The sequence below is a fragment of the Kogia breviceps genome, chromosome 1 (assembly GCF_026419965.1).
Source record: "Kogia breviceps isolate mKogBre1 chromosome 1, mKogBre1 haplotype 1, whole genome shotgun sequence".
Classification (NCBI taxonomy): Eukaryota; Metazoa; Chordata; class Mammalia; order Artiodactyla; family Physeteridae; genus Kogia; species Kogia breviceps.
Window position 1 is genome coordinate 89014453 of NC_081310.1, and position 144179 is coordinate 89158631.

At 38.6% G+C, this 144179-nt stretch overlaps 3 protein-coding genes and 2 pseudogenes across 5 annotated transcripts; 4 read left to right on the top strand and 1 right to left on the bottom strand.

Annotated features, from left to right (window-relative positions):
* The first annotated feature begins 18315 nt into the window (after positions 1-18315).
* FCER1A (Fc epsilon receptor Ia) lies at positions 18316-28944 on the top strand. 3 transcript variants are annotated; one of them, XM_067034432.1, is made up of 6 exons: positions 18316-18390; positions 18809-18829; positions 25140-25394; positions 26892-27149; positions 28001-28049; positions 28591-28784. In XM_067034432.1, the coding sequence occupies exons 1-6, from the start codon at positions 18336-18338 to the stop codon at positions 28712-28714; spliced, it is 762 nt and encodes a 253-aa protein (XP_066890533.1). In that variant the 5' UTR covers positions 18316-18335; the 3' UTR covers positions 28715-28784. The 3 variants fall into 3 exon arrangements, with proteins under 3 accessions (XP_066890533.1, XP_058933179.1, XP_058933184.1); XM_059077196.2 differs by lacking the exon at positions 28001-28049 and having other exon boundaries at positions 28591-28944; XM_059077201.2 differs by lacking the exons at positions 25140-25394; positions 28001-28049 and having other exon boundaries at positions 28591-28944.
* Positions 28945-33726: 4782 nt separating this feature from the next.
* Positions 33727-104248, bottom strand: LOC131764220 (olfactory receptor 10J3-like). Its single transcript, XM_067025302.1, has 5 exons — positions 104105-104248; positions 96439-96621; positions 71913-71932; positions 43177-43191; positions 33727-34444 (listed from the first exon to the last, which is right to left on the bottom strand). Exons 1-5 carry the CDS (start codon positions 104246-104248, stop codon positions 33727-33729), a joined length of 1080 nt encoding a protein of 359 aa, XP_066881403.1.
* Positions 47881-48773, top strand: LOC131764199 (olfactory receptor 10J1-like; annotated as a pseudogene).
* On the top strand, positions 79270-80191 carry OR10J1 (olfactory receptor family 10 subfamily J member 1). The gene is given in 4 exon segments (XM_067034186.1): positions 79270-79362; positions 79364-79906; positions 79908-79974; positions 79977-80191. Coding segments are annotated over 4 exon segments (918 nt in total).
* Positions 104249-128622: 24374 nt separating the features above from the next.
* LOC131759284 (olfactory receptor 10J1-like) lies at positions 128623-129473 on the top strand (annotated as a pseudogene).
* The last annotated feature ends 14706 nt before the right edge of the window (positions 129474-144179 follow it).

Sequence of the window (144179 nt, forward strand, 5' to 3'; positions counted from 1 at the left end):
TAGGTCTTTGTTAAATGTTTCTTGTACTTTCTCCATTCTATTTCTGAGATTTTGGGTCATATTTACTATCCTTACTCTGAAATCTTTCTCAGGTTAACTGCCTATTTCCTCTTCATTTGTTTGGTCTGGTGGGTTTTTACCTTGTTCCTTTATCTGATGCATATTTCTCCATTTTTTCATTTTGTTTAACTTACTGTGTTTGGGGTCTCCTTTTTTCAAGCTGCAGGTTTATAGTTCCCATTATTTTTGGTGTCTTCCCCCAATGGGCAAGGTTGGTTCAGTGGCTTGTGTAGGCTTCTTTGTGGAGGGGACTGGTGTGTGTGTTTTGGTGGGTGGCACTGTAACCTGTCTTTCTGGTGGGCAGGGCCATGTCCAGTGGTGTGTTTTGGAGTGTCTATGAACTTAGTATGATTTCAGGCAGCCTCTCTGATAATGGGTGGGTTTGTTTTCCTGTCTTGCTAGTTGTTTGTCATGGGGCATCCAGCACTGGAGCTTGCTGGCTGTTGGGTGGAACTGGGTCTTAGTGTTGAGAGGAATATCTCTGGGAGAGCACTAGCTGATTGATATTCCTTGGGGCCAGAAGGTTTCTGGTGGTCTGGTATCCTAGACTCAGCCCTCCCACCTCAAAGGCTCAGGCCCAACACCTGGCTGGAACACCAAGACCCTGCCAACCACACAGCTCAGAAGAAAAGGAAGAGAGAAGAAAAACAAAAACAAAAAAATGAATGGACAGTACCCTAGGACAAATGGTAAAAGCAAACCTATACAGACAAAATCACACAAAGAAGCATACACATACACACTCACAAAAAGAGAAAAAGGAAACATATATATATAATATGTATATAATATATATATACATTATATATATATGGAAGAGAGCAAACAAACCAAAAAACAAATCCACTAATGATAATAAGCACTAAATACTATACTTAGATAAACATAAAACCAGAAATAAATTAGGTACAGAAGGCAAACCCTAAGTCTACAGTTGCTTCCAAAGTCCACTGCCTCAATTTTGGGAACATTCATTGTCTGTTCAGGTACTCTTCAGATGCAGGGTTTATCAGGTTGATTGTGGGGATTTAATCTGCTGCTCCTGAGGCTGCATGGAGAAATTTCCCTTTCTCTTCTTTGTTCGCACAGCTCCTGGGGTTCAGCTTTGGTTTTGGCCCTGCCTCTGTGCCTAGGTCTCCCTCAGACATCTGTTCCCTGTGCCCAGACAGGAGGGGGTTAAAGCAGCAGATGATTAGGGCTCTCTTGCTCACTCAGGCCAGGGGGAGGGGTATGGTAGTCATAATTGGAATGTGGGGTGACCCTGAGGTGGCAGAGGCTGGCGTGATGTTGCAACAGCCTGAGGTGTGCTGGGTGTTCTCCCAGGGAATTTGTCTCTGGGTCTTGGGACCCCGGCAGTGGCATGCTGCACAAGCTCACGGGGATGTGTGGATAGTGACCTGCACCTGCACACAGGATTCTTGGTGGCAGCGGCAGTAGCCTTAGTGTTTCATGCCCATCTCTGTGGTCTGAGCTAATAGCTATGGCTCACTGCTGTCTCTGAAGGTCGCTTAGGCAGTGCTCTGCCTTCTGTGGGCACACTGGGAGAAATCCCCTCCCTTTGAGAACCCGGAAACAAAGGTCTCTTACCTCTCTGGCAGGTCCAGACTTTTTCCTGGTCTCTGTCCTGGCTAGCTGTGGCATACTTGTCCCCTTCAGGCTGTCTTCACAGCCAACACCAGTCCTTTCTCTTGGGTCTGACCTCTGAAGCCTGAGCCTCAGCTCCCAAACCCAACCCACCTGGGTGGTTGAGTAGACAAGCTTCTCAGACTGGTGAGTACTGGTCAGCACTTATCCTTTGTGCAGTATTTGCTCCACTTTGCCCTCTGCACCCCTGTTGCTGTGCTCTCCTGTGTGGCTCCAAAACTTACCCCCCCACCCCTGTCTCCACCAGTGAAGGGGCTCCCTAGTGTGTGGAAACGTTTCCACATTCACAGCTCCCTCCCAGAGGTACGGGTCCCATCCTCATTCTTTTGTCTCTGTTTTTTCTTTTTTCTTTTGCCCTAACCAGGGAAGTGGGGATTTTCTTGCCTTTTGGGAAGGCTGAGGTCTTCTGCCAGCATTCAGTAGGTGTTCTGTAGGAGTTGTTCCACATGTAGATGTATTTTTGATTTATTTATGGGGAGGAAGGTGATCTCCACATCTTACTCCTCTGTGACCTTGAAGGTCCCCTTTAGTACTCTTCAAGAAATGATTTTTTTAAAGCAATTATCTCTAAGAAAGGAGAGGAAGATTTATCAGGTTGCAACATCACGATAGAAATAATCAATGAGTTAATTGCTCATTTATATCTCTAATACATATTTATGGAAAATCTAAACATGCTCTGCATCATGCTAAGCACCAGGTAAAGAGCAATCAATCAAACACATATAGTATGTGATGAGGAGCAAGACAAGAAAATATAAAATTCTTATATACTGTGATGCATGCTTTGATAAGAATGGAGTAATATGGGCACAATAAGTAACCTTCTGACATGCACTTTTATTTTTTTTAATTTTAATTGTTTTTTTCCCATGTTGTGCTGCTTGTGGGATTTTAGTTCCCCAACCAGGGATTGAACCTGTGTCCTCGGCAGTGAAATCTCAGAGTCCTAACCACTGGAACACCAGGGAATTCCCATGACATGCATTTTATTATACTAAATTACTTATATCCACAAGCAAAAGCCACATGGAGATGACTGGTCTGGAATATTCACCATCAAAAATGAATGAATTCACATTTTGAGTTGTCTTGTGAGTTTGAATAATGTCTCAGAGACTGGTCAGCTTTAGTGAGTGGACCACTGAGATTTGGGGCTTGCATGGCTGAGATAGACCCTGGATGGTGGGGGCTACACCAGCATTTTTCTCATTACTAGATTCACTGAGCTGTTCTTGGTTCTTCTCCTGTTTGATAACTCTGATGCATTCAACAGTGCTAATCACTCTCCATCTCGAAATTTTCTCCAGCTTTGATTTTGTGACACCACTACTATCTCCTGGTGTTTCTACTACAGAGAAGCTTACCAGGGGTGGTCATTTAGCATGTGGTATGCATTTGTCAATCTGTTTTACAGAGGGGATGGTGAATGCCACTTAATCTAGTCAGTCAGTGAACTTGAGGTTGTTAAGAGAGATTCTACTGCACTGTTATTTCAGTATGTGATTAACCTAAATATCTAAATTAACCACCCACTCACTCAATCACATCACTGATTCAATTATCTGCCTTGTTACTACTTGGTATGTTTTTGTTCATTTCTTTATTCATTTCATTATTGTCTTTCTCCCCACATTGGATTATTAGTCTTTTTTTTTTTTTTTTTTTTTTTTTTGTGCCACGCGGGCCTCTCACTTTTGTGGCCTCTCCCGTTGCGGAGCACAGGCTCCGGACGTGCAGGCTCAGCGGCCATGGCTCACGGGCCCAGCTGCTCTGCGGCATGTGGGATCTTCCTGGACCGGGGCACGAACCCACGTCCCCTGCATTGGCAGGCGGGCTCTCAACCACCGTGCCACCAGGGAAACCCGGATTATTAGTCTTTAAGAGCACTTAGTCTCTCATCCTTTCTTCAGTCCTAAACCTTCAGTCAAAGCAAACAGACAAACAAACAAACAAACAAAACCCCATAATTTAGCTCTGTATTTGCCACTCACTGATCAATAGCCCAGATAGAAAACTTGTACAAGCCATGCTCTGTTGTTCAGGTTTCTCAATCTTTAAAATAAAGGAATTTAAATCGATTATTTCTAAAGTCCTTTCCTATTTTATTTTTAACTTTTTGTTTTATATGGAGTATAATTGATTAACAATGTTGTGATAGTTTCAGGTGTATAGCAAAGTGATTCAGTTATACCTAGACATGTATCTATTCTTTTTCAAATTCTTTTCCCATTTAAGTTGTTACATAGTCCTTCCCTATTTTAAATTTTGATATTTTTCTCTACTTTGGGACTTAGGGTAAAAACTGATAAGAAACTGAAAATACCTTCTCTCCCCCAAGTCACTTCTAACAAATGTCCCATGGTTATCATCAATCCCACAACCTTTTCAGTATTCTGCTTTCAATTCCTTTCTTTCTTTGACTTCCACTTTCAAATCTACTACCACTTCCTGTTGCTTACTATATATCCTGAACTATCAACCTAGCAGACCAGATAGGAGAATGAAGGACTCATCAACCAAGCAGCAGGAGTCACTGTTCTCTGGAAACCACCACAGGACCATACCATTCTAGTAACTTGTCTTTTTGAACTCCTACAATCCTAATTGCCAAAAAATGCTCAGATGTTAGACCTGCAGAAGACCTTAGAATTCATGTAGTCCAACCTTTCCATTTCATAGACACAACTTTTTTTAAAAAATTATTTATTTATTTATTTGGCTACCCTGGGTCTTAGTTGCGGCTCATAGGACCTTATAGTTGCAGCATGCATGTGGGACCTAGTTCCCTGACCAGGGATCGAACCCGGGGCCCCCTGCATTGGGAGCACGGAGTCTTAACCACTGGACCACCAGGGAAGTCCCAACACAACTGTTTAGAAAGAAGTCTGAACTTGTGCAGTATAAACAGGAAATTGTTGCTTGTTTGTTTTTGATAACTCCCACTGTGGTCTCATTCCTGTTGGGTAGCAGACTCCCTTAATGACATCTTAAACCAATTTCATAAACTTTTTTTTTTTGGCCACACTGCACGGCATGTGAGATTTTAGTTCCCCAACCAGGGATCAAACCTGTTCCCCCTGCAGTGGAAGCATGGAGCATTAACCACTGGACCACCAGAGAAGTACCTCATAAACTTTAATTACTTTGTGTTATTAAAACTGTCTCATTAGAGTTATTAAACACAATCCTGTTATTTCCAAAAATTTATATTTTATTTGAAATTCTCTCCAGTCTCCATCACCCCCTATCCTTCCACCTCCCCCCAAGCATAGAGTAGGCTTATGGCTTCAGTGGCTTGATATGTGTTGGGAGGTGAAGTGTAGTCACTACATACCCCTTTCTCCTCCCAACATCAGCCACTTCCTTCCTGGGAGGTGAGAAGAGAGAATGGAGAATAAAAAGCAATATCCACAGTGTATTAGATGTCAGCTCCTTGTTTTGTTGTCACTGCTATTCCTGAAATGAATATCACCTTATAAGTGGAGGTACAGTTGTGGTAATTTACCCCTTTCGTTAGTTGCCAAGATTTCTTTAGCATTGTTAATTGTTCTTTCTCATTTGTCAGTTATCCAAAATTAGGTGCTTTTGTAGGAGTACCTCTAGGCTTTTCAGAGGAACCTTTGTTCCATTTTTTGCACAGTTCCAGCCTACACATCTAAGGCTCATTTACTTCAGCTCTGATTGCAGGCAGCCCACTCCACAGTCTCTTCTTATTGGAGTGCCCATCATCCAAAGAGTGACTCTTTGGGGGAAGATAGGCAAGATGGCATGTCCCTACCACTTTCTGTTTTGCTCACCTAACCCATGGGACATTTGCTTAGCCTTGCCACACAGAATGCTGACAAAATACAAGGTAACTCCTAGCACCCCACCCCTCAGGTCCATCACTTCTTTCTGGACCTTTCCTGTAAGCTCTAGCAGCATTAGATACTCTTCCAGAATAATGCTTCATAAACCTTAAGGCAAAAGATGGCCATGAGTTCTCAAGTTATTGGAGGTGGAGGGAATGATTTGACAATCCCAAATGTTGTGGGAAAGGTGTTGGGGCACCCCACTGAATGCCTTCCTTTCCCATTTTTAAGAACCTAGCTATTCAAACCTCTAAGCTTCAAATACTGGCTCTGTCATTCACTAGTTGTATGATCTCTCTACTTCGTGGAAAACAAGAATGCTAAGGGTACCTACTTCATAGGTATTAAATACTTGCGAGTATTCAATGGCATAAAGCACTCTGATATAGAGTAAGTGATAACAATTATTATTGTTGCTGCTACACGTTTATTATTTTTATTGGATCACCAGGGAAGTCCCGACACAACTGTTTTGAAAGAAGTACAATTCTTCTTTCAACTGTTTTGAAAGAAGTACATTACAATTTTTCCCTTATTATTTCTGCCTATGGAAATCAAGATTTTGATAAAGTCAAATGTGGTTAGAGGACCTCCCTTTTATGCATCTTTGTACCCTACACAGTACTCAATATATTGCTATGCATGTAGCAGCTGCTGAACAAGTCAAGAAACACACTACAATTTCTGTGATACAATGGATGATTCCGAAATGCAAATATTCCACATACTATTGGTAAACAAATATATGTTAATATAATGTGGAAGTGAGTTCATACAAGATCTTTCTGAGCATGTTAATGTTCTTTTATTATGAAGGAATAGTAGCTGAACACTGATCTTACTAGTATAATGGAACTCAGCAAGGAATAGGGTACCCTACACAATAACCATTCACTTTAAACTTTTCTTCTTGGCTTAGTTTTACCGCATGTCTGTCTTGAGAATGTTTTTAAATGGTTTTCTCTGGCTTGTGTGCATTTTCTCCTTGTGACCTTCTTCTATCAACCTACCTTTATCTCTGAAGAAGATCAAACCCTATGTATATTATTGATTTTATTCATTTAATTAGAAATTTAACATATCTTTTTTTCTTAATAGACTTTATTTTTTGGAACAGTGTTAGATTTATGGAAAAATTGACAACATAGTACAGAGAGTTCCCATACACCACACACCCAGTTTCCCCTATTAGTAACACCTTACAGGAGTATACCATTATCTTTTTAACCATTTAATTTATTTAGTAGAAATGCTAATGTTTTTGCTAGTGCTCTGGTTATAGGTTTGGATGATCTGCCACAATATCTTTTTCCCAAAAGACTTGTTATTTTTAGTGTGTTTTTTCAGAATGCAAGGACATTTTAAAATCAATGCATTTGATGTTATAGCAAAAACACCTGTGTTATGTTCAAGAACTGTTGAGTTGAATGAGTGAAAATCAGTTCTCCCTTTTTGCCTATCCAAGGACTTAACTCTTAACTATTTAACCGTGTCTTCCCTCATTCTCTGTCTCTGCTTACTGAATTATTCCTATCTGCTAACAAATATGATCTAGCATCTCCTATAAAATACAATCCCTCTCTTGACCCACATTTTCCTATGTTACCATCCCACTTCAAAACTCAGAAAACTGTCTACACATGCTACCTCTACTTTCTCACTTCCTATTTACTTTTCTACCTACTTCAACCTGACTTCCACACATACTAATCCACTGAAACTGCCATTGCTAAGGTCCCCAAAATTTCCGTATTGCTAAGTCCAAAGAATAATTTTATTTTCTTATCTTACTTCAACTCTCAATAAGATTCAATAAAATCAACCATTTCCACTAGAACCGTACTATCCTTTCACCTTCAGTGACACAACTCCCTGAGATTCCTCCTACATTACTGGCTGTTTCCTCTAGTCTCTTTTCTAGATATTCCCCTTCTACCCTTCCTCTAAATATTGGAATTCATAATGGCTCTGTCATGAGACATTCTCTGTTTTCTAGCTGCTCTTCCTCTCTCTTTAGCTGACCTCATCTTACTCCAATGGCTTTAAACATATGCCAATGACTTACAAATTTATGTTTCTAGTCCAGACATTTCTTCTGGTCTCCCAACTCTTGTATCTGCCGATTTAGCATAAACACTTAGATATCACAAAGACACTTCAAACTACAACATGTCTAAACTAAAGACTTGATTTTCCTTCCTAAATCTGGAACTTCCTCCGACCTTCCCATGTAATAAATGGTATCACCAACTACCCAGTGATTAGAGCCAGAAACTTAGGAATCATATCTCATGTTTTCCTCACCCTCTAATCTATCAGTAAGTCCTGATAATACTATATCCAATATACATCTAAAACCAATCAACTTGTCTTTGTTTCCACTGCTCCTTCTCTAGGCCAATCTATCATTGCATTTTACTGTCTCCTAACCATCTCCCAATAGCCACTCACAAAATATTTATCACACGTAGCAACAGTGTGAATATGTATGTATGTATGTGTGTATATATACATATACATGAAAACCCATCAAACCATTTAAAGCAAGGAAATGCATAAGCATTTGTGTATGTGTGTGTGTATACACGTGTGTGTCTGTGTATTTCCTTGCTTAAAACAGTTTGGAGGCTTTTCGTTACCCTTCAAGTAAAATCCTGACACTTTACCTTGTTTTACTAGGCCCTTGCCAACTGGCGCCTATATATGTATCTAATCTCATTTTATGCCATAGTCTCTCTTTGTTCCCTACTGTGCTTCAGTTCTACTTGTATTCTCTTAATTCCTAGTGTTCTCTAAAGTCTTTCTTGTTATGGGGACTTTGAATGTCCCACTGCTTGAAATAGTCTTACTCCAGCTTTTTCTCAGTCCCTTCTATCTCATGCTTTAAGTCATTTTTGTTGAAAGGCCTTCCTTAACCATCCTATCTAAAGTGTTACTCTTGTGATTCTGTATAGCAACATTATTTACTTTTTGTAAACTTTATTTGTTTACTTGTTTATTGTCTATCTTCTCCAACAGAAAATTTACTCCATGAGAGAAAAGAGCTTGTCTATCTAATTCTCTTTTGTACTATCAGCAAATAACAGAACGCTTAGCCATAAATATTTGTTGAACAAATAAAGAAGTGAATGTATATGATGACTACTGTTCTTGTGCTAAAACAAAATTGTTTTGTTTTGGGTTTAATGGTAGAATGATCAACTATCAGCTCTGTATCTATATTTAAGTCATTCCTACATTTGGCCATAATAATTCAAGTTCAGGGATTGCCTGTTTGGAAAAGCATACTGTACAAATGATATTAATAGACTTCAAGACTTAAGTTTGTTCACTCTGAGAAATCGGGGCATATAATTAACCAAAACTCTACCAGCAATCTATGTTCAAATGCTGACTTTAATGAGGTGGGCTTTGATAATTCTATGTAGTTCTCTTTTTCTCTTAAATATAAGATTAGCACTCTGACATTACTGAAAATATATAGTAAATTTGTATAAATCCAAGTTAGAAATTGGAAATATTAAAATTATTTATTTCATATTTACCATTATACTTTCCTTCTAATTAACTGTTGCCTCATGGGTCTTATGAAGAGAGGATTTTCTTCATGTGTATTGCTGCAATGTAACTATGGTATTAGCTATGATAAAGAAGACTGTTTTGTGTTCTGCAGCCTATTCTGTTGTGGGCCTTATGTTGATTCACTCTTCTCTCCACTTTTCTCTAATTGAACCCATTTTCATGGGTACAACATGACTTAATTTGACAGTCACTTGATGTAGTTTTAAATTGTAAAAAAAAAATATTGCAAACATAGGTCCTGAAATCAAGTGACAATTTCTGGTTATGAAATGGTCATGTGGATGATCCATAACATAGTTATATTAATTTGTTTAGATTGTCACTAATGAAAAATGTACATATTTTCTTGTTTAAAAAAATTTCAAATCTCTGATTGTGAGAAACACTGGCCTATAGGAATGGCCACTAAAAGGTACTAAATTTTCTGACATTGCACCTATTTCCAATATTTAGTCCAATGTTCACATCACATGTTAGACTATACATTTTAATTTTTGGTCAGACACTCAATATTCATATGTTTTCTTGAACTTCTATGATAATCTTGCTTGTTTTGAAGGAAAGGAAAAGTTCACTGGGAAATGTCTAGGTCCCCTATTTCACCTTCTGGCCCTTTTCTCTTCTTCAAAATCTAGACCAGTGATATTCAAATCCTACCAGACCCCATTTTATGGTCTATATTTTTTAACACTTTTTTTTGCTATGCTGATAAGAAATTATGAACTCACCTAGTAGAGTTGGAGTTATGGTGAAGCTAATGAAAGTTAAACTTCATGATCACTCATTTGCATGGGCCCCTCCAAGATCCTGGAAGAGGTCATATATTTTTATAAAATTTACAAAAGTAAGATATTTTAGCCACGTTTGGATAAGACCACTGTCTTTTCCCCATCAGACTTCCCTCTGTCATGCTTCCTTTTTAACTGGCAGCATGAGAGTAGCTGCAGAAAGCTTTCGGGATCCAGCCAAGATGAACTTGAGTTAAGGATTTGTTTAGTTCTGGTTTAGTGTAATAGATGTACATGATTCACAGTCACTTCCAGGTATGGGAAGGTATTGCAAGTCACCTTGGTGTAGAAATGGCTTCCAAGAAAACACCACCAAGAGCCAGCTCTCCTGACTTTAGGACACAAAGACGGAGGGGCAAAGGTCACACTGAAGCATGAATGCATCCTCCAGTACTCAGCACTGGAAATTTGTGGGCAGTGAAGGAAGACAAGGTTGAAATATCTGGAGTCAGTTCTCCTGGGTTCTTCCCATGTATACATGATATTAAACATTTGTTTGATTTTCTCCTGTTAATTTGTTTCATGTCAATTTAATTCTTAGACCAGCCTGAAGAATCTAGAAGGGTAGAGGAAAGTTTTTTTCCTTCCCAATACTCTATAAAAAAGTGATATTACAATATAACTGTCTAATGAAGAAGAGATCAGAGTATGTAGTAAAGATATATAGGAAAAGAAAATTATTTCTGGATTTTATAATGTTCATGTCATTTTCCAGCTTTTACATTTTGCAGTTTGTTGTAGTTTTTTTTTTCTTTTTCTAAATAAGTAGTCATTCTAATACCTAATATTGTATTCATAATTTTCTATTCAACTTTTTAAGGAAGACACCCCAAATTGTGGAAGTTTCAGGCACCTGAAACTGGATTCATCGCTCCTACCTACACACATATATAGATTTTAAAATCAATATAATTCCCAGTCTTAATATAAAAAAGAAATAAAATGAATTGACTTTATAGTAAGAAAATATATCCATGATGAATATGACAGCTATAAAGGTAGCCTAACATGATAGTGAGGTATTGGTGATACTGATACCAAGGCTGTTACCCCAGAGTCATACCCCTGCCCCTCCCTCCAAGAAACTAATTACTATTATCTAAGTTTCAGGAGGAAGCTGTAAAGAGAAAAACAAGAACTGGTTAGAACCAACTAGGCCCAAGATTGCAGAAGATTTGACTTCTAGTAGTCCTTAAGCCTCATTATATGCTCATTGTAATATATTAGCATATGCTAAATGATACACCCACAGGTGCCATGACAGTTGACATTTGCCATGACAACAACTGGAAAAGCCCATACAAGGACTGAACAGGAGTGTTGCATCAGTTCCAGGTCCAAACCACGTCCCTGTGCTTGGATAACTCAAGAATATTCCTCTCACTCTTTCCAATTTCCCTCCCTTTTACCTCGACCCTCCTATATATTTGGTGTCTCTGCCCGAACTGGATTGAGAAGTTGATTTGCAAAAAGTTCCTGCTTCTTCATTCTTTGGCCATTGGATAAAGTTCGTGCTGTTCCAGCCTTAGCATCAGTTTTCTTATTGGCTGCACAAATGAAAGCAGAAAAAGAACCTCCCTGGCTAAGACAAGGGGTCTTGGCCCAGGCCAGGACCCTGCTGGGGTCTAGCTGACTAATTTGGTAACAATACAATGATCAGGAACAGTGTAGCTGTTGGTGATCTGATTTTGGCAAACAGTGAAAAATTCAAGGATGCTGTTTCAGGAAAAGCAAATGTGAGCAGATAGGGTAGGGGTTCCCCAGAGAAAGAGAACCAGGCATGGCTTTCTTGACATAAGAGAAGACATTTTTGGCCTAAGTCATCTTGTGAACTAAGCTTGGCCACAATGCTTGCCCATGAATAGATCTCAGAAATCAGGAAGTGAGGGAATGAAGAAACAAAGGAAAAGCAGTCAAGAAACAATAGTACAGCTATAAAACAGAGTCCTAGCTCCTCCTCAAGGGATATACATGACACTGATACAGTCTTTGAGTTCTGCAGGAACTAAGCTCCCCACCAAGGTGGAGGATGGAATGATGATTTTGACCCTTGTGACTTCAATCAACTAAAGCTTGGACTTGACCTTGACCCCAATTCTATGGAGATTCTTCTCTGCTCGAGCCCCTTCATGAATATGCATGTACCCTTAGCTTAAAACTTCCCAATTTTTGCTGTTCCGGGAGAGACTGCTTTGGGAAATATCCCCCGTGCTCTGCTTTTTTGCTGCAAGTAGTAATAAATCCTTCCTTCTCCCAACCTTTTGGCTTGGTTGTATCTTTTGGCTCAAAACTCACCAAGAGGCAAACCCAGTTTTCAAGTAACACAAAGAATAATCTTCCCTCAGTGTACACAATAGTTTCTTTCCTGTAAAATCCAGTATATATGAAAAAGTGTAAAAATACTTTGCATTATTTGTCAAACAGTCAGATGCAAGGTTCAAATAATGATAAAATATCTGGCTGGACATTCAAAAGCATTGCAAAGGCAGAACAAGTTCTTTATTATGCAAGGCTGTCCTGGGTATTACAGGACACTGGGCTGCCTTCTAAATGCTAAAAATGTATCCTGCACACCCATCACTGAGACATGCTTGTCTCAGTCAAGCAACTCCTCCCAGCTTCCAAAAGCTACTTACTAAAATGCAAATATCCTTGGATGGGCTAAGACCTCTTGTCCTTATCTGCTAACAGCCTAAAAGGGATTCCTTTAAGAGAAAGGAATTGTTTCCATTTTTAACTGTGTAACTCTTTAAGGAAGCGTAAAATAAATCTAGCCTGCACCGCACATGGTTTGAGGGCTGACTCGGCAAGATTGGGGTTTCTCTGTCTAGAACCACACCTGGAAATGATCTCAGGACCCCCACAGAGCTACTCTTCCCCTCCAGCCCCCTAGCCTGTGAGTGCAGATAGGGTCTGCTTGAAGTACAATTGCTCCTGTGTGATCTGGGCTGCACCCTCTGAGGGCAGTTTTTGCCTTCTGGACCGGTAGCCTTTCCAAATCTTTTTCCTATGGACAGGAGTCTCTTTCTCTGCTGCTCTCAAGTCCAAAGGCTGCTAACAAAATGATCATAATAACAGTAAAAACTATCATATAAAGCATTTACTATCTGCCAGCCTCTCTTCTAAATCTTTCACTATATTAACTCATTTAATACTCTCAACAAGTGCTGTTACTATCTCCATTTTACCAGAGAGGATGCTGAGTCACAGAAAGACTGAGTAACTTGACGAGAGCCACAAAGCCAATAAGTGATCTGAGCTGAGAATAAAACTCCAACGCCTGCTCAGAGCCTAGACGCTTAATCAGTCTTACACTTAATCTCTTAAAATATACCTGGATAATATTTTTTTTCTTTTAATTTTTAAAATTTAATATAATAGTCCAGCATTAAAAAAACAATTTTTAAAAAAATGCTATCATTCTCCCTAGGAATCTTCCTCAGCAGGTTTATAATTCTATTCTCTCTACTCTGAAGGAAAGATCAGCTCACTTAATGTCTGTTATCTGTTGGAAGGCAGGAAGGCAAGTCGGAGGCCCTCTGGGTCTCTGGGCTGGAACATAGTATTTATAAGGCAAAGGTCCCGGTCAATCTGCCTGAGGGCACCTTATGGTTCAGACTGTTTCCTAACTACAAGGTGCTGCAGAGATGCCTCAACTGGAAGGTGAATAGCTGGTTTCACATCTCAAAGACAGGCAGCTTGATACCCCAGCTGCCCACAATATACTCTATAAAACATTAGGAATTAGGCTCAGTCAGTGGTCCAGCCTGGAGGAATTTTAAGAGACCTACTCAAGGATTTTCTCTGTATTTTATAGGTTTAGGGGATACTTCAGAATTGTATCACTAGTTAGAAAATCTTTTCCCAGTCTATTGCATTTTTATGTTCACTCAGTACATGACCATGAACCTGACCCAGACCCTTTGACCTCTAGGCTTCCACTGATGACCTTTAATTGGCTATCTCGTAGACCTGTCTATAACCAATCTGTAGAATATTGTCTATAAGTAGTCTGTAAGATATTAGCTCTATCTATATCAATGTATAATATCCAAATAATATAATCACTTTTGAATTTGAGCTATAGCATATTTTGTTATTAAAATCAGGTGTCAGGGGACTTCCCTGGTGGTCCAGTGGTTAAGAATCCACCTTCCAATGCAGGGGACGCAGGTTCGATCCCTGGTCGGGGAACTGAGATCCCACATACTGCGGGGCAACTAAGGCCACATGCCGCAACTAGAGAGAAGCCTGTGTGCCACATCGAAAGGTCCTGCATGCCACAACTAAGACCTGAAGCAGCCAAAAATAAATATCTGTAAAAATAAAAAGATAAAATAAAATCAGGTGTCGGAAGTATATTTTACAACTAGTCTCCATTCAAATCCTTATTTCTGTGAAAAATTCCACCGATTGTCCCTTCCACAATAGATAGAAGTTAGTCTCTAAAAATGGAAGGGAAAGTATCAACCTTGGGATTATTTTCTGAAGTCTCATTTTTCTTCTTCTGGGGGAAGAATCTCTGTCCACACCTAAAGTTTTAGCTTGCATAACCCCTGTCTCCATCTCTTCCTGAGTGAATTTACTTTGGGAGTCCTAGGAACTTCTATTTATTTCTTGATGATCTACCCAAAGCAGGTAACCATTCAAATCAAGACATTTTAAAAGTATTAAAGCCACTGACATTATTATGAAAATTCACCAGGCAGTCAGCACCAGCTTTTCAGAGCTCTTTCCTGAGCAGACTCCTGTTCAAGATGGCGGGAGCTGGTGTCCTCCTCGCCCTAAGAATCTAGAGTAAAAAGGCAAGAATCTCTCTCTCTTCTCTCTTCTTTTTTAGGTACATCAATGAAATATACATAACTAGTATGTCAACGGTGCTCATAGCATTGTGGCTGTGGATTGAAATGTTATTTCCAAAAACAAGAAAAAATCATAGGACTGCGTTTTCTACAATTTCTAGAGGTGGGATTAGATCAACAATTTTCCATTTGTGGGTGGGTTATAGATCCTTGGAATCCATGAAATTTTTGCATGGGGACTATGAACCCATGTCAACTTTAAGGACAATGTGTAGATTGGATGAATAAGGATACATATTATATAGAAGTGGTCATGATTGTAGACTCTTCAGCCAGATTCCCATTGTAACTTTTTGACTTAGCAGTTGCATGTTCTTGGACAAGTCACTTAACCTCTCTGTGCTTTAGTTTCCTCATTCTTTAACCACATAAAGTTGGTGGGAGGAGCAGAGTAGATAAGTCATATTGCATACTTAGCCTTGTACCCAGTACTCAGAAAGAAATCAGTATTTATCAGGTACATACACACCATGAGAAGACAGCTGTTTTGCTGTTTCATCATTTCATATCCAATTTTATATCGACCTTGCCTGATACTGGAAAACACAGAGAGGAAAAAGCCAGTAGATTAGCTTTTCTTCTGATTCCCAGTTTTGGAAGGCACAAAGACTCAGACACACTATGGACTGATCCTTCCTTTGCCATCATGTCCCAAATCATCAAAGTTCCTGGCAAAAGCCTTTTACTCTGGACACCTCACAGTGGATAGGCCCTATAGTTCATGCATGGCCAACTGAGTTTAATTTCCCCACTGCTACAAAGTGAATAATAGATTAAGGTTTCTGAGAACCAGTAACAGGTCAAAATTTGGGGATAGAGATGCTGTTTATGAGTGTTGAACACATGAGTACCCTGGTTCAAAGCTTATAGTAAGAAGTGAGTTTAAGACACAATCTATTGATCCCAGTGAGCACATGTTCCTGACATTGAGAGGCAGGATACAAGAATCAACAACACATTCCACCCAGACAGTGGATATAAAATTTAGAGAACTTTCTCTCTCTCTTTTTTTTTTTTTTTTTTATAAGATAAAGGATGTGTGGAATTCAACTGTCGCATCAACAAGTTATGGTAGAGTGGAGTAGAACTATGTTTTAATCTTAAGTGTTGTCCCTTCTGAATTCTCATTTTGCTCCTTTGGGTACCTGGGTTTGTATACTATGGGAATTAGGGTATAGTTTATTCTTTCTGAGGTTGATATTGTTGATTTTGTTGTTGTTGTTGTTGTAGGGGTTGATGAATGCGTGGTTTGTTTTGTTTTTTGAGCTTTAATGAACTACTTTTGTTGAATCTGCTGATCTTTGCCATTACTGCTACCAAAATACTACCTTTATTTCACTGCTGGACACTGAAGCAAAAAAGTCTTTAGGATGGTGGAGGAAATGAAAGTAGTGTCTCAACTCCAAAGCTTATACTCTCCAAACTAGGAAATAGTATGTCTTGATGAATTTCAGTCTACCTCCCATTCAAGCAGGGAATAACTGAAGGAGGAAGATTTAAATAGATTATTTGAGTCGCAGTAAAGTGATCGTCTCTGAAGGACATTTTTATTGTAGAATTGCTGTCCTAGGGAAAAAGAATATCTGATAACTCTCCTGGACAAACTCAATAAAGTGATGAAATAGCTTCTGTCTTTGTCTCTTCCAGGATCTTGGTATATTCAAATACGTATTGCCATCTGACAGTGCCTCAAAAATTGCATATTCCCCATTTCTTTCTCCTCCCTGCCCCCCCCCCCCACTGGCAAACAACTTTTTCCATTCTCTTCTCTCTTATCATGCTCCCTTCTTCGTGACTATGGAGAAGAGTGAGATTGCTTACATAAATTATACTGTCGTTAAGATACTGGTTATCAAATCAAGCATCCTGTGTATTTGCTGATTGCCTTAACCCTGTTGAAATGCATGTTTCTCCTGAGTCTTTAATAAATAATGGTAATAAAGGAGGGCAAATATAGATTTACTGAGCAGCTTTTACAGACCAGATGCTGTGTAATGCACTGTACACATTTATTATCTTATTAAACCTCATAATAAAGACATGACCTGGATACCATTATTGTCCCTATTTTACAGGTAAACCTTAATCACATAAATACTAGAAGTATTTGAATTCAGATCTTTAAATACCTACGCTTTCCAAAATAAATTGCTGCTTTCTTTAAAGATCTGTCACTAAAACATCACATGGCCTGGGACCAGTCACAATCTTTCTTATATGAAACTTTCTATTTATGAATCTGTAGACCCATATCCTCTAATTTTGTAGAAGCTGGAAGCTTTGGTTAGATCTTTACGTGCAGTGACTTTATGTTTAATTCATTAGACTTAATTCAAGAGTCTGTGAGGAAAAGCATGGCATGAAAGAATGGGGCCTTTCTTACTTTGTACTGCCTCTGCCTACTTCAGAGTTTTGGCAAGGACCAAATAGTAATACCACATATGAAAAAGCTTTGTAAAGGGAAAACCATTGTAGATATTTATGAGGTTATTATCTCCAGTATCACTATCAATACCAAATCCTGGAATAAGGTGACCAACTCTGACCTAGATTTAAAAAACAGAAGAATTGGGCATGGGGTCCTGGAGGGAGGGGAACAGATGTGAATTTATAGAAGAAAGTGTGATCGTGCTGGAGACTAGAAAGATAAAAAGGGAAAAATGGTGGGAAAGAAAATAAAATAAATTATATGACCAAGATCCCTGTATGTTAAGGCTTAACGTCTGCCTTCTTGTGTTGTGAGCCCCATCAGGACCCCATGGGAGAGAAGGAGTCTCTGAAAATATCTCTAATTTGGCTGGTTGGATAGTGGATCATCAGGGAAGCAGATGAAAATTTGTGGCTTTGTGAACTAATGGATCAGCAGGAAATTAGGTAACAAGAGGGTTGGTAGCTCTGCAGAACTACAACAGAATTTCAGCAATTGATGGCCATACTTGTAGACATTCATAAACAATATATCATCATGATTAAGAGTTTTACTCTGGGCTTAGCTTTTTAAAATACTTTGAGTCCCAAATTAGGCATTTACTAGGGAATACCCTAAGACAAGCTACTTCACCTCTCTAAGCTCCAATTTTCTTATCTATAAAATGTCGATAACAATGGTACCTCCTTCATAGGGTTATTGTGAGAAATGAATGAAATACCAGATGTATTTATCATGGTGCCTGGCATATATTAGGTGCTGAATAATTAACTGCTGTTGTTTTATTCTGCTCTCCCTGGCACCTCACTTTTCTAAGTTGCAAATGACATAGCTGTACATTGACAGACAGTTTAAGAAAGCTCTATGCCTCTTTACCACTAGATTCCAGATGTGTACACAGAGGTGGGATGGAGAGTGCAGTGTGGGGGTAAATACAAAATTGCCCTATTAGGCACCACTCTGAATATTATCTCCAGAGAAGGAAGCAAACCTAGGTGCAGCTGATGAGTTAATGAGATATGAAACAGAGAACATTTCCTTCTCCTTTTTAGTTTCAAGCTTACTCTAAAGCCCTAGGTCTCTCCAGGCCAGTTGGCACCTGGCAGTCACAGAGGAAATGCCTACTGCCATGGGAACCCCTGCCCTGCTGTGGATAGCTCTGTTGCTCTTCTGTAAGTAGAGATCAGTTACCGGCCCCTGAAGGGGCCAAAATGGATTGGGGGAGAAGCTGGAGTGGGAAAGTTGATCATTTTACTGGTGACTTTTTTCTAGGCTATGTGCAAACCGTGGGGAATTTCCCAGGGATTCTGTAGGGAAGGCAAACTGGATAGCAGAGGAAGTGGGGCTGAAAACCATCTAAGGGGGAAGCTGGACTGAAAGTCTGGTCCTTGCTATCATGCTGGCATCTTCCAGAGGGCAAGGGAGGAAAGACAGAAGCTCCTTCCTTCTCCCTGAGTCAGATTCCTGGAAAGATGGTTGGTCCTTAAAACTTCGTGGATGTAGACCTCATCGCCATTTCCAGATCCCAGTCTTTAGGTGTCCAGCAGGCTGGGGATAGACACTAATGTATCCTCTTTGGACTTTTTGCAGCTCCAGATGGCATATCAGCAGGTGAGTCCTCTGTCCTTGTTCCCTCAGCATTTCAATGTGTCTGGGACTTGCCTTCCCTTCACTCTTTCCCTTCATCCCATCATCTATTTTCTAATGATTATTAATCTGCTCTTCCCTGTCCAACCCGCCTCCACCTTGCATAATCTTCCTTTTTTCCCCCATTCAAAAGTTTCCCACATGCCACTTCATTCTCTCGTCACCCTTTCCTCTTTAATGCCAACAACCATGTCTGTTGAGCATCTAACTGTCTCGGCCACTCCTCCAGCCACTATCATGTAAACTCTTTCTTTTTTAAAAAATCTTTTTATACAGCAGTTTCTTATTAGTTACCTATTTTATACATATTAGTGTATATATGTCAATCTCAATTCATCATACAACCCCCCACCCCCCGCTTTCCCCGCTTTGTGTCCATATGTTTGTTCTCTACATCTGTGTCTCTATTTCTGCCTTGCAAACCAGTTCATCTGTACCATTTTTCTAGATTCCATATATATGCGTTAATATATGATATTTGTTTTCCTCTTTCTGACTTACTCACTCTGTATGACACTCTCTAGGTCCATCCACATCTCTACAAATGGCCCAACTTCGCTCCTTTTTATGGATGAGTAATATTCCATTGTATATATGTACCACACCTTCATTATCCATTCATCTGTCAATGGGCATTTAGGTTGCTTTCATGACCTGGCTACTGTAAATAGTGCTGCAATGAACATTGGGGTGCATGTGTCTTTTTGAATTATGGATTTCTCTGGGTATATGCCCAGTAATGGGACGGCTGGGTCATATGGTAATTCTATTTTTAGCTTATTAGGGAACCTCCATACTGTTCCCCATAGCAGCTGTATCAATTTACATTCCCACCAACAGTGCAAGAGGGCTTCCTTTTCTCCACACCCTCTCCAGCATTTGTTGCTTGTAGATTTCTGATGATGCTCATTCTAACTGGTGTGAGTTGATACCTCATTGTAGTTTTGATTTGCATTTCTCTAATAATTAGTGATGTTGAGCAGCTTTTCATATGCCTCTTGGACACCTGTACGTCTTCTTTGGAGAAATGTCTATTTAGGTCTTCTGCCCATTTTTTGATTGGGTTGTTTGTTTTTTTAATATTGAGTTGCATGAGCTGTTTATATATTTTGGAGATTAATCCTTTGTCCATTGATTCATTTGCAAATATTTTCTCCCATTCTGAGGGTTGTCTTTTTGTCTTGTTTATAGTTTCCTTTGCTGTGCAAAAGCTTTTAAGTTTAATTAGGTCCCATTTATTCATTTTTGTTTTTATTTCCATTACTCTAGGACGTGGATCAAAAAACATCTTGCTATGATTTATGTCGAAGAGTGTCCTTCCTATGTTTTCCTCTAAGAGTTTTATAGTGTCCGGTCTTACATGTAGGTCTTTAATCCATTTTGATTTTATTTTTGTGTATGGTGTTAGGGAGTGTTCTAATTTCATTCTTTTACATGTAGCCGTCCAGTTCTCCCAGCACCATTTACTGAAGAGACTGTCTTTTCACCATTGTATATCCTTGCCTCCTTTGTCATAGATTAGTTGACCATAGGTGCATGGGTTTATCTCAGGGCTTTCTATCCTGTTCCATTGATCTATATTTCTGTTTTGTGCCAGTACCATATTGTCTCTATTATTGTAGCCTTGTAGTATTGTCTGAAGCCAGGGAGCCTGATTCCTCCAGCTCTGTTTTTATTTCTCAAGATTGCTTTGTCTATTCAGGGTCTTTTGTGTCTCCATACAAATTTTAAGATTTTTTTGTTTTAGTTCTGTAAAAAATGGCATTGGTAATTTGATAGGCATTGCATTGTATCTGTAGATTGCTTTGGATAGTATAGTCATTTTCACAATATTGATTCTTCCAATCCAAGAACATAGTATAACTCTCCATCTGTTTGTATCATCTATGATTTCTTTCATCAGTGTCTTATAGTTTTCTGCATACAGGTCTTTTGTCTCCTTAGGAAGGTGTATTCCTAGGTATTTTATTCTTTTTGTTGCAATTGTGAATGGGATTGTTTCCTTAATTTCTCTTTCTGATCTTTCATTGTTAATGTATAGGACTGCAAGAGATTTCTGCTCATTAATTTTGTATCTTGCAACTTTACCAAATTCATTGATTAGCTCTAGTTGTTTTCTGGTGGCATTTTTAGGGTTATCTATGTATAGTATCATGTTATCCACAATGACAGTTTTACTTCTTTTCCAATTTGGATTCCTTTTACTTCTTCTTCTTCTCTGATTGCCATGGCTAGGACTTCCAAAACTATGTTGAATAAGAGTGTCAAGAGTGGATATCCTTGTCTCGTTCCTGATCTTAGAGGAAATGCAGTCACTTTTTTCAACATTGAGAATTATGTTTGCTGTGGGTTTGTTGTATATGGTCTTTATTATGTTGAGGTTGGTTCCCCCATGCCCACTTTCTGCAGAGCTTTTACCATAAATCGGTGTTGAATTATGTCAAAACTTTTTCTGCATCTATTGAGATGATCATATGTTTTTCATTCTTCAGTTTGTTAATATGGTGTATCACATTGATTGATTTGCATATATTGAAGAATCCTTTGGGATAAGTCCCACTTGATCATGATGTATGATCTTTTTAATGTGTTGTTGGATTCTATTTGCTACTATTTTGTTGAGGATTTTTGCATCTATATTCATCAGTGATATGGGTCTGTAATTTTCTTTTTTGTAGTATCCTTGTCTGGTTTTGGTATCAGGGTGATGGTGGCCTCGTAGAATGAGTTTGGGAGTGTTCCTTCCTCTGCAATTTTTTGGAAGAGTTTGAGGAGGATGGGTGTTAGCTCTTCTCTAAATGTTTGATCAAATTCGCCTGTGAAGCCATCTGGTCCTGGGCTTTTGTTTGCTGGAAGATTTTTAATCACAGTTTCAATTTCAGTGCTTGTGATTGGTCTGTTCATATTTTCTATTTCTTCCTGGTTCAGTCTTGGAAGGTTATACCTAAGAATTTGTCCATTTCTTCTAGGTTGTTCATTTTTTTGGCATAGAGTTGCTTGTAGTAGTATCTTATGATGCTTTGTATTTCTGCAGTGTCTGTTGTAACTTCTCCTTTTCATTTCTAATTTTATTGATTTGAGTCTTCTCCCTCTTTTACTTGATGAGTCTGGCTAAAGGTTTATCAATTTTGTTTGTTTTCTCAAAGAATCAGCTTTTAGTTTTATTGATCTTTGCTATTGTTTTCTTTCCATTCCATTTATTTCTGCTCTGATATTTATGATTTCTTTCCTACTGCTAACTTTGGGGTTTTGTTTTCCTTTCCTTAGATCCTTTAGGTGTAAGGTTAGATTGTTTATTTGAGATTTTTCTTGTTTCTTGAGGTAGGATTGTATTGCTATAAACTTCCCTCTTAGTACTGCTTTTGATGCATCCCATAGGTTTTGGATCGTCATGTTTTCATTGTCATTTCTCTCTAGGTATATTTTGATTTCCTCTTTGATTTCTTCAATGTTCTCTTGGTTATTTAGTAACGTATTGTTTAGCCTCCATGTGTTTTGTGTTTTTTATGTTTTTTCCCCTGTAATTCATTTCTAATCTCATAGCATTGTGGTTGGAAAAGATGCTTGATATGATTTCAGTTTTCTTAATTTTACCAAGGCTTGATTTGTGAGCCAAGAGGTGATCTATCCTGGAGAATGTGCCGTGTGCACTTGAGAAGAAAGTGTAATCTGCTCTTTTAGTATGGAGTGTTCTATAAGTGTCAAATAAATCTATCTGGCCTATTGTGTCATTTTAAGCTTGTGTTTCCTTATTAATTTTCTGTTTGAATAATCTATTCATTGGTGTGAGGTGTTAAAATCCTCCACTATTTTTGTGTTACTGTTGATTTCCTCTCTTATAGCTGTTAGCATTTGCCTTATTTATTGAGGTGCTCCTATGTTGGGTGCATATATAATTGTTATATCTTCCTCTTGGATTGATCCCTTGATCATTATGTAGTGTCCTTCCTTGTTTCTTATAATATTCTTTAAAGTCTATTTTTTCTGATATGATATTGCTACTGATATTGCTGATATTGCTACTCCAGCTTTCTTATGACTTCCATTTGCTTGGAGTATCTTTTTCCATCTCCTCACTTTCAGTCTGTATGTGTCCCTAGGTCTGAAGTGGGTCTCTTGTAGACAGCATATATATGGGTCTTGTTTTTGTATCCATTCAGCAAGCCTGTGTCTTTTGGTTGGAGCATTTAATCCATTCACATTTAAGGTAATTATTGATATGTATGTTCCTATTACTATTTTCTTAATTGTTTTGGGTTTGTTTTTGTAGGTCCTTTTCTTCTCTTGTGTTTTCCACTTAGAGAAGTTTCCTTAGCATTTTTTGTAAAGCTGGTTTGGTGGTGCTGAATTCTCTTAGCTTTTGCTTGTCTGAAAAATTTTTGATTTCTCCTTCGGATATGAATGAGATCCTTGCTGGGTAGAATAATCTTGGTTATAGATTCTTCCCTTTCATCACTTTAAATATATCATGCCACTTGCTTCTGGCTTGTAGAGTTTCTGCTGAGAAATCAGCTGTTAACCTTATGGGAGTTCTCTTGTATGTTATTTGTCATTTTTCCCTTGTTGCTTTTAATAATTTTTATTTTTCTTTAATTTTTGTCAATTTGATTACTATATTTCTTGGTGTGTTTCTCCTTGGGTTTAACCTGCTGGGACTCTCTGTGCTTCCTGGACTTGGGTGGCTATTTCCTTTCCCATGTTAGGGAAGTTTTTGACTATAATTTCTTCAAATATTTTCTCTTGTCCTTTCTCTCTCTCTTCTCCTTCTGGGATCCCTATAATGCGAATGTTGTTGTGTTTAATGTTGTCCCAGAGGTCTCTTAGGCTGTCTTCATTTCTTTTCATTCTTTTTTCTTTATTCTGTTCCACAGCAGTGAATTCCACCATTCTGTCTTCAGGCCACTTATCCGTTCTTCTGCCTCAGTTATTCTGCTATTGATTCCTTCCAGTGTACTTTTCATTTCAGTTATTATATTGTTGATCTCTGTTTGGCTGTTCTTTAATTCTTCTAGGTGTTTGTTCTTTAATTCTTCTAGGTTTTTATTAATCATTTCTTGCATCTTCTCGATCTTTGTCTCCATTCTTTTTCTGAGGTCCTGGATCATCTTCACTATCATTATTCTGAATTCTTTTTGTGGAAGGTTGCCTATCTCCACTTCATTTAGTTGTTTTTCTGGGGTTCTATCTTGTTCCTTCATCTGGCAAATAGTCCTCTGCCTTTTAATTTTGTCTATCTTTTTGTGAATGTGGTTTTTGTTCACAGGCTGCAGGATTGTAGTTCTTGCTTCTGCTCTGCTTGTGTTGGAGCGTCCCCTGCAAGAGGCTGGGGTGGTGGTGGCTATGGCTCACTAGAGGGACAAGGACACTGGCAGCAGAAGTTCTGGGATGCACTCCTTGGCATGAGCCCTCCCAGCGTCCACCATTAACCCCACCAAAGAGCCTGTAGTCCTCGTTCAATTCTTACACCATCATCACTGTTATTATTATTGCCATTTTATAATTGAGGATGCTGAAACTCAGATTAAGTCATTTGCTGAGGTTACACAGCTAACAAAGGACTGGATTGTAACATAAGTCCCTTGAATCCAAGTCTTTCAGCAGCATCATCTCTTCCTCATCACCACCTGGCTGCTTCCAAAGTTTCTGTTCAAATTTGTACCACATCTCTTTGTCCCTGAAAGCCTTTTAAGACTGATCTTCTTGGTGCTTCTCACTACCATCCAGAATTGACATATATTTTTAATTCCATATTCACTCACAATTAAATGGTCATAAAAATTTAGAGCTGGGAGAGATCATGTATTTCATCTAGTCCAATACCTTAATTCATCCATTATTCACTCATTCATCAACTCAATAAATATTTAATGAACACTTACTATGTAATAGTCACTGTGCTGAGTTATGGTTGAACATCACAGACATAATCTCTGCCTGAAGAGACTGCAGTCCTCATTTACATATACTGGAACTGAAATTTAGAGAATTAGAGGGAGCTATCCTACTTCACATAGTAAATTTGCTTGTTTGTTTTTGAATATCCTGCATTTGTGTCTTATGTTTCTCCCTAGGTTGGGAGCTCTGTGGGGCCACAACACCCTTTTCTGCTTCCTTAATCCTAGGAATCAGTACAGTTTCTTATCACCAACAGTATAAGTAAGGGTAGACTGACCATTGATTGTCTGACTATTGGTATGTCTGTACTTTGGAGGCTGTACAGTTTTCAATATTTTTCCCCTTCTATATCTCTTTCCACAATCTCCTCTTCTCAAAGCCATCTGGAAATCTAAGGTATCCTTGGATCCCCCATGGAACAGAATATTTAGAGGAGAGAATGTGACTCTTACATGTAGAGGGAACAATTTCCTTGAAGATGACTCCACTTTGTGGACTCACAACAAAAACCCTTTGGAAGTAAATACTTCAAGTTGGGACATCATGAATGCAAGCGTCCAGGACAGTGGGGAATATAGATGCCAAAGCAAAGGAGTTTTCATGAGTGAACCTGTGTACATATATGTCATCAGTGGTAAGTTCCAGGGTTATGTAAATATCAGTTCTCTCATGTGAGGAATGGTCCATATGAAGATGGGGAGAAAGCAAGTTATTCCAAGGCTTAGGGCACCAAGATGGGACTCAGGGTCTCTCACCAGACCCGTCCATCTCTCTTCTTCTACCTCTACTCCTTCTGTTCAGCCATACTGCCTTCTTTCAAGATTCTGGCAATCTCCCAGTGTTACTCTTCTACTCTATTTCACTTCTGACTATCTTTTCTACATAGATACAGATGCATGTTTTATGGTCAAATGGCATGTTGGATATGTGAACATTGCAAAGAGCTGTATATGTTAAATAGGATCAAAAGATTGATTTAAAGATTTGCTCTGCAATTTCCATATATCACAACCTGAATATTAAGTTGCACTCTTCATTTTGAAAGATCTCTGTACATTCCTCATGTTCTCTGCTTTTACTTAAGAAATCTTATGTTTGCTTCATCTTTATCACTCTCCTACTGTCAACAATTAGTGCAGCATGCTCAGGCACATGTGAGTTAGTTCATAAATGTTGAATGAACAAAGCAATGATTTCATTTGCATGGCTAGCTCATTGTTATATTTTTAAAAAATATTTTAAAGCATAAACATATTTTGTATTTTTCTTGAGTAAAAAGATGTTTCAACAGCTGTGTACAAATTCCAAATAGAAACTAAAGCAGTGTGAAATATCTTCTTTATTTCTTTTGGAGTAGATTCTAGAAAAGTCCTCAAGGATTGCACCTAAATAAAATATGTTTGTGCAACTTAGCCACATTTCCACTGAAAAGTCTCCTTTGGTGAATGCTTTTCAATTCTTAAAATGACATTAGCCATGCAACCTGACTCTTATATTTTACTGACTCATTGTTGACAAACGTTTGCTGAGAACCTACCAACTCCTAGGTATTGTGTTAGGCACTGGAAATACGATGTAAGGAACAGACATGCCCCAGACCTCTGAAGTATAGAGCCCAATGAGGAAAAGGACATTCAATCAGTAATTACACAAATAACTAATTAAAAGTGTGATACATATTCTGAAGAAGTCAGGGGCTAACTGTGACTAATAGTACTGGGAAGCACCTATAAGGTTAGAGAGGACAAAACAGACACTCTCCTAGGCTAAGACTCCCCAGGCAGAGTAGGTTTATTTCTCCCTTAGTGACTAAATGCAACAATGGAGCTGAGTGGGATAATGGGTTTCAGACCTTCTATGGGTGGGCTCATTAGAAAGGTCAGCGATGTTGTGGTCCCAGAATTACTTTTCAGGAGGAGAAAGGATTTATCAATAGAGGAGACAGGCTGTAAGCATTATTTTGTGTTTCCTTTTTATTGACCTTATGAGCCAAGAAATGGGTTAATGATAAATGTTTCTGACACACACTCTCTGCATGACCTCTTTCATCTATTTTTATTTTATTTTATTTTTATTTATTATTAATTTTATCTATCATTGTTGAATAAATGACATAACAAATGCTCTTCAGACTGGCTGCTCCTTCAGGCCTCTGCTGAGATGGTGTTGGAGGGTGAGCACCTCTTCCTCAGGTGCCATGGCTGGAGGAATCTGAATGTCTACAAGGTGACTTACTTCAAGAATGACAAAGCCTTTAAGTACTGGTATGAGAACCACAACATCTCCATTACCAGCGCCACAACAGGGGACAGTGGCACCTATTACTGCATGGGCACAATTCAGAAGACACGCTATACTTCTAATCACCTCAGCATTGAAATTAAAAAAGGTAAGTTGGTGAAGGAAAAGGAAGGAGTCCACAGCAGGGGAAAGGAGAAAGAACAAGACCAACAATAGCAGCTGTAGAATGGGGGCAGCTGAGATTCCTTGGAAAGTCTATTAGACTTGCAATGAGGGGACCAGGGGTAGAGTGTATCCCTCAGTCTTAGATTCCTTACTTGTTCAATGGCAAAAGTGATACCTGCTCACATGGAATTTTTATAAATATTAAATGTAATATTTGTGAAATCGATTGTTAAATACTAGCCAAGCAAAGTCATCTGTTGCTCCTGGGGTGAAAGTTGTATTTATCAAATTGAAAGAGAGTTTCAGAGTTGAAGGAACAAAGGCTATAAAGAGCTTGAAGAGTCTATTCTAGCCTAGGAGGGATGGGAAAGGAAAGCAACAAGTCAATAGGCTGTGTACCTGTGAATTAGGAGATGAGAGAGAGGGCTTGATGAGGAAAGAATAGGCAGGTGGGCTGCCTCTCCAGCCAATGAAAAAGGCTGCTCTTTCCAAATTTCATATAAAAAAGTGAGCCTTTGAAATATTTGCCTTGCAATTAAGAAATCAGACTTTTGCTTGGTGGACTTTGCTCATGCTAATATCTTAAAAAGCATGAGATCAGAAGCCAGAATTAAGCTCTAATGGTTGCTCTCTGTTAACTAATTTGAGACCTGCTATTTTATTGTTTCTGGGCTTCTAGTACCCTTATCTGTAAAATAAAGGATTTGGACTAGACTCCACTAGAATCACTTGGGGAATTTAAAAAAAAAATGGTGTCTGTATATCATCCCTTGAGATTCTGATTTAATTGGTTTGGAATGAGGCCTGGGCATCAGTATTTAAAATCTCTTTCAGGTAATGGTAATATGCAGCCAGTGTTGACAGCCATCAGTCTAAGTGATCTGTAAGTAATTTCTGGCTGTACTATTCTAGGGTTCTATAATTCTAGAGCAATCACAAAAAATCAGTACTTTGCAAATAGAGTAACTGAATCACTAAACAGTGGAATTGGAAGGCAACTAGTCCAATATCTTCATTTCAACCAAAAGACATGCAATAAATTATGACTGATTGACTGATTGAGAAATAAGGCACTGGTGACCCGCTGCCCTCATTCTGTCTCCTTTCCACCTCTGAATCATATGTGAATGTTGGTCTTGTCAGCTCCAAGGAACTGGCCATCTTTCCTATGACCTTTCCCCTTGGGCATACTGGCTAGACAAACCATTAGACAGGGTCTGTGGGGGAAATACTCAGGACTCCCTAGGGCTCCAGGGAGCACAGACTGAGGAACCCAAACTCATGAGTGTTTTCTCTCTGCTCCTGGACGGCATATCATGCTAGAAAATGAAAGACCATGTTGAGTCCTTCTTTTAGGGAGGATGACACCCTTAAACTCATTTTTCAGTTTCTAATATGAGTTATGTTTCTTGTTTCCACTCCAGGTCCCCAAAGCAAATATTTCTGGCTACAATTTCTTATCCCATTGTTGGTGAAGATTCTGTTTGTTGTGGACACAGGGTTGTTTATCTCGACCCAGCAGCAGTTCACATTTCTCTTGAAGATTAAGAGAACCAGGAAAGGCAACAAATTTATGGACCCAGAGCCCAGACCATCACCCCCAAAGAACTGATGTTACTGCTCAAGAAACATCTGCAGAGCAATTTCTTTCTGGCATTAGCAATTGCTTCTTAATTGTTAAACACAGCTCACAAGGTACCAAGTGCTCAAGGCCTTACAGAACTGCTTCGTTAAACCAATCAAAACTGGACAAGTGGCATGTAATAGTAAGTGCTCAATAAACATCATTTAAATAAGTAAAAGAATGAATAGATTCATTTATTAGTATTAAAAGAGATGTACAGGGCTTCCCTGGTGGCGCAGCGGTTGAGAGTCCGCCTGCCGATGCAGGAGACGCGGGTTCGTGCCCTGGTCCGGGAAGATCCCACATGCCGCGGAGCAACTGAGCCCGTGAGCCATGGCCGCTGGGCCTGCGCGTCCAGAGCCTGTGCTCCGCAATGGGAGAGGCCACAACAGTGAGAGGCCCGCATACCGCAAAAAAAAAAAAAAAAGAGATGTACAACTTGAATAAAAGAAGTATGAAACCACGTAACATGACGTTCCTAAGTATTTGAGGCTTGCTAATTTCTTTTCTGCTTCTAGAGGCAAGAACCATGAAGTTCTAGATTAGAAATGTTCTCTCTTCTAACGTTCTCTCCATTGTAAGTCTGAGCCAGGAATGAGAAGACAGGTAGGATGCTGATGAAGTTGATCATTTTTTATGCTCTCTCTTCAACTTACTATCATATGAACTTCTAGTTCTTGGCAGAACCTGGGGCAGGCTTGAGCCGTAGGTCTCTGGGGATGAGGCTCAGTCTAAGATTTCCCTGGGATTGTTTCACTCCTCTAATATCTCCCTAATTTCAATCTTGTATACCCTCTTACAGCACCTGAATTAAGCATCTTAGTAAAATTTTAGCAAATAATAATCATAACTCTCACTCTGAAAACAGTCCAGGACTGAAAAAGATCTCAAAGACACAATCTTTACTCTCCCACCCACACCCCACCTCTGCTTATGGAGACAGTTATAGTGGGGGCCTGGGGAAAGCATTGGGGAAGAGAGGCAACATACTATCAGTGCTGACCAAGAGTCCACAACAGGCAACGGAAGATCAGATCACCTTTAGTTTACCTGTATTTTCGAACAATTAATAACGTAACATAAGGAAGAAGTGAACTAGGGGGAAAATTTGTAAATATCCATGAGACTGACAAGGCCCATTTTCTCCGAAGGATGTTTGGGGCCATAAAGCAGAGAGTAATTATTAAAGCTTTTTTTTAAAAAAATATAGGTATTTGGTGTTGAGGTGGGGGAAATTTTCCCCTTGACCTCTCTTGAGTTTTTGTGGCTGAACTAATAATAAAATTTACACAAGACAAATTAGCAAGAGAAAAAGAAATACTTTTTAATTCATGTGCACAGAAGTCTATAGAAACGGGACCTAAAAAGTGGCCAAAGCAGGCAGCTTTTATACTTTTTAGACAAAGAAATGATATATCTGAGAGGAACTGACAGGATAAAGAAGCTTAGTATTGGGGTGCTCAATTCGTGAAGAATCTAAACAGAGTTTGGGCTTGAGGTAGTAAATAAAATAAGTAACAAGGTTTGTTTATATAGGCTTCTAAGCCCCGAATTCCCTCTCTCTGGCAATAAGGGTGTCCTTCTACCTCCAGATGCAAGGAGTATACCTCTCATGTGCGAGATTTATTTCCTATTTTCAGGAAGACAGAAATATATATGGAAAAGAATATGAAAAAATATGAGGATACATCATTTTTCATATTCTTTTCCATTATGGTTTATCACAGGATATTGAATATAGTTCCCTGTGCTATACAGCAGGACCTTGTTGTTTATTCTATATATAATAATTTGCATCTGCTAATCCCAAACTCCTAATCCATCCATCTCTGATTCTTAAGTAACTTTAATTCAAAATAATCAATATGTCATTGTGGCATATTTAGGGGCAGCCCACCCAGAGCCTCAACACTAGTATGAACCTCCTTAACACTGTCCCCTTTTAAAAAAATCATTTCAGAGAGATAGGAAATGACCAGATTCTCAGGGAACGGCCTTGGCACTTGGCTTTGTGTAAAGAAGCCTGGTGAGTGGAGAAGAGATTTTTCCTGCAACCATAGGCCAGGAAAATTCCCTACAGGAAGCTCCTTGGTGTTGTTCCTGGACACTTCCCTACCTTTAAGGAAAGACAGGAGGTCTGTTAGAAGTTATAGCCTTGAGACCACAGTCTTACAGAACACTCATTAACAACATCTTGTCTCACAGTGTTTAACACACGGCTATGCATCAGGCTAGAGAGCAAGTTACTTCCTCCTTTATTTGGTCTGAGGCCAAGTGACCCAGAGTTAAGAATTGAGAGAGACTGAACATGGATAGAAAGTCGAAGCTTTATAAGCTTCAGATACATCTTCTGTGGGATTTTCTGAGTCTCTGAGTGACTTTTACCTCTATTTTCACTTTTTCACTTTACCTCCAATTCACTTTTACCTCCATTTTCCTCCTCACTCCCAACTTGCAAGGGCTATGGACAGAGCACAAACCTGGAAGTTCGAGCTGTTGTTAACCAGCTGTGTGACTGGGGCAAGTTCTTGCCAGTCTCTGAGATTCCATTTCTTCTTTGTAACAAGGGGCGTTTGGACTAGGTGGTCTCTAAGCTCCCTTTGAGCCCATTTTGTCCTTCATTACGTGGGAAGCCAGTTCTATGTGGTGACTCTCCAGCACAAAGTCTCAGAACACATTCCCAAAAAAGCTCCGGTGTGAATTTCTCCGTCATCCTCTACACAGTGGTCTCTCCCTTCATTGTGCTCTCCCATGTATGTAAATTTCAGGTTCATATCAGACTTATGTCTACCATTTATTTCCACCTTTTTTCTTCCTGATATTCATACATCCATTCCAAAGGGAATGTGGAACACACAGTGAGGTCTTGAGTATTTTGTGGACCCCCAAAATATGGCATTTATAAAGGTGCTTTTTATTTTAATATACATAAAGTCTATCTGTGCCAGAGAGGAAGTATGGATGTTATACAAATGATTAGAATAGAAATAATTCACCCCAGCTTCACCCTTGGGGCTTCCTCTGTTACCTCCAATATCTTACCAGATTGGTCTCGGCCAGTCCATAGAGCAAATTTATTTCCCATGATTGCTATTCCAAATTGTCTGCTACAAAATGTCACAAACTCCCAATAATTAGGATTGGTTTTTGAAAATCAAGTTGGTAGCTCCCTACTAGTGGCCAATGGAAGACAAATTTCCTTGGCTACCTCAAGAGTAGAAACTCAGACAAAAGATACACCTTGTATTCTGGGAAATTGAGTACTTGAAGAAAAGCTCTGCTCTTTCTCTCTTCTCATTAAATGGGAAATGGGAGAACAAGAGCATCTCCTTGAAGTAAGAGATGGGAGCTTTATGCTGAGAATGGCAGAGGTACTCGCCAGCCTGGGTGCCCAGAGAAACTCAGAGAGTAGTATTGTCTCCCTGCCTTAAGTTGTCTACCCAGCCCTGGACAGTTAGTTACCAAGCCCAAGTCCCTATCTGGTGCCTTATCAGAAACTGACACTGGTCAGCAGACCTTTACCTAACAGCTTTATCTAGACTAAGCAGAACACAATGAAAAAAAATTTAACTGTTTTTTGGCTATCCTAACAGAAATAAACTGACTATCTTTTCTAGAAATCTGGTCACAAAGGCAAAGATACCTTTTATCTCTGGTCAGATAGCACACTCCAGTGTTTCTTGGCAAAGCAAGACATGTTAACTTGACTTAGAAGATCTGTTAATTTCCACTGGCTTGTCCTATCCTCAGCACCCAGCTAACTTCATGTCACTCTTACAAGTGATATCTTGCCTCTGCAGCATCACCCCATGGGATCAGTTGGATTCTGGAGACTATAAGAACTGGGTTTGAAACTCAGGTTATACCTGTTCTTCAGTATAGAAGGCCAGAGTGGAGTGGAAGGATGAGGGAGAGAGGACCAGGGCATAAGCCTTCACCTTCTGTGATGCTCAAACATGAAATGCTGTTTTTTACCTCAGGTTTTAAGTTGGCAGTGTCTAAGAAAAAATTTCTGAAGATTAACCTCTGACAGTTTAGGAACTTACTGGAAAACTTTTTCATTAAGTCAAGCTTCAGACTTCTGCTCATTAATAAATAATTTCAGAAGTTATAGTTAAAGTGCTTACATTTATAACACTATTTCAAAGATTTAGGTCTACCCTGCAAAAGGATCTATGATTTTGCTTGGCTTCTTACAGCCTCCATCCTCTTTCACTCCTGCATTGGAGATGTGAAAATCATTGAACTGTTCAGCATGCTCTCCTTTCCAAATTGGAGTTTTCTCACCTAGGCATCTTGGGACTGTGGACAACCCACTTCTGTGTTCTAGTAGCTGATGATTTTTTGCTATCCCACATTTGTACTCCTCATTTCCAGGAACGGTCAGTTAGGGCAGTTCTATCCACTTGGGGAGTGTTGTTGTTGTGAGTTTTTTTTGGCCTTCTGAAGAGTCCTCAGGCTGTGATGAGATATTAGTAAGCAGCAAAAAGAGATTACAAGAAAGCCTTCAATATCCATAGAAAAGGACATGCATGTGTCTCCACACTTATTTGTTAAAATTTTGCATAAATTACTTACACCCTGAACAACAACAACAGAGCTTTTTCTGAGGTGGTTTCCAAACACTTTGTTCATTAGCTTTCTAGAACCTTGCTGGATTTTGTGCTTTACTGGAGTTGTATAACCCAGTATATTCTCAGGGCATATGTAGATGTGTGCATGGATGTGTAACAGAACATAGGTAGGAGTGATCCAGGCAGGTAAATCTTTCCCCTATATTCTTAAATGTATGCCAAGTCATTTTCTATCCTCTCTAAAGGAGGACACAGAGAACCATGACTAGCTCAAATGGAAGTCTCCAGTTTTAGCACCCAATTCAATTTAGTCTATTCTTCCTGATCCCATACTTAAAGGTATTATTGATACAGCATTAAAATTAATACATATTTACAAAATGTAAGAAAAGGCCTTCAACGACCTCCTCACTGAGAGGAGAGGGGCTTTTGCCCCTGGCTCTGCACAGAGCATCTTTGACTTCCTTATTCCTCAGGCTGTACACGACAGGGTTCAGCAGAGGAGTGATGACAGTGTAGGTCACTGAGATGAGTCTGTCCTGCCCCAGGGAACTCTGGGACTTAGGCCTCAGGTAAATGACGGAGGCACAGCCATAGTGGATGATGAGGTGGGAGGCGCAGGTGGCAAAGGCCTTCTTCTGATCCTCAGCTGAAGCAATCTTGAGGATGGTGGAGATGATGAGGACATAGAAGACGAAGACCAAGCCCATGGGTAGAATAAGGACAAAAACATTGACAACAAAGTTGATGATATGGTTGACAGTGTTGTCTGTGCAGGCCAGCTTCAGCAGGGGTCTCATGTCACAGAAGAAGTGAGAGATGACAAAGGCGTCACAGAAGGGCAGGCCAAAAACAGATGTTACCTGGACAATGGCCATACCCAGGCCAATTCCCAGGGACCCAGATGCCAACTGGATACAGGACTCTTTACCCATGATGACTGAATACTGTAGTCGGTTGCAGATGGCCACATAGCAATCATACCCCATGGCTGTGAGCAGGAAGCAGTTATTGATAATAAAGGTGAGACAGAAGAAGAGCTGAGTGGCATGGCCTTGGACAGAAATGGGCCAGTGAGGACTTCAAAAAGGAACTCAGTCACAGCAGTGGAGTTTGGTTTTAGCACTGAGGGAGGTCTAGGTCTAAAAGAGCTAGGCAAAGGAAAGAAATGTGTGATGAGTTAATCATGAAAGACAGTAGGCTGGACCAAGGCCTTCAGTAAAGGATATGCCCATCTTCTGAGCAATGCCCAAGACCTCAAGGGTCATCAGTGTTCAGCTGTTGGTCACTTGCTCAGAGCCATCACCTTCCCCCCACCCTCTTCTTTGTTACTATGGAAGTGTTACCTCAGGACCCTGGGTTTGATGGCAGAGATAGATTTGAGAAGGAAAGTACAGACACATCAAAAGGCAGATTTGTAGAAATAATTACCTAGCCATTGAAGAGGTGAGTCCAGGTCCAGGAAGAAGCCCAGCTCTATAGTTCCTCCTCCAACACTCTTGATTAGCCCTCTAAGCATCCAGTGAGGAACAGTGACCAAAGTGAAAGACAAAAGATACCTGAGGCTGATAACCTTTCAACACTGTCAAAATGCACTGTCAATATCAAATGTCCCGTGAAGGTCCTAGAGTGGCTTCTCCTCCCCAGAACCCTAGGTCCTAGGCTTCACTTCGCTAAGCCCTGCACTAAAGTCTACTGTGATCATGAAAGACTCAAAAAGGGAGCACCTCTAGGTATTCTAAGGCCATGCAGGTATTTAGCTTATTTCCTTGAATTCTAGCCAAAGGCAGGAGAGAGGCTGGAATAAATCTGAGGATATCCCTTCAAGTCACTTCAAGTAGGGAATGGTTTTCCTAGTGTAAGAACAAAGATAAAGCTCATTTAATCAGTGAAGGACCAGATGTTCTATTTTTCACTTTAATTTTGCATATTCCAAGTTGTGATGAGGATAGAATTGAGCTTATTCCATGTGAGCTCAGAATTGGAGACTATACTGGAACAGAGTTAACCTTGCCCTTAAACCCATATCTACTCCTGATTACCCACCATGTTTAACCATTACCTCCATTCAAGAAGCTGAGAACCATCCTAACTATCTCCCTTCCCTTTTCCATCCTGAAGACAGTGTCTCCTGAAATTCTCTCCGCTCTGGCCCCTCCTCTCCATGCTTTCTACCAACACCCAACTTTCAACCACCATCATCATTCTCTATGATGACTGCAATGGTCTCCTAACTAATACCCCCCATTTCAGTTGACCTTAGTCCAAGTCTTCCTTCCGAATGTTGTCATAACATTCTTTTTTTTTTCTCTTTTTTCCTTTAACACCTTTATTGGACTATAATTGCTTTACAATGCTGTGTTAGATTCTGCTGTATAACAAAGTGAATCAGCTATATGCATACGTATATCCACATATCCCCTCCCTCTTGCGTCTCCCTCCCACCCTCTTTGGTGGTTGCAAAGCACTGAGCTGATCTCCCTGTGCTATGCAGCTGCTTCCCACTAGCTGTCTATTTTACATTTGGTAGTGTATATAAGTCAATGTTACTCTCTCACTTCGTCCCAGCTTCTCCTTCCCCTTCCCTGTGTCCTCAAGTCCATTCTCTACATCTATGTCTTTATTCCTGTCCTGCCCCTAGGTTCATCAGTCAGAAAGAGAAAAACAAATACCGTATGCTAACATAACATTCTTAAAAAAAAAGTCTGCTAATGGAGACTTCTTGCATAAATTCCCTCAGTAGCCCCTCTAAATTTTAGCATAATATTTAAACTCATTTATAAATTGAATATAGTAATACTCCACAGAGTTGTCATAAGTATTACATGAGTTAATCTATTTGAAGAGTTTGACACACACTTGATACATAGGAAGCCCTTAATAAATAGTAGTTTTGTTTTATTTGTACTTTTTTTTTTTTTTTGGTCACACTGCACAGATCTTAGTTCCCCAACCAGGGATTGAACCTGGGCCCCTGGCAGTGAAAGTGCTGAGTCCTAACCACTGGAGCACCAGGGAATTCCCTAGTACTTCTTTTTGTTTTCCACATATGAACCAGTTTAAGTATTTAAGAGAAGCAGGAGGAGATAGACAGGCTTCAGACTAGCATTCTATAGGATGTGTAAAGAAGCCTGTGATTATCCTAGCCTTGATTTTATAAATTTTATCATTTCCCTTCCAATTGTTCATATGGACTTTTTCATACTCTTTAAAAATCTTTCCTGAGGTACATTGATCAGAACAATGCACTGCTACATGTACTATATCAACACAGGTATGAATCAGGTAGAATAAGACTTTCATTTTTGCTTCTAATCCCCTTCCTGAAGATGGCTAATGACTGTTGTTCAAGTATTCTATATCTTTACAGATCCTCTGTCTAGTTGTTCAAAAAGTACTGAAATTGAATTATTGAGTTCTCCAACTATAATTGTTGAATTACCTATCTCTCCTTTTCATTCTGTCATTTTTGCTTCATGGATTTTGGGGCTCTGTTGTCAGGTATACATTTATAATTTCATATCTTCCTAACATATTGACCTTTTATCATAATTAAATATATTTCTCTGTCTCTTGCAATATTCCTTATCTGAAAGTATATGTTGTTTGAAATTAACATAGCCACTTTAGGTCTCTTATGGCTACTGTTTGCATGATAGGTCCACTTACAAGCTTTTACTTTCAAGTATTTATGTCTTTGATTCTAAAGTGTATCTCCTATAGACAGCACATAGTTGGATCTTGCTTTTTTAAATACAATATGACAATTTTCCCCTTTAATCAGGATTTAATGCATTCACTTTTAATGTAATTAATGATATGATTGAATTAATGTCTTCCATTTTGCTATTTGTTTTCTATGTTTCATGTCTTTTTCATTCTTCTTTCCTTTTACTGTCTTTTCTGTTAAAATATTTTTATTGAACCATATTAATTCCTCTGTTGATGTTATAGTTAAATTTTTTAGCGACTGTTCTATGCATATTTAAATTATCACAATTTAGTTCAGGTTAATACTGATTTGATATCAAAGACATATAGCAATTTAACTTCAGTATGACTCCATTTCCTCCTCTCTCTCCTTTGTGCTATTATTGTCATATGCATTACATCTTTATTTTTTATAAATCCAAAAATACAGTATTATAATTATATAACTGTTTTAAACAATGTTATGTTTTTTAAAAAGAAACTAAAAGAAGAAAATAGAAATGCAGATATATAAACAGACACACACATACATACAGTCCTTTATAATTACCTACATATGTTACATAGGTAGCATTTCCGGTTTTCTTCGTTCTTCCCTGTGGATATGAGTTATTGTCAATTGTCGTTTCCTTTCAGCTTGAAGAACTTCCTCTTGTATTTCTTGTATAATAAGTCTGCTAGCAACAAATAATGTCAATCTTTGTTTACCTGAGTTCACCTTTATTTTGCCTTCATTTTTGAAGGAATTTTTTGTTAAAAAAATTCACAGTCACTTTTCTCTGGTTGTTTTCAAGATTTTATCTTTGTATTTGGCTTTCAGCAGTTTGAAGTGTATATATATAATTCTCTTTACATTTACCTTAAGATTTCTTGAGCTTACTGAGTCTATTAAGTTAACGTTTTTAATAAAATTTGAGTTTTTAGTCATTATACATTCAAATTTGTTCTGCCCTTTTATTCTTTTTCTGAGAAGCTACTACACCTGTGTTGAAAAGTTTATTTATTTTTTTTACAGGTCTCTGAGGTTCTTCATCTTTCTTCATTCTTCTGTTTTTCTGTTCTTCAGATTGGATAATTTCTATTGATTGATTTTCAAGTTCACTGATCCTGCTTCTTCCATCTCAAATCTGCTGTTTATATCATCATTTCAGTTATTATAGTCTTCATCTCTTGAATTTGCAGTTGTTTCTTTTTTATGGCTTCTACTTCTCTTTTGAGATTTACTACTTATGGACTCACTACCATATTTTTCTTTTAATTCTTTGAACATAGTTTCCTTTAATTCTTTGAATGCATTTTAAAATAAGTTTTCATCACTCTGTAGCCTTCCCTAAAGGAACCTGCATCTATTTGCCAGGATGACTGAATATAAGGGATATATTTTGGGGAGAATACGGGCCACTATCTCTGAACTGACGTTATCCCCTCGATAGCAAGCACAGTTTAGCATGGAAAGTCATGAAGGTCAAGTAAAAAATGGAATTCAGGCCTGAATTCATTTCACAGTGGGGCCATTGATTCCCAAACACAAACTGGTTTATTTCCCCATTTCCAAATATATTATTAAATAGACATGCTTGGCAACATGTTGCACATCTGCTACTTCAAACCATTTTCTGAGTAAGCCATGATGCTGTCAACTTTGAGCAGGCCTAGAACAAGAGAAGGCTCCAAAGTTGGTCCAAGATATAGTGCAAGCAACTCTACCACTAAAGCCTTATGACCCCAAGGATACAATGTACTCAAAGAGAGTCAATTTTTTATAGAGATTGAGATATATGTTTACAATATTTATTTGTGGCAGTACCACAGGGTCTGTCCTCAAGGGGACATGACTACCCCTTCATTCAAGGGTTCTAGTTAGAGAACTAGGTGAGAGGCTATGATGATTCTCCATGATGGTGAACTAAGTCAAGATTCTGTCAGACTCCACCAGGAGGATCACAGTTCAGATTCCTCAGACTTCTATAAAAAGCCATACTTTGTTTCTCTAGATTAGCATTCTTCTGAGAAATGACTCCCGAATCACTTCTGAGTCCTGGTAAAGGAAGGTCATTGGACCATGGAACCTAAGATGCCTATCGTGAATTGGCCTTGTGCGTCTCAGCAAGCTAAAGCATCTCCACGTCTGCCTCCCAAGTTCTAGCTCCTATGTTTCCACTAGAAAACCTCAGCAGCCTCCTAATTGACCCTTCCACTTCCAAACTTACTCTTCTCTAATTTATTTTCCACATTTCAACCAGACATTTGGAAATGCACATCTAATGGTGCTATTCACCTCCTTAAAAGCATTGCCTGGCTCCACATCAGCCTCACAATAAGCTTGAAGTGGTACAAAACCCTGCACAATCTCCTCCCCATTACCTTCTAACTTCATCTCTCCCTCAGATTCTCTGTGCACAATTTGTCTTTCTTTCAGTACTTGGAATGAGTTATTATAATGAATCTATCAAGTCCTTCACTCATGTTTTTCTCTCTGCCTTAAATTCTCTTCCCTAACTTCACCTAGTTGACCCATACTCATCTTAAAGATTCCAGCTTAAACATCAATCCTCTGAAAAATACTGCAAGACTCCCCAGACTAACAAAACTTGCCCTCCTTTATTATATGCTCTCATAAGACTGTGCATTTTTCCTTATAGCATTTATTTTTGTTTATAATAATGTATTTATTTCTGAGGCTATTTGTTTGAAACCTGTCTAGTGTGCAGGCTAAGCACTGCACAGGGATACCTAATCAAGAGGGAGAGTGAAGTATAAAATGCAGCCCACAGTCCACTTGACAAGTCATATATCCTGGTATGGAGCTCCATCCATCCATTGAAGAGATGCTCTTTTACAAATTACAAAAATATACTGTCTACTCACCAAGTGGTGTGCACATGGGCTGCATCTACCCAAAAGAGGCTATTTTTTTCTAATTTGCAAAAAGATACCCAATGGATTAGCTACAACTCTATATGCCTCCCTTAGAGCCTCAAACTCTTTTTCTACTGTCCCTTGTGCCCTGGAATGATTCTCAAGGGGGAAGTCCCTAGAGTCCTAGATCAGATGGATCTGGTCCTCTTTCTGGAATAAACAGAGTTCCTGGATTGGGGGTTTCAAGAGGCTTCAACTCTGCAGGAAGATCCTCTCAGCCCAGAGGATGCAATGCTCTGGACCTTAAGTTGGTCCCCACACCCTGAGCTTCCTTCTGACACTCAGGAAATGCTGGACTTCTAAGGCTTGGGGTTTTCAATTTCTCCCTTACAGGCCTCTTGGAGAGAGTCCTACCTTTGTTTTTTGTTTTGTTTTTTTTTTTTTAAGTTTAGATGCACAGCAATTAAAAGAACTTCTCTCATCTCCTTTGCCAACTTTGCAAGAAGTGGTTGATGGTAGAAAAAAAAGAGAAGAACTGTTTTAAAATTTTCTAAGTTTCTTCCTTTTCTCATCCTGGTTTTCTGATGATTTTCTTGAACATTAGAGTTTCATACTTTTCCTGTGTTTTGCATGATGACTTTTTGAGACCAGGTGTTTATAAAGTGAACAAGAATATCCACATAAGTTTCATTTTAATTAATGGAAGATTCTGTTTAAAATCATGGAGGAGAGATAGTAAATTTTAAAACCTTTACAATCCCAGAGTTTTCATCTACCAGTGATGTCCCTGTTATCTTTTGAGTGAATAAGGCTGAGTGTCAGGCATTTTTCATACAGCTGTTGTCTTCTTCCCCTCTAACCGGAAACTCATTCCTGAATGAGTTTCTACTCATTCAGTAGAGTTTTGACTCAATGAAAGCATGTAGAATTTGGAGTCACACATACTGTGTTTCACAGCTGGTCTTGTCAATTACTAGATATGTGAGTCTGACAAGTAGTTTATCCTTCCCAGATTTGAATCATCCACCTATAAAATGGGAGTATTTTATTTCCTTGTAGGGTAATTCTAAATTGTAAGTTATGCAGAGTGTCTTAACAGGCCAGCATATAGTATATTTTAATCAAATGTTCATTAGTAAATGTAAATGCAAAAACTAACTCAGACATTCAGAGTGTAAGGGCCAACTTTATTGTTCCATCAGCTTTTGAGGTCTATATGTTGCTTTGACTCCCCTTACTTATCACGCTCAATCCTGGGTCAGGTTCTTTGCCCTGCTCTCATCCAGCAATGTTACATGGGGGCATCCAGATCACTACTTCCAGAGAAATATGCTTGACATAATCTCGATGTGTGTGTATGTGTGTGTGTCTGTGGGATGTGGGATGTGGATATGAATGGGGCTGATGCTGGAGTTCCTAGACAGATAGATGCTAGCCTTGCAGCAGAATGAAACAAATAAAGGAAATACTGTGTTTTTCTGAGCCTTGCCCTTCCACCAGACAGTAGTAACTATGTTAAAAACTAAAAGGAAATTAGGTAATATGTATCAAACCCATGCCCCTGTCTCTTCACAGAGACATCAAAACAACCCAGAACAAGGTAAAGTGATTTCCTCTTTTTTAAAATGTCTTCCTAGAGAAGGCTCATCAAATTCTGTGTATCAGTGTTACATGTATCAGTATCTCAGCTGAGACAAAAAGGACATCTTCCCTCCAGTATTGAGATCTTTCAAGAGCAGAGGACTCAGAGTACAAGGTAAAGAGAGCTGGGTTTCCAAATTCTCTCTGCCATGAACTAAATATGTGATATTAGGCAACACCTTCATCCTTTTTGGAATTAAGCATACTCACATTTCTACCACATAGTTATTTTGGGGTAGTAGATATATTATTACTTTGAAGAGAAAAGGAAACTGTAAAATGCCAAAATTTTGTATAATTTTCTACCATCTTTTTGGAGAAAAGAGCTGTTCACCAAAAGTCAGATTAAGGATTGGAAAACTACTCCAGATGTATTATCTATGTCCCTTCTTAATGATAATGGTTTTTCATGTTTTCCTATATTGTTCTTTCATATCTTTTTTCTCTGGTAGTCTCTTAATTTCTGCAACTTAATGGGGTTAAGTCAAGATTCTGACTTCAATACTTTGTCCTGGTTTCCATGTGCCCAAGGCAGCACTGCTGTATGTACCTGGCAGAGGTATGGGTCTCCTCTTCCAGACTAGAAATACCTCGAGAGTATTACTTCATTTATTGGTTCACATAGTTATCAAAAGCTTAAGAAATGGCAAATACTGGGCTAAAGAAATGGCAAATACTGGGCTAGGTTCTGGGTATGTGGAAATGACTAAAAGTATGATTTCTGTCATCAAAACCTTACAATGTAGTTGAAAAGTTAGATAATAAATAATTTCAACTGAATGTGATATGCCATCATATGAGAATGAAAAATGCCAATAGAACCAAGACTGGAGGGATACTTAGATAGAAAGAAGGTGATAAGAATGACCTCAAAGGACGCTTAAAAAAACTAAACCTATCGTCCACCCCACTGCCTAAGTAGTACATATTCATCATGGACACTTTGAAAAATTCAGGAGATAGCAGAAATTCACCCAGAGTTATACCATGCAGAATCATGCACTACTAACATTTCGATGATTTCCATTTAGCTTTCTCTGTATTCATACTTTCAATTAGTTGAGATAATTCTGCATATACCACACCATATCCTGTTTTTTAACCTATTATTTTCCATTGAATTAAAAAATTTTCATATGCATCATTTAAAAGCTGAACAGTATATTTTTTAAAAAATATTACATTAGTATTAGTCTGTTTACAAATGGCTCATATATTCATTTCTTTATTCTTAGTCTTTTTCCTGTACATACATATTCACATTTATGTGGGTCTATATCTTTGCTTTTCATTACAATATTGGTATCATATGACCTTTACTATTTTGCAACATTTCTTCCATTTAACAAAATCATGAACACTTTTCTTGATTATAACACTAAAATTTTTATTGTAAAATATGGTGTGCATTTATTTATTTATTTTGAGGTACGCGGGCCTCTCACTGTTGTGGCCTCTCCCGTTGCGGAACACAGGCTCCGGACGCGCAGGCGCAGCGGCCATGGCTCACGGGCCCAGCAGCTCCGCGGCACGTGGGATCTTCGCGGACCGGGTCACGAACCCGTGTCCCCTGCATCGGCACGCGGACTCTCAACCACTGCGCCACCAGGGAAGCCCTATGGTGTGCATTTAAATGTGCATTAAAACAAATGCACATTTTAAGAAAAATAACAAAACAAATACCTAGGTACCCTCTGCCAAAGCTAAGAAACAAAACATCACCATAAAGCTAGAAGCCTCACATATGCTCCTTTCAAATACTTCAAATACTTTCAAGTACTTCAAATATATGCCAAATAGTCACTATAATGAATTTTAGGTTACAGAATTTTCATGTTTTAAATGTCCCATGTTTTTAAAGAATATACTGCTTTACAGAACATATTTTTTATTTCTAAACTATATATTAATCTTGCCTTCTTTTGAACGTTAAATAAATGGAATACACACACAAACATATGTATACAATCTTTGATTTGCTTCTATTATTCAACATTATGATTTTGAGATTCATCCGTGTTGATTCATGAAAATGTAATTAGTACCTTTAATGATCTTTAACAGCAGTCAGCAAACTTTTTCTGTAAAGGATCAGTTAGTAAATATTTTAGTCTCCGCAGGCCATACAGTCTTTGTTGCCACTATTTAACTCTACTATTTTAGTGCAAAAGCAGTCACACATAACACATAAAAAATGGGTGTGACTGTGTTTTAATAAGGCCTTATTTACAAGTGCAGCTGGCCTATGGGCTGTAGTTTGCCCACCACAGCTTTATAATTAATTCATTCAATGTTCTATAATACTTCATTGTAAGAATTTACTTCAATTTAAATATCCTTTCTGCTTTTGAAAAACATGGTTTGTTTCCGTTTTATTTTTCTATAATAAACAAACTTGCTTTAATCTTCTTGCTTGTGATTCTTTAGTTTTTCTGGGTTAAATATCTAATGGTAGAATTGCATAGGATATGTTCATTTTCAGCTTTGACAGGTAATTTCTAACTGTTTTCCAAAAATAATTTTATCAGTTTACATTCCCTTCAACAGGGAACTGGAGCTTCCATTACTCTATATCTGTGATAGTTTTGATTTTTTGCAATCTGATAAGTGTGAAATGGTCTGTGGTCTTATTTTTCCCTGGCTATTAATGATGTTAAAAATCTGTTCACATGCCAGTTGTATTTCCTCTCATATAAAATTCCTGTTTTCTTTTTAAACTATCATATTAAGCTGATCTTTTTGATTTTTAGATGTTCCAGATATTATTATTTTATCTGTTATTTTATTGTAAATATTTTTCTGGTTTCTACCTTTTTCTTTTCTTGTGACATTTTGAAAAATAGAAGTTAATTTTCATGGAATAAAATGTATCATTATTTTATGTTTTGTATCTTCTACTATCCCAAATTTAAAAAATATTCTCATATATTATCTTCTAGACATTTCATAGGATGTTTTGTTCATTTTCTTTTAATACATTTGAAACTGATTTTTTAAAATGGTGTAAGCTAATCTAATTTCACTTTTTCCCATATGGATAAACCAACTATTCTAGGACCATTCATTGATGACTCTGTGCTTTCCACCAATCTGCAATGCCAGCTCTGTTGCAAAGTTTCCATATACCAGAACTCCATTTTTTCCCCACTGGTGTGACCTCTTATCCCTGTGACAATACCATACCTTCTTAATTCCTATAGCCTTATGATAAGTAATGGTATTTGAAAGGCAACCCTCTCTTCTTCTTCTCCTTTAAGAGTGTTTTGGCTTCTCTTGGATCTTTGTACTTCCATATAAATTTTAGGATCAGTTGTCAATCTAACAAACAACAAACCAAAAACAATCCATTTGGAATTTTGATTGAATTGCACAGAATTCATAGAGTATGAATTCATGGATTTTTGATTAATTGGAATCTTCATAATATTAGATCTTCCAATTCATAAGCATTGTGTATTGCACCATTCATTTCAGTCTTCTTTAGTGTTCATTATTAAGGTTTTATAATTTTCTTAATAAAGGTCTTCATTCCTAGGTATTTTCTATTTTTAAGCTATTATAAATGATAGCTCTTTTAAATTTAATTTGCTATCAATTTGTTTATGTACAGAAATGTGATGCATTTTTATATATAAATTTTATACCAGAAGCTTGTTAAACTCTCTTAATAATTCTAATAATTTATCAGTAGCTTCTCTTAGATTTTCTAGTTCACAACCACATCATCTATAAAGAATTTCCTCCTTCTCAATCCTTGTATTTTTAATTCCTTTTTTCTTGCCTTACTGGGCAAGAAATTAGAATATTCTAGAATATTCAATATTCAGTGTTGAAGAGAAGTGGATAAAGCAGTTACCCTTATCTTGTTCTTAATCTTAAAGAGAATTCTTCAGTATCTCACCTCTAGGTATATGTTGGCTGAAGAATTGCTGTACACATGTTTTATCAACTTAAAGAAAATCTTTTACTGTTTGTTTACTAAGGGCTCTTATAAGTAGACACTGAATTTTAAAAATGCTTTTTGGCAGCTATTGAAATAATCATGTCTCTTTTCCTTTAAACAATTCATGTGAGGAAATATGGAATGCTTTAATATTAAACAAACTTTGCATCCTAAAATAAAACCAACTTGGTCACATACCCATCTTTATACATTGTTAGATATGGTCTGGTAACATTTTGCTTAAGAATTTTGCATCTATTTCTTTGCATGAGATTGGCCTGATAAATTTGGTGTCAAGATAATTCCAGCTGCAAAAAATGAGGTAAGGAGTATTCCCTAGTCAGGAAGGAAGTTTCCTATACTCTTCAAGGTTCTTCTGGCTGGTCTAAGAATTAAATTGACCTGAGACATATTAGTGAGAGAAAAACCAAACAAAAGTTTAATAACATGTATACATGAGAGAGATTCAGGAAAACTGAGAAACTTACCAAAATGGCTAAAACCCTCATCTTAAATACCCTCTGCAGCCAAAGAAAAAAGAGAATGTTGGGAGTAGTGGTTTGGGACTTCAAAGGAGAGAAAGGCAATTCACAAGGAGATGGAAAAGCAAATGTTTGGTAAACAAATGCTTGCTGGGCCAGGCAGAAACAATGGGACCCAGAAATTTTAACAAGCAGACTTTGCTAGGTTCCTTGCTCCCTGTCTACCATACCTGGTTCATACCATAGTTATCTATCGTGCTAGCTCCCTTGCTGGAACAAGTTCTCCACCTACATTCTTTTAGTCAGTTAGAGGAAAGGTCAAAAATTCTTCCTGAGTCTTTGGACCTTAAAAATAATCAGCCTAGGACTTCCCTAGTGGCACAGTGGTTAAGAATCCACCTGCCAACGCAGGGGACGCGGGTTTGAGCCCTGGTCCAGGAAGATCCCACATGCCACGGAGCAACTAAGCCCCTGTGCCACAACTAGCGAGCCTGCACTCTAGAGCCCATGAACCACAACTATTGAGCCCACATGCCACAACTACTGAAGCCCACATGCCTGGAGCCCGTGCTCTGTAACAAGAGAAGCCACTGCAATGAGAAACCCATGCACTGCAATGAAGAGTAGCCCCTGCTCGCAGCAACTAGAGAAAGCCCGCACGCAGCAACAAACACCCAACACACCCAAAAATAAATAAATAAAATAAATTTATAAAAATAAATAATCAGCCTAAATTAATCCTCATGCTAAAGAGACACATTTTGGTCTCTTTTGCTCCCCTATACCCTCTTTTTCTATTACCAAACATAGTCTGTGTAAGACTGAAATTAATTTATCCTTGAATGTTTTATAGCACGTACTGGTAAATTTTTCTTGGCCTGGAGGTTTATTTGTAGAGTTTTCATTACTGTCTTTATTCCCAGTAGTTTTCAAGTATCTTCTTCTTCATTCAATATTGGTAAGTAATTATTTTTCTAGAAATGCATCCATTTCATTGAAGTTTAAAAATGTATTGATATTAAGTTGTTCATAATGTTGCTTTTCATCTTTTTGTGTCTGAAACTTCTGTTATTGTGTTCCTTTATTAATTCATACTAGAGTTTATGTTCTCTCTTTTTTTTTTTCTTGGTAAGTTTCACTAGCAGTTTACCTAAAGTTTATAAACTTTTACCCTTGTGGACCTTGTCTATTTTATCTTTCTTTTATATATCATTAACATTGTGTCATGATTTTTTTTCTTTCTACTGTCTTTTTTTATCTTATTTTTATAACTTCTTAGGATGGATGCTCTACTCATTAATTTTCAGCCTTTAAAAAAAATTGTAACAAACAAGCATTTTAAACTACGAACTTTCCTCTAATTATGTTCCAAATGCATTGTACATGTTTTGGTACATGATTCTTTTATTATTAATTCTAAATATTTTCTAACTTCCATTATTAGTTCCTCTTTGAACCATTGGTTAGATTATCAACTATTTGTAATTTTTCAAGTTCCTTTTTGTGACAATTTCTAGCTTAATTACACTGTGGCCTGAGACTGTGGTCTACATTTTAAGAAAATCCAGTTTTAAGAAAATTTTGAGACCGATTTCATGGGCCATACATAGGTTGTCATTTTTTACATGACCCAGGAGTACTTGAAAAGAATGCTCTACCTCAAACTTTTAAATAGTGTTGCTCGAATTCTCTGTATCTTTAATTCCAGTTCTAGGACCTAGTCTGCCATGTCCCTGGAAAAGGCAGTTGATTCATGAAGTTTTGAACTGGGTCTTTGTGGTGTTGAATCTTTGCTCTGGACAGTGTGCTCACCAGAGGGCAGGGCAGTCTCTGGTCCAAAGAGAGGGTGCTGACTTTGTCTTTTTGACCTGAGATCTTCAATGAGAACAGACAACCACACAGAGGTAAGAGAGTTTATTTTCCAAGGTTTCTCCAACTTCCAAGAACATCAGCTCACACTCTTTGTGGTGTTTCTCACCCTGTATATTCTAACTCTCACTGGCAATGTCATCATTCTGACTGTAATCCGCATTGACCATCACCTCCACCCCCCCATGTACTTCTTTCTAAGTATCCTCTCCTATCAGAGACTTTCTACTCCCTGGTCATCATCCCTCGCATGCTTTCCAGCCTTGCAGGTCTGAGCCAATCCACTTCCCTGGAGGGCTGTGGGACTCAGCTTTTTTTCTTCCTTGGCTTTGCCATCACCAACTGCCTCCTACTGGCAGTAAGGGGGTATGCTTGCTATGCGGCCATCTGCCACGTTATTACTCGATCATCATGAACTGGAGGGTCTGTGCCACGGGGTTCTCACTCTCGCTGGTTCAGGCTGTGGCCATTTTCAGACTGTCCTTTTGCAAGGCACTGATTGAGCATTTTTTCTGTGATGTTCAACCTGTGTTGGACCTGGCCTGTGCTACCGCAATCATCAATGATATCCTGACCTTAATTATTAGCCTCTTGGTCATTACAGGCCCTGCAACCTTCCTCTTCATCTCCTAGGTCCTCATTATTTCCACCATTCTCAAGATCGCCTCAGCTGAGGGCCAGAAGAAGACCTTTGCCATCTGTGCCTCCTACCTCACTGTGGTCATTGTCCACTACGGCTATGCCTCCACTCTCTACCCCAAACCCAAGTCAGAGAACACCAAGGATGATCTCAGTGACCTACACTGTTATCACACCTTTACTAAACCCTGTTGTGTGTACTCTAAGAAACAAAGAAGTCCAGGATGCTCTGTGGAGAGTGGTGGGTAGGAAATCCCTTTCCTAAGATGAAATCCCTACCCAAATAGGTGTGCATGCCTTCCAGGAGGAAGCCTATATAGGTAAAGTTATAGAACCAAGATTTCAAATGATTAGTGAAGTCTCATACATCACGGCCAGGGCAAAAGTGGAGCTGGGGTCTAGCCTCTAATAATTGATTTTCTCTTCCTCAACCTTTTGTTAACATAAATAAAAACAAAAGTCACTCAAAGACACCCATTGGTCGTACTCCAGTAGATAATTACAAGGTCAGAATATGATCTAGTGTTTACCTCAAGCTTAAATTTAAAGTGACCAGTCCACTTTTTAATGTAGTATAAACCACGTTAAAATAGCCACTCCACTGAATCCTCTTTTAACATAAATTGGATGCTTGAACAAGTGGTCACTAGGGAGGATATTGTGTAGAAATCTAAGTGCCTTGTGCTTTAATAAGATAAGCAAAGCAAAAATATAGATATCTTTTAGGAAATGGGTTTGCAGTGAGCTAAAATCCTTCTAGAGAGAATATTTTCAAACATGTGGCACTTCAAAGGAAAGGGAACCATGGGGTGGGAAGTGAGGAAGTTAAGTGGAGAGAACTCTTAACTGCATGTGATGGGCATGCAGCACACATGACTTGGTCTGATGCTTCACTTCTCCTGGCTAGAGATGAGCCACATAAAGAAGTCCTTGCCGGGCTGCAAGAAGGGTTTCTCTCATGGACAGGATGCACAGCAGGATCAGAGGAAGAGAAGACTAACAGCTCAGGGAGCAAACTGCTGAAAGAATGCTGTGAAATTGGCTGAAAAGAAAGAAAAGTTAGAAGCAGATCCAAATTGGAGCTTCCTGTGGTAGGAGAGCAAGAGAAGCCAGAAGTACAAGGGGAGGGTCAGGAGGAGCCAAAGAGAGTTCAGAAAGGGTCCTTCAGGTTGGGTCCTCTCCTGCCCTTTATAAGCTAAGTCACAAAGGCAAAGAAAGAGAATTAAATGGAAATATGAAAAGAGTCAGCATAACACCTTTCTGATAAATTAGGTAATCTCATTAGTCCTGAAAACCTGAAAAGAGTCGACAGTAAAGGATTTTTGACATGAAAACTTCCATAAAAGTAAAGCAACTGAGTTAGAAATGGAATAATAAAAGGTGATTTACTGCTCCTCAGTTAAAAATATAAAAAAGAATCAGGGTGAACTTTAGACTCAATTTGTGACACAAGATAGGTGTCGAATCAAACTATAATGATCAAAATTGATAATCACTGAGCAAATAAAAATTATTATACTGATCTATTTATTAAAAGATACATAAGATACACATAAGTACACAGTATTCTCATTATAAAATATTTTTGAAATATGAAAATATCAAAATCTGTAAAATGATTGTGCGTTTTATAGGCTATGCATGCAAGCACATAAAAATCTAATCTTAAAACAGTTCTGCAGTTCAGTCTACTTTGTAATTCTGAGCTCCCAATCTGCCTGACAGAAAAAAGTCATCTGGTCTTTTTCATGTAAACTGCGGCAATTTAGTAATTAAGTCATTTTATGAGTAAACAATGAAATTCAAGGTCCTGCTCCTGCCCTTTCTTTCCCATTATCCTCTGGGTGAATCAAGTTCTGGTGCAGGTGAGACAGGCTGGACCTGGGACCTGGGACCCTTTGTTGCAGTGCTTGCACCTGGACAAAACTCTCCTCCAGCAACAGAATACAAAGAAACTATAAGGGCCTAAAAATAACTGCATGCATGGCAGTCAGGCAATTACAAACAATAAAATACAAAACGGCTGGGACTTCCCTGGTGGTGCAGTGGTTAAGAATCCACCCGCCAGTGCAGGGGACATGTGTTCGAGCCCTGGTCTGCGAAGATCCCACATGCTGCGGAGCAAATAAGCCTGTGTGCCACAACTACTGAGCCTGCGCTCTAGAGACCACGAGCCACAACTACTGAAGTCCATGCTCCTAGAGCTCGTGCTCTGCAACAAGAGAAGCCACCAAAATGAGAAGCCAGTGCACCACAATGAAGAGTTGTCCCTGCTCGCCACAACTAGAGAAAGCCCATGCGCAGCAACGAAGACCCAACACAGCCAAAAATAAATAATATAAATAAAAATAAATTCATTTTTAAAAAAAGATACAAAATGACTAAAAACCCAACTTCCACTTCTGAGGTGTCAAGCAAAAGCAGGGTCCTGCACATGATCCCTGCACACAGCACCACCAAGGGGGTGCGCAGACCACCTAAGCCACCCCTCTGGCTTGACCCAAGGGTCCACCCCTACCCTCACTCCATTTAAGGGACCAGCTCACCCCCACTCAGGAGCGAGCAAGGGAACCTGCTACTTGCTTTCACTCCCTTGTGCCACAACACAAGTCCCAATAAAGCCTTGCCTGAATTTCTAGTTTGAACTCTTATCAATTTCTATTGATTAAGGAGTCCACGAACCCTGGGTTGGTAACAAAGCCTTCTGGTTTTCTTAGCGTGGAGGAAGAGGAACCTGATCCATGGTCACTTCCACCTGTCCATGTTGGATTTCTATGTAAATACATGACTCCCATGGTCATCCTTTTTATCTATTTTGATGACTTTGGTCTTATCATGCTCTTTAATTGATGTGGTTCCTGCACTTCATCTTCCTTGTGACTACTCTAGGTCCATTGGCCCTTTCTCAACCACTGCTTGAGGGCAATTGGACATTCAGTTGCACCCTTGACCCTATAATGGAGTAAATAAGACACAGTGGGGTGTCACCAAGACATCCACTTGGTTGTATCACTCAACTGTTTCTGCTCCACCAGGATTCACATGTTTTCTGAGGCTGGGAAGTGAGGGACATATCCCTTTTGCTTTATCAGTTGCCACCCATCCTTCCTTACAGCAGGGTAAACCTGGTATCTGCTGGTAGATCTAAGAGTGGACCTTCCCCAATATCCAACTAACTCCAGTGTTATCTTCTCCACAAAGCTGGATACCTTTATTTTATTTTGGCAGAAAAACCTAAATTCTTCCTAACTCTGTAGTAGTTTACATTATACATTTCACATACAAAGTACTTTTAGTGCTTAGACTTTTGATATTCAAAATAATTCTTTGTAAACTAAACATAGCTTTCCTCTCTAGAAAAGTTTGCTAAAGTTAAAAACTATTTCAGCTTTTAAGACAAATGTTTTAGTTATGAGTTTAAAAAAAATCTTTTTGAAATTCAATTGACCAATTTTTTCTGGATTCTTTTGGGCTTACCCTTCCCTGGGGCAAATGAAAGTCCTCTGAAGCAATGTGAAATATGGAAATAATGTAGAATTTTTATTCTGTTACATTTATATATTTATTTAATGTGACAACAACATTAATTATCATAGATTTTTTAAAATGTTTTATTATCTAATAGAGATAGTTACCTGCCATTATTCTTCTTCAGAATATTTTTAGGTGTTTTGCCTGTTTAAATTTTTCATATAAATTTTAGAAGCAGCTTGTTTAACTTACACCCCTCCCCAACACACACACATACTCAGCACAGTTACATACATATAAGCGAACCAATGCTGCCAATGCAGCATTGTATAATTATTTCATTATATATTACAATGTAATAATAATAGAAATACAGTGCACAATAAATGTAATGTGCTTGAATCATCCCCAAACCATCCCACCCCACACACTGGTCTGTGGAAAGATTGTCTTCCATGAAACCAGTCCCTGGTGCCAAAAAGGTTGGGGACCACTGATTTACAATTTTTACTATTATTTTGTAAAAAAAATTATTACAACCTAGATCCCTTGCATGCACGGTTCATAGTAGGGTTTGTGCTCCTATGAGATTCTAATGCCACCGCTGATCTGACAGGAGGTGGAGCTCAGGCAGTAATGTGAGCCATGGGGAGCGGCTGTAAATACAGATGAAGCTTTGCTCGCTCTCCCGCTGCTCACCTCCTGCTGAGCAGCCTGGTTCCTAAAAGGCCATGGAGCAGTAGTGGTCCATGGCCCAGGGGTTGGGGACCCCTGCTGTAAATGATATTGTGCTTTTAATCTTGGTTCCCTCATTTTCACTGTTAGTATATAGAAATGTGATTGATTTTCATGAAAATCACAGAAATATGATTTTCATCGATTTTCATATATTGATATTGTATGCTTTGACCTTACCTAACTCACTAGTTCTAGGAAGTTTTTTTGTTTTATTTTGCTTTTGCAAATACCTTGGGTCTTTCTACATAGATAATTATGTCACCCACATAAATAGGGGCAGTTTTACATCTTCCTTTCTGATCTATATGCCTTTTATTTCTGCTTTGTGTATTATTGTGGTGGGCAGACCTTCCATTACCATGTTAAATAAGAGTGGGGACAGCAGATATCCTTGCCTTGTCCCTGATTTTAGGGAGAGGCATTCAGTCTTTCACCATTAAGTATGATTCTATTGATTTTTTTTTTTTTGGAGATGCTCTTTATCAAATTGAGATAATTCCCTTCGATTCTTAACTTACTAAGAGTTTTTGTCACATATGGGTGCTGGATTTTGTCAAATGTTTCTCTCTGTCAAGTTGATATAATTATACGATCTTTCATAGGAGTGGCATATTTATTTTTAAAAAAAGAGGAACAGGAAACATCTAAGTGATTACATAACAACAGGAGCTTCTTAGTTGAAAGATCCTTGTTAGAAGAGGGAGCATCAAGAACTCAGCAGCTAGTATCAACCTATTCTTCCACTGTCAGCTCTTTGCCAAATTACTGAAAGGGGAGAGAAAATTAGCCTTTGAGGCCATGTCAAGTAGTATTTCCTGACAAGTTCTGTCAGTTCTACCTACAAAACAAATTTATCCATTTCCTTCCATCTCCACTGAAACTGCTCCTATACAGAAACAATCTTCTCTCAGTATCTACTCTCCTTGTTTATTCTTATTCTTCTCCAATCAATTCTCTACACAACAGCCAAAGTTATCTTTTAAAGATGAAAATCAGATCATGCTCTTCCCCTAATTAAAAATACCCAATGGATTCCCATTGTATTTGGAATATAATTTACTCTCCTCATGATGACCTATAGGCCCTACCTGTCCTTGTCACTCCATGCCATTAAGAATGACCTCATCTCTTATTCTAACCTTTTACCTACTAGTCCGGTAACTATCAACATAGGTTTATTCCCACTTAGGAACTTTATACTTGCTATTCCTTCAGTCTAGAGTGCTCTTTTTCTCCAGATTCCCATTCATTCATTTATGCATGTTCATTCTCTATCATTGAAGCCTCAACTAAAATGAGAAGTAATCTTTAGGGATTCCATCCCTGATCACTTCATCTACTGTAATGCCCACCAATGTGGACACTCTATTAGGTGTTTTATGTTTTTTTTGTTTTGTTTTGTTTTTTCAGCACTTATCACTATCTAAAACAAAAGAGGAAGGTTGAAAATAAGGGATGGAAAACTGTATTCCAGACAAAATACCAAACAGAGGAGAGCAAAAATCACTAACAAAAACAAACAAGCAGTGAACAAAGTGAAGTTCCTGCTGTCACAGAACTTATTTTCCAAGAGGAACATAGATGATTTTTAAAGTATATAAGTTATACGTAATGTTATTTTGGGAAGTGATAGTGTTTGGAGAAAAGGCAAAAGGAAAAAAGGACAAAAGGATAGTCATTCCTGGCAGCAGGAAACAGTAGCCCATTTAGATCAGGTGGTCAGGAAAGGTGATGTTTGAGCAGAAGAATGAATGAAGGAGTGAGTGAGCCACACAGAACATGGGGAAGAGTGCTCCAAGCTAAGATAAGGTCTAGGGAGAGGTTAACCTTGGCATGTGTGAGGAACAAAAAATAGGCCAGTGTGGCTGGAGGGTTATGACCAAGGCAATTAAGGGGAAGATTGAAACTGGTCTTATAAGCTATGGTAAGGACTTTGAATTTTATTCTAAGAGGATTAAAAATTCATTGTAGAGCCATCTGAGCAAACGAGCTACCTGATTTGACTTAGACATTAAAATCTTTACTCTGACTGCTATTGTAATCAACCCCCAGATCCAAAGGAGAAGCAGGGAGAGGCCAGTCAGGATCTTGCTGCTGTGGTCCAAGTTAGAGGTGATGGCAGCTTGGAACAAAGTGTCCCTTTGAGTGACAAGTATATCAGTTCAGTTGGGGACATGTTCTATTTGAGATGCTGAGGAGATATTCAAGAAGAGAAAATGGGATGACTGTTGAACATACAACTTTGGATTTTGGAAAGAAGTATGGAGTGGAGATTTAAGTTTGGAAATTGTTTAAAGCCAGAAGAGGAAGTGATCACTAGGTTGCAACTGTAAATACAGAAGTGGTTTGTGGCTGAAACTTGAGATAGTCCAACATCATGAGATTGAAGAGAAAAGAGAAATGACATTGGAAGAGGAGAATATGAAAACTAAAAAAGTGTGTGTCCTGGAAACCATATGAAAAGAGATTTCCAAGTAAGAGAAATGAGTCAATTGGGTCCAATGCTGCCAATATGCCAAGTACGTTGTGTTAGAATTGATTGTTAGATTTGGCAATATGAGGTGTTTGGTCTCATCAAAAAAAAATCTGTATGAGAGATGGTGATAAAACCTGTTTAGTGTGAATTCAAGAGAACAAAGGAGAGACACTGAAGACAATGCAATTCCTTCAAAGAGTTTTGACATAAAAAGGAGCAAATAAATGAGCCCGTAGCTGGAGAAAGATATGGGATCACAGGAAGGTTGTTTTTATTGGCCTTTATGTTTGTTTTTAGGATGAGGAAAATTACAAGCAAATAAGCTTGTAAATGCAAGTGATCTAAAGCAAATTTGATGATTCAAAAGACATAGAGGAAAACTGCTAAAGCAAAGTCCTGAGTAAGGGAAAGGGGATTGGGGTGCAGTGCACAAGTGCATAGATGGTCTTGTTAGAAGTACATGGGGTGCTCACCACAGTGAGAGTACACAAGGATAGGTACTGAGCACAGATGCACATGGTTGGGTTGATGTGTTGGTGGGACTACATGGAAGATCTCTCCTAACTGCTTTAATTGTTCTTAATGAAATAGAAAATAAAGTCATGTGCTTAAAAAAGGATAATGAAGAACCTTTGGAAGTTAGAGAATAGAAAAGAATGTGTGAAAAGATGCAAAGAGGGTGAGAGAAAAAATGGTAGGCAGGAATACGGAGGGGTTCCCCAGTAACATCAAGACCCCACTTAGTGTTAAATGTCATGACTTCTAAGTAAGACCAGTTATCATAAGAATATATTTTCCACCAGTGAAATTAAGCTGCATGGGTGCTCTGCACAAGAGGAAAATTTGATTTAACCAAGATTGGTATTATGCCAGGTAAGATAGGGGCACATGAATTAAAGGTGAATGCAATGAAATGATAGTCTGTGGAATTTTAACAGGGTAGGGAGAACAGAAAGGGGCAGTAACATAGAACTTTGAAAATGACAGAAATAAACATAGATATAAAATGAAGGGCTTTATAGATTGAGGAATTATTTAGATTAAGATACCAGTGAGAATGAACAGGAAAGATAAGTGATAAAAATAATAGTTCTTTAGAAAATATAATGGAAGAAGATATCTCATTCCTAAATGAAACAAAACAGATCAAATACATGGAAATAGAAAATACTCATTTTCTACATGAAGAATATTTTAAAACCCTACTGAAACACATAAAAGAAGACAAACATTACCATTTAAATCTTGCTTTGGGTAGAAAGCCTCAGTATTATAGACTAAAGATGTTTATTCTTAAATTTCTGTGAATACAATGAGAAATCAATAAAAATACCATTAATTGTTAAATGTGAGAATAACTGGGGAAATTCCAAAGAAGAATAATTGGGGGGGAGGGGCAGATTTAGCATACGGTAGCATAATGTAGTAAAAATATGAGATGTTTTTATTATTCGATATATGGTGTTGAGACAATGGCCTAGTTATAGGTAATAATAAAAGGTGCCTCTGATTTCATTTTAAGAAGTACATCTTTGTTTCTTACAACCAATTTGATTCCAGATGAATCAAATACTGAAACATAAAAAGTATAGAAGACATGGGTACTTAAAAAAAATAATGTTGGCGTTAGGAAGGCCTTGATAAACACATAAATAAAATGGTAATAAAATTTCAAACTCAAGGGCTTCCTTGGTGGCTCAGTGGTTGAGAATCCGCCTGCCGATGCTGGGGATACGGGTTCGTGCCCTGGTCTGGGAAGATCCCACATGCAGCGGAGCAGCTGTGCCCGTAAGCTATGGCCGCTGAGCCTGTGAGTCCGGAGCCTGTGCTCCGCAACGGGAGAGGCCACAACAGTGAGAGGCTCGCGTACCACAAAAAAATAAATAAATAAAAATTTCAAACTCACATACTCAGTAATAATGGTAAACAGAAGAAAAATACTGCAACATGTATAATAAAAGGCATATTTCCTTATTATAGAACTCTTACAAGAAAATGATGACAGAATATGAAAAATGAGCAAGATATGTAAATGGACATTCACAGCAAATGAAATACAAATGATTAATAAGTATATGAAAAGTGTGTAAATTAATACATCTTATTTTGGTTTCAGTTTGGTAATAGTTATTAAGTTTTTGAATGCACATATCACTAACTAAGAAGTCTTACTTTCAGGAATGTATCCTACAGATGTGTTCCCAGAAGTGTACAATTATATATGAACTTTATATATAAAGTGATTTTCTTTATAATACCCTTTAAAAATGACAAAAACTGCAAACAGCCTAAATATCCATGGATATTTAGAATAGGATAAATAATGTTATACTCTTACCTTACTATATGCAATTGTTCAAATGAATGATAAAAACCTTCATGTATTGTTTTGTAAAGACATCTCAAATGTATTGTTATGTGAAAAAGCAAGTCATATAACAGTACACAGAATACAGTCCATTTGGATTACAAAAAAGGACACACACACACACACATAGGTATATGCAGAGAACATTCTTAAATTCTGTTTAGTAGGTTTGGTTTTATATTATTTTTTTATTTTATTATTTTTTTCTATATTACACTAAAGCCTGTTTGACTGTTTTGTATACAATTCCATCTGCTTTATTTGTTCAAGAGAGGATGTCGCTCAGCTGTTTGACAGCTTTGACCAAAAGGAAGAGTGCACCACACTTACATGGTCAGAGAAACAAATCAGCTAGAGATGTACGTATATGTCAGTGTGTATGTGTGTACTTGTGTGTGTGTGTGTGTGTTTAAAATTGGAAAACCACCTCAACCAAAATTGGTGTTTCCAAAAAGTGATAGAATGTAATGAAAAGTTCATCCCCTTTGCAATATTTTCAATATTAATTTTAATACCTAATTACAATTTTCAGAGCTTTTCTAAAGTGAATTACTCTACCTTCTCTTTTTGAATTTTTGAATTTTATTTTATTTATTTTTTTATACAACAGGTTCTTATCTCCCAATTCATCCCACCACCACCCCCAACCCGCATCACTTTCCCCCCTTGGTGTCCATACGTTTGTTCTCTACATCTGTGTCTCAATTTCTGCACTGAAAACTGGTTCATCTGTACCATTTTTCTAGGTTCCACATATATGTATTAATATACAATCTTTGTTTTTCTCCTTCTGACTTACTTCACTCTGTATGACAGTCTCTAGATGCATCCACGTCTCTACAAATGACCCAATTTCATTCCTTTTTATGGCTGAGTAATATTCCATTGTATATATACATCTTCTTTATCCATTCTTCTGTTGATGGGCATTTAGGTTGCTTCCATGGCCTGGCTATTGTAAACAGTGCAGCAATGAATATTGGGGTGCATGTGTCTTTTTGAATTATGGTTTTCTTTAGGTATATGCCCAGTAGTGGGATTGCTGGGTCATATGGTAATTCTATTTTTATTTCTTTAAGGAACCTCCATACTGTTCTCCATAGTGGCTGTATCAATTTACATTCCCACCAACAGTGCAAGAGGATTCCCTTTTTTCCACACCCTCTCCAGCATTTGTTGTTTGTAGATTTTCTGATGATGCCCATTCTAACTGGTGTGAGGTGATACCTCATTGTAGTTTTGATTTACATTTCTCTAATGATTACTGATGTTGAGAGCTTTTCATGTGCTTATTAGACATCTGTATGTCTTCTTTGGAGAAATGTCTATTTAGGTCTTCTGCCCATTTTTGGATTGGGTTGTTTGTTTTTTTTTAATATTGAGCTGCATGAGCTGTTTATATATTTTGGAGATTAATTCTTTGTCCATTGATTCATTTGCAAATATTTTCTCCCATTCTGAAGGTAGTCTTTTCATCTTGATTATGGTTTCCTTTGCTGTGCAAAAGCATTTAAGTTTCATTAGGTCCCATTTGTTTATTTATTTTTTTGTTATTTCCATTACTCTAGGAGGTGGATCAAAGAAGATCTTTCTGTGATTTATGTCAAAGAGTCTCTTCCTATGTTTTCCTCTGAGAGTTTGATAGTGTCTGGCCTTACATTTAGGTCTTTAAAACATTTAGAGTTTTTTAGTGTGTATGGTGTTAGGGAGTGTTCTAATTTCATTCTTTCACATGTAGCTGTCCAGTTTCCCCAGCACCACTTATTGAAGAGACTGTCTTTACTCCACTGTATATCCTTGCCTCCTTTGTCATAGATTAGTTGACTATAGGTGCGTGGGTTTACCTTTGGGCTTTCTATCTTGTTCCATTGATCTACATTTCTGGTTTTGTGCCAGTACCATATTGTCTTGATTCCTGTAGCTTTGTAGTATAGTCTGAAGTCAGGGAGTCTGACTCCTCTAGCTCTGTTTTTTTCCCTCAAGACTGCTTTGGCTATTCGGGGTCTTTTGTGTCTCTGTAAATATTTTAAGATTTTTTGTTCTAGTTCCATAAAAAAGGGCATTGGTAATCTGATAGGGACTGCATTGAATCTGTAGATTGCTTTGCGTAGTATAGTCATTTTCACAATATTGATTCTTCCAATCCAAGAACATGGTATATCTCTCCATCTGTTGGTATCATCTTTAATTTCTTTCATCAGTGTCTTATAGTTTTCTGCATACAGGTCTTCTGTCTCCCTAGGTAGGTTTATTCCTAGGTATGTTATTCTTTTTGTTGCAATGGTAAATGGGAGTGTTTCCTTAATTTCTCTTTCAGATTTTTAATCATTAGTGTATAGGAATGCAAGAGATTTCTGTGCATTAATTTTGTATCTTGCAACTTTACCAAATTCATTGATTAGCTCTAGTAGTTTTCTGGTGGCATCTGTAGGATTCTCTATGTATAGTATCATGTCATCTGCAAACAGTGACAGCTTTACTTCTTCTTTTCCAATTTGTATTCCCTTTATTTCTTTCTCTTCTCTGATTGCCATGGCTAGGACTTCCAAACTATGTTGAATAATAGTGGTGAGAGTGTGCAACCTTGTCTTGTTCCTGATCTTAGAGGAAGTGCTTTCAGTTTTTCACCATTGAGAATGATGTTTGAGAACAGTAAAAATGTTTTCCTTGGGAGGCGAGAAGATGGCGGAAGAGTAAGACGCGGAGATGACCTTCCTCCTCACAGATACATCACAGATACATCTACAGGTGGAATTTCTCCTATAGAACACTCACCGAACGCTGGCAGAAGACCTCAGATCTCCCAAAAGGCAAGAAACTCCCCATGTACCAGGGTAGGGCAAAAGAAAAACGAATAAACAGAGACAAAGAATAGGGACGGGACCTACACCAGTGGGAGGGAGCCGTGAAGGAGGGAAGACACACTAGAAGCCCCTTCGCGGGCGAAGACTGCGGGTGGCAGAGGAGGAAGCTCCGGAGCCGTGGAGGAGAGCGCAGCAACAGGGTGCGGAGGGCAAAGTGGAGAGATTCCCGCACAGAGGATCGGTGCCGACTGGCACTCACCAGCCCGAGAGGCTTGTCTGCTCACCCGCCGGGGTGGGCAGGGGCTGGGAGCTGAGGCTTGGGCTTCAGTCGGATCCCAGGGAGAGGACTGGGGTTGGCAGAGTGAAAACAGCCTGAAGGGGTTAGTGCACCACGGGTAGCTGGGAGGGAGTCCGGTTGAAGTCTGGAGCGGCCAAAGAGGCAAGAGACCTTTTCTTCCTTCTTTGTTTCCTGGTGCACGAGGAGAGGGGTTTAAGCGCGCTGCTTAAGGGAGCCCCAGAAATGGGCACGGAGCTGCTGAAGAGACAGGAGACTTTTTCTTGCCTCTTTGCTTCCTGGGGCATGAGGAGAGGGGATTAAGGGCACCTCGTAAAGGTGCTCTAGAAACAGGCATGAGCCGTGGCTGTCGGAATGGACAGTAGAGACGGGTGTGGGACGATAGGGTTGCTGCTGCCACCACCAAGAGGCCTATGTGCGAGCACAGGTCACTCTCCACACCGCCCCTTCCGGGAGCCTGTGCAGCCCGCCACAGCTGGGGTCCCGGGATCCAGGGACAGCTTCCCTGGGAGAACGCACGGCGCGCCTTGGGCCGGTGCAGCATCATGCCGGCCTCTGCCGCCGCGGACTCGCCCCACATCCATGCCCCTCCCTCCACCCGGCCTGTGCCAGAGCCCACGAATCAGCTGCTCCTTTAACCCCGTCCTGTCTGCGCAAAGGGCAGATGCCCTCAGACGACCTACACGCAGAGGCGGGGCCAAGTCCAAAGCTGAACCCCAGGAGCTGTGCGAATAAAGAGGAGAGGGGGAGGTCTCTCCCAGCAGCCTCAGAAGCATTGGATTAAAGCTCCACAATCAAGTTGAAGTGCCCTGCATATGTGGAAAACCTGAATAGACAGCGAAATATCCCAAGTTGAGGAGGTGGACTTTGGGAGCAAGATATACTATTATTTTCCCCTTTTTTCTTTTTGTGAGTGTGTATGTGTGTGCTGCTGTGTGAGATTTTGTCTGTATAGCACTGCTTGCACCATTTGTCCTAGGGTTAGACCAACTCGGTCTTTTGTTTTGTTTTGTTTTTATAGAAATTTTTCTTCTTAATAATTATTTTGTATTTTAATAACTATATTTTATCCTACTTTTTTTTGTCTTCTCCCTTTCTTTCTTCCTTTCTTCTTTCCTTTATTCCCTCATTCCTTCCTTTCTTCCCTCCTTCCATCCTCCCTTCCTTCCTCCCTTCCTTCCTCCCTTTCTTCCTCCCTTCCTGTCTTCCTTCCTCCCTTTCTTCCTCTCCTCCCTCCATCCTTCTTTCATTCCTTTCTTGCTTTGTTCCTTCCTTCATTTCTTCCTTCCTTCCTTCCTGCCTTCCTTTCTTTCCTTTCTATTTTATATCCCTTTTACTTTAAGCCGTGTGGATTAAAGGCTCTTGATGCTCCAGCCAGGCATCAGGGCTGTGTCTCTGAGGTGGGAGAACCAACCTCAGGACACTGGTCCACAAGAGACCTCCCAGCTCCATGAAATAACAAATGGTGAAAATCTCCCAGAGATCTCCATCTCAACACCAAGACCCAGCTTCACTCAATGACCAGCAAGCTACAGTGCTGGACACCCTATGCCCAACAACTAGCAGGACAGGTCTACAGCCCCATCCATTAGCAGAGAGGCTGCCTAAAATCATAATAAGGCTACCAACATCCCCAAACACACCACCAGATGTGGACCTGCCCACCAGAAAGACAAGATCCAGCCTCATCCACCAGAACAGAGGCACTAGTCCCCACAACCAGGAAACCTACTCAACCCACTGAACCAACCTTAGCCACTGGGGACAGCCAACAAAAACAGTGGGAATTACGAACCTGCAGCTTGCAAAAAGGAGACCCCAAACACAGTAAGATAAGCAAAATGAGAAGACAGAAAAACACACAGCAGATGAAGGAGCAAAATAAAACACACCAGACCTAATAAATGAAGAGGAAATAGGCAGTCTACCTGAAAAAGAATTCAGAATAGTGATAGTAAAGATGATTCAAAATCTTGGAAATAGAATAGACAAATTGCAAGAAACAGTTAACAAGGACCTAGAAGAAATAAAGAGGAAGCAAGCAACGATGAGCAACACAATAAATGAAATGAAAAATACTCTAGATGGGATCAATAGCAGAATAACTGAGGCAGAAGGACGGATAAGTGACCTGGAAGATAAAACAGTGGAAATAATTACTGCAGAGCAGAAGAAAGAAAAAAGAATGAAAAGAACTGAGGACAGTCTCAGAGACCTCTGGGACAACATTAAATGCACCAACAATCGAATTATAGGGGTCCCAGAAGAAGAAGAGAAAAAGAAAGGGACTGAGAAAATATTTGAAGAGATTAAAGTTGAAAACTTCCCTACTATAGGAAAGGAAATAGTCAATCAAGTCCAGGAAGCACAGAGAGTCCCATACAGGATAAACCCAAGGATAAACACTCTGAGACACATAATAATCAAACTGTCAAAAATTAAATACAAAGAAAACATATTAAAAGCAGCGAGGGAAAAACAGCAAATAACACACAAGGGAATCCCCATAAGGTTAACATCTGATTTTTCAGCAGAAACCTTACAAGCCAGAAGGGAGTGGCAGGACATATTTAAAGTGATGAAGGAAAAAAACCTACAGCCAAGATTTCTCTACCCAGCAAGGATCTCATTCAGATTTGATGGAGAAATTAAAAGCTTTACAGACAAGCAAAAGCTGAGAGAGTTCAGCACCACCAAACCAGCTTTACAAGAAATGCTAAAGGAACTTCTCTAGGCAAGAAACACAAGAGAAGGAAAAGACATACAAGAACAACCCAAAACAATTAAGTAAATGGTAATAGGAACATACATATCGATAATTACCTTAAATGTAAATGGATTAAATGCTCCCACCACAGGACACAGACTGGCTGAATGGATACAAAAACAAGACCCATATATATGCTGTCTACAAGAGACCCACTTCAGACCTAGGGACACATACAGACTGAAAGTGACAGGATGGAAAAAGATATTCCATGCAAATGGAAATCAGAAGAAAGCTGGAGTAGCAATTCTCATATCAGAGAAAATAGACTTTAAAATAAAAACCATTACAAGAGACAAAGAAGGACACTACATAATGATCAAGGGATCGAGCCATGAAGAAGATATAACAATTGTAAATATTTATGCACCCAACATAGAAGCATCTCAATACATAAGGCAAATACTAACAGCCTTAAAAGGGGAAATCGACAGTAACACAATTATAGTAGGGGACTTTAACACCCCACTGTCACCAATGGACAGATCCTCCAAAATGAAAATAAATAAGGAAACACAAGCTTTAAATGATACATTACACAAGATGGACTTAATTGATATTTATAGGACATTCCATCCAAAAACAACAGAATACACATTTTTCTCAAGTGCCCATGGAACATTCTCCAGGATAGATCATATCTTGGGTCACAAATCTAGCCTTGGCAAATTTAAGAAAATTGAAATCGTAACAAGTATCTTTTCTGACCACAACACTATGAAACTAGATATCAACTACTGGAAAAGATCTGTAAAAAATACAAACACATGGAGGCTAAACAATACACTACTTAATAACGAAGTGATCACTGAAGAAATCAAAGAGGAAATCAAAAAGTATTTAGAAACAAATGACAATGGAGACACGACAACCCAAAACCTATGGGATACAGCAAAAGCAGTTCTAAGAGGGAAGTTTATAGCAATACAATCATACCTTAAGAAACAGGAAACATCTCGAATAAACAACCTAACTTTGCACCTAAAGAAATTAGAGAAAGAAGAACAAAAAAACCCTCAAGTTTAGCAGAAGGAAAGAAATCATAAAGATCAGATCAGAAATAAATGAAAAAGAAATGAAGGAAACAATAGCAAAGATCAATAAAAGTAAAAGCTGGTTCTTTGAGAAGATAAATAAAATTGATAAACCATTAGCCAGACTCATCAAGAAAAAAAGGGAGAAGACTCAAATCAACAGAATTAGAAATGAAAAAGGAGATGTAACAACTGACACTGCAGAGATACAAAAGATTATTAGAGATTACTACAAGCAACTGTATGCCAATAAAATGGAGAACCTGGAAGAAATGGACAAATTCTTACAAATGCACAACCTGCCGAGACTGAACCAGGAAGAAATAGAAAATATGAACAGACAAATCACAAGCACTGAAATTGAAACTGTGATTAAAAATCTTCCAATGAACAAAAGCCCAGGACCAGATGGCTTCACAGGTGAATTCTATCAAACATTTAGAGAAGAGCTAACACCTATCCCTCTCAAACTCTTCCAAAAGATAGCAGAGGGAGGAACACTGCCAAACTCATTCTACGAGGCCATCATCACCCTGATACCAAAACCAGACAAAGACGTCACAAAGAAAGAAAACTACAGGCCAATATCACTGATGAACATAGATGCAAAAATTCTCAACAAAATACTAGCAAACAGAATCCAACAGCACATTAAAAGGATCATACACCATGATCAAGTGGGGTTTATTCCAGGAATGCAAGATTCTTCAATATATGCAAATCAATCAACGTGATACACCATATCAACAAACTGAAGGAGAAAAACCATATGATCATCTCAATAGATGCAGAGAAAGCTTTTGAGAAAATTCAACACCCATTTATGATAAAAACGCTGCAGAAAGTAGGCATAGAGGGAACTTTCCTCAACATAATAAAGGCCATATATGACAAACCCACAGCCAGCATTGTCCTCAATGGTGAAAAACTGAAACCATTTCCACTAAGAACAGGAACAAGACAACGTTGCCCACTCTCACCACTCTTATTCAACATAGTTTTGGAAGTTCTAGCCACAGCAATCAGAGAAAAAAAAAAAAAAAGAAATAAAAGGAATCCAAATAGGAAAAGAAGAAGTAAAGCTGTCACTGTTTGCAGATGACATGATACTATACATAGAGAATCCTAAGGATGCTACCAGAAAACTACTAGAGCTAATCAATGAATTTGGTAAAGTTGCAGGATACAAAATTAATGCACAGAAATCTCTGGCATTCTTATACACTAATGATGAAAAATCTGAGAGTGAAATTTAAAAACACTCCCATTTACCATTGCAACAAAAAGAATAAAATATCTAGGCATAAACCTACCTAAGGAGACAAAAGACTTATATGCAGAAAACTATAAGACACTGATGAAAGAAATTAAATATGATACAAATAGGTGGAGAAATATACCATGTTCTTGGATTGGAAGAATCAACATTGTGAAAATGATTCTACTACCCAAAGCAATCTATAGATTCAATGCAATGCCTATCAAATTACCACTGGCATTTTTTACAGAACTAGAACAAAAAATTTCACAATTTGTATGGAAACACAAAAGACCCCGAGTAGCCAAAGCAGTCTTGAGGGAAAAAAAATGGAGCTGGAGGAATCATACCCCCTAACTTCAGACAATACTACAAAGCTACAGTAATCAAGACAGTATGGTACTGGCGCAAAAACAGAAATATACATAAATGGAACAGGACAGAAAGCCCAGAGATAAACCCACACACCTATGGTCAACTAATCTATGACAAAGGAGGCAAGGATATACAGTGGAGTAAAGACAGTCTCTTCAATAAGTGGTGCTGGGCAAACTGGACAGCTACATGTGAAAGTATGAAATTAGAACACTCCCTAACACCACACACAAACAGAAACTCAAAATGGGTTAAAGACCTAAATGTAAGGCCAGACACTATCAAACTCTTAGAGGAAAACATAGGCAGAACACTCTATGACATAAATCACAGCAAGATCCTTTTTGACCCATCTCCTAGAGAAATGGAAATAAAAACAAAAATAAACAAATGGGACCTAATGAAACTTAAAAGCTTTTGCACAGCAAAGGATACCATAAACAAGACAAAAAGACAACCCTCAGAATGGGCGAAAATATTTGCAAATGAAGCAACTGACAAAGGATTAATATCCAAAACTTATAAGCAACTCATGCAGCTCAATAACAAAAATCAAACAACCCAATCCAAAAATGGGCAGAAGAACTAAATAGACGTTTCTCCAAAGAAGATATACAGATTGCCAGCAAACACATGAAAGAATGCTCAACATCATTAATCATTGGAGAAATGCAAATCAAAACTACAATGAGATATCATCTCACACCGGTCAGATTGGCCATCATCAAAAGCTCTAGAAACAATAAATGCTGGAGAGGGTGTGGAGAAAAGGGAACACTCTTGAACTGTTGGTGGGAATGTAAATTGATACAGCCAATATGGAGAACAGTATGCAGGTTCTGCAAAAAACTAAAAATAGAACTACCATACGACCTAGCAATCCCACTACTGGGCATATACCCTGAGAAAACCATAATTCAAAAAGAGTCATGTACCAAAATGTTCATTGCAGCTCTATTTATAATAGCCAGGACATGGAAGCAACCTAAGTGTCCATCAACAGATGAACGGATAAAGAAGATGTGGCACATATATATAATGGAATATTATTCAGCCATAAAAAGAAATGAAACTGAGTTATTTATAATGAGGTGGATGGACCTGGAGTCTGTCATACAGAGTGAAGTAAGTCAGAAGGAGAAAAACAAATACCGTATGCTCACACATATATATGGACTCTAAGGGGGAAGAAAATGTCATGAAGAGATTAGTGGTTGGACGGGAATAAAACACAGACTTACTAGAGCATGGACTTGAGGATATGGGGAGAGGGAAGGAGAAGCTGTGACGAAGTGAGCGAGTGGCAGGGACATATATACACTATCAAATGTAAATTAGATAGCTAGTGGGAAGCTGCCGCATAGCACAGGGAGATCACCTCTGTGCTTTGTGACCACCTAGAGGGGTGGGATAGGGAGGGTGGGAGGGAGGGTGACGCAAGAGGGAAGAGATATGGGAACGTATGTATATGTATAACTGATTCACTTTGTTGTAAAGGAGAAACTAACACACTATTGTAAAACAGTTATACTCCAATAAAGATGTTTTAAAAAAAAAGAGAATGATGTTTGCTGTGGGTTTGTCATATATGGCCTTTATTATGTTAAGGCAGGTTCCCTCTATGCCTACTTTCTGGAGAGTTTTTATCATAAATGGGTGTTGAATTTTGACAAAAGCTTTTTCTGCATCTATTGAGATGATCATATGGTTTTTATCCTTCAATTTGTTAATATGGTGTATCACATTGATTGGTTTGCGTGTATTGAAGAATCCTTGCATCCCTGGGATAAATCCCACTTGATCATGGTGTATGATCCTTTTAATGTGTTGTTGGATTTGTTTGCTATTATTTTGTTGAGGATTTTTGCAACTATATTCATCAGTAATATCGGTCTGTAATTTTCTTTTTTTGTAGTATCTTTGTCTGGTTTTGGCATCAGGGTGATGGTAGCCTCATAGAATGAGTTTGGGAGTGTTCCTTCCTCTGCAATTTTTTCGAAGAGTTCGAGAAGAATCGGTAATAGCTCTTCCCTAAATGTTTGATAGAATTCACCTGTGAAGCCATCTGGTCCTGGACTTTTGTTAGTTGGAAGATTTTTAATCAGAGTTTCAATATCATTACTTGTGATTGGTCTGTTCATATTTTCTATTTCTTCCTGGTTCAGTCTTGGAAGGTTATACCTTTCTAAGAATTTGTCCATTTCTTCCAGGTTGTCCATTTTATTGGCATAGAGTTGCTAGTAGTAGTCAGGTTTGGTTTTAGATATGGCAAGGATTAGTAATTTATAAAAAAAATTTCTGTGTATTTTAGACTTGAACAAATATACTGAGAATAATAGGTTTCTTATCGTTGGGAAAAGAAGTGAGAAAGAAGGAACACTAGAACACACTCTGAGATATTAGTTTAGAATTGGAGGTATCATTATAAAATCATGGTCATTAAGATATAAATATTAATACCGCCCCCCATTTTCTAGCTTTAGAGTCTAAAATTAAATATACAGCAGTGGCAATAAGTACACCTAGAACCCAGATCTTGGTTTCTAAATACAATTCTCCACTAAAGGATACCATAGCTTCTCAGAGAAATGGCTGATTCTGGGGACAGTGCAGGGAAAGTACAAGATGAGCCTGGAACGTCTCTATCTTGAGGTTAAAGAAGTGCTCAAAGAAGAGACTGGTGGTTGCCAGAGATGGGGGCTAGAGGAAGGGTGGATGAAATGGATGAATGGGGCCAAAAGGTATAAACTTCCAGTTATAAAATAAGTCAGCCATGGGGATGTAATGTACAGCATGGTGACTATAATTAATAATACTGTGTTGCATATTTGAAAGTTATGAAGAGATTAAATCTTACAAGTTCTCATCACAAGAAAAAAAGAATATATAACTAGGTACGGTGATGGATTTTAACTAGACTTACCATGGTGAACATTTCGTAACATATACAAATACCAAATTATTATACTGTACATCTGAAACTAATATAATGTTATCTATCGATTATATCTCAATTAAAAATAAAACTGCTCAAAGAATAATGGAGACAGGTCAAAAGAACAAAGGAGCCAGACTAATGCAGTTCACTCTTGCCAATTCTGTGATGATTTGAACATCAACATAAATAATGTTAACAGTAACTAACATTATCTTATAGTATCTATATTATCTAAGTCTACTAGTATCTAAATAGTATCTCTTTCTTACAGAATATCAGTCTATAGGAGAAATGATGGAGTTAGGAAATCATCAATGGATCCTGAAACTAGAGTGTGACAGTTTGATGAGGAAAAGGATATTAATCTCAATATATCACTCTACAAATTATGTATATAAAAAGGGAAAATAATAACTTTACAATGGAGAAACCTAGTGGACACCACCTTAAACAAGTTAACGTCACTAATTTTAGGACAAATTGACATCACGTGGTTCCTGGTATGATGCACTGAGAAGGATACATCACTTTCATGATATTCTTACTAAAAATTCAAAATTTAAATCTAGTCATGAAGGATATTAAATCAAAGTAAGTACAAAGAAGGGAAAGATGTGAAACAGAATCAAAGATAAGTGCAAAGGGAAAATGATGAACTCTTCACATAAATTCAAACGGAGAAACATTCCATAAAATACCTGGCCTGTACTTTTCGGAAGTATCAAGGTAGAGAATGACAAAGAAAAGTAAGGTACTGTTTCAGATAAAAAGGCACTAGAGAAACAGGAAAACAAATATGCAAAGGGTAACCTTGGATTGGATAGTAAACTACAAAAATATTTAGCTATAAAGGACATTATGAGATAATAGGGTAATTTAAATATGATTTGTGAATTAGGTAATAATATTGTCATATTTGATATTAATATATATATGTGTATGTGGCTCTCTCTGTATATATATACATATACACTGATTTTTAATAATTATACTATGATTACATAAGAGAATGAGCTTCTTCCTAGGGAATACACACTAAAATATTTAGGAGTAAAGTGACACAATGGCTTCAACTTACTCTCAAGTGATTTGGAAAAAAGTTAGATTGATAGATATAGATAGATTATAGATGAAAGAAAGAGAATGATAAAGTAAGTGGGACAAAATGTGAATAATTGGGGTACCTGGACAAAAACATTTAGGAGTCTTTGTAGTACTCCTGCAACTTTTCTATAAGTCTGAAATTGTATATTTAAAAAGTTTCCAAAAAGTGAAAAAAATATTTAACGATATTTGTGCAGGAAAGGGTTAAGTCAGCAGGCCTGGGCTGCTCAAACCCTGCACATTCCCAAGAAAGGCTTGTGTTTAGGACTGGACCTCGGCCAGCTCATGGGAGACGAGCTCTGAGCTCTTGAATTAATTCTGCTTGATAAGTGTTTTGATATGTCAGAGGCCTTGAACCACAGATATCTGTTTGATCAGATCATTTATGCTAAAAGTGTGATTTATGGTGAACACCTGTTTTTGTTCTGAAGGGCTGGAGTCTGAGTACCTGAGGTCAGTAATGCAGGTTATTACATGCCTAACATGACTGACTCCCAATAAAAAGCCTGACAGCAAGGCTCAGGTAAGCTTCCCTGGTCAACATCACTTTGCACCTATGGTCACTTTGCATTGTTGCTGAGAAAATTACTCATGTCCATGTGACTCCCCTGGGGGAGGACACTTGGAAGTTTATGCTTGGTTTCTCCTAGACTTTGCCCCCATGGACCTTTTTTCCCTTTGTTAATTTTAATTTGTACCCTTTTGCTGTAATAAACTATAACCATGACTGTAACAGTTTTTCTGTACCCTGTGAATCCTTCTAAGAGAATCACCTAGCTGGATAGTGATCTTGAGGACTGACAACAAAAATTAAAGCATTTAAACAAATAGAGAGAGAGCCTATATCAGTTCATCCCTAATGATTTTTTAGTTTAATGCAATTCCAAAAACCTGATCTAAAATTTGTATGGAAAGGTAAAGATCCAGCTATATAAAAATAAAAGAAGATAAGAGGGGTTGATCTCCCTGATAACTAAGATTTATTATAAAGTTATAGTTGTTAAGACAGTGTAATCTGGGTACATGGAATAAAACTGAGCAATGGAGCAGAACGGAGTGCTAAACTGACCAATGCTTATGAAGAATTATAATGTATGACAGAGATAAAATTGTAGACCAGTGGGGAAAGGAAGGACTCTTCAAACAGCTGATAGAACTGGTTATTCAGTTGAAAAAAGAAAAATGAATTTGGACATCTATCTTACCTCATACACAAAAATCAAATCCAGATGGATCTAAATATGAAAAGTATATTAATAGGCTTAGAAGAAAATAAAAGAGACTATTCTGACACTGAGGTAGAAATTTCTTTTTCCAAGGAAGATGCAAAAGTGCTAACAAAAAAGACAAGAATGATAAATTTGACTCCATTAAAATAATTTTTGTTCAATAAAAAGCACCATAAAGAAGTGAAAAGACAAGCCACAGAGTGGTAAAAAATATTTGCATAACATATTAAGGACAAGAGTTTGGTGTCCAGAGTACATATAAAGCTGCTACTGTTGAATAAAAAAACAACCACAAACAACCCAGTGGAAATGTGGATAAAGACATGAACAAGTATTCTGCAGAAGACAAAACAGTCATAGCCAATAAACTTTGAAAAGATGTTCAACCTCTTGTTATTCAGGAAAATGTAAATTAAAACCACAACCATGTCACACTTACTAGTTTGACAGAAATTAGCAAGTCTAATAACAAGGATGAAAGGATGTAGATCAACTGGAACTTCTCTTATTCTTCGCTTGTCACAGTGTAAATTGGTACAACCACTACAAAATTCGATTTAGTATTATCTTGTAAAGTTGAAACTTTTTATATGCCATGAGCTAGTAATTTATCGAAAGGATATAAACCTTAGAGGAACTTGTGAACATTTAATCAAGAAAGTATCCAGGGCTTCCCTGGTGGCGCAGTGGTTGAGAATCCGCCTGCCGATGCAGGGGTCACGGGTTCGTGCCCTGGTCCGGGAAGATCCCACATGCCGCAGAGCGGCTGGGCCCGTGAGCCATGGCCGCTGAGCCTGCGCATCCGGAGCCTGCGCTCCGCAATGGGAGAGGCCACAACAGTGAGAGGCCCGCGTACCACAAAAAAAATAAATAAATAAAATAAAAAGTATCCAGTAAAATATTTGAAACATTACAATTTATAATAACAAAAATCTGGAAACAACCCCATTACCCCTCACCAGGACAATGGACAAAAAACATTGCGGTATATTCACATGATGGAATAGCGTAAGGCAGTTAAATTAGTAAACTATACCTCCATTCTGGATCTTAGAAAAGGAACACTGAATTTTTTAAAAAACAAGTCTCAAAAAACTGTATACAGTATATCATTTTTATAAAGCTCAAGAACAGAACTAAAAAATGTATTGTTTAAACACACATACACATATAATAAAGGTATAAAATAAGTAAGATGAAACTAAACATAAAAATCAGGACAGTAGTAACTGTTGGGGGTGAGGGTGAGGGTAGGGGGTGCAGTGCAAAGAGATAATGAAGTGGGAAAAATGAGAATTACCTAAGTGATTCTTGAGACGAGTAGTTCTTGAGTCGAGTGATGGTATTCCAAATGTTTATTTTATTGTTTTGCATGTCGACATATTTTAAACATAGTGTTCTGTAAGTATGATATATTAAATATGATAAATATTCTTTAAATAAAGAAAGATCATAACATACACCAAACATAACATATAAAAAAGCCTATAGGCAAACCGCAACCAGTAATTTCAAAATCTTGTCAGCCTAGGCAGAGTTTTGTTAATTTTGAAATTGTTTAGAACTTTGGTTTGCCTTTCCAGTTATCGTGTAATGAACTAAATATATACCTATTTTACTTTCTAACTCATTAATGTCATCTCAAGTGTCTAACGTTAGATTAGCAGAAGATCTAGATTCTTCCATTTTTTTTGGTAGTGGTGGTGGGGGAGGAGTTGTTCACATTTCCCCTTCATTTTTCCAAGAATCCCCGGAACTTAAGCATTTCAAAAAGAGTGCTCAGGAAGGAACAAAATTGGGTCATTTGTAGGACATGGATGGACCTAGAGACTGTCATACAGAGTAAAGTAAGTCAGAAAGAGAGAAACAAATATCGTATATTAACGCATATATGTGGGAGCTAGAAAAATGGTACAGATGAACCGGTTTGCAAGGCAGAAACAGAGACACAGATGTAGAGAACAAACATATGGGCACCAAGGGGGGAAAGAGGGGGAGTGGGATGAACTGGGAGATTGGGATTGACATATATACACTAATATGTATAAAATAGATAACTAATGAGAAGCTGCTGTATAGCACAAAGAACTCCACTTTGAGGTACAGTAGAAACTACAACATTGTAAAACAACTACACCCCAATTAAAAAAACAAAACAAAACCCTATCAGTGAGTGGCAGATGAAAACAAGCTCAGAGCTCCCACTGATTATGCATTATGGTGAGTTGTATAATTATTTCATTATATATTACAATGTAATAATAATAGAAATAAAGTACACAATAACTGTAAAAAAAATAATATTCCTCAGAAATTAAAAAAAAAAAAGTAGTCAGGTTAACAGAAACACCTAAGTAGGGAGAGCCTTGAGTTTGGTTAGTCTAATTTTTTGTTTGTTTGTTTGCAGCACGCGGGCCTCTCACTGCTGTGGCCTCTCCCGTTGCAGAGCACAGGCTCTGGACGTGCAGGCTCAGCGGCCATGGCTCACGGGCCCAGCCGCTCCACGGCATGTGGGATCTTCCCGGACCGGGGCACGAACCCGTGTCCCCTGCATCGGCAGGCGGACTCTCAACCACTGCGCCACCAGGGAACTGGTTAGTCTAATTTTTATCTTGTTTCGTGTTTCCCTTTGAGGACAACGAACCTAAACTGTTCAAGAGAAGATCCTGGCCATTTGCTAATACACTATAGCAAATAGACTGTATTTTCAAAAACTGGACGCAGTTATCTCCCATTCCATATGCTCTCCTATTAGTGTGCTGCACCCCCATTACAAAGCAAAGTCTGTACCCCTCCCCTTGAGACTGGGCATGTCTCTGTGACTGACTGGAGAATTATGGTGGTGTGAAAGTCATGCTGTGACATCCTGACTTTTTTTTTTTTTTTTTTGGTGGTACGTGGGCCTCTCACTGTTGTGGCCTCTCCCGTTGCGGAGCACAGGCTCCGGACGCAGAGGCTCAGGGGCCATGGCTCACGGGCCCAGCCCCTCCACGGCATGTGGGATCCTCCCGGACCGGGGCACAAACCCGTGGCCCCTGCATCGGCAGGCGGATTCTCAACCACTGCGCCACCAGGGAAGCCCAACATCCTGACTTTTGAAACCAGGACATGAAGGATCATACAGCTTCTGTTGGGCTCTTTGTCTTGGGGTGCTTGCTCATGGAATCCAGAGCACAGGCTGTGAGGAAGCCCAGGCTTCTTGGAGAGGCTAGGTGTAGGTATTTCAGTCAACAGCCAGCGATGACTTACTGACATGTGAGTGAGCAAACCCCCGCTACCTCCTGACCACAGCTACATGGGAGACCCGATGTGAGAAGAGCCCCACTGAGACCGTCTCCCACAGATGGCTGATGAAGGACTGTTGTTGCTTTATGACACTAAGTTCAAATGGTTTGTTATGCCGCTAACTGGAACATCCAAGTTACAGTACAAGCAAGCACGGATGTGGACAACTGCAGTCATGCATGTGGACAAGCATACCCACACAATGCTAGGCTGAGGTTAAGACACCCAGGGACACAGTGCCCAGGAATACAGCACTTCCCTTAGCTCAGCCCTTCAGCTGTTCTCACAGCCATACCCAGAGACACCTGCTAACTAGGAGTCAGGTTGTTTGGCCATCAACCTCCTAACAGAACCCTAACCACTGTCCTTCCTCTGATTATTCATAAACCTAGGGTTCTGCTAGATTTCCTTTTCAGCTCTTAAAACAAAAAGATACCTCCTCAGGAAAAATAAGGTCACTAGTGCATCCTCTAACAGCATGGTCTCTTAATTTTTCGCAGATAGCTCAGATTGTAACAGTACAAAGTTCTTCCTACCCTGATTGTGTGTTGCTAGAGCTGTCTTGATTGTCTCCTATGAAAGAGGCTTTCTACCTGATTCCCACTGGGGGCAGGGAGCCTCTTTATTCCTCAATGCTGATTTGTGTTTGTAGTGATATCTAGAGTGACAATTGGCTCTTCTCTCACTAGAGCAGAGAAAAAAAAAAAAACAAGTTTAATCACAGGGGTGGCCCCCAAATGGAAGACTATCCAATCATACTTTGACCCCAAAACACTGAAGGCTATAATGGCTATGAAGATACTACTCAGCTGCAAACAGTCAGGAAAAGAAGTTGAGACGTTAACTTCATTAATGATAATTTAATGAAAAGTTTTGAGTTTTCTAAGAAACCCTGATTTGGCTAGCATTTCCTCTTATGTCTCTGAAACTGATATGGATAAGAGCAAATATTATAAACTTCTTCATGTTTGCTATAAACCTTTCTTTCTATCATTTTCTAAATTTAAAAGCTACCACAAATTCAGTAGAGAAGAAGCAGGAATACAAAAAAAAAAACCAAAAAAAAAAAACAAAAAAATCCAGAACTCCCCCACTTAGCCAAAAACCAAACCAAAACCAAGTACAAGGGACATTTTTTAAGTTTATCAAGGTATGAATGCAGGCACTTCATTTTTTTGCCATGTGTGGAAAAATTAACTTGGAGAATTATCAGGATCTGGCCATGAGATAGATAAGGTACATGTTGTTAAATTAAACAAGGAGGCCATCAAACTGAGGGGCCTCCAATGCCATGGCAGCCTATGTAAACAAACTAAAATCTAAGGCTGGAAATGCCTCCAGGTTATAAAATCAAAGCCTCAGGACAACCAATCACAAAGCCAACCAGGCTTTAAACTACAGCCAGTCAATACTCTCCTTACTTTGCTTTTCCTTTTTCTTTATAGAAGTCTCTCCCTGAGTTCCTGGCCCCCTGGGACACCCCTAACAACTTCTGGTTTGAAACTGCCCAATTTGCATTGATTTTTGTTAAAAAAAAAAAAAAAAAAAAAGCTTAAAATTTTTAATATGCCTCAGTTTGTCTTTTACCCATATAAAAGAGGAAAATAGTGAGAATAAGATGCTCCTAAGGGGAGAAAAAATGTCTGGACTTGGGGCTGGGAAACCAGTGTGGAGGTAACCCCATACTGGGCTTGTGAAGCCCTGTGCATTTAACTATTTTCTTGGACAGGCCTGGGGTATGAAATACTGGCTCAGGTTTATTTAGACACAGACAGTGGTCTCCTGGCCTTCTGGAGAGGTCTCTACTGTCTATTGAGCTTTGGTCTACCATTTCTGAATCCCACAATGGGACAGAAACAATAGCCAGATTGACTGTTTTAGTTCCAGAAAAGAAGAAGAAGAAAAAAAAAAAAGATATTGAGCAGGGTTCTTGACTACAGGGAGAGCTGCATAGTTTCCTGGAATCCAAGACAGAGGCTCTTAGCTAGAGCTCACTTGGGCTTTGTAACCATGGTTTTCCAAGGCCCAACTATATAAAAATAGAATATTTATTTAAAAAACAAAACCTGACAAATAAGCCACTGCTGTTTCTACTTGCAGTGCAAAGTGCCATGCGAGTCCCAAAGCACAAACCCATATAATCTGGTAAATGTGCCCTCTACATAACAAGGTCCCTGGGCACCAGCTGTCTGCTTGCTTCTAGCCCCAGGGTGACTCTCGAGGGTGTTCAGGGAACGGCATCCAGAAACCTTGAGAGATGATCCCCAGAGAGCCTTTCTTGGGTGTCAAAATCTCCTCCCCCAGTTGGAGAGAATATCTAGTATCTGAGGAGCCCCGTGTAACTTTCCTTTTACCTCCAGCCCTAGACTGGCCCTAAAGCAGGGAGAAGGACCACATTCAGGTGCCTTTGTTTCATGACCTTGATTTGTGAATACTTGTGACCAATGGGCCACATTTCTGATCTCTACCTCCATTTTTCTGTAGAGCCACAGATTTGCAGGAAGAAAAGTAAGTGAGATTTGGGAAAAGACTTCAATCATTTACAGAGGTAGCCACATACAGAATAAAATACATGTTATGGGTTTTACTGTTGTTAAAGGGTCAAATTATATTAAGCTGGAAAGGGTCCAGGTGTATATGAATTTTTGTTCTTCTTTAGCCTTAATTTACCACTTTCAAAGATCCTTTGCTAATCCTAAGGAATAATGACTTCCAGAATTAAAGACTATCTTGACTAATATGGTAATAAAGAATGTGGCTCTGCTACTTAGCAGCTATGTTTCCTTGTCTATATTCTTGTCTTCACACAAATCATAATCCACAGAGACACTGTTTATAAAGCCTCATAGTATACATTTACAGTTACTTACCATGGTACACACATCAAGGCCAAACAACTTTCCCTGTTAAGAAATGGTCCCTGACATCTAACAAAAAATTTTTTTTTCAACCTCATACCATTTCTTTTCATATCATGCTCAGAGGAGTTGAAGCGTAACTGTGCAGCAATCCCTTATAAATAACCTTTTTGTAGATTTCCTTTATTTAAAATGTTATATTTCTGAAAAATAGATTAATCTTAAAAGCACTAAAGAAGTTTGCCTTTGAAATTTACCCAATAGTAAGTCATTTTTCAACGTGGCTAATGTGCTTTACTTCCAGCAAAATGCACTTTTTAGGCAACTCCATGTATTCTATTATTAAATTTATTTTTATAGCTAACCTGTTACATAATTATATGTTGTTTAGTAATAGGGTAAAGGCTACTAGAAAAGTTACAGTACCAGTATATTTTCCAATTAGATGTTCATAGTGTTAGCTTTCTTCTAGAGTTATAATTCCAATGTTAAAATTCAGCCCAGTTCTTTAGTTGTTTGTTGCTGTCACAGGCATAGACGGAGGGAAAGGAGATAGAGGTTAAAAAACATTGAAAACTCCTCTTCTTTGAAGAAGAGCTCACTGTGGTGCCCCAGCACTCTGCTTTCTAACAGGTAATTTGTTTGATGGACCAGTTACCTGCAACGATTCCATCAGCAGACATTGTGCCCTACATTGCAGCAGTCATAGGGTTATAAAGAGTTGAAATACATGGTCCCTACTCTCAAAGACTATATAATCTAGCCCTGATGGGGACAGTTCTATGATGCAGTTTTGTGTAATGGGAGGAACAATGGACACAGGATCAGAAGACATGAGTTCAAGTCTTGATTTTCATCCTTTGACACCTGTGTGTCCACGGGCAATTTCCTAAATGGAGCTGATCCTCAGTCTCTGCTTCTGAAGAGAAACAATAATCCTTGCCCTCCCTGTTCCATTGGATGGTGATGAAATTAAATAATGTATGTGAACATGTTTTGTAATCACAAATGCACTATGGTGCTTTCAACCCAAAAGAGCTAGTATACAGCTGTATGCTACCTCCATATGCAAGGACATGTGTTTGGGGCTGGGGGGGAGGGAGGGAGCAGGGTGAGAGAGAGAGAACAGAAAAGGATTTTACAGAGGTTATGGGCTTTGTGTAGCTTTGAAAAATGAGTGGTGTTTAGGGAAGAGGACTGTAGCACAGAAGTTGAGAGGAGTAGTACCATCAGAGTTAAAAGACTGAAATGAGAACGCAGTGTGTAAACCATAGTGACAAGAGCTCTACCTTAAACCCTAGAAGCTTGGGAATTAGTAGGTAGCTACAGAGCCTGGAGCTCTGCACAACATTACACCACTGAAATTGAATGGATTCAATAATTGTTTGAATTCTAATATAAGTTGATACTTAACAGTTTAAAATGTTTCTACCAACAATTCTATGATGTTATCACAACTGCATCCATATAAAGGTGAGGAAACTGGTCTTAGAGATGTAAATTCCTTGCCCAAGGTAACTTAGCCCATGATAGAACTAAAATATGAGTTTATACCACTTGACTCTAAAAGCCATGTATTTTTTCCTTAGTGAGAAAAGAACATTATTCCACTGTTTATTCCCAAAAGAAATGAGCATGGGTATGAATATAAATAAGCAGAGACCTGAAATAGATGAACCAAAAGAATCTGCCCAGCAACAGAAATCAACCATCTAGGTTCCTTATATCATTTTTACTTTCTTAGATGCCATATATGATTTAATGAAGAAAGAGAATCCCACTTTGGTGAGTGAGTTTACTTTCCAGGGTTTCTCCAGCTTCCAAGAGCACCAGCTCACCCTCTTTATTATGTTCTTTGCACTTGTACATGTGAACCTTGGCAGGCAGTATCATCATTATGACCATCATTAGCCTTGATCGTCACCTCCACACCCCCATGTACTTCTTCCTCGGCATGCTGTCAGGTTCAGAGGCCATGTACACACTCATCATTATACCCAAGATGCTCTGTAACCTCACAGGCCTGAGTTAGCCTATTTCTTTGGCAGGTTGTGCCACTCAGATGTTCTTCATCATTTTGGCCATCAACAACTGCTTCCTGCTCACAGCAATGGGGCACGACTGCTATGTGGCCATTTACAACCCCTTGAGGTACTCTGTCATCGTGAACAAGAGGGCGTGCATCCAGATGGTGTGGGGAGCCTGCAGCATTGGGCTGATTGTAGCCATGACACAGGTTACACCTGTATTCAGGTTACCTTTCTGTGCTACAAAGGTGGCCCACTTCATCTGTGACATCTGACCTGTGATGAAGCTCTCCTGCACTGACACGGCTGTCAATGAGATCCTGAATTTAGTCATCAGTATCCTGGTGATCCTGGTTCCCATGGGATTGGTTTTTCATTTCCTACAACCTCATCATCTCCACCATCCTTAAAATTGCCTCTGCTAAGGGACAGAAGAAGGCCTATGTGCTTCCTACCTCACTGTGGTCATGGTCCACTATGGCTGTGCCTCCATTGCCTACCTCAAGCCCAAGTCAGAGAACACCAAGGATCAGGATCAGCTGATCTCAGTGACCTACACCATCATCACCCCCCTACTGAACCCTGTGGTGTACGCTCTGAGGAACAAAGAGGTCAAGGGTGCTCTGCTCCGGGCCACTGGCAGGAAGCTTTCCTGAGAAGATGGGCCTGTTTCACAGAAGGTCTTAGAAGATTCTACAGAGAAGAAAAAGTAAAGTGGTGCCCACAGCACCTACAGTGAAAATTCTGCAGCCTACTAAGCAGTGGTTGGGTAGAAGAGAAAAAAGGACTACAAACCCAGCCCCTGGAGAAAGGGAGAAGGTTCTCCAAAGCACAAGCAAGCCTGCATCTGACAAGAGAGCATAGATGGTACGGAGCAATAAATATAAGAGAAAGAACTTGATTTGGGGAAGTAGATGGGTTTTCTGCCCACCTGGGACAGAATAAGATCAAGATAGTAGAACGAATTAATGAGGGGAGGCTGCTCCAAGGCAGGACTAAACTTTTAAATATATCTTATAACACTCTTTTTGGACATGGGATTCCCTTTTATCCATTTAAAGTTACAAAGGCTTAACACCCAATTGAAGTCATTCTTTTATGGACAATTCAAGTTCTTTGCATCTTAGACACGATAAATAAATGGCTATCGGGGCTTCCCTGGTGGCGCAGTGGTTAAGAATCCACCTGCCAATGCAGGGGACATGAGTTCGAGTCCTGGTCTGGGAAGATCCCACATGCTGCGGAGCAACTAAGCCCGTGCACCACAACTACTGAAGCCCGTGCACCCAGAGCCCATGCTCCGCAACAAGAGAAGCCACTGCACTGAGAAGCCTGCGCACCTCAACGATGAGTAGCCCATGCTCGCCGCAAACAGAGAAAAGCCTGTATGCAGCAATGAAGACCCAGTGCAGCCAAAAATAAAGTAAATAAATTTATTTAAAATAAATAAATAAATAAATGGCTATCAGAGATAATAAGCATCTACACAATTCATCAGTCCTTGAAGTCTGGATCTTTTTCACGTAAGTCTGCATTGTCCCATATGGCCAACCTGGAACTTAAGTTTTCAGGACCATGTAATAGAAACATTTCTGGAAAGTGATTAAAATTCCTTCGCAATTTAATTAAAGAAAGAGGTAGCACCAAGTAATCATATTGGCATTTATATTATGAGAATGTACAAAGGTTGTTGGTGATAATATATGTGAATGGTTCACCCAGTTAAAAAAAAATTAGTATTGCCTCTGGAGATGCTTGGAGAATGAAAAGAAGTGTTTAGTGGATGGGAATACAAGAGAGAATCTATAACAAGGATTAGTCAGGTGAGGGGATTGGGAAGATTTGGATGGGTAAGGAAATAGCCATATGGTAACTTAGTGACTCAACAAAAGAAAAAGACTCAAACCATCAACACTATCACTTCAGACCCCCTAGGACCTGAATTAATATGCCATCTTTCACTAGTCACCTCCACTTCCAACACCCCTCCCCCAGCCTGTCATCCAGTCAGTCCCACACAGAACACCTGGTGACTTGTGGCTTCCCATTTCCCATTTCATATTCTCATGCTTTTCTACAGCTTATTGCTACTTAATGGAAATCCCTTACTGCCATCCTCACTGCCCACTCAACCAGGGTGTTTTCCTTTTAAAACACCAGACTAAAGTATCTCTCTTTTATGAACTTTCTAATGAAGAAGAAATCACTCCCTCACTCTCCTACCTCTAAACTCATACATGCATTATATCACTATAGTGAGCATTTCCCATGATGTCTTTATGGATCAAAGTCTGAAATGGGCAGTGAGTGATGTTGTAACCAGATGAAGACTTCGCTAAGTGGACAGTTTAATGTCTTACTTGTACCAAGTGACCTGTTTTTCACAGGCTGCATTCTCCTTCATGTTAATTTCAAATGTTAGGGTTATGTCCAAATATTGTAATTTCATAAATAGCCCATTAAGGTTCAGTCTTACATAAATTTGAGTATTTTTTAAAATTTGTGGTGGAATCCAAGAGAACCCCAAAATAAAGGTAGCCTAGGTCTGTCAATGGTCACTTTTACCCAGTAAATAAAAAGACTTTTTAAATTTTAGACTGTAGCCTCAAAAATGCTACCCTGTTCATTCAACTTTATTAATAATAATCTATGTAGGCAAAGTTAGCTACTGAAAATGTTAGGTAGCAGTTTTTGGAAGGCAGCAGAGTGAAGTGGATATAACATAAGCACTGGAAGAAAAAGACTGCATTTTGAGTCCTGGCTCTGCTTCTTATTCACCACATATACTTGAATGATTAGTTAACTTCTCTAAGCCGCTGTTTCCTCATTTACAAAACGTCAGTTTCTCATGACAAACACATGAGACAAGAAGTGTGAAAATCCTTTGTAAATGACAAAACAGGGGGGGCAAATATTCTTTATTTTTATTAGAGTAAGAAAAGCACTATAATCTCTGTAAACTTCTAATTATATCAACGAAACCCAGAGGGTTCAATCTCATCCATCTGAGGAGGGTACTGCCACAGAGATTTCTGATTCTGCGTTTTTGTCTGCCTGCTATCACTTTTATTTCTATTCCTGGTGCAAGGTTGAGTCTCTTTCTTTAGACACCCTGGAGAATGATGAGGGGAATTCCGCTTCTGGATGATTAATCCTCCAGGCACATCCCAGTCATTTAGCCTGATACAGTGCTTTAGTGATCTCATGAGCACAGAAAGAGATTGTTTTACTTAGTTTCCCCAGACATATTGGTTCCACCCTTCATTTCTCAACTGGCCTCTTTTGTTCGGAAGAACACAAAATCATAAGAAGACTTGAATTTAAGACACACCTTTATTCCTTCCCAACTGTGTATTCCTAAGGAAGTAATGGGATCTTTCCTTATCTATGATATGGGGTTACCAATGCTGGCTCTGCCTTTCCCATTAGGCTATTGTAAGAATCAACTATAGTAGAATTAACAAAGTAGAAATTGTTGTGATAACCACAGGAGGTGTTAAGAAATATAATGTATCATTATCCCTATTATTATTAGCTAACATGATTCCTGTATTCTTACCTCTCCAATTTTTCCTGGCTATTTTATATTATTTCACTAATTTTTGACTCCTACCTCCCTCCCACTTGTACTTAAGTTCTCATTGCTGTTGTATCCTTCCTTAAATCTGCAGGTCATGTATTTGTAGTTCCTTATAAAAAAAAAAAAAAAAACACTTCCAAACTTTGCATTACTATCTTTCATTAGCAACTTCAGCAGTTAATGCCTGTCCTGCTCTACATCAAACACTTTCCCTCCTTCTAGTTTAGTAGATTTCAAACTCTTTACCATGGTCCATGGCCCTCAGTAAGCAATGCATACTGTAACATAACCCAGTATGCATGTATACATTTTCTGTGTGTCTGTGTATATATACAGTTACACATACATATACAAACAAGCAAAACATTGACAAAACAGTACTTACTCTTACTATATGCAATGCATTTTGATGTTTTTCATTCTAGTCAATTCTGTTCTATTTCATTTTATTTGAGTAATATTAGTGAAGAGAGGTGCATCTAAGCCATATTTTGACCAAATACTCAATAACTGAGAGTTAAAATATTCAGCAGAAGTCAATGCCTCAGCCCAATATCATCAGATTGTGTCTCTGGGATACTGAAATAAAATTAAAATCTTATTTCAAAATTTAATTACATTGGAATTTTATTATTAAACATTCTGTAATCATATTTAAACATTTGACATTTCAGAGGAAGGACATTTAGTCTTCACTGTAGCTGCTAGATTGTTCTAGCAGTCACTAAAACACACATTTGGTATACCAGATAGATGCTCATTTTTCAAGTGAGAAACTGAGATTGGTAGAAAATCAAAATATCTTGAGGGTAATATCTCATTTTTCTCTAACACTTTCTTTTCTTCATATTCTTTATTAGATACAGATTAAAAATAATTTATACTGGATACTGTCATACATGATTTGGGTGGCAAAACTGAAATTGTGCTGTAACTCATGTATAAAATTTGATAAGATTCATGGCTTAAATGGAATTAAGAAGCTAAAATCACAGTGCTGAAAAGTTGTTTTATTTAATATTATAAATACAAAACACCAGACGATTTTACAAAGATTAGAATTCTGATATCTAATTTCCATTATTCTGCTTTGTACAATTTAAATTTTATAAATACCTATTGGCTTTATAAGGATATAGTGTTCTTTCTAAAACTATCTAATAAGCAATAAACTATTTCAATATTTATATGAAATATTATTTTTCTATTTAACTATTTAAAACTCTGAAATTTGTCCAGAAAATTAACAACTTTCACAATATCATCAATTATTCTTGCATTTTACTCTTGTAATAATAAATGAAATGTATACTTCAATTGCTTGATAGAATTTTATCATGAAAAGCATATAAAGCTATTTCAGTCTAAGTCACAGATAAAATGATTAACTGAATTTGAAAATGCATATTTGAACATTTAAAAAAATGAAAATGACTTGCTTTATTCAGAGTACTGATGTTGTTAGACTGATTAGAGACAATAACCCATACTATTAAATGATCATTGTTCACCTACAAATTCAGAGATGCCAAAAAAATGGCATACAAGATTTTGAGCCATCAACTTTGCAGAGACTGAAAACCAAAGTAGCAACCCAACAGCAGATTTTGACCAAACACCAAAAGCAAAGCAGAATTTTGAGGTATTCCTGGTGTGACCCACTAAACTTAGGGAAAACATGGGGAGATATGGATGCCATAAGCAGTGCTGCATGCATGAGTGACACACCAAGCTGGCTGAAATGGTAGGTAAGTATCTGAGAAGGAGGCCCCCTATTTTTCTTTTGCCTCCTTTTAATCTAAAATAGTAGTATGTGAATTGGCATTTTCTTGATCACAAAAGCAATACTAATTCTTTGACAAAAGTTTCAGAAAATTATAAAGAAGAAAGTGGAACATTTGTTTTTTTGATGTTCACTATGGCCCAATAAGTACAGGTAACATTTCTCCTCTCCACACTCCCCAACGCCACCCCTGCACCAAACCCAAGAAGGGAAAGAAAAGAGTTTAAAATTAGGATTATATAGCCACTGCTTTAAAAAATGGAATATTTAGTGGACTAGAAAATATGAGTCATGTTGAGCAACAATGAGGCATGAAATAGAGACTCCCAACAAATGTAATCAGATTGATAAGGTATCTTAGAAGTATGTGGGAATAAAAACGAAAGTCCAATCACAGAACTTGGGAGCAACACAAAAGCTGCTTCATACCCAGCAACGGAGGAAAGTAAGAATAATGATAAATGCCAGGAGAAAGCAATAGGAGGTATTAGCCCAGAAGAAGGAGCCCTCCCCATCAGCTATTGCTCCCAGGTAGGCAGTAGCAGAACAGTGTTGGTGGTTTCCAGACAAGAGCAATGCTTGTCTGGAAAAGGCATGGAGAAAGAGGCATGGCAGTGACACAGAGTCTAGCCATAACAAAAACTAGGGGGAAAAACCTCATAAATACAGGAGGAAACAACTAGATACTAGAAGTGTTGAGCTAAAAAGCTATAATAGTTTTTATAAAGTAATTTATTATAAGAAAATTAAACTCACTTCTCTTGCTCAATGGAAAGCTTATAGCTCCCTACCAAGAAACTGAAGGATTTTCCCCTGAGGAATTCAGCATGTCAAGAACAAAGACTTAGATATGGACAGCTCAATGTCCTATGTTGAAAAAGTAAGCTTACCCTAATAAAGCCAGCTTTATCACATTACCCAGCATTATCACCCTAGTAAATAAAGCCCACCATCCAATATATCCCACCTCACCACACAGATGCACACAGAGTTTCTAAACAGCTTGTTAGTATGTCAATCATAGTTATAATGCACTGAAAGGATCACCAAGCTTTTGAGGAAAACCACTAACATGAAAAGAGACATCAGCCTAATAAACAGATAACAAAAGAATATGGAAGAATCAGATACGGTATAGGGAGTAGATTAAAATCTTTCAAAAGATACTTACTTAACATTTCCAGAAGAATACAACAAAATCCTTTGTCAGAGAAATAAAAGCAGTGTTATATAAAAGGCACGTTCTCAGAAGCAGAAAGATATTTTACAAATTAAAAATACATTAACTGAAATAAAAAAATTAAGTATGAGAGTGGCAAGAGAAATTTGATGAAATGTCTTGCATAGCAGAACAAAAAGACAAATAGGAGTGAAATAAGGGGACAATATATGAATACTGAAGATAAATCAATATAGTGACTCACATATTGAATTACTACATTGAACACCTGATACTAATATAATATTGTAAATCAACTATACCTTAATAAAAAATAATAAAAATTAGGTTTTGAAAATAAAAAGTTTTGGTACATATGATCAAGAGCAAATGGGAAAAGCACAATCTAAATAAAACCACAAATAAAATAAGGACATTTACATAACTAGGGATACAAGTAAAATTGTTAAAACTGTAAGATAATTGCAGGAAAACCTTTAGATCAATAAATTTAAAAATGTAGATTAAATACACAATTTTAATAAAAATATAAATTAATAGTGGCCTGAGAATAATTAGAAAAATGAATAGATCAATAATTAAGAAAAATTAAAATTTAATCAAAATACACTTCCTACCCCTATTCAAGAGAAAGACATGAGACCAGACATTTAAGAGAAAATATGCACATTCTTTCAGGTCTTATAAGAAGAGGGCAATCTCCCCAACTCAAATCATGAGAACACCAGCTTCAAAAACCTTATATCAAACCAGAAATAGGCAGTCAAAATACAAAATTAAACACCAATGTCACCTACAGATAGGAGCAAATATTCTAAATAAAATTTTAACAAAAGGAATCCATAGTTAAAAAAAAAAAACAGCATGTCCAAGTTGAGTTTAGACTAAGAATATTGAGAAGATTCAACATTAAAAGAATCTATCAGAATAATAAAAGTTAAAGGATTAAATTCATATGATTACCTCAAAAGATGAAAAACATAAAACCTTAGATACAAATCCAACATTCATTTAATCATAAACATTCTTACCAAACTAAGACTAAAAAGAAATTTCCTTTACCTATGAGCATCTATCAGAAGTCTGCACCAAACAGCATATATCATGACAAAACATTTGAGCATTCCAACTAAAGCCAGGAAAAAGACAAAAATGTATACACATAGGTAAGTATAAAACACAATACAGATCTATTTTGTTTGCATTCTTCTCCTATCAGACTTAAAATACAACCATAAAGCAATCAAAACAAAATTATGTTGATGGACTTATATAAAATTGTATAAAGCTATTACACATATATATAACAATAATAGCACAAGCGAGGTGAGGGAATGAAGCTATACTGGAGCAAAGTCCTTGTATGCTTTGCAAATTAAGTTGGCATTAATAAGAACAAGAATTTTTTTGTGTGTGGTACACGGGCCTCTCACTGCTGTGGCCTCTCCTGCTGCGGAGCACAGGCTCCGGTGCGCAGGCTCAGCGGCCATGACTCACGGGCCCAGCCGCTCCACAGCATGTGGGATCCTCCCGGACTGGGGCACGAACCCACGTCCCCCGCATCAGCAGGCGGGCTCCCAACCACTGAGCCACCAGGGAAGCCCTAGAATTTTTTTTAAGTAAAAATTAACTGTAATCTTCCTCAGGGCAACCACTAAGAAAATAAACAAATCTAGAGAAGAAAAATCAAGGGAATTAAAATGTTACAAAAGAAAATATCTACTTAACAAAAAGAAGGCAGTAATAGGTTGACAAAAGGAAAATAAAATAAAGAATGACAGAAAGAAAACCAATAGTTTTCTGTGACTTCTCTGGTGGTCCAGCAGTTAAGACTCTGTGTTCCCAATGCAGGGGGCCCAGGTTCAATCCCTGGTCAGGGAAGTAAGATCCCACATACTGCAACTAAGCCTGCACATCACAACTATTGAGCCTGCGTGCTCTAGAGCCTGTGTGCCGCAACTAGAAAAGCTGCACCCCACAACTAGAGAAGCCCACGCACCACAATGAAGAGCCCACGCACCGCAACAGACTCAGTGCAACCAAAATAAAGAATTTTTTCTTAATAATTGAATTTCAGATAAAAAACTCAAATACTTAAAAAAAAAAAAAAGAAAGAAAACCAGTAGTAAAATGGGAGATGTAGGTCCTACCTGGCCAGCAACATTAAACAGAAATAAGTTAAATAATCCAATCATGACGGAGAGTTTGGAGGAGTGAATTAAAAATATATGATCCCAGGCTTCCCTGGTGGCGCAGTGGTTGAGAATCCGCCTGCCGATGCAGGGAACACGGGTTCGTGCCCGGTCCAAGAAGATCCCACATACCGCGGAGCGGCTGGGCCCGTGAGCCATGGCCGCTGAGCCTTTGTGTCCGGAGCCTGTGCTCTGCAATGGGAGAGGCCACAACAGTGAGAGGCCCGTGTACCACAAAAAAAAAAAAAAAAAAAATGATCCCACTATATGGTGTTCACAAGAGACAGACTATAGATTCAAAGACATTCAAAGACAAATTACATTAAAAGTAAAAGGATGAAATAAGATATGCCATGCAAACAGTAATCAACAAATGGAATGGATATATTAAGAACAGACTAAATTGACTATAAGACCGAAATTGTTACAAGAGAAAAGAAGTACACTTTATAGTGATAAAAGTTAAATCCATCAGGGAAACATAATAATTATAAATTGTATGTGTTGCTAACAAGAAAGCCCCAACATACATGGAGCAAAAACTGACAGATTGAAGGAAGAAATAGACTATTCAATAATAATAGTTGGAGACCTTAATACTCCGTCTTCAATAATGGATAAAACAACTAGGCATAAGATCAACATGTAAACAGAAGACTTGAACAACACTACGAACCAACTAGAACAGACATCCAAGGAACATTCCACCCTATCAAAATACACATTGTTCTCAACAAGGGACATTCTTCAGGACAGAACATATGTTAGACCCTTAAGTAAGCCTCAGTAAATTTAAAAGGATTGATTTCAAAAAATGTATATTTCCTGAATGCAATGAAACTAATTAGGAATCACTTATAAAAGGAAATTTGGGACTTCCCTGGTGGCACAGTGGTTAAGAATCCAACTGCCAATGCAGGGGACACGGGTTCGAGCCCTGGTCCGGGAAGATCCCACATGTCACAGAGCAACTAAGCCCGTGCACCATAACTACTGAAGCCCATACACCTAGAGCCCCGTGCTCCACAAGAGAAGCCACTGCAATGAGACGCCCGTGCACCACAACGCTAGCCCCCACTCACCGCAACTAGAGAAAGCCCACGTGAAGCAACGAAGACCCAAGGCAGCCAAAATTAAATAAATAAATTTATTTTTTAAAAAAAGGAAATTTGGAAAATTCGCTATGTGGCTACTAACACGCTCCTAAATAATAACCGATGTGTCCAAGAAGAAACCATAAAGAAAATTAGAAAGTACTTTAAGATGAATGAAAGTGAAAACACATCCCAATATTTATGGAATACAGAAAAAGCAGTGCGTAGAGAGAAGTTTATAAATGTAAATGTGTATATTAAAAAAGAAGAAAGTTCCCAAGTCATTAACCTGGGATTTCACCTTAAAAACCTAGAAAAAGAAGAGCAAACTAAATCTAAAGCAAACAAAAGGAAAAAAATATATTGGGGAAATAAATGATATTAGATAATAGAAAACAATAGAATAATTAGGAAAAACAAAAGTTGGTTCTTTAAAACAACCAACAAAGTTGACAAACATTTACGCTAAGCTGACCAAGAGAAAAAGAGACAGGACGCAAATTGCCAAAATCAGAAATTAAAGAGAAGATATTACCAGTGACCTTCCAGAAACTTTAAAAGATAAGAGAATTATATGAACAACTGTATGCCAACAAATTAGACAGTCTATATAAAATGGAAAATTCCCAGAAAGACACAAGTTCTCAAAATCCACTTAAGAAGGAATAGAAAATCTAAATAGATCTATAACAAGAACAAACCTCCCATAAAGAATAGCCCAGGACCAGACGGTCTCCCTGGTAAAGTCAATAAAACATTAAGAATTAATATCAATACTTTACAAATTCTTCCAAAAAACAGAAGAGGAAGAAACACTTTTCAACTCATTCTATGAGACTAGTATTATCTTAATATCAAAACCAGACAATGACATAACAAGAAAAAAAAACTATAGACCAATATTCCTTATGAATATAGATGCAAAAATCCTCAACAAAATGGAATCCAGCAGCAATTCATTCCTAGGCATATATCTAAAAGAAATAAAAACACATGTCCACACAAAAACTTGTAGATTAACATCTATAGCAACATTATATTCATAACACCTAAAATGTGGAATCAACCCAAATTTCAACCAACTGGTGAATGGATAAACAAATAGAGTTTATCAATATATTAGAATATTATTTAGCCATAAAAATAAATGAAATATTGATACATGCTACAATATGGATGAACTTTGAAGACATACTAAGCAAAAAAAGCTAATCACAAAAGATAACATATTGTATGATTCCATTTATATAAAATGTTCAGAAAGAGCAAATCCATAGAGACAGAAAGTAGATTAGTGTTTGTGAGTGGCTGAGGAAAGGGGAGAAATGGAGAGTGGCTGCTAATGCAGGGTATCTTTTAGCGTGATGAAAATGTTCTGAAATTAGACAGTGGTGATAGTTGCACAACTCTGTGAATTTAACAAAGACCACTAAATTGTGCACTTTCAAAGGGTGAACTTTATGTTTTGTGAGTTATAGCTCAATAGAGCTGTTATATAAAAATATCCATTTACAGCAATAACAAAACGCCTGAGCAGCTTATAAAAATACAGCAAAAATTGACAAGATCCTCCTGGAGGATATTATGTCACTTTACTGAAGGACCTAAAGAAAGAACTGTATAAATGGAGCCATATCCATTGGTGGGAAGATTTAAGGATGCAAAGATGTCCATTCTTCCCAAGTCAATCTACAAATTCAGTGCCATCCTATGAACAATCCCAGTAAGATGCTGCATGTACACTGAAAAACTAATTCTAAAATTAGTTCATTCCTTTATTTAACAAATATTTATTGAGGGCTTACACTGTGTCACTTTTATTAAAGCTGCTGGGGTGCAGCAATCAAAATGATAAACAATATCACTGCTTTCATAAGGCTTATATTTAGTAATATGCTAAAATAGACAAGACTTTTAGAAAAAATTACAATGGGTTTCTTGATCTAGCAGATATCAAGATAAATCATAAATCTATATTAATTAAAACAGCATAAAATTGGCACAAAAATAGCCAAAATTGATCCATACTTAAGAATAGAATAAAAAACAGCTGTGTACACATATACTAATTTGGCACATGATAAAGAAGAAAGGAATATGACTAATAGATGCCGTTTAGATATATGCAGTGATGAAGCTCTTTTTCTTTAGATTTTTTTAAACTGTATTTCTTGGCTCTGAACTCCAGTGTGCTTAGAGCCAACAACGGAGGGAGGAAGGGAGGGAGGGAGGGAGGAAGGGAGGGAGGGAGGGAGGGCAGGAGGGAGGAAAAAGGGTCTCACTTGATTCTCAGAAAGCGATGCTATGAAGCACAGCATAAGCTCCAATTTGCTGGTTGGGATCCAGGAATAACAGAAAATCAACAGGAAAACACATTTTGTAAAGCCCATCTCTTACCCATATACCAAACACTAATGGGTGATGAGACCCACTTAGAACCTCCTGACCCCAGCTCTACATCTCATTTCCTCCCCTCACCCACTCAGGCATTTTCTGATGCCCCTTCCAATGGACCACAGAAATGCCCAAAGATGAGAGAGACCTGTGACCTCTCATTGGTTCCTTTACTCACTACTTCTAAGAAGTGATGCTTCCCCACTCCTACTTCTAGCTCCCTTTTAAATTCTAAAGTCAGTGTAGTCAGTGCAGGGAGGGGAAACATAAGCAACTACAGCTCACAACACCACAAGGTCTTATACACTTGCTCAGACATGCTCAAAGAGTGGTTAGGGGATTCCTTTCAGACGGTCTGTCAGGCCAAAACTGTTTTCATGATAATACTGACGTTAATTATCTTTTTCACTCATTCTCTCCTGTGAGAGGAGTTTTCCAGAGGCTACATAATATGTGATATGGCATCAGTTCATGAACAGAAGCACACCCAAGAATCCAGATATCTTCTATTAAAGCCAGATGTTAAAAAGATTTGTGGGCTTCCCTGGTGGCGCAGTGGTTGAGAGTCCGCCTGCTGATGCAGAGCATACAGGTTCGTGCCCTGGTCCGGGAAGATCCCACATGCCGCTGAGCGGCTGGGCCCATGAGCCATGGCTGCTGAGCCTCCACATCCGGAGCCTGTGCTCCGCAACTGGAGAGGCCACAGCGGTGAGAGGCCCGCGTACCAAAAAAAAAAAAAAAAAAAAAATTTGTAAAAATGTAAATCAGTGCCATTCTCCTAAATATTTTTTTTGTTTTGGTTATACTTGTTTTTCATAACAACATGTTATTTATGTTAGCATCCAATAGGTTTATTGTTGTTATCTTTAAATGAATTAATAAAAAATACTTATTTTTTTAGTTTTAATTGTTACTACAGTAAACTCATATAAACAAAAGCTGTTAGGGTCTTCAATAATTTAAGAGTTTAAAGGGTTCCTTGACTAAGGGGGGAAGGGATGGTGGGATGAATTGGGAGACTGGGATTGACATATATATACTACTATGTATGAAACAGATAACTAATGAGAACCTACTGTATAGCACAGGGAGCTCTACTCAATGCACTGTGGTGACCTAAATGGGAAGGAAATCCAATAAAGAGGGGATATATGTATACGTATAGCTGATTCACTTTGCTATACAGCAGAAACTAACACAACATTGTAAAGCAACTATACTCCAATAAAAATTTTAAAAGAAAAAGAAAAAAAAATAAAATGTTCTTTGATCAAAAAGTTTGGGATGATACCACCCTTCTAAGAACCAGCTTCATCACATCAATATGAACAGGTAATGAAGCCCTCAGTAAATATCACTTGAATAAATAAGTGAAATAAAGAATTGATATATTAGGTTTTAAAGAATACAAGTATAGTTAGGTACTGACTATATAATTTCTTTTTTTTAATTATTATTTTTTACATCTTTATTGGAGTATAATTGCTTTACAGTGTTGTATTAGTTTCTGCTGTATAACAAAGTGAATCAGCTATACGTATACATATATCCCCATATCCCCTCCCTCTTGCGTCTCCCTCCCACCCTCCCTATCCCACCCCTCTAGGTGGCCACAAAGCACCAAGCTGATCTCCCTGTGCTATGTGGCTGCTTCCCACCAGCTGTCTATTTTACATTTGGTAGTGTATATATGTCCATGCCACTCTCTCACTTCGTCCCAGCTTACCCCTCCCCTCTCCCCATGTCCTCAAGTCCATTCTCTACGTCTGTGTCTTTACTCCTATCCTAGCCCTAGGTTCTTCAGAACCTTTTTTTTTTTTGATTCCATATATATGTGTTATTATTTTTATTTTAGGCTCCGTTGGGTCTTCATTGCTTTCTTTAGCTGCAGTGAGTGGGGGCACTCTTTTTTGTGGTGCACGGGCTTCTCATTGTGGTGTCTTCTCTTGTTGGGGAGCACACACCCTAGGCACGTGGGTTTCAGTAGTTGTGGTGTGTGAGCTCTAGAGCGCAGGCTCAGCAGTTGTGGCACATGGGCTTAGGTGCTCTGCAGCATGTGGGATCTTCCCGGATCGGGGCTTGAACCCATGTCCCCTGCATTGACAGGGGGATTCTTAACCATTCTGCCACCAGGGAAGCCCTATAATTTCAAACACAGTGCTTGTTATACAGTAACTACTTAAAGCATGCATGTTTTTTTCTTTGATAGAAGAACAAGACCCACCAGGCTCAGAACTGGGAATTTAACATCATAGCCCCTGTATGTGTGAGCTCTGGTTAGGAAGATATCCTAGGATGCTGGCAGGGTGAGTAGCCATGGCATTTAACTCAATGCATGTAAATTTGTACCACTACCTCTTGCTAGATTTGGGGATGGTTCTGGTTTACAGGACCCAGAGAGGCTAGTCCTGTCTAGGATCCCCGTGTTGGGTCTCACCTTTGTAATAACTCCACAACTTATACGTTTTAAACATTCTCTTGACCAGACTTGATTTAGAGAAATTGGAGGTATTCTAGTGGATAATATCAGTCAGTGACTTCAGCCTTTCAGACAATCCAGGACTAAATAAAGACTCTGGGAAAGAAACTGGCATTTACTTGTTTCTAGGCCTCTCTTTCATCTGTACAGTCAGAATCACAGCATAGGATTCTGCAGGTTGTGGAGTACGTGACAGTGCCACATCTAAGGGAGTGCCATTCACATTTTAGGCATCATAGATTTATGATGACTTCCCGGGAGAGGCAGTAAAATAACTATGGCAACTTCTGACAGCAGTATCTAGAGGAGGGGATGGAATGTTTTTTTCCTCAAATACACACAAGGCACCCTATAGGCCAGCAGCCGTCCTCCCTATGCTATTCACAGAAGGTGCTAACTTTGCTCAAGAAATTTCTGCTTCTTGTAAACTGATTAATTAGAAAGAGCAAGAACCAACAGTAGAAGAACTAGATCTAAATCCTGCCTCTGCAGCTGCCTAGTTTTATATGCCTGGGCAAATCAATCCTATCTTTGTGTTACTTTCTTCATTTACAAAATAGGGATGATAACTGTTGTCATGCCTATCTTACAGGCTTCACTGAGGATCAAGTAAAATCCTGTATGTGCAAATTGCCTGTAAAGTATGTGCAAAGATAAAGAATTTTATCATCAGTGTGATAGTAAGTCCCAGTCTTTACACCTCATGTTAATGGTGGGCAGGGCCCACATGAGGTATTAGTAGGAAGGAGAAAGAGCATACAGGCAAGGCTCAGCCCAGGTTTTACAGGGTGGGGGTGAGAGACCAGTGCACTTGTACCAAAGTTTGTAAACAAAAACATGATGGGAAGTTGTATGACAGACAGCTAAATTGACAAATGTCATCTTCCCTTCTGAAGGTTCCCTGACCTCAAAGCAGAATAAAATTCCTGGAGCTTTTTCCAAGGTGTCTAACATGAATCTTCCCTTTTTTTGTATTATTCACCAAAACTAAGAACTGACCAGACTCGGGGCCTTGTACCTGGTATCATGGGAATGTGACTGGCAGTCTGAGAGGAGCCGTCTCCTGAGATGCCATTGCACGAGCAGACCCCAAGGAGGCACCTGGTGTAGTGGAGAGCGTTCCTGACTGTAAACACTTTGGAAGAGTGAGTACATGAAGAGAAGCTGTCACAGTCTGAATGCACTGAGAGTTGAGTAGTACCTTTAAAAAAAAAAAGATTATTTATTTATTTTTGGCTGCATCAGGTCTTAGTTGCGGCACGCAGGATCTTTGTTAGGCATGTGGGATCGTTCTTTGCGGCGCACAGGCTTCTCTCTAGTTGTGGCATGTGGGTTTTCTCTCTCTAGTTGCAGCGTGCAGGGTCCAGAGCACGTGGGCTCTGTGGTTTGTAGCACGCGGGCTTAGTTGCCCTGCCGCATGTGGGACCTTAGTTCCCTGACCAGGGATCAAACCCACGTCCCCTGCATTGTAAGGTGGGTTCTTTACCACTGGACCACCAGGGAAGTCCCTGAGTGGTATCTTAACCATGGCTGTGTGAAGAGCACCTTTGACCTCCTTGTTCCTTAGGTTGAACATGACAAAGTCCACCAGGGAGTGAGGACGGTGTAGGTCACTGAGATGAGTCTGTCCTGCCCCAGGGAACTCTGGGACTTAGGCTTCAGGTAAATGATGGAGGCGGGCAGGCATTATCCAATCTGTTGAGAGCCTGAATAGAACCAAAAGGCAGAGGAAGGGCAAATTGTCTCTGCTTGAGCTGAGATATCCATCTTCTCCTGCCTTCAGACATCAGCATTCCTGGTTCTCAGGCTTTCAGACTGAAACTGGGATTTATACCATTTGCCCCCTGATCCTCAGGCCCTCAGACTCAGACTAAATGATACCACCAGCCTTCCTGGCTATTCACCTTTCAGAGGTCACACTGTGGGACTTCTTGGCCTCCATAAGCATGTGAGCCAATCCCTATAATAAATCTCTTACATATATCAGTATATATTCTCTTGGTTCTGTTTCTCCGGAAAACTCTAATACAATGACTGAATCCCATAGGGGGGTTGCAGATGGTCACATGGTGTTCATACTGCATGGCCATGAACAGGAAACAGTTGTTTGTTGCATACATGAAATAGCTCATGCATTCAAGAGCTAGATGGCATAGTCTTGAATGGCAGTGGGCTCAGGAGGCCAGACAGAATGTAGGGACCAGAGTGTAGCAGGTCTCAGAGATGAACAGCATGCTCAGGAAGAAGTACAACAGAGTATGGAGGTGACAACCCAAGCAAATGATAGTCACAAGGATGACAATGCCAGAGAGAGTCAGCAGGTACAAAGTCCAAAGGACAAAAAAAGAGAACAAGGCTGTGCTAGCACCCAAAGATGGAGAAATCTTTAAAGAGGATCTCGGTAACAGCAGTAGAGTTTGGCCTAAACTCTAAGGAAGATCTGGATCTGAATGAACTGGACAAAGGAAAGGGAGAGGTGAGGTTCTAACTATACAACAGATTACACAGTACTCTGAGCAGCACTACTGAATAATGTCTGAGGCCTAGAGGAACATTAGTGCTCTTCCACTGGCCAAAAGCTCACCATCCTTGAGAACAAATTAAGAAGTTTTTCATGATTTACTAAATTTAGGACAGGGGTTGGAGGGAGGGAAAGTTTCAACATAAGATGAACAGCAGAATTATGAAAATAACTACTTTACTTGATCATTAAAGAGGTGGGTTCAGGTCAAAGAAGATGCAGGTGTTGAGTGAGCCTGGCACTTCAACACCTTCTGTACTCATCAATGATCTGGGCCTTTGATGACACAATGAGGAGGCAGCAACACAGGGAAGGAGGATGAATATCTGGGATTGATCCATTCATCTCTGTCAATGTGACTGCCAACACAAAGTATGTGCCCCGGGAGTGTGCCAGAACAGTATCCTGAGTCCTGGGCTCTCCTTTCCTGCTTCTTTGTGTAGAGAAGATGACTAGTACATGGCCAGGCTTTGGGAGGGCCATTCAGGCTACCCTACTAGCCATGTTTCCAGACATGGAGGTCAATGCTCTTTTGAAGTAAATTTTGACATGTCTCTTTCTTGATCTATAGAGTATACTCCCTAGAGAAAAAGGACAGTACCTGGTGTTAATAATGTTGACTTTCTCTAAATCTCTTCCTAATGTGAAATTTTTCAATGAAATGGTATACGTAGAGGTGAGTGAGTTATTTTTCAAGAATGTTTTTTTCTGCCCCTAAGCCTATACTTCATAACAGTGGCTGATAATGTCATCATTGGGACTATAATCTTTACTAGCTATCACTTTCACATTCTCCGTGTTTCTTTTTTGGTGTCCTGTTTCGTTCAAAGATGTTCAGCATGGGAATTATCTCATTTTGCTTTCAAGTCTTGTAGGCAAGAATCAGTATCTCCTTGGAGAACTGTGAGACACAGATCATCATCTTCTTCACTTTCTTATCCCCAACCCATAGCAGTAATGGGGTAATACCTTTTCACTGGCACCTGCAACCCGCTCTTACTCAGTTCGAGAACTAGAGGACCTGTGTCAAGCTGGCATCCTCAGTGTGTGCAACAGGATTGCTTCTATCACTGGTTCAGGCTGTGGCCACTCTCTAGCTAACCTTTTGTGATCCACTCACTGATCATTTTCTCTGTTATGTCTAAGTCATGTTGGACCTGGTTTCTGCTAGTCCAATCACTGATCCTGTCACTGACAGTCTTCTGACTACTACCTTTGCAATTGTTCTTTTGACCCTTATATCTTCATTATTTCTACCATTTTCAGGATAGCATTAGCCAGAAGAAGACATTGCCTCTGTGTTTCTCATCTCACCATAGTGAGCATCTGGTAAAGCTATGCCTTTAGAGCTTACTTCAAACATGATAGTGAGATCAGCAAAGGTTAAAATCAGTTGATCTCAATGACCAACTCTAATCAGAGTCTGTAACACTTAAAAATAAAGATGTCAAGAATGCCTTGACATAACTGTAGATAATAAAGCTCTTTTCCAGGATTATTGGAAGGATATTAAAATCTCTTCTCACCAGACAGAAATATTGTAAATAAAGTCACTGGTGTCAAGGTTTCAGGTGACTGGTGATGTGCTGTGTGATACAACTAGGGCCAGCATAAAAGTGAGCTTCAAGTACAAACTTAAAAAAAATTTTTCTTATAACCTCAGCCTATTGTTAATATTATAAGTATATAGCCCTCTAAATTGATGCCCACTGATTCTAGTTCTTGAGATTTCTATGAGGTCAATATATGGTCTACAGCATAAAATTCAAACTTAAAATGTTCAGTGTACACCATAAACTGAAATAAACTATAATAACACATACAGTTAACTAAATCTAGAATTAATTCAATTGATGCTTGAAAGGGGATTTATTCGAAAGGATTTTTTTGACAAAAAAATCTGATTGGGAATTCTGGTTCCTGGTTCCACATGTAAGGAGCATGGAACACACCATTGTATCCTAATGAAAGAAAGTGAAAGTTCAGGCTGAAAAATCAACAGTTCTTGAATCCATAAGAAAGGTGAGGACACAGGGAATACTACAGCCCCTAAGATTGCAGAGACAGGCAAATATAAGGAGTCATAGTTTACTGGAACAGAGATTCATGCATGAAACCACCATGGGAGCCAGTGCTGGGGTAGGAAGGGAAAGGTAAATGACCACTTTTGATATCAAAATTTAATCTGAATAAGAGCATACATTTATACTTTATGTAATTACTATAACTGGTATTATTTATATTTTTGTATGGGCTCCAATTGTTGTCGAGTGTTACTTCCTTTCAGCCTGTAAAACTTCCTCTTGTATTCTTGTAAGGCAGGTCTGCTATCAACAAATACTCTCCAGTCTTTGATTACCTGGAAATGTCTTTATTTCACCTTCATTTTTTTTTTTTTTTTTTTTGTGGTATGCAGGTCTCTCACTGCTGTGGCCTCTCCCGTTGCAGAGCACAGGCTCCAGACACCCAGGCTCAGCGGCCATGGCTCACGGGTCCAGCCGCTCCGCGGCATGTGGGATCCTCCCGGACCGGGGCACGAACCCGCGTCCCCTGCATCGGCAGGCGGACTCTCAACCACTGCGCCACCAGGGAAGCCCTCACCTTCATTTTTGAATGATAGTTTTGATAAATATAGAATTCTTGATCTTAAGACCTTGGGCATTATGCTTTGAAAGCTTCAGATTTTATTTAAGAGGAAGCTATAGATCATTCCCTACGGACATTCTTCAGATCCACAGTTACTTGCATTTTTTTCCCTGAAGTCACTTTTTAAGGTTGGGTACTTTAAACATTTCCTTTAAAAGAAAACTTGGGGGAAAAAAAAGAGTTATTGATGGACAGGATTTTCCCCCCACCAATTTAGATGTGTTTTATTGACTCTGGACTCTACTATCTGAAGAAAAGTCAGCTGTTAATCTTATGTAGGGGCCCTTGTATGTGATGAGTTGTTTATCTCTTTTTGATTTCATGATTTTCTCTTTGTCTTTGGCATTTAACAATTTGACTATAATGTTTCCACATGTGGCTTTCTTTGTGTCATGTCTTTCTTGGATGGATATATTAATGTTTCTCATCAAATTTGGAAGGGGGGTTGGCCACTGAACCCACAGTGGAAACTGAGGACGGAAGATACAGGCAAATATCTTTTCTTAGGAGAAAGCAGTCTGTGCTGGATCTCCAACTTCAATTCCAGCTCTTTTCTCCTTCTGCACAGCACTTTCTCTCCAGACAGGACCCAGACCACTGGATTTATTGAGGAAGAAATGGCATGCCAGTGTGGCAAGTTAACTCTACTCTCTGTCTTGCTTACCTGAATTGGTGCAGCCGGAATCTTTCCTCCCCTCCAAACAATGACTCCGTTACTTAAGAAACAATGAATTTAATATGGAGACATTAAAGTTTACTTGCCCCTTGCATCTAAGGTGTTCTAGAATTCATGAAATTTAATCACAACCACAAACGTAAATTACAGTCCTCCTCTCCCCCTTTCTTCTACAAATGATCCTGCTTCAATCTAAGAATTTTAAAGCATTCGGAACTTTTTTTTTTTTTTTTTTTTTTTTTAGCTCAGTCGTATCATAGATGTTGTTTCCCTGTTGGTTGCTCCTACTTTGCCTCTACATATTGAAATGACAAAGGACTGATGTCTGGGATTTTTCATTTAAATTCTCTCTTGAAGTGTTCCCATCCAATACCTTAATTTCTTTCTTTCATTCTTTCCTCCTTCCTTTCTTCCAATTCTTTTGTTGAACAAGTAATACACAAACATTGCACAGCAATCCAAAAGTAAAACAGGTTTATAGTTAAATATTATTCTTCTTTCAGTTTCCTTCCTGTTGCTTTTAGGATGCTGGTTCCTTGAAAATACTACCCAAATAACCTACTGATAAACAAGGCTGAGATTATCCTTACTTTGATAAGGGAGAATACCACCTTGACAAAGTAGTAGTGCAAAGTTAGAAGGAAGTGCAAAGTTAGGCTATTTACAAAGTTTTGGAGTATGTTGTATGCCAGTCTTTCAATTCATGGACTTGATTAGGATTGGGTAAGGATCATGATTTAATAACTTAGGACTGATAGACTCAACAATACTTTTGTGATTAGAGTTTCAATTTCCTTAGAGCATTAACAGTCATTTGATGCTATTTATTAAAAATCCAAACAGTTTGATGGTCATTGACATAAGTTTTTGGTAGAGGTTCCTAAGAAGAACAATAAAGTTATATACAACTTTTGTCTTCCTGGGCAAGAATGTTTTGGAATAGTAATGCCATGCTGATGAAAGTAATGGAAGAGTAAAGTTGTATTACGAAAACAACTAAATAGAAAAGTCACGTTAACATAGTCAGTAAGCACACTTCCTCCTTCACCCCTCCACCCTATATTCCTTCCAGGCAATATACAGTATATAAATACAGAGATGCCTTGCATATACTAGCTAATATAAAAGCACATATGTGTTCACATACACATTAATGCTTTCCCCACTATATTTAACAATATCTGGGATGTCCTTCTGTAGAGCACTTAAATAATTATCTGAATTTTTTTCAATGGTGGCATAACTTTCTACTTTATAGATATATCATTTTTGTTAACCAAGTTTATTACTGATGGATGTTTTGGTCCTTTTTTTTTTCTAGCTGTTGCCATTGTAAACAATTCTGAAATAGAAAACTCTATAAACATGCCATTTCACACATCAGTGAACACCAGGAAGTGAAAATGCAAAGTTAAAGACTATGAGCATCCTAAACTTTAAAGAGTATTTAATAGAGTATTGTTCTTCTCTACAAAATTTTTACCAAACGATCTCTCACAAACAATGTGTCAAAATGCAATTTCCCATCCTTATGCCTCTAGAGGAAATAGAGTAATGAGAGTCAATAGGACCCAATGATTAAAAGCACGGACTCTAGATTCACACTGCCCAGGACTGAATCCTCTTTCCTCCAATTCCTAACAATGTAACCATAGGCAAGTTACTTAACTTCTTTGTGTCTGGGTTTCTTTATCTCTAAAGGGGCTTAATGAGGGCACTGTCTTCACAGAGTTGTTGTGAGGACTAACTTGTTGATTTATGCAAAGTGGTTAGAAAAGTGTCTGGCACCTAGTACATGTTATATAAGTCAACTCTAAGTATATACAAGGTTTGAGGCTTCCCACCAGCAGAGATCCTTAAGCATGAAGTGCTTAACTAGGAAGACTTGCAGTGATCAGTTCAGAGTGGGAATTGGAAGCTAAAGATAAAAGGCAATAATTACAGGAAGCCTGCATGAATGTAATTTGTTTTATATTTTATTCAATGTGGTTATGCAATTAACTCCTATATTTTTCTGTGAGATTAGTGCAAAAAAATCCACAATTAATCTTAAGGGCAGAGGAATTCCAAAGAAGAGTATTGATTAATTTATTTGTCCATCAAATATTTCTGCTTCCTCTACTATGTGCTAAGATCTATGGATTCAATGGCTACTACATACTTGTTTCTCAGTAAATATTTATTGACTGAATAATGAATTGGAAAGAATCCCTAATGTTAAGGAACTCAGAACATCATTAGAGGAGAAGGGTAAATGGGAATGACAGTACAGAGTAATGAGTGCTATGATGGAGATTAGTATAAGATGGTATGGAAACATAAAGGAGGGGCATCTAACTCAGCAGTAGAGCCAGACTATACTATCAAGGAGGTATTAGCCAAGACAGTAAGGAAAAGGTGAATGATGCATGTGTCACTGCAGACATCTAGTTAGAGGGACCAGCATTTATAAAGATAGAGATGAAGCAGTAAGAGAATCACTACAGTCAAGTACAGAGGCTCTGAAGTCATAGGTTCCTACGATTGAATCTTATTTCACCTTAGGCAAGGTCTGATCCTCTCTGTAACATACTTTCCTTATCCATACAATACTAGTTCTTAACTCAGAAGAATACTGTAAGGCTCAAATAGGTTAATGCATAAAGCATTGAGCAAAATGACGGACACAAAGTAAGATCTCAAAAAATGTTCACCACGACTTTCACCATTATTAAAGACAATCATGTCACTTTTAGGAAACAAGTGTGGTTCTGAATGGGTCTAGGCTCTGCGGTTCATAGCAGCTTTAAAGAGACTAAGTCCTTGGGGCCTCCTGTAAGGAAAAAAGAGAAACCCAGCTGAGACCCTGAAGCTGAAGAGTGCCTTGGTGTGTGGAATTTTCCAAAATACAAAGGTTGAATTTGATTGAACTAAATACATCATTGTGTACTTCCTAATATTGTGTCAGTTGAATGAACCTGTATTAGCTCTGTTCACTCCATTCATAATGTATTGAAGTAAAATCACATCCCTTCTCTGCTCCTACCACTACAGACTTCAGAGTCTCTGTCTTATCACGCTACTTGCACACGGGAGCACTTGCCACTCTCACGGGGGCATTTACCAGCTCTTCTCTGATCCTTCTCAAGTAGCATGGATGGGGAGTCACCCGCACTGCATGAAGGTGAACCAAGGATTTGTATGAGGGTTCTTGCTTTTGTTTTTAATGCTCCCTGATTAAATCCATCTTTAAAAAAAAATCATCTAGCCCTACATTCTGAGGAATAGCCCACAGTAACTTCAAATTATACTTTCTTTTTAATTAATAACTCAGAGCACTTTGTGCTTTAATCGTACTCTATGCTCTCCTTTTCTAATGCATTATTTTTCATTTTCTCACTGAAATTTACCTGCCTCTTCCTGACAGCTGCAAAGAAATTCCTGCCATTTATCTTCATTTGACTTTATATCTTCACACCTTTGAGGAGTATATACATTTCTATGAAGATAAATAACCATTAATCTTGACCTTATTACCTACCTCTAATATAACCATAATAAACCTTCATTTTAATGGCTCAAATGTTAGAGAGAGAGCTCTTCCAATTTTTGAGCTAAAAGTATATTATTTCTCTTATATTATACAGCAAATGGTTCATCTAGCCTCTTAAAGGATACATTCCCCTTATAAAAGCCACGCTGCTTTTCCTCCATAGGTGATGCTCATATTTCTACACTTTATTATAGAAGCCAACATTTATGCCCACCCACTGTCACACACAACACGTCGTCCTTCCCTTTTAGACTTTGCTGTACATATTTCAACTCTGACAGTTCTCCTTGGGTCTCTTGCACTTCTGCATGTCTTGTGAGCAGACACACTGACTGCCTTTGTTCCTGATTATTATTTCAAGGGTACTTTTATAGTGAACAGCCTTGGAAGATAGAGTGTCTCTCTCTGGAGCATAGAGTAGGCAGGCTTACTTATATTATCTCAGACTCAGGTTCCCTAAGCTTAGAGTTCCACTTTTCTAATGCAACTCACTACATGCTCAGGTATTTCCTGGCTCTCTTTGTGTTCCTCTGAAAGAACTGGGGCTTGGAGAACTGGTGCAAATGTCAATTCTATTGGTGTGAGTATTAATGTCTTTTGCTTCAGTCCAAGGTGTCTTGCATCTTTTACCCGCATCCATGGAACTATGTTAGGCTCACTTGTAAGCTTGGAAGGAAGATAGATCTCAGATCCTTCAGAGTTGTCGACAATGACTTCATTCCAACTTTCTTAATTCTCTAAATGTGGCTCTTCCAGAATATGTAAAATGAGGGTTCCTTCTCCACTCTACATAGCAATGTCACTGCCCCTCCCACATTCAGGTAAAATACTGTAAATTCACACTTTCCAGAGATATTTGCAGAACTAAAGAAAAATGCTGTATAGAAAATAGGGGAAGGGGAGTTGAGGAAGATGGTGGAAGAGTAAGACACGGAGATCACCTTCCTCCCCACATCAGAAATACATCTACACGTGGAACTGCTCCTACAGAACACCCACTGAACGCTAGCAGAAGACATCAGACGTTCCAAAAGGCAAGAAACACCCCACATACCTGGGTAGGGCAAAAGAAAAAATAATAAACAGAGACAAAAGAATAGGGACTGGACCTGCACCAGTGGGAGGGAGCCGTGAAGGAGGAAAGGTTTCCACACACTAGAAGCCCCTTTGCGAGCAGAGACTGCGGGTGGCGGAGGGGGGAAGCTTCAGAGCCGCGGAAGAGAGCGTAGCCACAGGGGTGCGGAGGGCAAAGCGGGGAGATTCCCGCACAGAGGATCGGTGCCAACCAGCACTCACCAGCCCGAGAGGCTTGTCTTCTCACCCACCGGGATGGGTGGGGGCTGGGAGCTAAGGCTCGGGCTTCGGTTGGATCCCAGGGAGAGGTCTGGGATTGGCGGTGTGAACACAGCCTGAAGGGGGCTAGTGCGCCACGGCTAGCCGGGAGGGAGTCCGGGAGAAGTCTGGAGCTGCCGAAGAGGCAAGAGACCTTTTCTTGCCTCTTTGCTTCCTGGGGCGCGAGGAGAGGGGATTAAGCGCGCTGCTTAAAGGAGCTCCAGAGATGGGCGTGAGCCGCGGCTACCAGCGCGGACCCCAGAGATGGGCATGAGACGCTAAGGCCTCTGCTGCTGCCACCAAGAAGCCTGTGTGGGAGCACAGGTCACTCTCCACACCTCCCCTCCCGGGAGCCTGTGCAGCCCGCCACTGCCAGGGTCCCGTGATCCAGGGACAACTTCCCTGGGAGAACCCACGGTGCACCTCAGGCTGGTGCAACATCATGCTGGCCTCCGCTGCTGCACGCTCGCCCCACATCAGTGCCCCTCCCTCCCCCCGGCCTGAGTGAGCCAGAGCCCCCGAATCAGCTACTCCTTTAACCCAGTCGTGTCTGAGTGATGAACAGACGCCCTCAGGTAACCTACACGCAGAGGCGGAGCCAAATCCAAAGCCAAACCCCAGGAGCTGTGTGAACAAAGAAGAGAAAGGGAAATTTCTCCCAGTAGCCTCAGAAGCAGTGGATCAAAGTTCCACAATAAACTCGATGTATCCTGCATCTGTGGAATACCTGAATAAACAATGAATCATCCCAAATTGAGGAGGTGGACTTTGAGAGCAAGATAGATTATTTTTTCCCCTTTTCCTCTTTTGGTGAGTGTGTATGTTTATGCTTCTGTGTGAGATTTTGTCTGTATAGCTTTGCTTTCACCATTTGTCCTAGGGTTCTGTCTGTCCATTTTTGGGGTTTTTTTACTTTAAAAAAAAACTTTTTTCTTAATTATTATTTTTTATTTTAATAACTTTAGTTTATTTTATCTTATTTTATTTTTTAACTTTCTTTCTTTCCTTCCTTCTTCCTTCCTTCCTTCCTTTCTTTCTTCTTTTTCTCCCTTTTATTCTGAGCCATGTGGATGAAAGGCTCTTGGTGCTCCAGCCAGGAGTCAGTGCTGTGCCTCTGAGGTGGAAGAGCCAACTTCAGGACACTGGTCCACAAGAGACCTCCCAGCTCCACGTAATATCAAACAGCAAAAATCTCCCAGCAATCTCCATCTCAACGCCAAGACCCAGCTTCACTCAATAACCAGCAAGCTACAGTGCTGGACACCCTATGCCAAACAACTAGCAAGACAGGAACACACCACACCCATTAGCAGAGAGGCTGCCTAAAATCATAATAAGGGCACAGACACCCCAAAACACAACAATAGATGTGGACATGCCCACCAGAAAGACAAGATCCAGCCTCATCAACCAGGACACAGGCACTAGTCCCCTCCACCAGGAAGCCTATGCAACCCACTGAACAAACCACAGCAACTGGGGACAGACACCAAAAACAACAGGAACTACGAACCTGCAGACTGCAAAAAGGAGACCCCAAACACAGTAACATAAGCAAAATGAGAAGACAGAAAAACACACAGCAGATGAAGGAGCAAGGTAAAAACCCACCAAACCTAATAAATGAAGAGGAAATAGGCAGTCTACCTAAAAAAGAATTCAGAATAATGATAGTAAAGATGATCCAAAATCTTGGAAATAGAATAGAGAAAATGCAAGAAACATTTGACAAGGACCTAGAAGAACTAAAGAGGAAACAAGCAACGAACAACACAATACATGAAATTAAAAATACTCTAGGGCTTCCCTGGTGGTGCAGTGGTTGAGGGTCTGCCTGCCGATGCAGGGGATACGGGTTCATGCCCTGGTACGGGAAGGTCCCACATGCCGCACAGTGGATGGGCCTGTGAGCCATGGTTGCTAAGCCTGCACGTCCAGAGCCTGTGCTCCACAACAGGAGAGGCCACAACAGTGAGAGGCTCGCGTACCGCAAAAAAAAAAAAAAAAAAAAAAAAAAAAAAAAAAAAACTCTAGAAGGGATCAATAGCAGAATAACTGAGGGAGAAGAATGGTAAGTGACCTGGAACATAAAATAGTGGAAATAACTACCGCAGAGCAGAATAAAGAAAAAAGATGAAAAGAACTGAGAACAGTCTCAGAGACCTCTGGGACAACATTAAAGGCACCAATATTCAAATTATAGGGGTCCCAGAAGATGAAGAGAAAAAGAAAGGGACTGAGAAAATATTTGAAGAGATTATAGTTGAAAACTGCCCTAACGTGGGAAAGGAGGTACTTAATCAAGTCCAGGAAGCACAGAGAGTCACATACAGGATAAATCCAAGGAGAAACTCGCCAAGACACATATTAATCAAACTATCAAAAATTAAATACAAAGAAAACATATCAAAAACAGAAAGGGAAAAACAACAAATAACACACAAGGGAATCCCCATAAGGTTAACATCTGATCTTTCAGCAGAAACTCTGCAAGCCAGAAGGGAGTGGCAGGACATATTTAAAGTGATGACAGGGAAAAACCTACAACCAAGATTATTCTACCCAGCAAGGATCTCATTCAGATTTGATGGAGAAATTAAAACCTTCACAGACAAGCAAAAGGTGAGAGAGTTCAGCACCACCAAACCAGCTTTACAACAAATGCTAAAGGAACTTCTCTAGGCAAGAAACACAATAGAAGGAAAAGACCTACAAGAACAAACTCAAAACAGTTAAGTAAATGGTAATAGGAACATATATATCGATAATTACCTTAAATGTAAATGGATTAAATGCTCCCACCAAAAGACACAGACTGGCTGAATGGATACAAAAACAGGACCCATATATATGCTGTCTACAAGAGACCCACTTCAGACCTAGGGACACTTACAGGCTGAAAGTGAGGGGATGGAAAAAGATATTCCATGCAAATGGAAATCAAAAGAAAGCTGGAGTAGCAATTCTCATATCAGACAAAATAGACTTTAAAATAAAGAGTATTACAAGAGACAAAGAAAGACACTACATAATGATCAAGGGATCGATCCAAGAAGAAGATATAACAATTGTAAATATTTTTGCTCCCAACATAAGAGCACCTCAGCACAAAAGGCAAATACTAACAGACATAAAAGGGGAAATTGAAAGTAACACATTCATAGTAGGGGACTTTAACACCCCACTTTCACAATGGACAGGTCATCCACAATGAAAATAAATAAGGAAACACAAGCTTTAAATGTACATTAAACAAAATGGACTTAATTGATATTTGTAGGACATTCCATCCAAAAACAACAGAATACACATTTTTCTCAAGTGCTCATGGAACATTCTCCAGGATAGATCATATCTTGGGTCACAAAACAAGCCTTGGTAAATTTAAGAAAATTGAAATTGTATCAAGTATCTTTTCCGACCACAATGCTATGAGACTAGATATCAATTACAGGAAAAGATCTGTAAAAATTACAAACACATGGAGGCTAAACAATACACTACTTAATAACGAAGTGATCACTGAAGAAATCAAAGAGGAAATCAAATGACAATGGAAACACGATGACCCAAAACCTATGGGATGCAGCAAAAGCAGTTCTATGAGGGAAGTTTATAGCAATACAATCATACCTTAAGAAACAGGCAACATCTCAAATAAACAACCTAACCTTGCACCTAAAGCAATTAGAGAAAAAAGAACAAAAAAATCTGAAAGTTAGCAGAAGGAAAAAAATCATATAGATCAGATCAGAATTAAATGAAAAAGAAATGAAGGAAACAATAGCAAAGATCAATAAAACTAAAAGCTGGTTCTTTGAGAAGATAAAATTGATAAACCATTAGCCAGACACATCAAGAAAAAAAGGGAGAAGACTCAAATCAATAGAATGAGAAATGAAAAAGAAGAAGTAACTGACACTGCAGAAATAAAAAGGATCATGAGAGATTACTACAAGCAACTCTATGCCAATATAATGGACAACCTGGAAGAAATGGACAAATTCTTAGAAATGTACAACCTCCCGAGATTGAACCAGGAAGAAATAGAAAATATGTAAAGAGTAATCACAAGCACTGAAACTGAAACAGTGATTAAAAATCTTCCAACAAACAAAAGGCCAGGACCAGATGGCTTCACAGGTGAATTCTATCAAATATTTAGAGAAGAGCTAACACCTATCCTTCTCAAACTCTTCCAAAATACAGCAGAGGGAGGAACACTCCCAAACTCATTCTACGAGGCCACCATCACCCTGATACCAAAACCAGACAAAGACGTCACAAAGAAAGAAAACTACAGGCCAACATCACTGATGAACATAGATGCAAAAATCCTCAACAAAATACTAGCAAACAGAATCCAACAGCACATTAAAAGGATCATACACCATGATCAAGTGGGGTTTATTCCAGGAATGCAAGGATTCTTCAATATACAGAAAGCAATCAACATAATACACCATACGAAAAAATTGAAGGAGAAGAACCATATTATCATCTCAATTGATTCAGAGAAAACTTTTGAAAAAATTCAACACCCATTTATGATAAAAACCCTGCAGAAAGTAGGCATAGAGGGAACTTTCCTCAACATAATAAAGGCCATATATGACAAACCCACAGCCAACACTGTCCTCAATGGTGAAAAACTGAAACCATTTCCACTCAGATCAGGAACAAGACAACGTTGCCCACTCTCACCACTCTTATTCAACATAGTTTTGGAAGTTCTAGCCACAGCAATCAGAGAAAAAAAAGAAATAAAAGGAATCCAAATAGGAAAAGAAGAACTAAAGCTGTCACTGTTTGCATATGACATGATACTATACATAGAGAATCCTAAGGATGCTACCAGAAAACTACTAGAGCTAATCAATGAATTTGGTAAAGTAGCAGGATACAAAATTAATGCACAGAAACCTCTGGCATTCCTATACACTAATGATGAAAAAAACTGAAAGTGAAATTAAGAAAACACTCACATTTACCATTTCAACAAAAAGAATAAAATACCTAGGAATAAATCTACCTAAGAAGACAAAAGACCTGTATGCAGAAAATTATAAGACACTGATGAAAGAAATTAAAGTGGATACAAATAGATGGAGATATATACAATGTTCTTGGATTGGAAGAATCAACATTGTGAAAATAACTCTACTACCCAAAGCAATCTACAGATTCAATGCAATCCCTATCAAACTACCACTGGCATTTTTCACAGAACTAGAACAAAAAATTTCACAATTTTTATGGAAACACAAAAGACCCCGAATAGCCAAAGCAATCTTGAGAACGAAAAATGGAGCTGGAGGAATCAGGCTTCCTGACTTCAGACTATACTACAAGGCCACAGTAATCAAGACAGTATGGTACTGGCACAAAAACAGAAATATACATAAATGGAACAGGATAGAAAGCCCAGAGATAAACCCACATACCTATGGTCAACTAATCTATGACAAAGGAGGCAAGGATATACAATGGAGAAAATACATTCTCTTCAATAAGTGGTGCTGGGAAAAGTGGACAACTACATGTAAAAGAATGAAATTAGAACACTCCCTAACACTATACACACAAAAAAACTCTAAATGTTTTAAAGACCTAAATGTAAGGCCAGACACTATCAAACTCTTAAGGAAAACATAGGCAGAACACTCTATGACATAAATCACAGCAAGATCCTTTTTGACCCACCTCCTAGAGAAATGGAAATAAAAACAAAAATAAACAAATGGGACCTAATGAAACTTAAAAGCTTTTGCACAGCAAAGGATACCATAAACAAGACCAAAAGACAACCCTCAGAATGGGAGAAAATATTTGCAAATGAAGCAACTGACAAAGGATTAATCTCCAAGATTTACATGCAGCTCAATGCAGCTCAATAAGAAAGAAACAAACAACCCAATCCAAAATTGGGCTGAAGACCTAAATAGACAGTTCTCCCAAAAAGATAAACAGATTGCCAACAAACACATGAAAGAATGCTCAACATCACTAATCAGAGAAATGCAAATCAAAACTAAATTGAGGTATCACCTCACACTGGTCAGAATGGCCATCATCAGAAAATCTGCAAATAATAAATGCTGGAGAGGGTGCGGTGAAAAGGGAACCCTCTTGCACTGTTGTTGGGAATGTAAATTGATACAGCCACTATGGAGCAGTATGAAGGTTCCTTAAAAAACTAAAAATAGAACTACCATATGACCCAGCAATCCCACTACTGGGCATATACCCTGAGAAAACCGTAATTCAAAAAGAGTCATGTACCAAAATGTTCATTGCAGCTCTATTTACGATAGCCAGGACATGGAAGCAACCTAAGTGTTCATCAACAGATGAATGGATAAAGAAGATGTGGCACATATATACAATAGAATATTACTCATCCATAAAAAGAAACGAAATTGAGACATTTGTAGTGAGGTGGACGGATCTAGAGTCTGTCATACAGAGTGAAGTAAGTCAGAAAGAGAAAAATAAATACCATATGCTAACACATATATATGGAATCTAAGAAAAAAAAGTTCATGAAGAACCTAGGGGTAAGATGGGAATAAAGACACAGACCTACTAGAGAATGGACTTGTGGATATGGGGAGGGGGAAGGGTAACCTGTGACAAAGTGAGAGAGTGACATGGACATATATACACTACCAAACGTAAAATAGATAGCTAGTGGGAAGCAGCCGCATAGCACAGGGAGATCAGCTCGGTGGTTTGTGACCACCTAGAGGGGTGGGATAGGGAGGGTGGGAGGGATGGAGATGTAAGAGGGAAGAGATATGGAAACATATGTATATGTATAACTGATTCACTTTGTTATAAAGCAGAAACTAACACACCATTGTAAAGCAATTATACTCCAATGAAGATGTTAAAAAAAAAAAAAAAGAAAATATGGGAAGAAGAAAACGTCCATATAGCAAGCAGAAAGACTTCCCCTCAGTCTCCTTGTCCCCCGTGGTCTGCCAGTATTCTGGCAACGAGGTATATAGCCACCAGCAAGAACATTACAGTAATCCTTCCTTGGGAAATAGAGAATCCCAAGAGAATACTCTCTATATATTTACATGGGTAATTCCCAGTGAAAAATGATTTGTCACTTTATTTTCCTATATACACAGACATATACATAGAACTTCCAACTGGTTTATTAGAGCTTTTCTCCTAGATACAAAAGAAAAATCAAGGTGGTTTCTAACATGAAAGACCATGATGGAACAAACAGAAAAAAACATGAATACTGGGAAAAAGAGAGACAATGCATAGGGAAGAGAAAAAAATTTAAATATAGATGCATGTGTATTTATATATATTTAATATTCTCAAAGAGATTAGAGAATAGAGTACATTCATGAAACAAAAAAGGTTTCTATAACAAAAAAGTTTGTTAAAGACAATTTATTCTATTAGTAAGTTTTAAAAGAGAATGTTGAAAAAGTCTTCCAGAAAGTGTATTAAAAAGAAGAAAAAAATTAAGTAATGAAAGAGAAAGAAAACAAAATGTGAGGATCAATAGAAGAGGTTTAATGTCTAACAAATACCAGTTTCAGAACAAGTAAATAGAGAAAACAGAAGATAGACAACATCAATGAAAAGAATATTTCCAAATATTAAAGATCATCAACTTTTAGGTTGAGTGACTAGCATAGTGGAAAAAAAATAAGAGTATATATGTCAAAGAGTATAATCTTGTAATACCAAAACTCTAGGGGTAAAAAAGTGCTAAAATTTTCCAAAAAGAGAAAGAGAGGGAAAAAAATCATATTATAAAGACTGATAATTCAAATGAAATTAGACTTTTAAACAACCACACTAGAAGTTAGAAAACAATGAAGCAATGCCTTCAATATTGTAAAGCATAATTATTTCTAAGCTACGTTAATATATTAAGCAAATGATTCACAACCTATGTGAATATAATAAAGATATTTTCAAAGAAGTCATATTTCAAGAAATGTATATCCCATATTGTTGTTGTCAGGAAGTTATTGAAGAGGTGCTCCAGGAAACAGGAAGCTAACATAGGCAAGAGATCAGGGAATCTCAGGATGCTGGTGGACAAGCATATGAAAAGGTGCTCAACACCTAATCAACAGGGAAATGCAAATTAAAACCACAATGAGTTATCATCTCACATCTCTTGGAATAGCCATTATAAAAAATACAAGAAATAACTAAAGCTGGCAAGGATGGAAAAAAAAGGGAAACTTTGTGCACTGTTGGTGGGAATGTAAATTGTTTACAGTCACTGTGAAAAGTAGTATGGAGGTTCCTTAAAAAATAGGAAATAGAACTACCTTATGATCTAGCAATCCTATTTCTGGACATGTAACCAAAGGAAGTGAAATCAGTATGTCAAAGAGATATCTGCACTCCTATGTTCATTGCAGCATTATTCATAATAGTCAAGACATGGAAACAATCTAAGCATCCATTAACTGATGAATGAATAAAGAAAATGTGGGAGATTTTATACACATATGTATACACACATTCATATATATACACCCAATGGAATATTATTTAGCCATACAAAAGGAGGAAATTCTGGTACTTACAACAACATGAATGAACCTGGAGGATATTATACTATGTGAAATAAGCCAAACACAGAAATATAAATACTGTGTGATCGCACTTAGATGTGGAATCCAAAAAAAGTTGAACTCACAAAAGCAGAGAGTAGGATGATGGTTGCCAGAGGCTGGGAGAAAATGGGGAGATGTTGGTCACAGGGTAGAAACTTTCAGTTACAAGATAAATAAGTTCTGGAGACCTAATGTACAGTATGGTGACTATAGTTAATAATGCTGTATTGAATACTTGAAATTTACTAAGATATTAGATCTTGTGTTCTTACCACATACACACAAAAAAGGTAGCTCTATGAGGTGATGGATGTGTTAATACTCTTGATTGTGGTAATCATTAACAATGTAAATGTGTATCAAATCATCACATAGTAACAGTTTAAATATATACAGTTTTTGTCAATTATACTTTAATAAATCTGGGAGGAATTATTCAAGTGGGAGGAATACTGGTGAAGGAAAGCTCCTGGATTATAGCCCTGCAGCTGTCCTACAGAGCAACTCAAGAGCTGGATTGGAGAAGATGGAAAGAGATGATCTTAAGACAAAAAGAAACTAACTAGGAGGCCAACTAACTAGATAGATAGATGGGCAGACAGACAGTCAGATAAAAGTGACTTGGGAATAATACCTGATATATTTGACTGTATCTAACTATGGAAGAAGGTTTTACTGCTCTGGTGGAAAATTTGAGGCTGGATTAATTATAGCTACTTGAAAACTATACAAATAAATGGACCTGTCAACTGAAAAAAGTGCACAACCTAAAAGTTGAGAACTATGTTTTATCTGGCAGACAATACTGAGAACTTAAGACTGGGACACAGCTTCTCAGATAGCTCTGAGGGACTATTCCAAAGAGGTAAAGGAGGAGCCAGGTTATACAGGAGTTTTTGCAACAAAGACCAGGTAGTCAGCACTTCAAAAGATTACTGTTAACTAAAGAAAACCAGATAGCTCAAGTTAAGGAATTTAACACCTTACTATGTATGGGAGGATGCAAGAGTCTGGGCTCACTGAAATCATTTCTTTGATATGTACCCTAGCCATATAGGGCCAGGATCCTGTTCTTTCCTATCCTGAGTCCCCTCAGAGTGCACAGTTGGGTTGGTGGGGAAGGGGGAAGGGGAGGTGTGTGTGGCTACAGTGGCTGAGGGCTTGGCAGTGGGCATTCTGTTTCCATTCTAGGTTCCCTCAGGGATCACCCTTGGGGGTAGCTGTAATGTGATAGCTTGATGGCTACAACACCCTTTGTTTACTGATATGGCAGGCAACATTTTTCATTCACAGACTCAATTACTAAAACTTAGCAAGAAAAACAAAACTTGCACTGGAAGAGATGTACACTTAGAGTATGCTGCATGGCTCAGTTGTGAGTAATAGTTGCATATTATCATAATGTATATTTTGAAAATAGATTTAATTTTTACTGGGAGGATGACAAGAGGAGAAGTATGTACATAGGTTTGTATTCATGTGTACAAATGATGGTGTTATAAATGAACTAGGAAGAGATAATGCCTAAAATTTAGGAATAAAATACCATTATATGCATTTTATATATAATATAGCAGAAATGTGGAGGCAAATAACATGAGACACAGGTAAAAGAGTTGAAAGTAGGTGCTTCTAAGAAGCAAGAATCATGGGTGGATAGAGAAAACGTTTTAATAATGTAGTACTATTTTGTATTTTTAATTCTACCTTTTAATTCTGCATTTAATTCTACAAAAATAAAATTAAATTGTAAAAATTAAGGTTAACTCTTGGGTAATTGGAAATGATGTATATATAACTTTCTAAGCAGAAAAATGGAACAAAGAAATTAATCAAACAAAAAGATTTGTTAAGAAACAAATAGAGATTAAGAAATCTTAGCACATGGAAAATATAAAATAAGATGGCAGTAATATTTAACAACTACTCTAATTATAATAAATGTGAATGAATTAAGCTAATCATTGAAACAGAGAGGCTCTCAGACTGAATTTTAATAATCTACACTATACTATTAAAATACTATGTCACAGGGACTTCCCTGGTGGCACAGTGGTTAAGAATCCACCTGCCGATGCAGCGGACATGGGTTCAAGTCCTGGTCCAGGAGGATCTCACATGCCGCGGAGCAACTAAGCCCGTGCACCACAACTACTGAAGCCTGAGCGCCTAGAGCTCGTGCTCCGCAACAAGAGGAGCCACCACAATGAGAAGCCTGTGCACCACCATGAAGAGTAGCCCCCACTCGCCACAACTAGAGAAAGCCTGCGTGCAGCAACGAAGACCCAATACAGACAAAAGTAAATAAATAAAATTTAAAAATAAATTGAAAGAAAGGAAGGATCCACTTTCCCCTTTTAAAAAAAAAATATGTCACAGGTTGAAAATGAAGGGGTTGAAATGTTATCCAGGAAAAGGCTGACAAAAATAAAGTTGATGTAACATTATGAATATCAGACAAAATATCTTTCTAAGTGAAAACTGCTAAAAGACTTATAATATTGATAAACAAAACAGTTCACCAGGAAGGTATTCCATTCGTGAATCTGTAAGGTCCTAACAGCATAGCTTCAAAATGTATTGTGCAAAAACCAATAAAACTAGCGAGAGAAACTGACAAACACCCAATCATAGTAGGAGATATTAACACGTTTCATTTGGACTAATAAAATAATCAATGGGTTAATAGGACTAAAAAGGTTATAAGTAACAAGCCTAACCTAAAACTCTAACCTTCATACAGAGAATGTTTTGACACCAAAGGATGCCTCAACAAATTCGGAAACAATGATATACAAATGATATTCATGGACCATAATGCAATAAAGAAATCAATCCAAAAAAGTAGCCAAACCTTCCATTACCCCTCCTCATAGTCCTGAAGATTTATTTTATAAACACTTAATAGCACTTACTATATACCAGCCATTACTCTAAGAACTTTTAAATATTTACTCCATTCAATCTTCACAACAATTGTTTGAGGTCAATACTATTATTCTTCACATTTTACAAATAAGGAAATTGAGGCACGGAGGGGCTAAGCAACTTGCCCAAGGTCACATATAGCAAGTGGCAGATGGGACACAAACCCAGGCACCCCAACTCCAGGATCTGAGCTCTTTTGTATTAAGTGTATTATCTTAACATAAACTTCTAAATGAACTGTGAATTAAAGAAAAAATAAAAATGAAAATTTATATAATACAACTTACAACAGCACTACATATCAAAATGAACAAGGTAAATCTGAAGCAATTCTCAGAAAGAAATTTATAGCCTTATAATATTTACTGTAAAGCAAGAAGAAAAATAAATATTTTAATTCAAAAAGCTTAAAAAATAATAACAAAATAAACCCAAAGAAAGTAGAAACAAATAATAATGAAATAAAATTAATTAAAATACTAAAGCAAATATAAAAGACTAGAAACTTTCTAAAAATTTTGGATCTTTGGAAAGATTAATTTAAAAATATAACCTCTAACAACTATGATAAATCAGAGATATAATAAACAAAATCAGGTAGGAAGAAAGATAAAAGGGCAGATACAGATGAGCAAAATAATTATAAAAGCATACCTTGAAAAACTTTACATTGATCTATTTGAAAAAGAATGTAAAATGGGCAAATTCAGAAGAAGATATAAATTACCATAATTATACCAAGAAAAAATGGTAAATTTACTAGACTAATAACCCTAAAAAGTGGAAATGATTGTGGTGAAAACCTATTCTCTCAAAAAGCAAACAAGCAACAACAAAAAAAGACACCAGGTTCAGAGGATAGAAAAGGGGTAAAAGTTCCCCAGCATTTAAAGAGGTTGCTAATTGCAAACCTTTGGTACAAAAAATAGATAAAGTAGGAAATGATAATTATCGACCAATAATGAATGAATGAAAAAATAGCAACTTGAATTCAATAGTGTATAAAAAGGCCAAGCAGGGTTTTCCTTTAAAACATATGAATGAGTCAACATCAGAAAAATCTATTCATGTAATTCACCACCCTAACCAATTAAAGAATAAAAAGCATATAATTATATCAATGGATACAGAAAAGGAACTAGACCAATGAAGACTGTTAGTGACAAACTTGCAAACAAACCAGGAATAGAAGGGAACTTCCTTAATGTGATAAAGGGTGTCTGTCTGAGATCTACAGCAAGCATCACATTTAATGGTGGCCAAAACATGAGAAGCATTTAAAATAAATTTGGAAAAAGACAAAAATGCCTCTGTAACTGCCTTTATTCAATCCTGTATTATAGTTCATAACTAAATGCAATAAGCCAAAAGAAGAGATACTTTAAAAATCAGAATGTAAAAGACAAAACTTCCCAAACATACCGATGATGCACTCACTCCTTTTTCAGAAAAAAAAAACCTCCAAACCTCCATCCACTCCAGACTTTTTTCAGTCTTTTTCCGATAAATGTACAATACGAATCATATATTTTTTAAAAAGTCATTTCTCAGTTCATAATTTCAATATCAGGGTTTCCTTTCCTTCCTCATGGGTTTAGCCTCCATTACATTTCTAATTTCAGAGATACATATTTAAACAGATCTACTAGAAAAACTGTGAAGAATGGACATTGACTAATAAGGCCCAAGATTTAATGATTATTTTAAGGTCTTGCTAAGACCTGCTGCCCAGCTTTAAGCCTTCCTTTAGCTGCTCCGTAAAGGATTTTAAACAGTTCAAATGAGGCTATGCACTGGCCATTCCCAAGCAGTGATAAATATACTACATATCTATTTCTTAGCTGTAAGTCTCTGGATCTTAATGGCTTATGATCCCAAGTATTTGCAGTTGCTCTTGGGTAAATGTTTGAGGGCCTTGAAAGAGACTATGTGGAACTGAACCAAATGCCTAGCAACTATTTCATGCTTATCAGTCTCTCCCAGTTTACTTAGCTTATCAAAGACACCACAATAAACTGCCTTGCTTTCAAGTATTCATTTCTCAGTCCACTGTTTTTTCGGAAAGGAACCTTTCCTACCTTTGGTGTCTCTAAGAGAAAGGCATAAACTGGGTACCAGAACTAGGGATTACTGAAGAGCCCAAGTCCCAGTAGAACCTGGTAGATTTGATATGATTCTCCTTCAACCTTTGGAAAGGCACATCTTGGCTTTGCATTATGAAAGGCAGACAAGGCTGGGCCTACTCAATGCCTAAATGCTGGGAAAGAGAAAGAGGGCAGGTTCAGGAAGGACTCCAGTGTGGGCCTTCCTTCTCATCTTCCTCAAGGAGAAGAAGGTTCTCAGCTTTTCCTATGCAATACGCAGTGATGCCTTGGAGTCTGATGGGCAAAACCAGCAGGACTGGTATATAGTACAGATGCTGTGTCCCCATTCTGCTATATCCCATGTACCTTCCACGTGAGAATAACACAATGAGTATTTGTTGAAGGAATCAGTGAATGAATGAGTCACAGTTCCCAGAACACTCAAATTGGAGGGGACCTCAGAGACAGATCCTTCGGCCCTTAGGGTACAGAGACCCTAGTGTGTGAGTGGCTTGTCTAATGAAGCTGCACCCTTAAACATTGTTGGGTTCCACAAGGTTGTAGACACTTTCTACAATGATGGTCATGAGTCAAGAGCTCTTCTTCATCTCCATCCACCGAGCAGAGCAGGACCATGTCCTGATGAAACAGCTTTGTTCCTGTGGAAACCCTAGATCATCTATGTAGGGGAACAAAACTTGCCACCCCAAAATGTCTCTTTGGCAGGCAGATTATTTTGAGCTGAAACAATTAAGTCCCAAAAGACACAGGAAGAACCTTTGACCTTCCCCCTAACTGACTAAAAGAACACAGATGGAGGACTTTTTCCAGGAAAAGAACCATCACCATAGATAACTATAATATGAAGTAGGTGTGGTAGACAGTGAGGAACCTAGGAAAGTCTTTATTAAAATTCCTTTCTGTGTCCCATTGTCTTTGCAGGCCCAGTAAACATTTATTTACTAAACTTTTGCTTTTCTCTCTGCATGTGAATTGCCTTTCTCCCCTTTGAATCCCCAAATCACTAGCGGCAACATCCTCTTTTGTTAGTTGAAGATGGTGTTTAAAGTGAGGTCTTTGGACACTTTGGCAAGTTACTCAGTTTTCCTGCCCCTCTCCCATGTACACAAGTCATTAAACTTTTGTTTGATTTTCTCATGTTAATCTGTCTCATGTCAATTTAATTCTTAGACCAGCCAGAAGAACCTGAAAGGGCAGAGGAAAAATTCTTTCTCCCTGACACCTACATACTACCTATGTGAGTAGGTTGATGAGCCCCTTTTCTAATGAGATCCCCAGACATCATGGTGTTTGGATCTTGCTACTGCTGCCTTGGGGACAGTCACTGTGGCTTTGGGGAGAGGGACCCCAGAGTCCTGAGGGACAGGAGAATGCTTCTCTCTGACAGACTGCAATCCAAATTAAAGGAACAGGGCTTTGGGGAGGCATAGGAGAATGCAGTGTTGCTTTCTGTCTGTTTGTTACTCCCAGATCTGGCCAATCAGAGAGAGAAATTAACTAACAGACCCTGGTGGGCTCTAAATTTTTCTTCCAGAAAATTCCCTTCCAGAAGATTCTCTGGGAGCCATGTCTGCCACACACAGCGGGAGTGCTGGCAGTCCTGGTTCTACACTCTCAAGCCTTTGCTCTCCTGAAGCCTGAGAGAGCCTCAGCCCTGCCTGGTGAGATGTAAGTCACATTCTATGATGCAATGAAGCATGATTCTTGTCTGACTGGATGTGGCTTTATGACCCTTGCCTCATGGAATATCACCTTTTCTTTTTCTTTTCTTTCCTAGGAATATTGTCAAGTGGAAAGATGAATGTATGGCTGTGTCACAAAATTTGGGGAATAAAAAGCATTACATAAATACTGAAAAATCACTCAGGAAGTGGTATCAGAGCATTAGTCTTAGAAAATCTCAGGCAGAACTTTCAAAGGGCTTAATTGGTGAATTTAGCTCAAAGTATAGTCTTCACACTGAATTAGCCAGAGGGACTGGGGACATGCAGTCCCATCCCCACACCTTCTATCACACTCCTGGCTGGTGGGGCCTGGAGGAGAGAAATGGAACATCTGAATCTGGTTGAGTGAACCTAATTTTCCCCCTCTATACTAGAAAAAGTATATTCCCTGAACACAGACGTGCCCACCTTACTGCCCCAGATATCAAGCAGAGGGCATAAAGGTGAGGGTCAGTAAACAGCTGGCTGGCTGGCTGAAATATTGAGTTCATGAGTGTAGGAGTTCAAGGCAAAGGTCCTGGACAAAGGCATGCTTGCAGAATTGCTGTGCTGGGAGTGGCTTTTCCATTCCAACCCACATTCAGATCCTCCTCCTGATCCTTGGGATTCTCTCCTCTGCTCGAATATTGTGTTTCATTCCCCCGCTACCTCCTTCTCCTCACATCTCCAAAAGACAGAAAAGCATCCTCTAATCTGCAAGCTGCTCCACAGTGTTAGCTAGATGGAGACCAGCCACCTTCTAGCCTTGATGTCAGGCCTGGGGGAGGAGAAGTGAAGATAAAACAATGACCAGAAAAACTCATATTTTGAAATCTATGCTCATTTTTATCAACAGTTACCACTTATTGATGGCACGCTCTATACCAGGCCCTCCGCTAAATATCTTATGGGCATCTTCCCATGCAACCCTTCCCGTGCATCAGTCGCCTGAGGTAGACATCAGTACTGTCTTCATCTTACGGGTGAAGAAACTGAAGTCTAAACAGAGGAGAAAATGTTTGTAAGGTCACATGTGAAGTAAGAAGAGCTGGGGTTTGAAACCAGACCACCTCTACCCCCATCCCCACACATTTGAGAATCTAGAGTTGGAGAGGAGGTAGAAAGTGGGGCCTGGGCTTTCCAATCAACAGATATTGGAGAAATTAATGACAAGACCCATCCATGAACATGAGAGAGAGAGAGAGAGAGAGAGAGAGAGAGAGAGAGAGAGAGAGAGAGAGAGAGAATAAATGTATGTGTGCTTTGGGGGTGGGCTTAACATACAAGTAGAACCCAGAGTTATGCATAGTGGGGATGGGGAGGACAGACGAAGGGAGGGAAGCAGAAATGTAATGTACTGTTTGCCTATTATGTATCAAGAACTGTGCTTGGCTATTTACATACAGTAATTCATATAATCTCCATAGGAACACTATGAGTAGATATTATCCTCTCTATTTTATAGATGAGCCAATGGAGACAAATGAAGTGAGAAAAAAAAAATTAAGCTTCCCTCCACTTACACTGGGGTTAAAGCCAGAGATTTTTATAAACTTTAATATTTTGTTGTTTTTATCACTGCTTTCTTACAGTTACTGGTAATTCAAACCCTTAATAAGTTTCAGTCTCTTTATTGTGTCTACAGACTAGAAAATAGAAGCAGAAATGACATTCCACACAGAAGGCGGGAGACTCGGGTATTAGAACAAGTGGTATTTGGAGAACACAGGAAGGAAGCAGGGCTGAAAAGAAACAGCTGGCTCTGGATCATAGAATATCCTGGGTCCACACACTAGAATCTCCTCAACTAAAAATAATAATAATAATAATAATAAAGTAATTAATTTAAAAAAGAAAAGATGGGACTTCCCTGGTGGTGCAGGGGATGTGGGTTCAATCCCTGGTCAGGGAGCTAAGATCCCACATGCCTTGCAGCCAAAAAATAAAACAGAAGCAATACTGTAACAAATTTAATAAAGACTTTAAAAATGGTCCACATCAAAAAAAAAAAAACTTAAGAAAAAGAAAGAAAAAGAAAAGGTGGTGTCTCTTCTCACAGCCTATTCTAGACATTTAGCTATATTGAATTTAATTTGAACCATGAGACACCTATATCTATCACTCAGGCTCCACTCCCCGAGTGTCCTCTCTGCATCTGTTGCACTTAGAACAGTGCCAGATACATAGTAGCTGCTCAATAATTATTAAAACGAAGAAGAAAGGAAGGAAAGAATAAATGAAGACATCTATGGGCAGCTAAAACACAATTAGCATCAGCCGAGAGTTCTTCTCCCTCTTTTCGTTTTATTATTTCATTACTTCCATGTTGTTTGTCCTCCTTGGTGATGTCCCCTTTTGGTACATGTATTGACTACCTCCTGGATAGCAGGCATGAACTTAAGCAGTTTACTCATTTAATCCTCACGGTAAGTCTATGAGGTAAGTATTTTATTAAACTTACTTTACAGATGAGAAACCTCAGACCTGAAAAGTTAAGTAAATTCCTCAAGGTCATATAGCTAGTATGTGGCAAAATCAAGATTTAAAAACAGGCAATTCACCCCAGGTTCTGCAGCTGCATTATAAGCTAATGATGATTATTTGAACCACCTTTCTCCTTTATAATAATTAAAGACTAGGAGAAAAAGGAGTTCTATACATTGCGAATTTACACATATCTCAAATCCTATTTGAATGTCATTGGGTCTTGGAAATTAGTCTGGAAGTTCAGAAATTATGTACTGTAATATGCTTTCTTCTCAAATATCTTAGTGCATCCTTTCTCCACTCAGCACAGTTCCAAAGATAAAAGGAAAAAAGGAAATCTACAGTGGGCCAAAGGCCACTGGAAAATGTTAGGGCTCAGGACCACTAGATCATTAACCTCTGTACCCATCCTCCTACCCACATTTATTATTGTCCCTGACTCCCTTCAAAGTATGGACAGCCTGAAGTAGGAGATGTTTAAGCAGTGCCATATTGTAGATGGAGCACAGGCTTGGGGCCAGAGTAGCATGTGTTCCTATCCTAGGTCCACCATTATAAGCATGTGTCCTAAGGATAGTCACTTAACCTCCCTGGCCTTTGTGTCTTATCTGCACAGTGGGGCTGACGATATCAACCTCCCAAGGTTATTGTGAGGAGTCAAAACTGTTACGGACATGATGTCTCCTGGCAGCAGGAAACAGGATAGCTATTAGCTTCACCACCCTGTCTCCCACATTGTTTTCTATCTCACTCCGAGGTGACAGTTATAACAGCAGTTTTAACAAGTTCTCATTCATAGAATGAGTTTGCTCTTCCCAGGAAGCCCTGACTTTGAAAATGGGCTTCCCCTATAGTCTTTGATCCCACATTCCAGTAAAAGGAACCTAACTATTCTCCAGTGTGTTCCAAGAATGACTTCCTGGATACATTTGCCATGTGTTAGTAAACTTTCAGCTGCCTCTCTGCATTCCTACCCCAGATTCCCTTCACCTATGCCCTACCCACTTATTGGTCTAACCTACTACTCAGAGCATCATTCCCACTTCTCTCCTTGTTGCCTCAGAGACACTGCAGTGAGTTCCAGGATTCATGTGTGCATCAGTTTTCATATGCAGGGTGTATAAATACTTACAAAGACATGTGCAGCTATTTTTGAATGTATCATCATTCATTTGAAAGCATGCATTACTAAATTCGTAGTTCTCTTTTCAGGATTTTTTTTCTATCAATTGGTACAAATAGTACAACTATTATTATCCAACCATCATCAAGCTGGAGAGTCATGAAATATTTTGAAATTAAAAAAGGAGTTTTCACATCCAAAAAAATTGGAGACCCCAGCTCCAGGTGACAGGGGTAGTATGAGAGTAGATATAACTTCAGTGCTATGGATTGAATTGTGTGTCCACCAACGCGCCCCCCCCCCACAACCTGCACAACTCATATGTTGAAGCCCTAAACTCTAATGTGATGGTATTTGGGGATGGAACCTGTGGGAAGTAATTAGGTTTAGATGAGGTAATGAGGGTGGGGTCCTCCTGATAGGATTAGAGCCCTTTAACAAGAGATGTCAGAGCTAGCTCTCCCTCTCTCTCTCTGTCTCTCTCCCCCGCCCCCCCAAATCCCACCATAAGAGGACACAGAAAAATGGCAGCTATCTGCAATCCAGAGAGAAAACTCTTACCAGGAACCAAATCTTCCAGCACCTTGATCTTGGATTCCCAGCCTTCAGAAATGAGAAATAAATGTCTGTCATTTAAGCTACACAGTCTATGATATTTTGTTATAGCAGCCAAAGCTGACCAAGACATTCAGGAACAATGCTGGCCTCAGTTAACCCTGTTGTGAGTCCTATTCCTGGCTCTGGAAGAGTCCCATTGATGATCTTAAAGGAGGGTTAGACCTGGGATCCTGAACTACTGTGAATGCCATGAATGAACTAGAATAAATGGTCCCCAAATAAAGCAGTGTATAGCAGGTTCTCTTGGCTGTTTCGCCAGCTTTGTTTCTATAGTCACTCCACATGTTCATTTCCATCTAGTACCAAATTTCAATAGAGTTACTGTTGGTGGAGTAATAAATTCCTCATAATTTCTCATCTGTAAAATGAAAATAGTACCACTGACTTCATAGGGTCATTTAGAGGATTAAGTGAGACAAAAACTTGCGAAAGTGTTCAATAAATATTAGTTGACTCTGGAGCTAAAAGCCTCTTTTTCCCCTGGCACCACATTTTTATACCATCTACCCACTGCCCCATTTCCAAAATCTTCTTAATTTGTCCCAAAGCAATGGCATCATAAAGCACTGAGCTATTTTGCCCAACTCCACTCCTTTCCTATTGAGATCCCACAGCCACTAATCATATCTAATGATGGAACATTAATATATAGATCATTTGTTTAATTTATCTGTTATAACAGGAAGCTATGCATATTTGTGAATAATCGGGGAGTTGGCATGAATGAACCTGATGGGAGTAGTTTATGAAATGATTGGTTCTTTCCTCTCCCTTGATCTACACATTGATTCAGTTACAAGCCCTATTGATTCACCTCATATGTCTGTCCCATCTGTCCCTCTTATATGGGCCACTGTCACCCTCTCTAGATCAATCCCAATTATCTCTGGCCTGACCGTTATGTCAGCAACCATCCTGCCTCTTCTCACCAACCTCAAATCCATCTTCTACTGCTGCCAGATCAATCTATCAAATTCCAGTGTTGAGTATCATTTTTACCAGCATGGAATCAAAATCACCAGATAAAGAAGAAGAGGGTGCAGGGTAGCTAGTGGTGAGGGCTGGTAGTCCTTTAGAGGTTAGTTGCTAAGGGACTGTAAAGCCCATTAACAGGAGGGATAAGTGAAATCATTTGAGGGGCCCTTAAAAATGATAACGTCTAAATACTCTAAAACCTTTTGTAACTTGGGTCTTATTTACCTACTCCATTTTTTCTGTAATCAACCTGAGTCTAATCAAGGACCATCTCTTTCCTGTGCCACTTACTCGTGGCATTTATTTCAGTTTATTTAAGTTGTTTACCACCTGTTACCAAACGGTGAGCTTCACAAAGGTTGTTGAAGCATCTCATTCATTTCTGTATGCCCAGCAACGAGCACAGGGCCTGGCTTATGCTTAGTGCTCGAAGAATGAATGGACGCAGAAAAGCACCAAGTGTTAAAGGAAGAAAATGCGACAGAAGCAATAAAGTAACGCATGGAAAGTCTTTAGCGGAAAGTAAATTCTGAAGCTGGGTCTTGACAGACTAGTAGAAGTTTGCCAAATGGAGAAGAGGAGGTAATTTTGAGTAAAGAGAACAGTGTCCAGATGCTCATCTCTGTTTTCTAACACCCAAGATAGGATCCTTGGATCTAAAGACAATGTCCTTCCAATTCTGAATGTCACAGGGGCAGAAAGACAGGCAGCGTGAACTGCCCTCTGCAGAACCATGGCCATATTTGCCTACTTTAATTCCAAAGAGAGAACCAGATTCCTAAACTGTCTGTAAGAGATCCTGCCTGTAGGAGAAAGGGCCTAAACTTCCTGAGATCCAAGATAATATGGTTCCAAGCTTGAGCTGCCTAGATGTGTAAACTATGGATTTCCAAGGCACATATGCAAAAAAACCCACAATGTGCTTATTCATTATTTTATTATTAACCCCGCACTCTAACCAACTGAGCTAACTGGCCAGCCACAATGTGTTTATTGAAACAAGTATAGGGAACTAAATAAACCAGCTTCCTCTAATGCTGATTCTACTTGAAGCAAAAACTTCCCCCAGGCTCCCCAAATGCCAACCCTGGGACTGGGTAAATGAGCCCTACACATAATGAGTCCCCCAGGTACCTGCTGTCTGTACCCTCCCAGCCCTCAGAATGGCTCTCAGGATGTCTACAGGGAATCACCTCCAGGAGCCCCACTGGCTGCTCCTGGGGGAGCTCCTTCTCTGGCTTTGAAGACTTCTCCGCACAGAGGAGCTGTCAAAGAGGCCTGCAGCTCCCAAGCCTAACCACATTCTGACTATAGAGTGTGTTTATCTGCTGCCCCTTCAGCCTCAGCCCATCATAGGCCCTTTTGGTTACCTCGCTCTTCCCTCCCTGGCCTGCATGCTGTGGCCAAGGGAGTACAACACTTCCATCTTCACTCCTCGGCCTCCTCCAGCCCAGCTCTCCTGTTGTGCTTCAGCACTACGCAGTCACAGGTAACTGTTCTTTAGAAAAGGAGCTGAAATGGGGCTTATTGCTCATGGACTGACTTTAACTTATTGTACTGTAACAGCTCGTCACAGCTGGAGTAGGTCTTCATAAGGTTGTGTTTGCTCTTCCTACCTTTGATTTTCTTGGAAGAATTATAGGCTTCCCAGGGTGGAGGATACTAACCAGGTTATAGCAGCCATTCTTCTACCTCAAGACAGACTTCAATCAGATCAGATAACACTCTAGCCTAGGGTTTCTCAGCAGTAGCCCTGTTGGTATTTGGAATAGGACAGTTCTTCCTTGGGCGGGATCGTCACATGTATTGCAGGACATTTAGCACCATTAATTGCTAGCAGCGCCCATGGCCATCAACAGAACAATTAAAAGCGCTAACACACATTTTTAAATTTCACAGTAGAGGTGCCATACCACCCATGGCTGGACCGCTGCCTAGTTTATGCCCAGAGGCCTCCCAAAAGATAAATGTCTTTAGCCACATAATTTAGTGTCAAATTATTTTTCCTATTGGGAAATATATTCTGTCGCAGCTTTACTCTTTTTTAGCGTTCTTCATGTAAATGATTAACAGCTGATTGCCAACTTCTCTTAAATAATTTTTTATAAACTTGAAGGAGGTCTCCATGCCTACTAACCTTCCTCGCTGATGTGATTTACTTTATGCAAAAAGCCCTTTTCTGAATATGCATAAGGAAATCAGAATATAATTTAAATATACCCTACAGGAGCTTACTGTCTAAAGGGACCAAAATGTGAAATATTACATGAATTGGACTGAGTGCTATCCTTCAACAAAATGATGTATCTTTATTGTAACTCTGTTCTTTATATTCAGGGTCTGCTTTTGCTTTAGATGAGGGACACTTGAATTTGCTGCATCTTCCCTGGTATAATTGTTTACCTCTGCACAGTAGGTGTATGCCTACTCACAAAGTTGAGTAAGGCTGTAAATCTGCCTTCTAGTTTAGGGAAGATGAAGATGTAGCATAGTTTACAATATACATGAGTGAGTGCTGTGAAGCGTCAGCCGACTTCCATCATTCAGACAGCAGTGGAGAGAGGATGGTGGTCGGTTAAGATTCACCTTCTCCTTCTTGAAAACAAGATGAACTTTTCTGAGTCTGCTTTGCTTCTGCTTCTTAAAGGATGTGCAAGGGGATGATTCATAGTTTTGAAGTAAAAGAAGTCTCCAGTCAATCCCTAAACAAATTGTTTTCAAGCATCATATGAAAATCTCAGAGTACAATATGCATTGATGGAGGGGAAGACATGCATTGGTCTTTGAAGAATGGGGACGATTTAAATAAGAGGAGGAAAAAAGGAAGGGCATTCCAGATGACAAGGAGGAAGAGTAGGTGAAGTGGGAATGTACATGGTTATACAGTGGGGGTCAGGGGGAGGAAAATTAGATGATTCTAGCATACATAGGAAATTGTAATAGATGGCCACAGAACAAGAATATTTTAAGCAAAGTTAAGTAAATCTAAAGATCAACTTCAATCCACTGGGAAATGTATCCCCAGGTTTATAGCTGAGAAAGAAGTTCAATCAATTTCAGAAATGTGATTAAACTGCTTTACTAAAATTATGCAACTTTTATTCTTCTCCTTTTCTGATTTAGTGACCAACCAATGAAGAGGGAGAACCACACTCTCACCACTGAGTTTGTTTTGCAAGGTTTCTCCAGCTTCCACGAGCACCAGCTCACTCTTTTTTTGTGGTATTTCTTACATTGTACATCTTAACCCTAGCAGGTAATATAATCATTGTGACCATCATCCGTATTGATCATCATCTCCACACCCCCATGTACTTCTTCCTCATCATGCTGTCCACTTCAGAGACTATATATACATTGGTCATTCATCCCACGGATGCTATCCAGCCTTGTGGGTATAAGCCAGTCTATCTCACTGGCAGTTGTGCCACACAGATGTTCTTTTTTGTAACCTTTGGGATCACTAACTGCTTCCTGCTCACAGCAATGGGATATGACTGATATGTGGCCATCTGCAACCCCCTGAGATACACAGTCATTATGAACAAGAGGGCGTGCAACCAGCTGGTGTGGAGGGCCTGCAGCATTGGGCTGATTGTAGCTATGACACAGGTGACACCTGTATTCAGGTTACTTTTCTGTGCAACAAAGGTGGCCCACTTCTGTGACATCTGACCTGTGATGAAGCTCTCCTGCATTGACGTGACTGCCAATGAGATTCTGACTTTGATCATCAGTGTTTTGGTGCTCGTTGTGCCTATGGGTCTGCTCTTCATCTCTTAAATCCTCATCATCTCTACAGTCCTCAAGATCGCCTCAGCCGAGGGCAGGAAGAAGGCCTTTGCTACCTGCGCCTCCCACCTAACTGTGGTCATTGTGCACTATGGCTGTGCCTCCATTGCCTACCCCAAGCCCAAGTCGGAGAACACCAAGGATCAGGATCAGAAGGAATCTTTCCTAACAATTTGGGAATTGTTCTTCTGAGGCTCTTAGCATCCATTCTAAGCAGAACTATGAGAAGAGCCCCATTTCCTTGGCTCCCAGAGACCTGGCCCATAAGGAGGAGGAAAAGAGAGGAACAGAAACAGCATCTAACTGGGAGTCTGAACGCTTTAAATATAGCCCCTGGACAAAGTGCTGGCCCTGTTTTTGTGGATAATTAGACAAACAAGGATAGGATATGCCTGAAGAAGAGGTCGAGGAGTAATGTGGACCAAGGATTTTTCATTGGCCTTTTGGTTTTCTTGTGGCTCTCCACTTAATGAAGACAACAGGGAGTCCCTTAGAAAAAACAGAATCCAGGACATACATTCTTCCTACAGTCCCTTCCTTCCTACTTAAGAGCATGAGAATTGCTCAACTTGGAGTCTCTGTTGCAATCTGCTTGTACATGACATATCAAGTCATAAATCACTGTGTGGACAGGAAAAGTGGCCTCAGAATGAGATAGCCCAAGGGAAACAGATTTCCTCTCCCCGCTGCTTTAAGTTATCCCAGTTTCTAGTAAAACTGTTTATTAAAGATGGTGACCACAGACAGTTTAATTAGAGATCCTAGCAATTCCAAATCTTGTCAACCATATTAACAGCCATTTGAAGGCACATTCCAAGGTCCTCCTGGGTCAGTTCAGCTGCTGTTAATTCAGTAAGCATGTAATGGGTAATAGGAATGAACCAGGTTGTGGGCTAGATCCTGGGGAAGGAAAGATGAAAAAAAACCTAGTGCCTGGCTTCAAAAAAACTCAACTCTAGTGGCAAAGACAAACATTTAAAGATATAGTTTCAATTCTTTATGTCAAGTGATATATACAAAAGATTGAAGGGGAACGGGAGGGAGGGAGGGAGAGAAAGAAAAACTCTGTTGGAGATGCCAGGGAAGTCTTCAGAGAGGAGGTGATCTGTAATCTGGACTGGTTTTAAAACACTTACAGGAGACTGTCTGATGGGCAAATTATTGAAGGAGAAGAATTCCAAAGTGAAGAAATAATATTTCACATGTATGAAATTTAAGAGAAATGTTCAGGAAATACAACGTGACTCGGCATGCTGACTCCAGGGTACAAGAAAGGAAATGAAGGGAGATAAGACCAGAAGGTTGGTTGGAGTCAGATTGTAAAGGCCTTGTTTGCTGAAGTAAGGGATTTGGCTTTCACTTTTAAACAATGGGAATCATCTAAGACTCAGGAAAACTCAGATTCAGTTTATGAGGCATCTATGTGAATTTTTGGCATCCTTATTGTCCTTACCTAGATCCACTGAGACATCTAAGAAGTTGTATGAATCTATAGACTCTAAGCCGAGAAAATCATGGGGGCAAAGAGAATGAGACTAGAGTATTTAGAGGTAATACACAGAAATATTTATGCACTTATGATGAAGCTGAATTAGGCAATCACAGAGAGCAGGGGAGCAGAGGCTGATCAAGGAGTTTCATGTAGATTTGGGGTTTGGGATCCAAATGAGTACCCAGTGAACAAGAACAAGGAACTAGCTGTGAAGTCAGTGACTAGGCTAGACCTCAGACTTGGGGTCACGATAGCTCCAGGACACAACTTCCACTAGAATTAAAGGGTGGGCTCAAAACTCAGAAAAGCCTTCACAAGAAGATACAGAGACCCAAATAGCACATGTATCTGCTCTCCAGACCATAAAAGAAGTACCAGGCCCTCTCTCAGGGTCAATAGAGGCAATGGTAAAAATCAAACTATAACTAAAGTTCCCTAAGAATATAAGGTGGCTGAAAGAAATTAAGAGAAGTTGCTAACTGGCAAATAAAATAACTGAATAATTAAAAGCAAAGTATTGCAGGCAAAGTGACAGTCATTCAATAAACATATGTGGAATCTTTACTATATGCCAGATACTGGGCTAGACATGGAAAATATCAAAATAATTCTGCACTAATCCTTGAACAAAGGAGTTCTCAGTCTAGCAGGGGAGATGGGGTTATGCAGAACTCACCATAATACACTGTGATAGAGAAATGGACAAAGTGTGCTTAATATTTATGACAAAGACATAAGCCTTGGGATATTTTTTTGTGATCTATATAAAGTTAATCTCATCAAGCCAAGAAAGGGCCCTGCATGCTGAGGTTCAGTGAAATAAATGTTTGTTACCTGGGCAATAAGGCTGTCTTGATCTATGTATGGGGCCATCTCCTAAGGCCGAGGGCTATGTGGCTGTGGATGGCATCATGCAGAGTAACTTATCACTATGGACTTCTAGAACATTTATTACCCAGGTTTTCCAGAAAACTTGTTTGAATGGAATAGCTTCACAGTCACACACCATAGAATCAGATGTTTTCAATAGCCCTTGTCACACCCCATCAAGGTCCTGGCCACAGAACTTTTTCTGACCTGCTAAACAGTTCCAGCCTCTCACTGAATATTTGGCTGGATTAAACAACCCGAGAGGAATCCTCCCTGTTCCCCAGGATTATTTTGGTCACTACTCAAGCTTGGGATCATTTTATGGCAAGCAACTCTTCCATAATGTGGTTCTTGACACAAAATGCTTTCCCAGACATTATCTCACTAGGTCCTCAGAACAATCCTAGGAAGAAGGCAGGGATAAGGCTCTCAAATCTACAGATAATAAGACAGAAAAGGGGTGAAGGCAGAATTGAACTTGCACCACTTAGCTGGCATTTTCTGTTTACCCAGACTATATCACCACCCAAGGGCAATTCACTGTATGGATAGTAATGTACCAGAGAAATCAAGCTAAGCAAAATTCAAATTCCCCAGGGCCTCAAACTTCCCAAATAAAGCAAAACCTCATCCCTGAACCTTTTTCAAAAGAGAAGAATCCTCTATGAAATAGCCACCTGGGATCCTCATTCTAGCCAAGGCAGACCCCCAAAGGAAGAGCATTTCCAGCAGCAGTTCAAGCTGTAGAGTCTTATTCACATAGAACCAGTTAAGATTTTAGGGAACATAAGTATCCACTTTCTCCAGTATTAAATCAAATCAGAGAAAAGCATTTGGAACTTCACAAGCAAACCTGGCCCTTACTTAAATAGGTTAGGTCCAGTGCTAAGTGCTGGGAGTACAATAGTGAATTATGCTAAATATAATATATGTAATATATAAAATGCATATTGTAATATATAATAATATATAAAATATAATATATAACATATTTGGCAGACTGATGACTGCTAAATGAAAATTTTAAACAGGTAATGAGAGCACAGAAGAAAACTTTAGTTCTAATTAGTGCTTTTGAATCAGAAATACAGGAAGACAAATTCAGGTTCTTGGCCTGTCACTCAGTTCACTTCTCCTTAATCATGTATCACACCTTACTAGCAGTAAAGAGTGAGACTATGTAGTAGAGAGATTTGAAGTCTCTACTGTGGCCCATAGCTCTCTTGCTTGTTATAAAACCTCCAACAGCTCAAGCTTTAAGTTTGGTAAGAAACTCAATTCCATCTCCAAGAAAAATAAATATTCTTTATCTATTTTCCCACCCCTATTGAGCAAATCCTATTTGCTTAGCCAAATCTACTTCCCTTTGGAGGAGAGTTCTCTTTTTGTGAATGCTGGGACCCCATGGTGCACTTTGATTTGGAGCCCATTTGTACCAGTCACCCACTGCAGCTTCAACATGAGGAAGAAGACTTGAGGTCAGTAGACTGATTTCAAGCCCTAGGTCTCTCACTTATTAGCTCTGTATTCTTTGTTGAGTCACTTAAATTTCCTCTCAATTCCACAAGGTCTTGTGAGTGAATCTTTAACCACCATCTCATTCAGGGAAGTGTGGGGAGATGTAAGGCCTTTAGGATGAAAGTAAAAACGAGATGAGATGGAGGGAATGCAGGAGAGAATACTGAAATAGACTGCTGACTCATTTCTCTAGCCTTTCACTTGGTTGTTAACTTTTTTTTAAATTGAAGTACACTTGACATGTAATATCGGTTTCAGGTGTACAACGTAGTGGTTCAACATTTATATACATTATGAAATAATCTCCACAATAAGTTTAACAACCATATGTCATCATATAAAGTTATTACAATATTGTTGACTGTATTCTCTATGCTGTACATAACATCCCCATGACTTATTTATTGTATGACTGGAAGTTTATACCTCTTAATCCACTTCACCTATTTTGTCCATTCCCCTACCCCCATTCCCCCTGGCAACCACCAAGTTTTGTTTTCTGTAACTATGAATCTGTTTCTGTTTTGTTTGTTTACTTGTTTTGTTTTTTAGATTCCATATATAAGTGAAATAGTAAAGTATTTGTTTTTCTTGGCCTGACTTATTTCACTTAACATAATACCCTCTATGCCCATTTATGTTGTTGCAAATGGCAATATTTCATTTTTTTCATGACTAATATTCCGTGTGTGTGTGTGTGTGTGTGTGTGTGTGTTTGTGTGCATGTATCACCTCCTCTTTATACTTTTGTCTGTCAATGGGCACTTAGGTTGCTTCCATATCTTGGTTATTGTAAAGTTATGCTGCAATAAAAACAGGGGTGCAAATACCTCCTCAAATTAGTGTTCTCATTTTCTTTAGATAGATAACCAGGAGTGGAATTGCTAGATCATATAATAAACGTATTTTTAATTTTTTAAAGAACCTCCATACCATTTTCCATAGTGGATGCAATTTACATTACCACCAAGTGTATAAGGTTTCCATTTTCTCAACAACCTCGCCAACACTTATTATATTTACTATCTTTTTTTTATAGTAGCCTTTCTAACAGGTGTGAGGTGATATCTCATTGTGGTTTCGATTTGCATTTCCTGATAACCAGTGTTACTGAGCATCTTTTCATGTGGTCTGTTGGCTATCTGTGTCTCTTCTTTGGAAAAATATCTATTCAGGTCCTCTATCCATATTTTAATCAGACTGCTTGCTTTTCTGTATTGAGTTGAATGAGTTCTTTGTACATTTTGGATATTAACCCCTTACCAGATATATCATTTGCAAATATCTTTTCCTATTCAGTAGGTTGCCTTAACGTTTTGTTTATGGCTTCCATCACTGTGCAAAAGCTTTTTAGTTTGATATAGTCCCATTTGTTTATTTTTAATTTTGTTGTTCTTGCCTGAGGAGACAGATCCAAAAATATACTGCTAAGAGCAATGTCAAAGGGTTTACTGCCTATGCTTTCTTCTAGGAGTTTTATGATTTCTGGTCTTACATTGAAATCTGTTATTCATTTTGAGTTTATATTTGTATACAGTAAAATAAAGTGATCCAATTTCATTCTTTTGCATAAAGCTGCCCAGTTTTCCCAACACCATTATTGAAGAGGCTGTCTTTTTCCTCACTTTATATTCTTACCTCATTTGTCAGAGATTAATTGACCACATAAGCATTGGTTTATTTCTGGGCTCTCTATTCTGTTCCATTGATCTATATGTCTGTTTTTGTGCCAGTACTACACTATTTTGATTACTATAGCTTTATAGTGTAGTTTGAAATCAAGAAGCATGATACCTCCAGGTTGTTCTTCGTCAAGATTTATTTGACTATCTGCAATTTTTTGTGTTTCCATACAAATTTTAGGATTATTCACTATACTTCTGTGAAAAATGCTATTGGTATTTTGCTAGGGATTGCATTGAATCTGTAGACTGCTTTTGGTAGTATGGTAATTTTGACAAAATTATTCTTTCAATCCATAAATACATTATATCTTTCCATTTATTTGTACCATCTTCTATTTCTTTCATCAATGTCCTATAGTTTTCAGAGTACAGGTCTTTCACCTCCTTGGTTAAATTTATTCCTAGGTATTTTATCCTTTTCAATGCAATTGTAAATGGGTTTTCTTAATTTCACTTCCTGATAGTTCAATATTAGTGGATAGAAACACAACAGATTTCTGTATATTTGTATACCACAACTATACTGAATTCATTTATTAGTTCAAATAGCATGTTGGTGCAGTCTTTAGGTTTTTCTATTTATAGTATCATGTCATCTGCAAACAGTGACAGTTTTAATTTTTCTTCTCCAATTTAGGTTCCTTTTATTCCTTTTTCTTGTCTGATTGCTGTGGCTAGGACTTCCAATACTATATATATCAAAAAAAGTGGTGAGATAGGGCATCCCTGTTTTTTTTTCTGATATTTGAGGAATTGATTTCAGCTTTTCACCATTGAGTGGGATGTTGGCTGTGGGTTTGTCATATATGGCTTTTATTATGTTAAGGTATGTTCTCTCTACACCCACTTTGTTGAAAGTTTTTGTCATAAATGGATGTTGAATTTTGTTAAATGCTTTTCTGCACCTCCTGAGATCATATTATTTTTTTCCTTTGTTTTGTTAATGTGGTGTATCACATTGATTGATTTATGGATGTTAAGCTATACTTGAATCCTTGAAATGAATCCCACTTGATCATGGTGTATGATGCTTTTAATGTATTATTAAATTAGATTTACTAACATTGTGTTGAGAATTTTTGCATCTAAGTTCATCAAGGATATTGGCCTGCAATTTTCTTTTTTTTTTGATGACTTTGTCTGGTTTTGGAAGTAGGGTAATGCTGACCTAGTAAAATGAGTTTGAAAGTATTGCTTCTTCTTCAATTTTCTAGAATAATTTGAAAAAGATAGGTATTAACTCTAGAATTTGGTAGAATTCACTTGTGAGGTCATTGGGACCTGGACTTTTGGTTTTGGGGAGTTTTTTTTATTAACAATTTAATTTCATTACTATTTATCAGCCTATTAAGATTTTCTATTTCTTCATGATTCAGTCTTGAGAAATTATATATTTATAGGAATTTACCCATTTCTTCTAGGTTGTCTAATTTGTTGACATATAATTGTTCATAATATTCTCATGATGCTTTGTATTTCCTTCATATCAGTTGTAATTTATTCTCTTTCATTTCTGATTTTATTTATTTGGGCTCTCTTTTCTTCTTGATGAGTCTGGCTAAAGGTTTGTTGATTTAATTTATCTTTTCAAAGAACCAAGTCTTAGTCTCATTGACTTTTTTCTATTGTCTTTTTAGTCTCTGTCATATTTATTTCCACTCTGATCTTTATTATTTCCTTCCTTTTATTAACTGTGGACTTTGCTTGTTCTTTTTTCTCTGGTTCCTTTATGTGTAACATTAGATTGTTATATCTGAGATTTTTCTCATCTCTTAATGTAGACCTGTATCATCATAAACTTCCATCTTAGAACTGAGTTTGCCATGTCCCATGGATTTTGGAAAGTTGTGCTTCCATTTTCATTGGTCTCAGGTAATTTTTACTTGGTTCTGTTTTTCAGAGTTTTTTTCTTGTAGTTGATTTCTAGTCTCATGCCTTGTAGTCAAAAAGATGCTTGATATGATTTCCAACCTTCTTACATTTACTGAGACTTGTTCTGTGGCCTAGCGTGTGATCTATCTTGGAGAATGTTTCATGTGCATTTGAAAAAAAGGTGCATTCTTCTATTTTTGGATGGAATGCTTTGTATATATCTATTAAGTTCATATTATATAATGTGTTGTTTAAGTCCAATGTTTCCTTATAGATTTTTCTGTCTGAATAATCTATCCATTGATGTAAGTGAGGTGTTAAAGTCCCCTACTATTGTGTTAATGTTTATTTCTCTCTTTATGTCTGTTAATATTTGCTTTATGTATTTAGGTGCTGTAGTGTTGGGCACATAGATATTTATATGTTATAACCTCTTGTTGGATTGATCCTTCTATTTATTTTTTATTTTTGGCTAAGTTGGGTCTTCACTGCTGTGCACAGGCTTTCTCTAGTTATGGCAAGCAGGGGCTACTCTTCGCTGCAGTGTGCAGGCTTCTCATTGCAGTAGCTTCTCTTGTTGCAGAGCATGGGCTCTAGGCATGCAGGCTTCAGTAGTTGTGGCATGTGGGCTGTAGAGTGCAGGCTCAGTAGTTGTGGTGCACGAGCTTAGTTGCCCCACTGCATATGGGATCTTCCCGGACCAGGGATCAAACCTGTGTCACCTGATTTGGCAGGCAGATTCTTAACCACTGTGCCACCAGGAAAGTCCCAGATTGATCCTTTTATAATTATGTAATGCTCTTCTTTGTCTCTTACAGTTTTTGTTTTAAAGTCTATTTAGCCTGATATAAATATTGCTACTCCAGCTTTCTATTTCCATTTGCATAAAATATCTTTTTATATCCCTTCACTTTCAGTCTGTGAGTGTCTTTAGGTCTAAAATGAGTCTCTTGTAGGCAGCATATAGATGGGTCTTTTTTTTTTTATCCACACAGCCATCCCATGTCTTTTGATTGACACATTTAATCTATTTACATTTAAAATAATAATTGTTAGGTATGTGCTTATTGCCATTTTGTTAACTGTTTTCTAGTTGTTTTGTACTTCTTCTCTGTTTCTTTAGTCTTCTCTTGATTTCTTCCCTTGTAATTTGATGACTATCTTTAGCTTTATGTTTGATTTCCTTTCTTTTTTTGTATATCTATTAAGGTTTTTGGTTTGTGGTTATCACAAGGTTCATATATAACAACCTATACATATAGCTGTCTATTTTAAGTTAATGATCTCTTAAGTTCAAATACATTCTAAAAGCCCTACCTTTTCCCTCCCCTCCACCATCACATTTTATGTTCTTAAGTTCAGATTTTATATCTTTTAGTTTTGTGGAACCCTTAACTACTTATTGTACATATAGGTTATTTTACTAGTTTTATCTTTTAACCTTCATATTACCTTTGTAAGTAGTTGGTTCATTACATTTACCATATGTTTGTCTTTACCAGTAAGAATTTTTCTTTCATAATTTTATTTCTAGTTGTGTCCCTTGGGTGTTTTTCACTACACTGTCTTTCAGATCCCTGATCTGTTCTTCTAGATCATCTAATATACTCTTGATTCCCTCTAGTGTATTTTTCAATTCAGTTATTGGGTTCTTCTGCTCTGATTGGTTCTCTTTTATGTTTTCTAACTCTTTGTTGAAGTTCTCACTGTGTTCATCCATTTTTCTCCAAAAGTTTTCTGAGCATCTTTATGATCATTATCTTGAACTCTTTATTGGGTAGATTGTTTATCTCTATTTTGTTAAGTTCTTTTTCTGAGGTTTTGTCTTGTTCTTTCATTTGAAACACATTCCTCTATCTTCTCATTTTGCCCAATTCTCTATGTTTATTTCTTTGCATTACATCCTTTACCTCTCCTGATCTTGAAGAAGTGGACTTATGTAGGAGATCTTCTACGGAGCCCAGGAGCACAGACCCCCTGCTACCAAAGCTGGATGCAGCAGGGGTGTTCCCTACATGGGCAGCATACGCCTTTCTGGTGTGGCAGGGCTGACTGTTGCAGACAAGTTAGTATGCAGGGCTGGCCCCCAGCTCAGCTGACTGCAAGATCCTGCCTCATGTAGTTGCTGTGGGCATGCTGGTGGGTGAGGCAGGTCCCCAGTGTGGCTGGTTGTGAGGCACAGTAGCATGCTACTGCAGCACATGCACTGGTGGACAGGGCAGGACCCTGGTGTGAGTGGCTGTGTGGCACAGCAGCATGCAACAGCAGCAGGCTCACTAGTGGCCGGCATTAGCCCCTGACATGGCTACCTGTGAGGGATGGCCATGTGCAACTGCTGCCCTTGTGCATGACTGGTCATGTTGTTGGTGGTGTTCTATTACTGCAGTTCTCTGGTGGGCAGGGCAGGCCCCCAATGCAGTTGGCAGCAAGGCCCAGCATCACCTGACTACCACAGGCATGCTGGTGGGTAGAGCAGGCCCCCAGTGTTAATAGGCTAGAGGGAGAATTCGAAAATGGTACCTGTCAGTGCCAATGTCATCACGGTAGAAATGAGATCACAAAAATGGCTGATGTCAGCAACTCAGTCATCACGGGCAGTCCCAGCTGCTTCCTGTCTCCCTGGGAGGCTCTCCAAGATCAGTAAATGGGCCTGACCCCACTACCTTTCAAACTGCTGCCTTTGTGCTAGGACTCAGAGCAAGTGAGGTTTTGCCTGCATTGTAAAGAGTGGGTCTTAAATTCCTACAGCTCTCCTGAACATAAGCCCTGCAGTTTTTCAAAGCCAGGTATTTGGGGGCTTGTCTTCCTGGTCCTTGACACCTGGGCTGGGGATCCCAATGTAAGGACTGGACTACTTGCTCCTTGGGGAGGACCACCATGGTTTTGATTTTCCTCCTATTTGTGGGTCACCACATTGGGAGTGTGGGTGCTAACTAGACCTTTTCTCTGTGCCTCCTGTTTTGTTACAGCTCCTTCTTTATATCTTTAGTTGTGAAAAATCTTTTCTGCTAGTCTTCAGGTCACTCTCAGAGATAGTTGCTCTTTAAGTAGTTGTAATTTTGGTGTGCCCATGGGAGGAGGTGAACTCAGGATCTTCCTACTCTGCCATCTTGATCCAGAGCCCCTGTAACTTCTTGATTTAGTATATTTATAGTAAGAACAATGTAGACTCTAGGATTTTTCTTACTGGGGAAGTCTAACTAAAGTTCTTATTTCTAATCAAACTAGGAATGAATGGATACTAGTGTTTACTCCATACAAATTTCTTTAAGATTTAATCAGAGGAAAATGAACTTGGAAGTTGTCACTCCATCCCTACAGCAATAAAAGCTGGACAAACTGAAAGTCAAGAACTTTTCTTGGATGTACCAGAGAACTAAGGGTGTAGGTCAAACTGCCACCTGGATATCTGGACAGATGACTACATCCAGAGAGACACAGTTGAAATATTCTTATCTGATGCAGGAACCACTAAAGCCATAGATCAGAATTCTTAAATGGTAATTTCAATGAATTGCTTCAGGCTGAATATAGACTAACTTGAAAGTGAACAACTCCTGGGGGTTGCAATGTTAGGGGATCCCCCACACTTTCATGCGTATTGCCTTTAGGAACCCTACCAGATTCTCATAGTGAAGATTCAAGAATGAACCCTTCTAGCAGGTGGAAGGGAAGAGTAATTACTGTCAAATATATTCAGATCCTTCTCCACAACAAAGACCTACAATGTCAGGGAAAACAACCTGGTTAGAGCCTTATCACAGGTTCTGGAAGGAAATTCCTCCATCCAATCAACTCCAGCCCTTCCTGTGTCAATGAAGTGGGTGGGGCAGGGAACAAAGTTAACGGAGGTCAGGAATTCAAGGAAATATATAGAGAATTCCACAGATGGGGAAGGGAGTGGAGACCTGGAGAAAATACCTATACTACTGGAGAAGCACAGGTGAAGGTCATGACCCTGAAACACTGGCCCACTTAAAGATTGAAATTGAACAGGAAGATAATAGAATAACCTTTTCCTTACACCTTACCACCACACCAACAGAGGTTCAGTGAAATAACAGTGAATTACAACAGAGAGGGCTGCAAGACACAGACTATACAAAGAGAGAAAACAACAAGGACACTAGAGGAATTTGAAGCCCCTGACAAGATTAACATAAATCGTCCTTTTAAAACATTAAAGTCCTATTTATATCACTTCCTATTACTCAGTATAACATGACTAGCTTTTAACAAAAATTTACCAGTCAAGCTGAAAGAAAAGAAAAACAGTCTGAAAAGATGAATCAAGCCTCAGAACCAGATTCAGATATATCAAGAGATTTGGGATTATCAGAGAATTTAAATAACTATGGGAACTTAAAATATATGTTAAGGGTTTTAAAGGGAAAAGTAGACAGTATGCAAAAACAGATGGTTAATGTGAGCAGAGAGAAAGTGTACAAAAGGATAAAAATAAATCCTATAAATCAAAAACAAGGTAATAGAAATGAAGAATACCTTCCATGTGCTTATGATTAGACTGCACACCAACAAGGAAGGGATTAGTGAGCTTGAAAATTTGTCAATAGGAACCTCCCAAACTGAAATGTAAACAGAAAAGAAAGGAAAGAAAAAAATAAATAACATCAAAGAACTGTGGGATATACAAAAAAATATAACATATGTGTAACTGGAATAACAGGAGGAGAAGGAAGAATACAACAGAAGATACACTTGAAGTAATATTGCCTGAGAACTTTCCAAAACTGATAACAGGCATCACACTACAGATCCAGGAATCTCAGAGAACACCAAACAGGATAAATACAACCTTTCCCCCCAAATAAAAACAAACAAACAAAACACTTAGGGATATTATATTCCAACTACAGAAAACCAAGGACAAAGAAAAAAATCTTGAAAGAAGTCAGAGGGAAAAACAAACACCTTACCTATAGAAGAACAAGGATAAGGGGATAAGGATTAATACAAATTTCTTCTCAGAAATCAGATAAGCAAGAAGAAAGCAGAGTAAAATATTTAGTGTTCAAAGGAAAAATCCATCTACTTAGATATTTACATAGAGCAAAATTATTCTTCAAAGAAAAAAAATCCATCCACTTAGACATTTATACAGAGCAAAATTATTCTTCAAAAGTGAAAGAGAAATGAAGACTTTCTCAAACAAAAACTGAGAATTCATTGCCATCAGACCTGCCCTTTAAGAAATGTTAGAAGAAGTTCTTCATGAGGAAGAAAAATGATATAGATAAGCATAAAGGATCAACCTAAACAAAGGAAGAGTATAGAGAATAAATTAAAGTACATAAAATATAATACTTTATTTTCTTATTCTTAGTTGATCTAAAAGGTAACTACTTGATTAAAGCAAAAACAGTAGCAATTAGTGGAATGAATGAAAGGAATGTCACAAGGGACAGAAGGGAGGAACTGGTAGTACTCTGCATTACATGTGAAGCAATACAGTGTTATTTGAAGATGGAGTGAGATCAGTTAAAAGTGTATACATAGGGCTTCCCTGGTGGCGCAGTTGTTGAGAATCCGCCTGCCGATGCAGGGGACACGGGTTCGTGCCCCGGTCTGGGAAGATCCCACATGCCGCGGAGCGGCTGGGCCCGTGAGCCATGGCCGCTGAGCCTGAGCGTCCGGAGCCTGTGCTCCGCAACGGGAGAGGCCACAACAGTGAGGCCCGCATACCACAAAAAAAAAAAAAAAAAAAAAAAAAAAAAAAAAAAGTGTATACATAATATAAATCCCAGGGTAACTATTAAAACTGTTTTCAGAAGAAAAAATGGTATGTTAAGAGACAAAATTGAATCACATAAAAGGCTCAATTAAAATCACAGAAAACCAAAAAGAGGGAAAAAAGAGACAAAGAATAAATGCAATGAATAGAAAATAGTTACAGACAAGGTAGATATTAACCCAAAAGTATCAATTCACTTTAATGGCCTAAATACATCAAATAAAAGATAGATCATCAGAGTGGATTAAAAAAATAGGACAAATCTATAGGTTGTTTACAAGAAAGCCATTCAGATAGCTTAAGGAGATAAAAAAATGATATGACAGGATAACACTAATCAAAAGAAAGATGCAGAAACTGTATTAATTTCAGACAAAGTAGAATTCAGAACTAGGAAGATTATCTAGAATAAAGGGCATTACATAATAATAAAGAGATATATTCTACAAGAAGACATAGCAATATTAAATGTGTATGTACCTAATAAAAGGGCATCAAAATATCAATACATGAGGAAAAACTTAGAAAAGAGAAAGAGATGAATCTATACTATTATAGTTGAACACTTTACCTTTCTGTCAATAATTGATAGACTAAGCAGGCAAGACATTAGTAAGGTACAGAGGAACTAAACAGATCAATCAATTTTATCTTAATAGTTGACATTTATAGAATTGACATTTATGGAATCCTCAGTCTAAGAACAGTGAAATACAAATTCTTTTTAAGCTCACATGTAATATTCACCAAGACAGACCACATTCTGGGCCATGAAACACAACTTAACTAATTTGAAAGAACAGAAATCACACTAAGTATATTCTCAGACCAAAATGGAATTAAGCCAGAAATCAACAACAGAAGAATAGCTGGAAAATTCCCAAGTACCCCAAATATTTCAAAATTTCTAAATAGCTCATGAATCAAAGAAGAAGTCTAAAGTGAAATTTTGAAAATATATTTTGAAATTAATTAAAATAAAAATAAAAGTTATCAAGATTTGTGGGTTGCAGAGAAAGTAGTGCTTAGAAGGAAATTATAGCATTAAATTCATACATTAAAAAAGAAGAAAAATTAAGCATCAATAACCTAAGCCTTGTCCTAGTAAACTAGAGAAAGAAAAGCAAATTAATCCTAACACAGGCAGAAGAAATAATATTAGAGCAAAAATCAATAAAATTGAAAACAGAAAAATAATAGAGAAAATCAACAAAGCCAAAGCTGGTTATTTGAAAAGATCAATAAAATTGATAAACTTATGGCCAAGCCAACCAAGAAAAGAGAAAAGACACACATTAACAATATCAAATGAAAGTAGGGTCATAACTACTGACCCACTGATATTAAAAGAATTATAAAGGAATATGAAAAACTCTATGTCCAGAAATTTGACAACTTGGATGAAATAGGTCAATTTCCTGAAAGACACAAAGTATTACAACCCATGCAAGAAGAAATAAACTGAATAGCCTTATATATGTTAAAGAAATGAATAATTAATTGCTTTCCAAAAATTAAAGTGCCAGGCTCAGATGGTTTCACAGATAAATTCTACCAAATAATTAAGGAAGAAATAATACCAAATTTCCAAAATCTCTTTTAGGAAGCAGAGGCAGAGAGGACACTTCCTAAGTAATTCTATGAGGCTAGTATTACCCTAATACCAAAACCAGATACAGACATCAAAAACAAAAAAAAGAAAAAGAAAG

What these genes read in the sequence shown, in the direction of transcription:
- FCER1A (XM_059077196.2), top strand. Translation starts at nt 18,336, where the DNA reads ATGCCTACTGCCATGGGAACCCCTGCCCTGCTGTGGATAGCTCTGTTG. An exon ending in TCCAGATGGCATATCAGCAG is followed by an intron (nt 18,830 to 25,139) that starts GTGAGTCCTCTG and finishes CTCTTCTCAAAG; the next exon opens with CCATCTGGAAATCTAAGGTA. An exon ending in CAGCATTGAAATTAAAAAAG is followed by an intron (nt 27,150 to 28,590) that starts GTAAGTTGGTGA and finishes TTTCCACTCCAG; the next exon opens with GTCCCCAAAGCAAATATTTC.
- LOC131764220 (XM_067025302.1), bottom strand. Translation starts at nt 104,248, where the DNA reads ATGCGGGTAAAAGATGCAAGACACCTTGGACTGAAGCAAAAGACATTA. An exon ending in AGGAAATACCTGAGCATGTA is followed by an intron (nt 96,622 to 104,104) that starts GTGAGTTGCATT and finishes TCCTCTTTAAAG; the next exon opens with ATTTCTCCATCTTTGGGTGC. An exon ending in CTGAGACCTGCTACACTCTG is followed by an intron (nt 71,933 to 96,438) that starts GTCCCTACATTC and finishes CAACTTTACAAG; the next exon opens with ATAATACTAAATCGAATTTT.